We start from the raw sequence: 144,179 nt of genomic DNA, 5'->3' as shown, positions 1-144,179 counted from the left end.
AGTGAGACAAAGGGAGATTATCCTAGGGTGAGATCTCATCTAATGAGCCCTATGAAGATTAAAAAGTAATTGTACCGATGTGGCTAGTCTGCACCTGAGCTAGAGCTGGCAGATCACTGGCACTGAGCTGTGTGGACATAACAGGTCTGATCACCACAATATCAGATATCTTTGTGTCCTAGTCCACTGCCTGGTATATGCATCCCCAGAGAAACAGTCTCAAAATGAGCTCTGAAGTCAGGTGGGACCATTGTAGTAAGACATAGTGAAAAACACTAACTATAGAAATACACTAAATCAACACTCATTTAAATTACATTATTTATTTTAGGTAAGAGAAACAAATGGAAACGTTACTGTTTTCACTTAGAAGTTCTTAGGAAGGGAGCATGATAACAATGCACTGTAAATTTGTTGAACGGTGGAAGACTGCTTTTATAGAACAAAAAGGAAGGAAAAAACCCACACAACTTCTAAATAGTTTAAAGTGATCTGATCTAACTTCAAGTACCAAAATGAAATGCTTCCAGGTGTAATCACCTCAGTTTTCCCCAGTAGTTGGAGGAGAAATACGGAGACTTATCAAGAATGGTTAAGGTACCAGGTGGATGGAAAATATATTTGCTCTGCATTCAGTGTCTGGATTTCATACATCTGCTAACTAAGCTGAAGAGCCTTCTATTAGCAAACTTCTGCTCCTTGTAAGGACATTTAAAGCTGGATTCATCTCAGTTAACTTTAAGTGTTGGCTTAGCCAAAGCTAATTGGCTCAGCTCCCTTTGTAGTCAGTGCAGTCGGAAATAGGCTCCTCCGGAGGGTGATTCATTTCAGCTGTCGTAGAGCCTAGTGAATCACCGCTAGAGACACCTCTATGATAAAGCAAACAGTCTTTGACTTAGATAACTGTTAGAAGTGTAGATCAAAGGTGGATGACTGTCTTAGGCCCAGTCATACCTTTAACCTTTTTCTGTTTACCTAACCAGATGGAGCTCCTTGAGTCTAGCAATAAAAGCAAGCTTTCACTCAATTTTGTGGTTCTTCTCCGCTTTCCTTCCAATTTGCAGATCTCCTTATTGATCTGCAGAGATAAGAAATGAGCACAGTATTCCAATTACTGCTATACCAGTGTTAAATAAAGAAATATTACAATTGGCTTGGTCTAATTCGCCTTCTTTCTATGTTCAGTGTTCATACTAACCCTTTTGACCACTATGATGACGTCCTTCCCAGAATCACCCATCCTCAAAGTTGAGTTACCCTGCTTTCTAATAATAGATAATGTTCCTAAATTCTAAAAGTATAGTTTTATATTTCATAATATATATTTGTGTGTGTGTGCTGTTCACTTGGCCAGTTCCAAAGGCTTTTGCTCTTCGTTTTTTAATGCTCCCCATTAAGAAAACATACCCAGGGATGATCTGCTCAAAAGCACGCCTGCTTTATGGGGACTCCTCAATTTCATTTCAGTTTGAGACCTAGCCTATTTTGAAGATAACATGTTGACTTCGTAGTGCTCTCATTTCTTGACAAAATCATTTCTGATATCAGATTGAATCTTTGGAAGTTTAAACATTAGATAATCAGAATTGGCATCATCACTCTTCACTTGTACTTTACAAAAAGGCATCAAATTACTGTAGGTCTATTTTTATAAACCAAATTTATTTGATAATAGTTATATTGCCTTCCTTTACTTCTATGTTAATTAAATCTCATATTAGCCATTTTATTGTTTGCCTTAGGTTAACTTTAAACTGACAAAAGGACATTTATCAGGGTCATCCCATTTTCCTTTCTAAATGTTTCTGTACCTTGAATTTTTCCAGATCTTTGGGGATTTTTCTGTGCCATAAGAGTCCCTGTTATCCATTACATTCCAGAGGAAACTTCACCCAGCGAGATGGGTGAAGTGAGATGACACTTTCGAATGTCAATACAGGGATTTTGGGGATCTCCTCCTTCACTTTCTCTATAATTACTGTTTGAATACAAAGTATTTCAGTTCCATCACCCAGTGATCTGACAAAAACTTCTATCTTTTTGCCATCTACAGGGCAGAAATACATTGATTCGTAAGTACTAGTCAATTAAATTTTCCTTTTTTTTTTTTTTTTTAAGATAGGTTGCAATTCTCCTTTCTCCCTTGTCCACTGTATCTTTATTTAAAAGGTTATATCCACTTATTTCAAAATTCTAGTCATGCAACTCTTCCCACCAGGTTTCAGTAATACCATCTAGGTCAAATTTATGCTCATAAATGAGCAATTCCAATTCCCTGTGTTTATTATCCAGGCTCCAAGCAGTGGTGTACAGGCAATTAAATAATTTCTTCTCCTCATGTCCTTCAGTGTCTTGATTAATTTGGTTCTCAACATTCTGGTTTTGTTATAAGTGAGTACATGTTTGTTCCTGTTTTTCACCTTCTTTTTTTTTTTTCCCTTGGTTTAACACCTGCCTGACTACAATTATTTAGAATTATTTCTTTGTACTAATTTGGTTTTAATCTGAATAAACTAATTGGCCAAAACTAAAACTTTACACAAGGATATACAGGTTTCAATTAAACTCTCATCTAAAAAGATCTTAATTCCCAGGATAATTTCTAGTCAGAAGCACAAGTCTAGTGTAGCCACTAGCTAGGACATATATTTGGTTTTGAATACAATTTCCCATGAGAGTGTTCTAATCTACAGGATTATTATTTTTTTTTTTTTTTACAGTAATCAACTTTCAGTCTTTCTTATTATGAGTTTTCCAGTGGGCATGTTTGATTGCATATGTGTTCAGCTGTGGATGTACAAATTCAGTAATAATTTAAAGTAGGGTTTGATATGGTATAAGAAATATATTTAAGCCAATACAATTTTGGCATGTCTTTTTGGCACACCTCACTCACGCTCCTACCCTCATTTAAATATGCACCCACACACATACACACAAATAGGAAAATTTCAGCCAAATATGGCATAGGAAAGTGTTTTTAAATGGGTGTTTTGTTGTATGGGGCAAAGATTTTACACTCTGATCTTTTCTAGCCAGCTTGCTGGTCCAGAAGCTTTTTTCTAATTTCTCAAAAAGAAGTCATCAAAAGTTTAAGAGCTCTCATTTAACACAGAACATGCACAAATTTGGTCAACCAAAGTACTGTAAATTTAGGAGGACCATACTTACACTGTTTTTTACTCCCAGAAACTTCTCTTATATGTTTTGCCTTTTGTCCTGGTTTCGGCAGGGATAGAGTTAATTTCCTTCCTAGTAGCTGGTACAGTGCTGTGGTTTGGATTTAGGATGAGAACAATGTTGATAACACACCGATGTTTTAGTTGTTGCTGAGCAGTGCTTACACTAAATCAAGGACTTTTTAGTTTCCCATGCTCTACCGACTGAGAAGGCTGGAGGTGCACAAGAAGCTGGGAGGGGGCACAGCCAGGACAGCTGACCCCAACTGGCCAAAGGGACATTCCATACCATGTGACGTCATGCTCAGTACATAAACTGGGGAAAGCTGGCCGGGGGGGCTGCTGCTCGTGGACTGGCTGGGCATCGGTCAGCGGGTGGTGAGCAATTGCACTGTGCATCACTTGCTTTGTGTAGTATTATTATTATCATATTATTATTATCATCATTTTATTTCAATTATTAAACTGTTTTTATCTCAACCCACGAGTTTTTCTCACTTGTGCTCTTCCAATTCTCTCCCCCATCCCACCGGGTGCGGGGGGAGTGAGCGAGCGGCTGGGTGGTGCTTAGTTGCCGACTGAGGTTAAACCACGACACCTTTACAAGAAATAAAGGATTTTCAAGGAAATTAGATAGGTAGTCTTCTGTTGTAGCTTTCTTTTAAGATCCCTGAAATCTCTTATATACATTGTGTGACGGTCCAGAAGCATTGCCATTAAAGAGAATATACACCATCAGTAACAACTGAAAGACCTTTGCACACTAACTTCAGAATTTTCCACAAGTTTTTATCCATGTCTCTAGTGCTTTGGTCTGGGAAGGCTTCGACCTGTCCTACTCTCTGTGTTTCAGAATATTGTTTCTATTATTATAGAAAATTTAAATAGTACTATATTACTACTGTAATTACTATTACTATTCCCCACAGTGAAAAATATCTCACAAACTTTGGCTGTCTCATTCAGGTGGACACCTCATTTTACTAGGATTTGAGTGGAACCATTATCCACAACTGTACATTATATTTATATATCTTTACATATTTCCAGTTTATTGCTCAACTGTGTCTTTAGACTGTTTTCTTCCTTTTCCATACTGAAGGTCTGTTGAGACCAGAAATGGCCAGGTATGCAGAATCCTTGCTAGTCCTTTTCTTTTGGACAGTATATCTGCTCACCACTCGGTCTCTAGTCATGGGGAATGGTGATTCAATGTGGTGGTGTTGTGGTTTAACCTGGTAGGCAGCTAAAGACCACACAACCATTCGCTCACTTCCCCCCTCCCCCGCCCCCACAGTGGGATGTGGGACAGAATTAAAAAAAAAAAAAAAGTGGGTTGAGATAAAGACAGTTTAATAGGGCAGAAAAGGAAGAGAAAATAGTAGTGATAATAATGATAAAATAATTTACAAAACAAGTGATGTACAATGCATTTGCTCACCACCCGCCGACTGATGCCCAGCCAGTTCCCGAGCAGCGGTCACCGCCCCCCCAGCCAACCTCACCCAGTTTATGTACTGAGCATGACGTCATATGGTATGGAATATCCCTTTGACCAGTTTGGGTCAGCTGTCCTAGCTCTGCCCCCTCCCAGCTTCTCGCTGGCAGGGCATGGGAAGCTGAAAAGTCCTTGATTTAGTGTAAGCACTCCTTAGCAACAACCAAAACATCGGTGTGTTATCAACATTATTCTCATCCTAAATCCAAACCACAGCACTGTACCAGCTACTAGGAAGGAAATTAACTCTATCCCTGCCCAAACCAGGACAATTGTTTATGCTGGCCATTAGATGCCAACCTGTCACTCCAATGCTTCCCTTGCCCTCTGTTTTTTTTAATGGATTTTCCTTCCTAGAGTCAAGGACCATAGTCCTTGTTTGCCCAATAATTTTTACACTCTACAGTTCTTCATAAAATCAAAGAGAGCTGGTGTTTACTCTTCCAGTGTAAAATCTCTTGGTTTTGAATGTAGTTCAAATACAAAAGTTCTTTATGCTTTTGAGAAGAAACGACACACTCAATCCTTAGTTCTACCCTTTTATAAACAGTAGAGAATTAATAATTGATTGATAGCATCAGAAGTTAAATTAGGACCCAGCATTCTGTATAAACACCACCTCCACCCGCCACTCCCCATTTCAAATCATGGCAACACCCCTTAAACAAATCCTGAGCCAGGAGGGAATCAAAACTAATATAGTTTCACTAAAGCAGAATGTCCCTTAAGTTAGTACTGGTTTGTAAATGGCATTTTCTGCAGGAAAAAATTGCAGTTGGAATTAAGCTGGTTAAAGAAATGTACACTACTGCGAAGGAGATGCTGCCACAGTTAAGAACATGCAGCTCTTTGTTGAGGGAGGAGGGAAGAGAAAAGCTGTTTCTCACGTACTGAAAACATTCAAAGCCTTGTGTACGTTTGGTATCATCCAAATGTAATTTGAGAAGATCACTTCTAATCTAGTTTGGGCTCTGATGATAACAGCTTCAATTTATACAATCAGAGCCATTGCTGAGTGACTTTGCCTTCCCCTACATCAAAGGTAATTATTATTTTTATAGTTCAATTAACAAACATTACATTTCTGTTTTCCTTGCAAAGATGGCGCCACCTAATTTAACAATAACATACTTATCCCTGATGCCCTCTCAGGGACATGATGCTATTGTAATAGACTCTTCTGGACCTATTGATTCCTGGGAGCAAGTTTCCTTCCAATTTGCACCTTTCAACCCTTTTCTTTAAACTTACACTAATAGGGCCATTTGCCAGTCGTAGATCAGAGCTTGCATTTTTTAAAAAGAAATCTATACAACATTGTCGTTAAACCACGACAAACATTTTGCACCAGAACAGTGCTTTTAATACCTTTTTATCTTACTGACCAGAAAGAGCAAAGATGTGTCTGTTTCTTTGTATATAGATCCAAGCAAGAGATGGTTTTCCTATACTGTAATAATTATTTTCCTGAGATTTCAAAAAATGTTCATGTCCTGTCCTCCGATGAAACCAATAGTTACCCCCCCAAAAAAAACCCTACTCAAAAGCAGGAAAAGAAGGACTATTGCATTAGGCCAGCTCTAAGGAGATTTATCCAGTGCCTGTAAGACAGAGATCAGAACGTCTGATTTATTTACAGAGGTTTGACATTGGGTCACCCACCTCTCAAGTGAGCTTTCTAATCACTCATGCAGGTGAACGTCTAGCAGTCACTCAGTTTACTATGTGTTGATACAGTTTCGTCAAATGGAATAGTCTAAGTTTATCTCATGTATTCTTAGGCCTTAATACTGGATGCTTAGTTGCTCTGTCATCCCTGGAGAGTTAAATGTAAGAGAGAAGCAATTGCAAAGGTCAGACAAATTTTGGATGGGCTGGAGCTACCTCTGGATAAAAAATACCTCTCTCCTCTGACTGCAGACTAGGCTAACTGGATTAAATCTATGACAATAACCCTTACAGAAAAGAACAAAAGAACTGACATAATTGCCTTAGTTATTAGAATAGTCATGTGGAGCATGAATATTTTTTCTCCTTGATCTGATTTAATCAGGACCAGATTTTTAGCTTGATCTTTCATAACATAATACCCTAACTATTTTATTATGATCACAAAGACTATTCTTTCATATTTTTCCTAACACCAGTTCAGCGAAAGCTTGGCTCACGCTTCCCTTTGTCACGACGTTAGCACAATATCCTGGTGTTATCTGAGAGACCCCCATCACTTTGCTTCTGCCTTAACCTTTAGGCTCTAGTTAAACGTGTTTAAGTAAGTCTTTGTCACGTTCCACTGGAGCATGTTTGCATTGATTATGCACAATTATATCCTTGCATCATGGCTATTCACCTGTGCACACTAGCCCCTACCAGAGTGATTTATTACCATCTAAATTGTTCCTAGCAGAAACCTGTTTATCACTGTCACATGTGCAAGCGGCAGATATGAGTATCTGTATGATCAGCCTGTGTGTGTGTGTGTGTGTGCACGCACGCGCGCGTGTGTGTGCATGTAAAGGCGTGTGACCTGGGGGTAGATGAAGGCACACAGGCTCATGGACATTTTTGATTAACTCTGTCAAGTCCATCCCCAATCCTCTACCACCCAGTTAGTGGTGCTTTCCAGTTTCATGCCATTTCTAGCACAAAAATTGGTGATTACAGAGATCTCTGTTGATCCTGATGTAACGTTATTGATCCCTTTCAACCTCCATCCATACCATGTCATTGAAGAGGTTCTTAAGGAAACAAGACAATTAATCAGAACCCTAGTTAATTAAAGATCCACAATGACACTGGAAACCTTCAGAAATGATGGAAAGACCTTGGAAAATAGGGACATTTTGGCTTTCAGGAAACATGTTTACTCTAGGTTCTTCTAGCACTTCTCTCTTTTAGATTTTAACAGGATTGGACAACTCAGGGGATTGTTTAACTCCCTACAGAAAATGATCCTTTACTGTTATGTGTCTCTTATTGCTCTTTCGTTAGCAAACAAGGGTACAAAATGACATAGCAATGATTTGCTTCATATCAAATTTTAAATAAAGATACATCATAAAGCATTAAAGGAATTGCTGCCTTAACATATTACAAGCCAGATCTTCCACTGAAATATCTTAAAGAAGCCAGCTGAATGACAACATACTAGAGAGGATAGGAGCCTGGATGTGCTGTTCCCTATCTTCATTTTCTTTCGCTTCACAGCACACTACGTCTCCACTCAAAATCTTGTGCTTGGTTGTACCTAGTTGTTTCACTTTCTGATGCGATGGCTGTCAGTGATCCTCCACTGAACTGGTAGTCTCAGACCAGTGAGCACAACATCAAAGTGCACATCACACAGCTGGCACTACCTGGTACCCTGGTTGGCAGTCCCAGCTGAGTGGTGGAGGATCTGCCCTCTTGCTCTGAGAAATGATCCCTGAAGAACAGTTTTGCTACTTGATGATGGAGTTTATATGGGTGTGACGAAGGAAGGCTTCAGGGCAGGGAGTGAAGCTCTTGCTTTGCCCTGTACCTTTTCAGTGGCTAAAACCATACAGACTTGCCTTTGATGAAAAATGCAGACAATGAACAGGGTCTAGATTCAGACTTTCCTGAAGTCTGTGAACAGGCTGGATCTATTTGATCTGGATCTATTTGATAAATGTGTCCCCATAGTACACTTGGCAATGGCTTAAAGTAAATAAACACATTTAATTTACTGATGCATGAAACATATAGGCAGTTCAGCCCAGTGGCCGAGAAGCACTGTCCCCTCTGCAGCAAGAGTGAAATACAGAGGATTACTCATTCCAAATCTGAAATGAATGCATCACATCCCTTTTGTTCCAGAAAGTAATTGACTTTTAACTGGTTTTAATGCACAGATTGCCAAACTATGCTGCCAAATTCTTATAGCTCCAGAGCTGATGAAGTTTTTTTTAAATACTGACACTGAGTTTTATGGGATTTGGCAAAATCATCCACCATCCAAGTGTCAAAACTTCTGAGGAAGGTCTATATTTCATAGCTAGTGTGTTACTATCCCAGATAGTTTTAAAGGCAGCTTATGGTCTTTTTGTTCAAAATGGCTTGTTCAAAGGTCTAGTAATCATCAAATGTTGGGCAATTGAGAATGTTGCTTTTGTTCTGAATGCTCTTTAACTCTTTTGTTTTGTAAGCTGGACTTTTTTTGATGCTCCATAACTGTGTCTTATAGAAACTTTGTTTCTGGAAATCCTTTAAAAAAGAAACTTCTCTGCCCAATGGGCAGAATAAAATTTCCCAAACTTGCTGTCTAGCAGTACAGGAAGAAAGGTATTTGAAAACATTCAAAAGGAGATTCTGCATGGCTACACTTAGAAATCCATGTTGGACAGATAGGATCTTTTCCTGCAGGCCTTCAAAGACACATAGAACACCTGAAAGTTAGGCACAAATTAGATACCTAACTTATGCAGAGCAGGTTCCATTACAGACCATTACAGACTGATAACTTGCTTTTATTTGAGTCTCAGCAAAAGGAATTGTCACAACTTTAATCTTTTTATCTAAATGACTTATTTGGAATTTGCTTTGTTCTTGGCATGAAGGAGCTCAGGCTGGCTGGCCTTTTGGCTGGCTTTGCAATAGCCATGTCTTTACTTAAGAATTAGTATTGACTGGTTAAGGACAGATGATTTATTGTGTAATTCTGTAATAATTTCTTTTTCTGCATTGATTAATTTCTGCGATGGAAGTGGAGAGATGCTGCATTAGCAGCTAATGAGCTTTTTTTTTCTGATATTCAAAAGCACTCAAAGATGGAAACAGGCATCTTCCATGCTGCAAAGAAGGATATATGAAGATAAATAAACCCTAAAAAAATTCCCCTTGAAAATATTAAAAAAAAAAAAAAATCTTTGTCTAACTGAATTAGTCATCCTAATTGAACCATGGTAGAAAAAATATTTCTTGGGTAATATTCCAATCCAGATTCAAAGACTTAAATTTAAGTTTCTGCATTATAAATATCTATACATGTTCTAGTTATCTAGACCCCATTAGAGGCTCTCCCATTGAGTCCAGTCCCGAAGACACAATATAGTCTACACAGCTATGCAGACATCCCACAGAAACTACCTCCAGTGATCTGGCTAGACAGCAAGTTCATTGAGCAATCAGTTAGCTGTGTAAACTATATAGTTCATATACAAGCATCTAGTGTCATAACTCCAGACTACCTGCAACTCAGTTCAGGGTTAGAAGATATAATACAGGGCTTCTTGAAGACCTGTTTTTTCTGAAGTATCCGTAGGACATCTAAAATGTCACTAGTCACTTACAGTAGTTGAACCATACCTTCATGACTAAATGTCCAGTGACAACACTGGGAGCTTGAATACCAGTCTAACATGAGACTCACAGATACTTGAATCTGGTACCAAATCCCACATGGTGACTTACTCAAGTTTTCTCATTATCTTTCAAGCCATGATGTGCTACGCTGAAAACTGCAGTTTTCTCAACCTTATCTTTTAAGAGGCATTGAATTTTTCCAGCCAGGGCTGTAGTCCAAACTGTCGTCTTCATGGAAACTCTTGATATGCAGATAGTAATTCCATGAGAGAATAGACTGTCTTTTCTGGGATTATTTTTACAGTGCATAGCTCCTTTTCTAGTTCTATTGCATTCCCAGGGCATGAGGACCATGTTAGAGGACAAATACTAAATAATAATAATATTACCTTATAACTTGCAATAATTTCCTGGCACAGAAGATATTGAACATATTTACTTAGAAAAAGTAGATGTCTTTTCTGGGAGCGGATGGATGACTTCTTTCTAATTTTTGGTACATTCTTTAATTTTGTCTTTGATTTGTCTTGTAGTAAAGGTATATATGTAAGTTCCCTCATATCAGAGGAATGGCAGGCAGTCAGCTGCATAAAGGTTTCGACAGTTAAATGATTAAATTAAAGTTCTCTAATTTAAAATGTTATTATCTAGACTCAGGACAGAGAGAGAATGGGCTCTGTTGATGCAGTGTGGATGTGGAGTTTTACAGCATCAGCGTATAGAGGGAGTGATATAAGGAGACCATTACTTACTCTGGGAAGGACAATCTTTTGCCAGTAATAGCTGTTACTCAGGAAACAGACACCACCTGCCTTGAATCTATGATAAAAAATTTGTTGGACTCCAGCGCTCAGAGGTAGTGGGCTGTAAAATGTCAGTAAATCAAATTATTAATATTCTATTATTAACTGGGATATTTAGGAATTTGCAGCTGTCTGAAGATGGCAAGGTATCTACAAGATGTAAGGAAGAGTTAAGGACTAAATAATAGAAGATTAACTTAAAATAGAATAAACTCAAGATAACATTTGCCAGCAGGAATTTGGAGTAGAGGGAGAATTCCCTATCTGATTGCCTTATCCACAATTTATCCTACCAAAAACTTGCAAAAAACAATGGGAGAAAAAAAAAAAAAAACCACAAAACTATTAACAGCCAAGGCAAATGTAATTTGGAGATTTTTCTACATTTGTGCAGGGTTGTTCTACTTTTTATTTATCTATAGAGAAACTTTTTCATTATTTGAACAGAGCTGATTATCGACCTGCTCGAAAGTCAATCAAAAGTCAACGGAAAGATAAAGCAACATTTTTCTCTGTCCAGCAAGACTAGAAAAACTTATCTCTTTTCATATGTTGATTATGCTACCTGAGCATTCTTCATGCATTAATTGATTTACCTTGCAAAAAGCTTAGCTCCCTCTGGGGAGAAAGCTAAAAGACACATTAACTTGTCCAAAATATGAAAAAAAAATCTTTCGCAGAGCCAAACCTTGAATCAAGGTATTCAAAATCCTAGTCTTGATGGTTTTTTTCTTTTCTCTAAATATGTTCTGCTATCATCCAACCAAAGTTTAGATTTTAAGTTTGTTTTTTTTTTCCTTTAGGCTAGCTAAAGAAAACATGTTTGTGTTGTAGTTTCAGAGCATATCCAGTCATTCTATCTCAGCTGACAAAGAGTAATTCATTAATCCCTTGAAACCTGATTGTTTATGAGCAATTTATGTACATATTCTGAATCTTAGGTACACACAGGCATAGCTTCACAGTAGGTTTTCAAAGTAATTTACAGTGATTAAAGAATTAATGTTGGCACATAGTTTTTGAGCAGGATAATATCAATATATAGCTGGTGAAAGAGAAGCATGCACAAATGATGTGTCTAATACAATACAGACAATTTTTGAAAAGAAACAAAATATAGGTCTGCCAAGTTTTCTTCTTTATTGTTAAAGTAGAGAGTAGCCATAGTCCAGGGGATTTCCACAGGAGAAGAAACAGAAGGAAAGAAGGCTACTTAATTTGAAAAGAGAGAAGTTATTATGTATTTCATAAAGTAAATAAATGGACAATAGAGATCAAGCTTGCTAAAGAGTGCATAATGCTGATCTCTGCTTCACATTTAGAGAGTGTGGGGGTATAACAGAATTAAAAGGCAAAAGAAAAAAGCTTGTCAGAATAAAAGCACAAACCAAACTCATCCTTGTGTAAATGAATTTGATTTGGAGGGCCAATAGAATTGTCTTCTTTTAAACAAAGCAGCATCTAGTTCTCTATTTGTGCAAAAAATATAGATATTGGTTGCTCCACTTCAGTTCTTTAGCATCTCTAGTTTCAGCTAGAGGTACCCAGTTTGAAAGAAAGCATGCTCAAATATTTCTTCATTTGTAAATAAAAATATCCTAAATGAGAAATAGTGAGACATATTTCCCTGAGAAGTATCACACTAAGGACTGCTGTGACATCCCTGGAGCTGACATGATAATACAAAGGCATGGATCAGAGACCATTAGACTAAATATTTCCTCAGGTGGGTGTTCCAGGCATGACTGGACACTCTTCATGACTATTTGATTGTTTTATGGTTCCTAAAAATAACATTCCAGGGGCAGGTTATGAACCTTCAATTCATTCTAGTTCATCCACAAGTAATCTCTCTCTTTCCCCTTTTCTCTCTTTCCCTCTCTTTTAATCTTTCTGGGAGTTGTCTACTTCCCACACACAAAGTGACTCTGTGTTATCATGTCCACTCTATCTCTCTAAACTGCAATACATTTTTGTTTGACCAAGGCAAGACACTGCCACAGAAAGCCAGTATTCCCAAGCCTGTGAGACTGACTTGTCTTTCTGTTCAGAAGGCTTTATCTCAAGTGCATGGGCTGACAAAAGGTAGGGTACAGTAAAATTCACTAACCTACAAACTGCAGATATGATGGGATAGGTTTTTCATTAGTTCCATGGGGAAAGAGATAGAGGTTTTCCTTTATCCCGCCCCTGCCTTTTTTTTTTTTTTTTCTCTTCAGTTGTAATAAATTGGCTTGTTTACTCTCGTTTGACCTTTGGTTTTGTTCCCTTGACATGTTAGCTACTATCAACTATAAAAAATGTCCTTTCTCTCTCCCCTCCCCCTCTCCTTCTCTCCTTTCCTCCTCTCCTTCTTTCGTTCCTTCTTTCCTTATTTCTTTCTCACTTTCTTTCCTTCTCTCCTTCTCTCCTTCTCTCCTTCGTTCTCTCCTTTGTTCTCTCCTTCGTTCTCTCCTTCCTTCTCTCCTTCCTTCTTTCCTTCCTTCTTTTCTTCCTTCTTCCTTTCTTCCTTTCTTCCTTTTTCTTTCTCTCTTTCTCTCTCTCTCCCTTTCTTTCTTCCTCCCTTCTTTCTTCTCTTACTCCCCAGTCTTCAATGCATTATCTATAAACAAAAACTATTTAATCAACTTTAGAAATTACATTAATTAAAAACGCCTTCTGATTACTTCCTGTAATTCAAGAAGTTGACATTGTATATGCTTTAGTATAGATTGCACAGTCAAATCAGTAGTACAATTCTAAGACTACTTACTAGGAAAACTAAGGAAAGAATACAGAAATTTCACAGAATCATAGAATCATAGAATAGTTTGGGTTGGAAGGGACCTTTAAAGGTCATCTAGTCCAACCCCCCTGCAATAAGCAGGGACATCTTCAACTAGATCAGGTTGCTCAGAGCCCCGTCCAACCTGATCTTCAATGTTTCCAGGGATGGAACCCTGGAAAACCACCAGAGGGTTCTACCACCTCTCTGGGCAACCTGTGCCAGCGCTTCACCATCCTCAGCATAAAAAATGTCTTCCTTATACCTAGGCTAAATCCACCCCCCCTTTAGTTTAAAGCCATTCCCCCTTGTCCTGTCACAACAGGCCCTGCTAAAAAGTTTGCCGCTATCATTTTTAGAAGCCCCCTTTAAGTACTGATAGGCTGCAAGAAGGTCTCCCCAAAGCCTTCTCTTCTCCAGGCTGAACAACCCCAACTCTCTCAGCCTTTATTCAGAGGAGAAGTGTTCCATCCCCTTGATCATTTTCATGGCCCTCTTCTGGACCCATTCCAACAGGTCCGTGCCTTTCCTATGCTGAGGGCTCCAGAGCTGGACGCAGTACTCCAGGTGGGGTCTCAGCAGAGCAGAGTAGAGGGGCAGAATCACCTCCCTCCACCTGCTGGCCACGCTTCTTTGGATGCAGCCCAGGATACGATTGGCCTTCTGAGCTGCGAGCGCACATTGCTGGCTCATGTCCAGCTTCTCATCCACCAGTACCCCCAAGTCCTTTCTCCTCAGGGCTGCTCTCAATCCCTTCATCCCCCAGCCTGGATTGATACCGGGGGTTGCCCCGACCCAGGTGCAGGACCTTGCACTTGGCCTTGTTGAACCTCATGAGGTTCACATGGGCCCACTTCTCCAGCTTGTCCAGGTCCCTCTGGACGGCATCCCGTCCCTCTGGCGTGTCGACCGCACCACTCAGCTTGGTGTCATCTGCAAACTTGCTGAGGGTGCACTCGATCCCACTGTCTATGTCACTGATGAAGATATTAAACAGTACCGGTCCCAATACGGACCCCTGCGGGACGCCACTCGTCACCAATCTCCATCTGGACATTGAGCCATTGACCACTACCCTCTGGATGTGACCACCCAACCAATTCCTCACCCACCAGACAGTCCACCCATCAAATCCATCTCTCTCCAGTTTAGAGAGAAGGATGTTGTGGGGGACCATCTCAAAGGCCTTACAGAGGTCCAGATAGTCGACATCTGTAGCCCTTCCCATGTCCACTGCTGTAGTCACTCCATCATAGAAGGCCACTAGGTTGGTCAGGCAGGACTTGCCCTTGGTGAAGCCATGCTGGCTGTCTCCAATCACCTCCTTGTCCTCTGTGTGCCTTAGCATAGCTTCCAGGAGGATGTGTTCCATGATCTTCCCAGGCACAGAGCTGAGACTGACTGGCCTGTAGTTCCCCAGGTCTTCCTTTTTGCCCTTTTTAAAAATGGCGGTTATGGTTCCCCTTTTCCAGTCAGTGGGAACTTCACCGCACTGACATGGCTTCTCAAATACGATGGATAGTGGCTTAACAACTTCATCTGCCAGTTCCTTCAGGACCCGCGGATGGATCTCATTGGGTCCCATGGACTTGTGCACCTTCAGGTGCCTTAGATGGTCTCAAACCTGATGTCCTCCCACAGTGGGCAGCTCTTCATTCTCCTAGTCCCCGCCTTTGCCTTCTGTGGCTTGGGTGGTGAGGCCTGAGCACTTGCCAGTGAAGACTGAGGCAAAAAAGTCATTGAGTACCTCCGCCTTCTCTGTGTCCCACGTAACCAGGTCTCCCGTTTCCTCCCGAAGGGGGCCCACATTTTCCCTCATCTTCCTTTTATCCCCAACGTACCTATAGAATCTTTTCTTGTTGCCCTTGACGACCCTGGCCAGATTTAATTCTATCAGGGCTTTAGCTTCCCTAACCTGATCCCTGGCTGCTCGGACAATTTCTCTGTATTCCTCCCAGGCTACCTGTCCTTGCTTCCACCCTCTGTAGGCTTCCTTTTTGTGTTTGAGTTTGTCCAGGAGCTCCTTGTTCATCCCTGCAGGCCTCCTGGCATTTTTGCCTGACTTCCTCTTTGTTGGGATGCATCGCTCCTGAGCTTGGAGGAGGTGATCCTTGAATATTACCCAGCTTTCTTGAGCCCCTCTTCCCTCCAGGGCTTTGTCCCATGGCACTCTACCAAGCAGATCCCTGAAGAGGCCAAAGTCTGCTCTCCTGCAGTCCATGGTAGTGAGCTTGCTGTGCGCCCTCCTCGGTGCCCTAAGGATCTTGAACTCCACCATTTTGTGGTCACTGCAGCTCAGGCTGCCCTTGAGCTTCACATTCCCCACCAGCCCCTCCTTGTTGGTGAGAACGAGGTCCAGCATATCACCTCTCCTCGTTGGCTCCTCTATCACTTGGAGAAGGAAGTTATCGAATGCATTGACGTGTTCCAAGAACCTCCTGGATTGCTTATACCGTGCCGTGTTTTCCCTCCAACAGATATTGGGGTGTTTGAAGTCCCCCATGAGGACGAGGGCTTGTGGACATGAAGCTGCTCCCATCTGTCTATAGAGGGCCTCATACACTCTTCCTGGTCGGGTGGCCTGTAGCAGACCCCCACTGTAATGTCACCTGTCCCTGCTCTCCCTTTAATCCTGACCCACAAGCCCTTGGTCAGCTCCTCATCCATCGCCATGCAGAGCTCCAGGCACTCCAGCTGCTCATTGACATAGAGGGTGACACCCCTTCCTCATCTCCCCTGCTTGTCCCTCCTAAAGAGCCTGTATCCCTCCATCCCAACACTCCAATCATAGGAGCCATCCCACCACATCTCCGTGATGCCAATAAGGTCGTAGCCCTGCAGGCGTGCGCATGTCTCTAACTCCTCTTGTTTATTCCCCATGCTATGTGCGTTTGCATAGAGGCATTTAAGTTGGGCCCCCGATGAGGCTGTCTTACTGGCTGGAGTTCCTTTGTGCTGCTCTTCAGGCGCTCTCCTGCTGACCTGTGATCCTTCTCCAGGCTCTGGGCATCTATTGCTGGCCCTGGCATCAAACTGGTAGGAGTGGGATGGATTGAGGTTTCCCTCCCCCAGCAACTTTATTTTAAAACCCTCTTCACCAGCTTGGCAAGCCTTGGCTTCCCGTCCTCTGACAGATGGATGCCGTCAGCCCCCAGTAGACCAGGTTCCTCAAAGAGAGTCCCATGGTCTAAGTAGCTGAACCCCTGGCTGTGGCACCAGTCCCATAACCATTTGTTGATTCTCCAGATTCAACTGACCCTTTCAAACCCCTTCCCTTTGACCGGCAGGACTGATGAAAAAACTACCTGCGCTCCTGGATCCCTTACCGCCGCTCCCAGGGCTCTGTAATCCTTCTTGATAGTCCTCAGACTGCTCCTGGCTGTGTCGTTGGTGCCCACGTGAAACAGCAGCAGCGGATAATAGTCAGTGGACTGTACAAGGCTTGGTAGCCTCTCGGTGACATCCTTGATGCGAGCCCCCGGTAAGCAGCACACATCTCTAGAGAGTGCGTCCGGTCAGCAAATGGGTGCCTCCGTACCGCTCAGAAGGGAGTTGCCTACTACTATCACCTGTCGCCTTTTCTTAGTTGTGCTGGTTGTTATACGGGGGGCAGATCAGGCTGCATTACTCAGCTCCAGTGTCTCTCCTGATGTGATGGGTCTTTCCTCTTCAGCCTGCAGAGCAGTGAAGCGGTTCTACAAGGGCACCTCAGGCTTTGGAGGAAGTCTCTTCCTCCTGCTGGTCCTTGCCTTTGCAACCGCCCATTCTTGTGCATTATTGGTCACCATATTCCCTTCTGTGTGTGCTGGTGGGGGAGTTTTTGGCTGTTTGGCCGTGGGCTGTGGGTCCACTGAAGACTGCACTTGGAACCAGCTATCTAACTCCTCTTCCACCTCCCTGATGTTACGCAGCCTTCTCACTACCTCTTGCACTTCAGCCACCTGCTGCAGGAGGTCCTCCACCCGGGCACATCTTTTGCAAGCAGGTCTGCTGCCTGTCCTTGCCACAGGAGAAAGGTCTAGGCACTTCCTCCAGCCTGAGTTCTGCACTGCAGCCTCTCCCTTCAGCAGCTCCGCCTGGATGGAGGCATCGGCCACCACTGGGGTAGGTGGTGCAGACCCCCCCAGCTGGAGCCGCAGCCTTTGATCTCAGACGAATGCCCACTATTCTGCCTCAAGGGTCAGGTAGGATGAGTGCCCTTGACCTTTGCCAATGGTCACAGAACAGTGCCTGGTTGCTGGGTTATGTGTACTCCAAGTCTCCCACTTGGCCATGGAATGCTCCTCCTTCGAAGAGGTGCCCTCCTGCATGAACTGCTGTGCAAACTGCCAGGCCACGCCCTGCGTGCCCACCCAGGCCGATGGCGCTCCCCAGGGCTGCCTTTTGCAGGAGTTGGGGGTGGCTGCCGTTACTTCTGGCCCCTCCTACACCTCATCAGCCACCCTCGTGAGAGCTGCTGGCTCCTGGCAGGTCCCCGTGCTCCCCAGGGGTTTCCCCAGCTCAGGGAACCGCCCTGTACGCTGCGATCCGCTGCCCTGCTGCGGGACGCGTCTGCACCGGAGCTGATCGCCTGTGCGAGCAACCAGGTTCTCGGCTGCAAAAGCAGACCTCTAGCAAGATGTTTTCCAAACTGTAAGTTTTTAGAGTGTGGGCTGAAAATTTTGCTAAACTGTTTCCTCTTACATATTTATTTGATAAGGGCAGGCAGGAAGTTCACTCTAGTTCAAAAGCCTTATGCCTGTCAAATCAGAAAGAAAAGATTTTTCAGTAGTAACCCCAACTGAGTAACAACTGAGTAGTCTCCAACCGAGGACAGCATACTATTGGGTGATTTTTTTTTTTTTCTTTTTTTTCACTTATGTAGTAGTTATTGAGTTGAAAATGAGAGTAATTTACTGAATCTTACTGAAGATATTGAAGTAGATACTGATTTGGCTTCTCATACTTTAATACATTTTTAATAAATAATTTCAAGGGAAGTTCAAATAGAAAAAGATTAAAAAGAGAATAGCCCTAATAGTGGCAAGAACAAAAACAATTACATAGAGTAAAAAAAGTGGAGTAATGTAGTAACTTGGTAAAATTCTGTTTGATTAAGAACTTGTATATTGAGTGAAAGTATACGTCAATTCTTATCAGCTCTCCTCTTCTCTCTTGCTTAATTTTAATGGGGGCTAACCTGGCAAAGTTTTGACATGGAAAGAAGAGTTCCTGCAGCCTCTGTTTGTCCTTAGAAATGTTTAGCATTGCAAGACCTGTCCTTTCTTCACTTTCCCCTTTGTTTGTTTAAGAGGGTTTCATTGGATTTCTTGCATATCATGTCGCTTGGGTTTACAAAATATTGGCAAAGCTTTATAATAAGTAGAAAATCATTATTACGTGCTTTGGTGTTCATTGTAATACAATTAATCATCATAAATTTGCTTTGGTATATTCAAGTGGATGAAATAGCTAATTTCAAAGACAGCTTAATTCAGAAAACCATCCAATTTATTATTATACTCTCACCTTTAAGGGCACAGAAAATATATTGTGCATGAGCTACATTGAGTAGGCATTATTAGATACATGATGGACAGGATGGAATAACTAACCAGTCTAGCATTCGGTTTCATATTGTTGATAATTTATTTACTGCTAAAGAGTAAGTAATGACACCATTTAAGTTGCTTACACTAGAGCTATACTAACCTTTCTAGAAAAATGGAAGGGGGAGATATGCTTGGCATCCCAATTAGATTTGGTTTAATGGCCTACTACAAGGCCTTACTTACTTGTTTGTTTGTTTGTTTGTTCTTTTTTGCTGAAGGGAAATTTAGTGGGGAATAAAAAGCAAGGTCTCACTGCCAGCTCTGTACCACCTTCAGAGAGGAAAAGTATGGCAGCTATTCCTCTACATGCAAGGAGATTGGTTAGACGTATAAGGTTGTGCGATATATCACATTATGAGATCTGGCAAGATTCAGTCAGGCAGTAACTCTAGATGGGACTCTATGACTTCAGTAATTCTGATATAGTGGTTAGGCTTTTAACCGTGGACTCCAGATGAATCAGCTTAATTTCTCCATCGTCTTATTCAGAAAATAGTGGACAAAAGTATTTTATTTAGCTAAAAATATTTTTTTCCAGAATATCTCATGTTCTTTGCACATCAACAAAGCCCAAGGCAGGATCTGGAAGGAATCCTGGCTGTGTTTCTGGAAGGCTTAACCTAGAGATGGGGACCCCAATTTGCCCCTCTGGTTCCTTTACAAAATTAATATTCATGTCAATCTCACTGTTTCTTAATAATTCTTAATAATTGTAGGGTCTTGGAACTTCTAAGATGTTTCTTTTTTTTTCTTTTTTTCTTTTTTTTTCTTTTTTTATTTTTTTTTTTTTAAAGGGCAGAGAATTATGGTCCAACTCAAATAAAACAAAAAATCCTAGCCAAACCTGAGTCCTAGTTGTTTGGTTTTTTTTTTTTTCCTTTGGTTTGTTTGTTGGTTTGTTGATGAGGGGTTTTTTGAGGGTGTTTATTAATGGACTGGCTTTTGTAATAATTTATTTTTTATTTAGTCTCCACCACTGAGTGGACATTGACAAGGCACTTATATCCTTTCTGTTCCCCACGTGTAGTATAGCATTAGCAACAATTCTCTACTTATACAAGCGCTGTAAGATAAGTACAGATTTTCAGATATGACAAGAACAGTGTAACAATCCTTCATTGTTCACTTGGCTAGTAGGCATGTAGTTAATTGAAACAAAAATAAAAATAAGAACTGAAGAGGTTACTCTCTTCTTCAAATGTTTAAAAACAACCACAAAGTTTGCAGAGAGAGCCCTGAGGCATGGAGGTGGAAAAGGCACCATCAGTAATGACACCTTTCTTAGAAAAACAAAGCAAAACAAAACAACCAAGTAATCAATTATCAGTCAAGATGTGTCTCTGTGGAGAAATGCAAAAATCAGGATTATTCCCCAAGGTTAGTCTCTTTCATGCCAATGATTTATCCCTTTATGTAAAATAGACATGAAGTTGAGTCCTCAACTTTTGTGGATCCATTTGACAGCCAATGAGTTATGTACATTAATCTAAATTTTCATATAAGAACATAGGAATCCTCATAAAGGATCAGGATTTTGGGCACTAGTTGTAACATATGCTTTACAGACCGAGGAGTTATCTGCTTGTATTTAGGCAGATTCTGCAGAGCTAAATGATCCCATTTGAACCAAAGAAAAGCAGAGGAGGACCATAATAATCTAGAAATATTGGAAGGATGGAAAAAAAAATTGGAAAAAAAAAAAATCTTGCCCTTGGACTTTGATTAAATTCAGAGTGATGATGATAGCATTTATGATGGCAACATGTATTACTTTGGCTAGGGACATTTATTATCCCCTCAAATACTACCTAGAGAAGGGTAGGGGTTTTTCAGATTTGGTGTATTTTCATGACAATTTTGCCGTTCAGATTTACAATACTAATAATTAAAAAAAAAAAAAAAAAGAAAAAGCTGGAATGAACTAAATGGGAAACAGGGCTAAATATCAGGATACATATTATGTCTAGAGATGATACTAGTTTGTGAAATCAGAGACATAAGAGAGAAAGTGAAGGTTTCTATATGGAGTGGAAATTTCAATATTTCAATGTCTATTTTAGCCCAAACTGATTGAGTTTTATCTCTATATGTAAACAGATACAGATGAGTCAGAAAGGTAAGCTAACTTGCATTCAAAAATCAATTTTATTTTGATATTTTAGCATTACTGAATTGAAATAGTTTACTTTGGCTTGTCTGTTTTCTGAAATCTAATCCTGATTCTCCATTGCTTTGATATTAACATAGATAGCTTTAAACCCTTGCAGTGTCTCACTGGATATATAAGTTGGGTGTCTTACGAGAGCATGCTTTTTTATCTGAATGCTGTTGAGGCCACAGCATGCACACCATGAACAGGATTAATACTGCATAACTTTCACCATCTAAAAGGTATTGATCATAAACCTGTAATTTGTTACACCTTTCATCAGTAGGACCCTCAAGAAGATTACTCATTACTTCCTAAAATATTTATCCAAGACAGGTGGACAAATGGCTCCTGGAAAGCACCCCCCCCCTCCCTTTTCATTGACTTGAACTGCCCAGTTGTATACAGCTGAAGTTAACTAAAATGTATCTCACCCTGGCCATGCAGCCAAGGAGGAAATCTCAGAGTTAGGAAAAAGTTGAATCCCAAGTCATAACTTACAGCAAAACTAGGAACTAAGGCCAGGTACTACCATACTCACCTTAGGGTCTGAAGATCAGGTAACCTTACATTTTTCTAGATGTGATTGATTTCTGAATCTGTGCCCAGAAGTCCAGGAGACAGTAAGCAAAAACTGCCTAGGTAAACAACAGGCTGACTTCCCAACTTTGAAATTAGAAACTTTCTTTCAGGCTCATCTGCCACTAGCATGAAGCTCTCATTCATGGAAACACGTCCATCTTTCCATGATTAATCTGATAGGCTCAAGTATTCTCACGAACGCACACTAACCATTTCTATTTTTGCAAGAAGGGGGCTACATCTGGGAGATTCGTTAAGATTCAAGCAGCTTCCACCAAGTTATTGATTATCATAAGAAAAGTCATTAGCATTATTGAATCCTCTCTGTTATGACAGTAATCAGCAGCTCCTTCCTGGATTACTGGGAGCATTTTTGAAAGGTTTATGGCTTACTCCTGATGTAGATAAATGTTTTTAGAATCCACGGTTTTGCCTTTCATGAATAAAAAGGTGATTGAACAAAGACTGCATTCATCATTCTGTTTATCGCCCTGAAACAACAAGTGTAATTTATAAACCAATAATACTTTTTTGTAGTGTTATACACATGTTCTAAAAGAATGGATCAAATTAATGCAGGCCCAGAAAACAACACCACCAGACTAATACATCCAAACCCTTAAGGGATTTGAAAGAATCCAACCAGCACGGTGACTTTTTAAGTGCTTTGTTGTTTTTTTCATTTTCTTTTATTTCTTTTTTCCCCCCATATTTTAAAAATAAAATGATGGATGTTTTCTAATATTACAGTTCTCTTAGCATTAACATAGGCAATGAATGCTTATCCCTAACTAATATTTTCAATAGTAACCCTATGGAGTGTATAGATATTAGAGAGTCACTCTAAAGAGGTATACGGTAGTGTAACTTGTCTGGATGTGAAGAAATACCTAGAATCAAACCTAACCCCTTCTCTGCAATCCCCTGAGAGGCATTGCTATGTATATCCCTCTGCTCCAGAAAAGGGGACTGTTTTCCACTTAGCATCCTGAAAAATTCCCAAACCAGAAATGGCACCTGCGTCCTGTATTTTACCAGAAAGGACCATGAGGTCACCAGCTCAAGGTTCTGAGTATATCTCACACCTCTTCCACATAGGACTTCAATCCTCAAGTAACAAACTCTTAACTAATACATAACATTCACTGAGAGCAGTCAAACCTCTGAAGATACGAAAGATGTTGAAACAGGAAGGTCTACCAGAACAGCCCAGGATCACATCTATCCCTTATCCCACAGCATATGGTTCAGGGCATTTCTCCTGGCAAAAAGAATTAAACTGCTTATGTTAGAATTAAATTCCTTGGTTTTTAAAGACTAACCATCCCATTGCGTACAATTCTCTGTTTACTTATTCTCCCTTCTGAGAAATTAGGTTTTCCAGTGCTGAACTTTGTTAATTTCGGTGTCTAGTTGACTTTTGTTATGCTTTGGTTGGTAAGAATGAAAGGCCCCTGACTAACTTACACTTTTCCTTGTGTAAGTGATTTCAGATAGAGGTGAAGTCCCTCTCTTTCTTCCTTTTGGCAAGATGGCTAAACTGATCTGTTTATGCCTCAGTAAAGCTATTTCTCAGCCTTTAGATGCTGCCTCACATCTCCCTTTGTTACAGATGGTAAACTTTTTATTTTATCCACAGTATCATATGGGATGGATACATCCACCTACTTCCTTCCAAATACAGAACAGAAATATATACTGTTTATTTCTGCTTTTTCTAAGTTGCTATTTATATTTTTACCATCTGCACCTAGCAGACGTTCCTTTTTGTTCATATTATATTTTAAAATACTTTCTTCTTTCATAATCTCCATTAATCAACAGGATTTTTTTTTCTTCAAATTCCCTTATCTGATGTCTACATTATTTAACTAACAATCCATATTTTTTACCATATATTTCCCTATTTCCATAATTTTTATATTGAAACTTAAAAAAGAAAAAAAAATCAGACTTTCACATCTTGATTTAAATTGGATGACTTATCATAAATCTCTCTTTTTTCAGTTTCTGTATTTTGGAATCTGACTACTGATGGACAATGTGGAATATGTTTAAATAGTTTCAATGTTTTTATTTCTGTTTCAGATTTGAAAGTTTTGGCAATAATTATTTGAAAAAACATTTATTTTTCTTGATTTCAGGGTAGTTTTAAAGATAACTAGAAAGATATTAAAAAAATGCAATGTAGAAAGATCATGAACGTTCGTACCTAGAAGACTGCTAATGTCCAGGTCAACAAATTATGTTTTATAATCTATTGTCTTAAGATCCTGTGTTAAATTAATGAAACTAAAATATTTTTTTTTCTTCTATTGTAAAATAGCTTTGTCTTGGGTTCTTCATTACACGTTATTTCAGGCATTTAAGCAAGATATCTACAGTAACCATGACTATTTTAAGATTTTTAAAATTTAGGTGCAAATTAAATACCTGAATTAGGTATCCTAAATGGCATCCTCAGATGCTTCCCTTAACGGATGCACAGCTAAAGGATGTGTTCCTTGCTTGACTGTTTGTGAAGGGATTTGTCATAATAAGGAGCCTACAGGCTGGTTTTAATATTTAAGTATGTGCAACTTGATTGTCATAGTATCATTTTCCCTCATTTATGTTGCTTTAAAACCCTCTTGATAATCCTAGAAAATCTATTAATTGCAAATGATATCCTGTATAATGAGATTACCCTAAGAAGTGTTTTGAAAGAATAAGAGGCAGCAAAAAGTTTTTTAAAAATACGTCTCAGAAAGTTGTGCCAAACCTGTGCCAGTAAATTTAAGATTTCCCCAATTCAAGATAATCAAGCCAGTTTCGACTAACATAGGACAATCTTTAATTAAACCAATTTTGCAACATCAGTATCTCACTCTTTTATGATGAATTAAAGATGTAAGATATGCCTATCTACCAAGATTTAAATACAAAGTTTCTCCATTGGCAATAATGGAGTTCCTGTACACTCCTCTGGCAAAAAGGTGTGATGTTTTCCTGTTCCATTCTGAAATACCTGAGAATACAGTCATGCTTTAGATGGTATATATAGACTATGTAGCACAAATAGTAGTTCATTTAATGTTTGGAGTTTCAGATATTTTTGAGGCCAAATGAAGACTCATCCTGTCCAAAGCCATATGGGGAATGATTCACCCCATTTACATTCACCTGGTTAAAATTTCTGGCTTCTCACTGAAATAAGTTGTCCTGGCTCCAGTTTTAGTTAATGGAGAGAAATAGACATACGTACAGGTCATGCATTCAATGGTAAGAGAGAGATGTATGGAAAGAGTTGTCCTGTGCAGTTCCCTCTCTCTCATCATTGTTCATAACCAGAACTTAAACAGCTAGTTTGGACCAGCTCCTTACTTTTGGATGACTAAAACTGGATAAGATCAACCCCATCTCCGATAATTATGACTTTTCTAATAACATATAATGCAATTCCTTTCCTCTGTTGAAGCATATATGCCTAAGAATCTTAAAGTGCACTAAATAATTACATTGTGAAACTCCTTGCTTCAGGACGCAGCGGTTATTGCAGTTTTATATGTATTACAAAAATGATTGGATATGGTCATGGAAGAGAAATTCACTGAAATCTGTTAGATGCAAAGACACAAGCTCTAGGGAAGATTTTTTTTTTTTTTTTTCTGAAAATCATTGCAGTTATAAGAATATTCTGCACAGTATCACAATATATTTATTTTATATTTGGAGTCTTTCCTGGGACTTGACTATTATACATGTGTGAGGTGGGATACTAAGCGAAATGGTTGCTTAGTCTGTTCCAATATAGTTATTTGTATATTCTAAGTTCAGGTAAGGTTAAAGTAGTACTACTAATTTTAAATTGTAATTCATAAGCCAGTGGTTTTTACATAAGTTTGAGAAAATAAAAATGTTTTCTGCACCCTTCATCACTGGGAACCAGGAAGTGAAACTAACCTGTCTACTTTGATCGAATGAGTTAAGTGAGGTGCAAAAAGTACAGTACACAAGATTTTTAAAAAATGTGACAGTCTTTGTTTCAGAAAATAAAAATAAAAATGTAAATATCAGTGAAAGCCTGATTCATAATCTGTTCTGTTTTCTACATGAGAGATTTTAAAGGACATCACAACTTCCTATCCTTTGAGACAGCCCCAGGCAAAATTAGCAGAGATAAAGATTTGCTCAAGTATAGCTCTCAGTCAAATAAGAGAATAATCAGGCCCTGATACAAGTATTTGGAAACAAGAATTCTGTTTAAAAAAAAAAAAAAAGGAAAAAAAAGTTGTGCAATTCGTTTTCACTCCACTGTAGATGTCAAATAAAACTCCTTGATTTGTTACTGAAAAAAAAACCCCAAACCCAACAAACAAACCACCAAAAAGGAATCAAACAAAAATAAAAGAAAAAGTATGTAACCCTGGATTATCCAATAACCTAGGACTAAGGACAGTTACATACATGAGAGACATGGAGCTTTTAGACCATGTTCTCTTGCCATCACTTGTCAGAGAAACTGCTGTCTCTCCTGTTGAAGCTGTTCAATTGCATATAAGTAGTTTAGTCTTTGGCAATGTTGCTATGGTGGCTAGAGTTCTCATCTACCAGGTGAGGGATATGGAGCCATAGCTACTCAAAACCAGGGAAATCAGGGCTTGGGGCTACGATGAAGGCCCTTCCTCTCAAGAAGTTTCTGTAGAGATTATTTCCTGACAAAACCTGGTAAAACTGAGGCACTCTTCAGTCTGCCGAGTGTACTCTGCAAGAACTTTTGGCTGCAGGGAAAAGATGTTTTCTGAGGAAAAGAGCATATTTCACCATTAAAATACCACTGAGAAGCATAGGTTTATTTGTAAATTTGAAATATGTTAAAAATTTAGAAGGACAATCAGTTCACTAAAACTGAAATGTGCAAACTGAAACTGTTAGCCACCTTTACAGCACATATAACTATAGATTACAATTCTCCAAGTATTGTAACAGTAAAAGTCAGTGATGGGTACTCAAAACTTATGCAATGGCATGAATGGACTGAAGTCTGTTTAGTTACTCTGATTCATTCACACCAAATATCTAGATGAGGAACAGGCTGCTGGTTTCTCTGATGTTTCTATTGTAATAACCCATCGCAGAGTGAAACTCTGGTGATATTTGCCTTCCATATCAACTATCCTTCCCTTCTGAATGCCCCAATCAATATTACCTAGCTGAAATTCCAAGTGTCTTGAACAAGACTTCCATTAACTTATTTTTCCTCAGAAAGTCATATTTTGAATGTCTGTGTTTTCTTCTAAACAATGCTCTGGACACTGCTTCATTTGGTCACATAGCATTTTTGTCAGTAGGTGTGCAGTACAAATAATAACTTGTTATTACATGTTGCATATAAATATATACATTTAAAACTGGATAGATATTACCATTGAATCAACCTTTTGTACAACATTTATGAACTCAATACACATTCTTTACAATTTTCCAAGCATATGTTCACGTATCTTTTATTCATTAGTCAAAAATAATATATGTTGTCCTGGTTTCAGCTGGGATAGAGTTAATTTCCTTCCTAGTAGCTGGTACAATGCTGTGGTTTGGATTTAGGATGAGAACAATGTTGGTAACACACCGATGTTTTAGATGTTGCTAGGTAATGCTTACACTAGTCAAGGACTTTCCAGCTTCCCATGCTCTACCGACTGAGAAGGCTGGAGGTGCACTAGAAGCTGGGAGGGGGCACAGCCAGGACAGCTGACCCAAACTGGCCAAAGGGACATTCCATACCATGGGACATCATGCTCAGTATATAAACTGGGGGGAGTTGGCCAGGGGGCAGTGACTGCTGCTCAGGGACAGGCTGCGCATCGGTCAGCAGGTGATGAGCAATTGCATTGTGCATCACTTGTTTTGTATATTCTTTTATCATTATTATTATTATTATTATTATTATTATTATTATTATTATTATTATTATTTCTTTTTTCTCGTCCTTTGCTGTCCTATTAAACTGCCTTTATCTCAACCCATGGGTTTTACTTTTTTTCCCTGATTCTCTCCCTCATCCCACCAGGGGAGGCGGGGGGGGGTGTGTGGAGGGGTGGAGGGTGAGCGAGTGGTACTTAGTTGCCAACTGGGGTTAAACCATGACATATGTCAATAAGGAGATTCACTGTGGACAAAATATGGAGTAATTGGCTTTCTGTTCTTTTGGTAAGTTAGTGAGAACACAGTTTGTTTCATGTTTTTGCTGGGTCTGCATCAGCAAATAAATGATATGTTGACATGATCTGGTTTGTCAGATCAGCAAAGCACTTAAGCATAGATCTTGATGTTAAATCCACTGAAGTACATACCTACTCTAACCACATATTTACAGTCCCTTGACATTCAGGTATTTTAGGCCCACTATGAATTAAAGCATGTACATAAATATATTTAAAAAATTCAAAAAAGAAAGTAAGTTCTGTACTTTTGGCTAGCAGATGAAATGAGAACTCATTTTCAAGGGTTAATCGTTTTGTTTTCTTATAAATGCTATTTGCAGCTTCTACTGTTGTATTTACGATCCTATCTCAGTTGCTCAATAAAGTTTACCGCTTCAATAAGATATTTGTCTTGCTGTACGATTAATAGTTTTGCTAATTTTTAGTTCATTGTGAACCTGGTCCAACAATGTTTAAATCAGCTGGTGCTGGAAAAGTCTTTCCTTGTACAACTGAGAGCAATTCCCCTTGCCTCTAAACATTTGAATTTCAAGTATTGTCAGTGATTGAATTACAGCATCTTATCTCTGTTAACCTAATTTATGAAGAAAGGATATTTCAGCAAATTTAATAAAACCCCAGTCCCTACAACATATGAACACACAAACTGTAAGTTTCTCAGTTCAATCAGATTGAAATTAGAAAAGTGTCTATTCTTTTTAAACTTTATGCAACCATTTCATCTGTTAGGTAAATTACAGCAAATGCAGGAAATTCTCTGAATTCTCATGTGATTAAAACACCCAGCAGAAAGCTTTCACTTGCATAAACTTTATGCTTAGAAATGCATATATATTTTTAAATGAATAAAAGAAAAAAAGAAACAGCTTTTTTCCAATGAGAGATATTAATATTTTATGTCTCACTGAAAAGCTGCTTCCTTTTCTCTTTCTTCTTGACACCAGAGAAGCTATTAGCTCTTTATTTTTATGTCTCCCTTTTTCTCACCCCTACCGTGCCCCACAACCCAAATAATAACAACAACAACTTCAATCTGCCTCTTCCTGGTCGGGACACCGTACTCGCTATCTTTCCACTTTATTAACTTAAGCATTAGCTTTTTGAAGCGAGTAAAATTATAAATGACATGTAATCCTATGCTGGGTAGCAGAGGGCTGCTTTGTGAAGCCATGATTGACTGAGGTGAACAGGGAAAGGGAAAAATTTGTTCTGAGGGTTGCAGAGTGCCAAGTGATATGTCATGGCCTCTGGCAACAAGAGCAGCATTGTATTTATAATCAGTGCAACATGCTGAGAGGGCAAATTAAGCTGCAGGAAGCCCAGCTGTGGCAGTGACATAAGGGGCGATACTTTACTCCATATCCTTTCACAGATGTTAGCTTGTGCTGGAGCCACAGCTCCAGCGACGTATTTTGGGTCTCACAGAAAGCAGGCTCTGCTCACGGATGAGGAATCACCCTTTCTCATCTTGTGTGGCGTGGATCCTTGTATTTTACCAAGCCGTTTAGTTCTATAAATCCCAATGGCTGTCTATGCTTATGAAAACTGTTCCAAAAGAGGTTGACAGACCCCACTGTAAATTAGGCTCTCTGTTAAAGTTGGGCCGGAGTAATAAAACGAAGGCTAGAGCGAGGTCAGACCCAATAAAGCAAATGTCAAAATTATGTCAGCAGGAAAATATGGAACTGATGCATCTTTAGGACTTCAGAGATAAATATCTGCCGGTGATGCACTGCAGGGTCAGTGCCTGGATCACACAGCCTTTGAAAGAAGGAACACAGATTTTCTGCACAAGTCCCGTTTTTGCAGTTGTAATTCGTATTGGAATGAGGCTGAAATTTAGATCCATGGTCAGTCCGCTTGTGATGCTTCTGCTGAGCAATGCAGCATGAATTTTAAACCCTTTGTTGTCAGTTACCTTTTAATCTCCACTTCAAGACCTGAGAGGCAGGGAAGTGTTACTGGTACCCAATGCCATACTAGTACCTGGAGAAAGAGAGGCCAGAACACCAATAAAGCTTAAGGGAACAAAGTGCCGAAAGCCCATGTTTACCCAAACCTAGAAACTTGTATGTCAGCGGTAGCTGCATGTGAAGTGACCTTAAAATTCTTTGAAAATCCTACACCTCAAAGAAACTCTTCAGCTCAACCAAAACACATTCAGGTTGGTTAATTTTACATCAATGAGTAGAGATCAAAGTCCTCTTAGCTGAGATTAGAAATCTTGAAGCTTGGGATATCAGCCCCAAACTGCATCAAATCCTGCCTCTCTGAGGAGCTTTGGAACACTGTTAAAAAGATCAGTGATTTCACCAATTACTTGTAAAAAGAGAAACAAAGAGAGGAGAGGAGGAGCATAGCAAAACCGTATTTGAAAATAGGCAATGGCAAGAAACGCTTTAAATGTTATACAGTTGACCCAAACAATATAAAATGATTTGTTCAAACCAAACCTTTTTCTTAGCTCATGTCCCTTTAAAAGTCTGTTCTTTCTAGTTTATAATCTGGATCTGGCAACTGCTTTTGCTTGTGTAGGGTGCATGAACTTGTCCTGGTTTCGGCAGGGATAGAGTTAATTTTCTTCCTAGTAGCTGGTACGGTGCTGTGGTTTGGATTTAGGATGAGAACAATGTTGATAACACACCGATGTTTTAGTTGTTGCTGAGCAGTGCTTACACTAAATCAAGGACTTTTCAGCTTCCCATGCTCTACCGACTGAGAAGGCTGGAGGTGCACAAGGAGCTGGGAGGGGGCACAGCCAGGACAGCTGACCCAAACTGGCCCAAGGGACATTCCATACCATGTGACGTCATGCTCAGTACATAAACTGGGGAAAGCTGGCTGGGGGGGCTGCTGCTCGGGGACTGGCTGGGCATCGGTCGGCGGGTGGTGAGCAATTGCATTGTGCATCACTTGCTTTGTATATTCTATTATTATTATTATTATTACTACTACTTTATTTTATTTCAATTATTAAACTGTCTTTATCTCAACCCACGAGTTTTCTCACTTTTACTCTTCCGATTCTCTCCCCCATCCCACCGGCGTGGGAGGAGTGAGCGAGCGGCTGTGTGGTGCTCAGTTGCCAGCTGAGGTTAAACCATGACAAACTGCAAATATTAATTCAGCTGTAGTTGAAAGAAATACTTCAACTTGTTCCTGTACCAGAAGTGAGGTGTAGCCTCAAGTTTTAGCTTAGATGTAGTTATAATCCTGTCTGGGAATTTCTTATGCATCTTGAACCAGGCATCATGGTAACTAGCTGAAAATATGTTTTTTCTCTTGATACTAAGGTTCTGCAAAGAGTGATAGTAAATCAGCAGAGAATCCAAGTGTTTTGTTATATTAAGTATTAGCTGTAGTGAAAACATACAAAAATGTATTTTAAAACTTTTCAAATTAATTGACAAATTTAATTCTTTCCAAATCAGGAGTAAACCCCCCCCCCCCCGATTATCAGAATGACAATTTTCAGAGGAAAAAAATATAAAACTATCAACATGTTATGCAAGGAAAAGTTACATTCTGACATTCCTGGTGCAAATACCTGGTTTTATTTCAATCATTTAACTCTGTATAGACTTGAGCCATGGGGATTACTCTTATGATTCTGATGAAAAGCTTGAACAGGAAGATGTTATTCCAAGCTAAGTATTTGTCAGTTTCCTTGGGTTGAATCCAAAATCTTGAAATACTCTTTCCATTATTATGTCCTGGAGCCTTAAAAAGCTTGGATTTTTGGCCTTTCAAATTTCCTTATTTTTATATAAATTCCACTGAATTTGTAGCCATTAACTTGCTGTAAATGAAACATTCGTGTTCCACAGAATATGTAGAGTTTTGAGGCTCCAGAACTTGGTACAATATTTAAATCCCGTCCACACTTCCCTTTTTGTGCTATCATTTGCCTCCCAAGACCTGCCTGGACACATATTTGCATATCTGAAACACTTACGCTAAACTACCTTAAGCATGGCTCATTGTTGAAGCTGTCAGGGAGTATTTTCTTACAACATCCATCACACAACACCTCGGCTATACCAAATTCTAATTGTGCAGATTCTAATCTATCTGCTTCCCGTGCACTGTCCAGGATCAAAACGCACACGGAAGTTTAATCATATCCGAGTTCTCAATAACTTAGGTAAGGCAATGTTGTCTTGCATGTCAAACACTTCAAAGAAAATAAAGATCTTATTTTGTCACAGACATCAATTAACTTATTCAGATGACATTTAGCTATCATCTAAAGTAATTATATGGCTTCCATTAGTGTATCATTTTAGATATTCATCTCCACAACAGTTCCAAAAGGCTCGAAGAAACTGTGGCCTAGATTTATTCTACCTAATTTTATGCATTTAGTTGTGAGACTAAAATAAAAGCCTAGTCACCTTGAGCTCTGTCTTCAGGACAAAACACAGATAGGTGTCTCCAGACAGTTATTTAGCTCAGAGGTAGGGTCAATCACTCTCTGGAAGTGCCTTTTTCTCCATCAGATACTGGGGGGAATTAATTACAATGTGAATTAGGCCCCTCTGCAATAGATTGGATGTTTCTGGATCTAGATGACATGTCTAAGAAATGTGTGGCACAGCTCAGAATGGAAACAACACAGAAAAAAACTCCACACCTTTGTTAACTTCTGTTCTGGTTTCCCCTCCTCACACCGTTCTATTGACTCTGTTTAATTTTTAAGTTACGTTGGATTACTCTGTAGCTGAGACTGAACTGTAAAGCTGTGAAGAGAGTTTTTCCATATGATACTGCCTGCTTTGAGAGACCCCATAGTAGTCCACAACTTCTTCCCATAAATAAGTCAAAACCAAATGAACACCATTCAATACACTGTTATTTCCCTTTTTTAGAATAAATTCAATAAATATACCCATATTAAAAATATAATAAGAAATGGTAGAGAGTGCTGTTGTACAGATACCTACACGAATACATATATCAAAAAAGGGATAATAATCAACATACTAAAAAATTCTGAAGGAAGATGTTTCTTGATGGAAATGTGTTTTGATCAATATTATTTATTTTAAATAATGCCCTAATTTGAAGAACTGAAATAAAACAGTCAACTTACACTGATATTTCTATTTAAAAATGACCTTCAAGAAAAGCCATGTATTTTTTGAACACAATAAAAAAAGTTGTATAAAAGTTGATGTACATTCCTATTGGATTGTTTAATTTTAGTATATTTTTGACAGTTTTACTTTTTCAATTCCATTCTGAATCATTAAATGTTTATTCATTCAGTGATAATATTTAACTTGTGCCATCACTCGGAATGGAGATTCATTTTTTTCAATGTTCGCATTTTTGCATAAAAGAAAAAAAAACAAACTTTTTTTTTTTTTTAAATAGTGTTCAAAGGATAAATGGCTGAAATGGGAGGCTAATTTATGTAAAGCAAACCAGGGTTTCTCTTATGTCCTGACATAAACTACTGAGACTTGAAGTATACTCTACCACAGTAAAGACTGCCTTTGATGTTGACCATGCAGGTCAGTCATCCAAGATGTACGCATTTTTCTCTGTTAATGTATGATGTTAAATGATGATATGTTCAAAACAGTTGTGACCTGTAAATGATATCAATTCTAATATTACTAATGTCAGTAGACATGTTCTCAGGACAGTTTCAGATTTTTATTTTATTTTATTTTATTTTATTTTATTTTATTTTATTTTTTTAAATGTCATAATTGCTAAACAATCAGAGCAGCTCCTGGAGCACTAGGTATCAAGGCAGTTTGTGATTAATTTTGCTAGTGCACATATATAAGGACCTTTATTAATTGTTGGATTATATCAGAGATGGTTGATTCATTTGGAACAATTAATTTAGTGGTTGGCAAACTTCAATATTTTTGAGGGTCCCCACAAGTTACTGATATACCTGTTTTGTTCTGTTGTTGTTGTTGTTGTTGTTGTTTTTCTTTTAAAAATGAACTTTTACTCTTTTAAGTGCACAACTAGACACTTAACTTTCAGTTTATCCAGAAAAAAATTGAGATGATAAGCTGTGGCAAGCTTGACGACACCAAGTTGGGTAGGAGTGTTGATCTGCTCGAGGGTAGGAAGGCTCTGCAGAGGGACCTGGACAGGCTGGATCAATGGGCCCAGGCCAACTGTATGAGGTTCAACAAGACCAAGTGCCGGGTCCTGCACTTCGGCCACAACAACCCCATGCAGCGCTGCAGGTTTGGGGAAGAGTGGTTGGAAAGCTGTCTGTCGGAAAAAGACCTGGGGGTGTTGGTCGACAGACGGCTGAACATGAGCTGGCAGTGTGCCCAGGCGGCCAAGAAGGCCAATGGCATCCTGGCCTGTATCAGAAATAGTGTGGCCAGCAGGAGTAGGGAAGTGATGGTGCCCCTGTACTCGGCACTGGTGAGGCCGCACCTCGAATACTGTGTTCAGTTTTGGGCCCCTCACTACAAGAAGGACATTGAGGTGCTGGAGCGTGTCCAGAGAAGGGCAACGAGGCTGGTGAGGGGTCTGGAGAAGAAGTCTGATGAGGAGCGGCTGAGGGAACTGGGGTTGTTTAGCCTGGAGAAAAGGAGGCTGAGGGGAGACCTCATTGCTCTCTACAACTACCTGAAAGGAGGTTGTAGCGAGGTGGGTGTTGGTCTCTTCTCCCAAGTAACAAGCGCTAGGATGAGAGGAAATGGCCTCAAGTTGCGCCAGGGGAGGTTTAGATTGGACATGAGGAAAAATTTCTTTACTGAAAGAGTGGTGAAACATTGGAAGAGGCTGCCCGGGGAAGTGGTTGAGTCCCCATCCCTGGAGGTATTTAAAAGACGAGTAGATGAGGCACTTAGGGACATGGTTTAGTGGGCATGGTGGTGTTGGGTCGATGGTTGGACTTGATGATCTTAGAGGTCTTTTCCAACCTCAATGATTCTATGATTCTAAGCTTCATATATCTGGCTATGGATAGTACCATGATTTTTTACAAAGCCCACAGTTAAGCTGTGGAATTTAGTGCTGTAGGACGTAGTGCATGTAAAAAGCATGCATAAATTCAAATTGGAAAAGAAGAGATTGAAGGAAGAAAATTCTAGTGAGTCTTGTACAACAAAGAAGCCACTTATGGCTCAGAAAGATCCTGTGCATGTGAACCATTGATGTCTGGGAGAACATATCAGGAAAATGTTTGTCCTAAACTTATTTGCTTCTCCAGGCAGCTGCAATTGGCCAGTGCTGGAAACAGGACACTGGGCTAGAAATACCTTGGTGTGGCCTGCTCTGGCTTATCTTCTGTTCATTCTTCTGCTCACTACTTGAAGGGATCAGAGATCAGACCTTTGCTCATTCACACCTTGGCCTCTCTGCTGTGACAGCCCACAGAGGTCTCAATTAATAGCAATTTCAGTGATAACTTGAGTGATGGACTCCCTGATGGCCAAATTCTCTACTGATCAAAGCCATCATTGCTCCATTAACTACAACACAGCAATGCCAATTTATACCAGGAGTGAGTAAAGCCCCTAGTTATTGAAACAGGTCTGTAATCACTAAATTTATTTTAAATAGGGTAGCAGGAGGCCATTGGGATCAGAGAACAACAGCATTTGTTATCAGTTGTTGTGCAAGAAGAGGTTGAGGGCTGCACCCTTGAGCAGAAATGGCATTCTCTTCAACTTATTTAAATGACACAGAACTATCAGTGGGAGTGAGAAAAGAGTTTCATGAAGAATAGATTTTACAGATTTCTGTAAAAGTTTTTTTTTTAAATAAACAAACAAACTATTCTTAGATGAAAATAACAGCGACTATTTTTTTTAGTATTCCATCATAGCTAAAACTGACCACATTTGGATAAAGGCAAATGGGTAACCAATTAGCTGAAATCCTTTACAGTCAGTTTTTTGCAATATTTCCTGATATGCCTTTCTTAATCCCTTCTTTGAAACATGTTTTCACTTTTCAGTAAGAAATAAATAGCGCAAATAGCAAGTTGTGGGTTTTTTTTTTTCCTTTGCTTGAAAAATAATGCTGAAGGAATTGTTTTGCAGTTGAAAATTAATGTAACCCATTATATCCAGGAAATTTCTTCAATATATTACTTGCCAAGTCTTTGGTCCTCACAAAGAAAATAATTTTAATTTATCTCATTTTTCACAACTGAGCCAATGATTGTTTAACCTAAAGTGCCATTGTGACTAAGTAAAGAAATATCAGGGTTCTTGGTCATTTTATTGGAGCTCAGCTATTAAGTCCACTAGGTTAGCACTGAGAATCACAGAAATTGCCACTTCAGAAGGGAAAAGTCCTAGAGAATGTAACAGAGGATGAAAACATTTCATTTGGCTTTTTTTGCACTGTTTTAGAGCATTAAATAGAAAATTATATCTTCGCTATAAAACTCAGAAAGGTGATAAAACAAACTATAGAAAAGTTATAATTTTTAATTAAATGTTATAAATGTTTGGAGTTAATTTCTTACGTGTTTATGTATTTGTTAGCCCTTGTATAAAACTATTATTATTGCTTTATTGTTATACCCTTGTCATGAAGGTCTTACAACCCCTAAGTGAAAATGTGGTCATGATGTTAACTCTGGAGACTGTAAAGTATTGTTGATTTAATGTACGTGGTTAGTATTTTCAAATTTCTCTTGAGGATTTAGATAAATGCCTTCTACTAAGTTATGTGGCTGAGGTCCTACTGTAGACGCTCATGCTTGTGTTCAACTTTATGCGCTTTTAGCTGTTCCACTCAAATCAATAGCTCAGAGCTATAACTCAAGGCAATTGACAATTCTGACCTGCAATTTTTGTCAATACTCTGAAATTCACCTATGGAAATTTAGCTTTTCTGTGAAGGTAGTTATGAAAAATATTCAACCTTCCATCTGTTGTATTATGATAAAAATTCAAAAGCACACATTATAGGAATAGCACTGTAGATTCCCAAATCAGAGGCAGATTCCCTTTGGAGTTGCCTTTTGCCAAGTTAGCTAAAAGTTACCTCACTTAAAGTAACAGAACTATATTATTTCTTTCAAAAACTTTGGAATTGAAAAAATGTAACATTTTTATGATTTCTAAGTGACAAAAGACACATTTTTCTTGTGGTTCTAGATGCATATTTAAAATTCAAACTGATAAGAACAGGGAAAACCTCAAGGAAAAGGTTGATATAGAAATGAAACATTTCCAAATTATGCAGTTAAATATTTTGATTTATTCTAAAAGTGCTGAATAATCTAGTTTCATGGGTTGCACGTTTTCTTGCAACTCAGCATGGCAAAGATTTGGGAATGGTCGCTCGAAAATATTTGCAAGGTTATTTTTAACCCAACTCTGTCCATTAGGTGTAGAGGGTTTAAGGATGCAACGCTCTTCTGTCTTTGCAATCCACCTGTACAACAGAGAAAGACGTTGCTGGTTAGAGACCCTTCCCAACATGTTGTTCAGCTATCGTGCACAGCATGAGAAAACCTAAAAAGAAGCCTGAGTACCATTGGCACTAGATTTGATTTAACGGATGTCGTAACAATGTTAAACTCAGATACGAGCAGAAAATTATTTCAAGAAAGGGTGAAAAAGTCATCTTCAGATTTGCAAAAGGATTTTGAGTGTCTGGGAGATTTATTAGAGTATGATGCATCCACCCCAGTGTTAGGAACAGAATCCTTTGCTGATTTGCAGGGCAGCACCAGTATGAAGGCGACTATCTAGGCTTGCTCTGGACGCTGTTTTGCCTAAAGGTCTCATATATCCTGTGGAGAAAAGGGAGATGGTATAGGTCACAATCTTTTTATTCCTTTTTGTCATTAGCTGGGATTAACCTTTGTTGTTACTAATCAAAATAAATAAATAAATAATAATATAGAAAATAAATAAAATTTATCAAATTGAAGATATTTAAAAAATAGGGGGAGAGAAAGAGATAAAAAGCACATGCTCATGTTTTCTCCATGCCCTGTTGGAGATAAATAGGCAAATTTTAATGAATATATACATGAAATATGAGCAGGAGAAAGCAAGAAAATCCATGAGAGTGAGAAAGAGAAAGAGAGAGAGAGAGAGAGAGAAAGCAAGTATGCCTAAATATTTGATGCAGACTTTCAAGACCAAAGAGGAATTTAACAGCCTTTCAGAACAGAAACTATAATGAAATTTGATCTTTAACCACACTAAATCTTAGGGGTGACTTTCTACAAGAAGAGCAAGAAAATGCAAATGAATTTAAGTCAGATGAAAATCTTTGATTATACAATGCATTAGTCAGATCTACACTTAGATTGCAGCGATCAGTTCTGGTCATCGCATTACAACATAAAATATTGGAACACTTGACAAGGTAAAGAGACAGGAGATGAGTTTGATCTTAGGCTGTGATTATATTGTATTAATGACTTCCTATCATATTATTGGCTTCTCTATCTTATTAGAGAAACACCACTTCCTAATTGAGTAAGAAGGCAGCCAAAAGAAGCAGAATTTTAGAAATTGTTATTATTATTGCCTTTTACCATTCCTTTTCATAAGCTGTATACGCCATCCTTATTTAAAGAAAAGGACATTAAATTAGGCTGTATATTTCAATTGGGAAAGTGTGATTCACTGATCAATAAACCTAAACAAGAGCAGAGCATTACTTATGCAAGACATACAGTCAAGATATCTCACGCTGCATCCCAGGAAGAAGAAGCCATGCACAAATGAAATAGAAGGCAGCCTTTAAAAATGAAGGCAGTGTGCCAAGAATATAATTTCATTCCCTGATAGAGTTATACTGGGTGACTTGGTTACTGAAGTCTAGGTAAGTCACACTGTGAAATGTATAGTGGCTAAACTGTTCTTATCTGTGATCCTGCCACATTGTCAGTCCTCTGAAATTCACCTATCAAGAGAAAAGAAATGGATCACGGGAACAGCGTAAGGCCTAAGTCAAGGTAGTTGAAAAAATCTTTATTTCCATAAGGAGTTTTTACCGCTGATAGAATCAGTGTTACCCCATAAGAGAACAAGGAGGCAGCATGGGACAACTTTGTGTTAGCAGAGGGAGTTACTCAGCCCACTTTTGAGAACCTGCCCTGCATTAAAGCTCCACGTGCTGTCGTTCTCCAACCATGGAAGCTCTGAGTAAGAAAAATCTCAGGACAAAACCAGAAAGCTAACACTCAGGGCCTTCAGCTCCACTGCCCTTTCTGTGGACAATCTCCTGCTTCTTTTTAGCCTTTAATGTTGCAAGAAGATCCTTGTAACACTAATACTCATATGCTCAGACGCAAATATGCTGGTCAGAGAAATAAATACAAACAAACAGATGAGCTTGCTTATTTATACTCTTCCTGTCATCAGGAAATCAGATTAATATTTTTCTGGGAAGCTAATACTTGAGAAGTTTTAAGAAACTGTGAAATCAAAGCTCTAACTTGGTCAAAGGAGATCTCACCGACATTTCTTTTTTCCAAGAGAAGGGTTAGAAACTGCTATTACAGTTAGAGAAAAATAATCAAGATCTGAAAATTATAGTCCTGCACTGGGCATTTTCATCATGTATTAATCTCTTCTCATGACTATTTTACTTCATTTATTTCCCCTTGTTTGAGGAAAAGCAGTTATTTTCCTTTGACATCAATGGGAAATTAGTCATATCTTTTAAACAGAAACAAAGATTTTCTTCCACAAGAAAACTTTTGCCATTTAACATGCCCCCTCTTCACCTTGAGGTAGTTTATCAAAATAATTTGTAGTACCATTGTTTAAATAATATACAAAGTCTTCATGCTAGGAAACATAAAATACACAAAGGTTAATGTTAGTCTTATGGGCAACTGTCTTTGTTCAACAGGCAACGGAAAAGCCTATTGAAAGAGATTTGGAATGTTGTCTGGGCTCTGAATTGTCCTGTAGAGAGACATATCTCTCACCATCACTGTAGAAGAAGGCTGGGCATTAACCATATTAGTCTATGTGAATGCCCCATGTTGTCCCCAAAATGGGGGAAAAAAAAAAACCAAAAGAAGAAAAAGGACAAGCAGGGGAAAAGAATTATAATAAAAAAGCCCCAACAACAAAAAAAACCCCTACCACTACCGAACACAATCAAATGATAGACTCACCCTTCTTCTTACTCTTTATGTTCAAAGACACTTAGATTGCAAAGTCAAGCACTTAAAGGTTAGGAAATTCCTGACCAGAGATCATCTCTAGCTGATTTAGCTAGCTGAAGCTCAGCTTCTTGTAGCAGTGGGGAGATAGATTTTCTAGGACCACTTGATGAAGTAGAGTACGTACCGGCTAAAGTAAGTTTTTCTCTAGTTCTGAAGACCATTGCTCAGAATGCAGTGACACCACAGACAACGATCAGTGAGATAGTGAACCACAAATGGAAATCAGTCTTACCTACAAGAGTGAGGGATTGATCCCTTATAACCAAAAGATGATCCCAGTCACAGAAATGACAGTGCACAGGCACAGATTTACCAAGGGGTTAAGAGTGCTGTAGCCTTTTACATGGGAACCCTCCATTTCAAGTGATGTGAAAAAACTCATCTGTCTTGCAGCTCTGTCAAACCTTAGTCCACTCAGCGTCAATGAAGTCCCTTCATTAGGCCCTTTGCTTATTCTAGCTAAACTTAGTAGATTCTGTTATATTCCTTATTTTATTTTTATTTTTGTACATTATAGTCCTGGCTGTTGTCATTGTTCATTTGTTTGGGGTCTTTTTCTCCTTCACTCGCTGAACCACAGTGGAGTTTTGCAATAACAGCTGAAAAAGATTCTGTTTTGGAAATGTCATATTTCATATATTATTTCCGAGGGTGTTACATTTTGAGATTTCTTTTCTGGGGAAAATCATAATTCTTTGTCTTACCAGGGAAAAAGGAAAAAAAATCCCACAAAGGTAAAGAAACAACAGGCAACAAGCAGTATGGTGGATGTCCAAAATCCTTTTCAAGTGTAATAATTCTTTCAGGTTTAATTTATAGGCACCTCTGTGTTTTAAATTATATAGTACTAGGCTGCAACAGCCATATTTAAATTCACAGGAAAATGTGTTTAGGGGGAAGAAGGAGTAAACCCTCCCCCTTGTCCTACTTAGTGTTGCTGCACTTGCATATGGGATTTCAGCAGCTACTCACCCAATATTACACCCAGTGAGAAGCCGTCTTGGCTCCAGTCTTAACTTATTCATCACCCAGAGAAGCTGCCCAAGCACAAAGCAGTAACTAAGCTCTATGAGGTAACTCTTTGCCTCAGAGTGGTAGGCAGTAGGAAATGATCATGCCCATCCAGCCTTCAATGATTTCTGTAGTCTGTTCCTAGGTAGTGTGGTGGCATGCTGCCCCTCAGAGTAGGCAGTTACAGGTCCCTAAAGTTTTGAGCCAGCCCGTAGCACATATGTTCTGTGTCTGTGAGCTGTCTCCTGTTGCTTTCTTTCTGCCAGGAGTCCCACTGCAGGCTTTTGACTCGTGTATAGATGCTGCAAGGCACAACTGAATAGAATACAATCCAATAAAACAACAAAATAAACCAAAGAATACAACTGTGGGAGAATAAATATTCCATGGAACTTATGCCAAGGTTACATGTTTAACAGTTTTCCACTTTATTGTCAATCATTTGAATCTCTTAGAGTGAGGGCAGACATTTTTATAGCACTTTCTGTTTAGCATTGGACATTTGAAGTGGCACAGAAGAAAGGAAGGCGAGTTTTTAGCTATAAATTGTGTTTTGCAATGTGAAAGCTGCATAATAATGAATGATATAAGTTTTTTTCCATTTCCATTTTTCTTCTTTACCCAAGAAATGACCAAATCATTCTGAAAACACATTAGAAGTCAATGACAAAGTAATAGAAAATGCTGACATTTGGAAATATCTTTCTGAGAAAGTTCTCTAAGTGTTAGTTTTCAGAATCTATTCCACCCATGTAGATGAACCTGGAGGCAAGGAGCACAGGTGATATTCTTCATACTGATTGAAAAATCGAATCTCATTAATATGAAAAGAGCAGTGGTTAAATATTTTTTTCATCACCAGAATACTTGTATTTTTAGATTGTTATTTAGTATTATTATTATTGATAATAACTATCAGTGATACCTTCACGTTTATACAGTGCCTTTTCTCTCAGAAGGTCCCACTGCCTGGGCACCAAAATCACTTCCCTAATCATGGGGATGCAGCCTTGATTTTTATCTGTGACCTGTGATGCTGCACAGCAAACAAGGAGACAAATCCCATGAATACTAAAGCATTTTGTGCAATTCAATTTGCTGTTGTGAGCAAAATCTTCAGTTTCAAGATTTGGTACAAAGAAGTGGAATAGCACAGTCTAACTTGGACTACTTCAGAAACTTCATGATAGCAACGGTGTATCCTCCCTGTTAAAAAGTTGAGCTTGTACTTAAATATACATTTACCTGACTTAAGCTTTGCTATCAAGAAATGAGCCGTCTAGTCGAGTCATTCATCTGTGTCCTCTCCACATCTTGGAATGAGGGAAGACTCTCCAGGACATCCATAGGCTCAGCCTGAGGTCAATACCTAAGAGACCTGGCATGAAGACCCCTCTACAGTCATTCTCCACTGAATGTACAGGAAGCCAAGCCAAATAAATTATTCAAACACCCAACTTTTAGAGGTGTAAAATTAGTTGAACTGGGTTTTACCTTAGTCAACAATATAATGTTTAGAATCCCTGTTTATTGACTGCAGATCATATATAGGATACTTTATATGGACACACACACACGTGTGTTTATTTATGCAGAAATTTATTGTGATTATAAATGTATGTGCCTAAAGTATTTAGGAAAGTACTTAAGAAGAGCGCCTCACCACGGCAGGGGGGTTGGACTAGATGACCTTTAAGGGTCCCTTCCAACCCAAACTATTCTATGATTCTATGACTAAATTTGGGAAACCTGAAATGTGTCTCAAGTTTCCTATCGGGTGAAAAAATATATGCAAATTAATGACTAATGGGGGAAAAAAAAAGAGAAAAAACCCCAAGAAAACAAACAAACCAAAATCTCCTTAAAACTATAATGTGACAAGAAAAATATATATTTGTAATTCTAGATATCCATTTGGTAGCTAGATATAATTGGCTGAAGTATTAAACATAAACAACTGAAGTGACTGTGTAACCTTTTCAGAACTTATATTTTATAATGAAGGCTTTTGCAGAGAGTATTGTCTTCATCAGAGCTGTTGCTATTGCTCAAGGAAAAATATGTGTTTTATGAAAGAAAAAATTCAAACACTATAAGGACCTTGAAGCTGAGCGTCGTTTCCATTGAACTGTGAACTTGAGGTTGAATGTAAGTTTTACGCTGACTTGACTGTAGTTTTCACATGAACTTCCCATTTTACAGAAATATTAGAACATGGGGAAAGACACTGAGAACACCTCTGTGCCTGAAGGAAGGGGGCGGGCTGCATATAGTAAGTTTGCTCTCTTTGGAGGGGGCGGGGGGGAAGCATAAGCAGAGGTAAAAGCACTTATTTTGTTAAAATAATATGCAACTTGAATACAATTTATTTCAAACACAGAAAGCCGAATCTTCTGGATTTTTTTATTACAGAAAACACTTCCAATGGAAATTTCCATTTTCCAGATTTATTTTATGTATATAGATACAGATAGACATACAAACACACATCTTTAACAGTCAGGCAGCAAAAAAAGAAGTAACCAACTCAGCTAATAATCATCACAATGTTTTCTAAACACTGTATAGTTATTACAAGGGGCCAGTGGAAAATTCCTATGCAAGCAGTTCTTTAGTGGTTAAGAAAGCCTTTATTTTTTTAAAAAAAACCTTCACCCACAGCAGGATGGTAATTATAGGTATATTTATATTATAAACTGGCACAGCACCCTCAGACAGCCTTTTTGAGGCTACCATGGATGGGATGCCTGAATCTCTGCTGTGAGCTCCCAGTAATCCCAGAACACTAACAGTTCAAAATATTTTTATAGTACACCTGCACTACTAATATAAGCATATCCAGGATTGCTCTTTGGCACTGATATGAACAGGAATGGAGCAATCGTCATGTGAAAGGCTCCGTAATGCTTCAGAGCAGGGTGTCATGCTGAGATTGCTTACTGAGAGGGAATTCTTTGGAGGAAACCATCCCATGAACATTAATCAAGTTCAAATGCTTGTGCATCTGTCACTGTTTAATTTACTATAGTAGACTTAGACTTTAGGAGTGTTCTACTAATGCTGCAGAAATGGGAATCATTAGAGCTCATGGTTAAATCATGACCTGGACAAAACCACTCAGGAAAAATTCTTGATGTTAGATGTTGGTACAAGAAATAGTGATGGGACCTGTTCAGATTACAGGGGAGGTGATGGAGAGGGAACCACATGTTCCAGACATTCATTCCATTTTGAGCAGACTTCTCGACAGTAAGTTCAGATAAGTGTGATGAGGGTTATGTAGAGGAAGAAGAAAGCCTTGGGGCCTTGGGGCTTTTTTGGTGTCCAAAGAAAGCTGAGAGAAAGAAAGGCAAAGTGAGCAGGAAATTCAGAAATTACAGAGGGCAGGAAACCAATTTGAGGAAGCTGGCTTTTGCCAGAATGGGACATTTCCTGATCAGCTTCATGTCATGATTTGAGGGGTAGAAAGAGCCCCAAACTCACATTGCAAACTTTTTGAAATGTACTTGCTCTAATCAGAACCACATTTTATGGCTTGTTGATGGACAACTTACCAGCAGCTGCTTTCCAACCCAACTCAGAGAAATGAATTGCAACAAACTAGGAGGGGTAAGAAATAGGAAGAAGAAAATGCAGAGGAAGAATAAAGTGCAGTTCACAGGCAGCACTGAGAACAGGACATATTGTTCTGCTGATTGTTCCTTTAAGCATGGATGTACATCAGGTATATCATCTACATCATGTACAATGATGTATTCACTTTAAGAGGATTCTCCATGTGGAAAATGTTCTTGAAAGGTTTAAACACCGTGAATGATCCAAAACTCATCATAGTGTCATGGGAACAGGCACAACTTAGAAAGCAGCTATAAAAAAAGGGAAAGTAAGAGGGAGATAGTAAAGGAGAAGAGAGCTTTGCAATTTGATGCAGACACGATTAAGGATATTCTGAGTAGGGCCAAACAGCCTTGACTGATACAGTGAAGGTTAAGCCGTCTTTCGGACAGAGGAAAGCATCTTTCAGGATGTTCTCTTTGAGTGATTAAAAGCCTGGCTAAGCTGGGGTGGCTGCAAATATGAGAAGTGAAAAATCCCAGGAGGAAAACTAACAACATAATTTGTGCTATTTAGGAGAGGTCCTGAGGAGATGCAAATGATTTCCAATGTGTATAGATCATAAAGCTCCCTGAAAGTGACAAGTACAGTTCAATTAAATACTTTCTCTGTCCCTTTCTCCAACACTCTTTTCCCCCCTCTTTTTTTAATCCCTTCTTTTTTCCTTCCTTTTTTTCCTTTTTCTTTTCTTTTCTTTTCTTTTTTCTTTTCTTTTCTTTTCTTTTCTTTTCTTTTCTTTTCTTTTCTTTTCTTTTCTTTTCTTTTCTTTTCTTTTCTTTTCTTTTCTTTTCTTTTCTTTTCTTTTTTTTCTTTTCTTTTCTTTTCCTTTCTTTGTCTGAAATCAGGCTGGGCAGAATCAGGCATGACAGCAGCAGTCCTACGCAGAAGCCAGAGACAGTGAGGAAAGGAGCACTATAAAGTGAGTACAGGAACTGCCTAAGCCAGGGATGCTCAACTGGCACTCAGAAGACAGTGCTTTTCATGACCACCTATGCTTGAGGAGGTCATTACTTGTCTCAGGAAGATACATCTCATATTCTTTGCACAGATTTTTTCTCCTCAGCTGGGCTGGGTTGGAAAGAATTTCTTGCATCCTTTCTGAAAGCAAAAATCATCCTGTTATTTTTAAATCAGATCCCTGGCCTAGGAAACTATAAACCAATTGGTCTAGACTCAATAGTAAGTAAGGTTTTAGAATATACTATGAAAGAAAAAAATATTAAAGGTAGAAAGATAAGAAAGATAAAATAGATGGGTTTACCAAAGATAGACTACCAAACTGAACTGATACCATTCCATGATAAGATAACTGATTTTCTAGACAAGTGAAATTTAATAGATCTAATCTGCCCGGAGTTCAAGAAAACATTTAATATGGTCCATGCTAGAAATTATTATTGAAGCTAGAGGGTATAAGGATTAGTTGAGGAGTTAGCTGAGGAGCAATAAATGTGTAAGGAGCTGGCTGGTGAATTATTAGAGAAGGGGAACAGTATTCTTGATCAGATAGGCTAGAACCACTGCTCCCTTTTCATTACTTGGAAACGTGAGTACGTTATTTCAGACTGCTGGTGATGCAAAGCCAGACACTTTGTCAACACAGAGGGGAATCAGGGTATAGAATCATACAATAGTTTGGGTTGGAAGGGACCTCTAAAAGTCATCTAGTCCAACCCCCCTGCAATAAGCAGGGATATCTTCAACTAGATCAGGTTGCTCAGAGCCCCGTCCAACCTGACCTGGAATGTTTCCAGGGATGGGGCATCCACCACCTCTCTGGGCAACCTGGACCAGTGCTTCACCATCCTCAGCGTAAAAAATGTCTTCCTTATACCTAGGCTAAATCTACCGCCCCTTTAGGTTAAAGCCATTCCCCCTTGTCCTGTCACAAAACTGCTAAAAAGTCTGCCACCATCTTTTTTCCTAAGCCCCCTTGAAGTACTGATAGGCTGCAATAAGGTCTCCCCAAAGCCTTCTCTTCTCTAGGCTGAATAACCCCAACTCTCTCAGCCTTTCCTCATAGGACAGGTGTTGCATCCCCCTGATCATTTTCGTGGCCCTCTTCTGGACCTGCTCCAACAGGTCCATTTCTTTCTTATGCTGAGGGCTCCAGAGCTGGACACAGTACTCCAGGTGGGGTCTCACCAGAGCAGAGTAGAGGGGCAGAATCACCTCCCTCGACCTGCTGGCCACGCTGCTTTGGATGCAGCCCAGGATACGACTGGCCTTCTGGGCTGCGAGCGCACATTGCTGGCTCATGTCCAGCTTTTCATCCACCAGTACCCCCAAGTCCTTCTCGGCAGGGCTGCTCTCAATCCCTTCATCCCCCAGCCTGGGTTGATACTGGGGGTTGCCCCAACCCAGGTGCAGGACCTTGCACTTGGCCTTGTTAAACCTCATGAGGTTCACATGGGCGCACTTCTCCAGCTTGTCCAGGTCCCTCTGGATGGCATCCCGTCCCTCTGGCGTGTTGACCGCACCACTCAGCTTGGTGTCATCTGCAAACTTGCTGAGGGTGCACTCGATCCCACTGTCTATGTCACTGATGAAGATATTAAACAGTACCGGTCCCAATACGGACCCCTGCGGGATGCCACTCGTCACCAATCTCCATCTGGACATTGAGCCATTGACCACTACCCTCTGGATGTGACCACCCAACCAATTCCTCACCCACCGGACAGTCCACCCATCAAATCCATCTCTCTCCAGTTTAGAGAGAAGGATGTTGTGGGGGACCATGTCAAAGGCCTTACAGAGGTCCAGATAGACAACATCTGTAGCCCTTCCTGTGTCCACTGCTGTAGTCACTCCATCATAGAAGGCCACTAGGTTACTCAGGCAGGACTTGCCCTTGGTGAAGCCATGCTGGCTGTCTCCCTGTCCTCCATGTGCCTTAGCATAGCTTCCAGAGGATCTGTTCCATGATCTTCCCAGGCACAGACGTGAGACTGACTGGCCTGTAGTTCCCCGGGTCTTCCTTTTTGCCCTTCTTAAACATGGGGGTTATGGTTCCCCTTTTCCAGTCAGTGGGAACTTCACCGCACTGACATGGCTTCTCAAATACGATGGATAGTGGCTTAACAACTTCATCTGCCAGTTCCTTCAGGACCTGCGGATGGATCTCATCGGGTCCCATGGACTTGTACACCTTCAGGTGCCTTAGATGGTCTCAAACCTGATGTTCTCCCACAGTGGGTGGCTCCTCATTCTCCCAGTTCCTGCCTTTGCCTTCTGTGGCTTGGGCGGTGAGGCTTGAGCACTTGGTGGTGAAGACCGAGGCAAAAAAGCCATTGAGTACCTCCGCCTTCTCCGTGTCCCACGTAACCAGGTCTCCCATTTCGTTCCAGAGGGGGCCCACATTTTCCCTCATCTTCCTTTTATCCCCAACGTACCTATAGAATCTTTTCTTGTTGCCCTTGACATCCCTGGCCAGATTTAATTCTCTCAGGGCTTTAGCTTCCCTAACCTGATCCCTGGCTGCTCGGACAATTTCTCTGTATTCCTCCCAGGCTACCTGTCCTTGCTTCCACCCTCTGTAGGCTTCCTTTTTGTGTTTGAGTTTGTCCAGGAGCTCCTTGTTCATCCCTGCAGGCCTCCTGGCATTTTTGCCTGACTTCCTCTTTGTTGGGATGCCTCGCTCCTGAGCTTGGAGGTGGTGATCCTTGAATATTACCCAGCTTTCTTGGGCCCCTCTTCCCTCCAGGGCTTTGTCCCATGGCACTCTACCAAGCAGATCCCTGAAGAGGCCAAAGTCTGCTCTCCTGCAGTCCAGGGTAGTGAGCTTGCTGTGCGCCCTCCTCGGTGCCCTAAGGATCTTGAACTCCACCATTTCATGGTCACTGCAGCCCAGGCTGCCCTTGAGCTTCACATTCCCCACCAGCCCCTCCTTGTTGGTGAGAACGAGGTCCAGCATATCACCTCTCCTCGTTGGCTCCTCTATCACTTGGAGAAGGAAGTTATCATTGATGCATTCCAAGAACCTCCTGGATTGCTTATGTCCTGCTGTGTTGTCCCTCCAAGAGATATTGGGGTGTTTGAAGTCCCCCATGAGGACGAGGGCTTGTGAGCGTGAGGCTGTTCCTTTCTGTCTATAGAGGGCCTCATCCACTTGGTCTTCCTGGTCGGGTGGCCTGTAGCAGACCCCCACCATAATGTCACCTGTCCCTGCCTTCCCTTTAATTCTGACCTCTCTTTTCTGTAGGGTACTGCAGAAAACTGTAATTTTACAAGTCAATCGGTGACTTCAAGCAGTGTCCCCAATTCTGGTTTGAAAAAGGTGTTAAGAAAAATCAGTTTAGGTTGGATTAGAACAATGACTGGGGAGTGAAAAATCCATTCTTTGAGAGAGGAGTAAGACAGCTCATCTGGTTTAACCTGGGAAAATAAGGGCTGAATAAAGGTATAATTTTTCTCTATAAATACATTGAGGTGAGAATATTGGGGTTGTTAAGGAGATGTTACGGAAGCTAGAGTAAATGTTGCTGCAAGAAAATGGTCATATTAATTTATTCATAAACAGTAAGGATGAAGATTAGCTTTCCAGAAGGAGAAACAAGATTCCTCAGCATGAATGGCTGCAGAGAGTTGGGATTATGAAACTGAAGTTTCGTACCTCAAACATAGGAATAGCCCTGAAAACTTGTGGTGATAAATGATCTGTCCCTTACCTGTAGCTTACTTTGCTCGTACATTACACCTTCAATGTTTTGTAGCTAGTAGACCCTCACAGGAAAGAAGCTGGACAGTAGCACGTTACCATGTTAGTATACGGTCAGTGTTTCTTCTGGAAGCTGTGTATATGGGCTTACAGATGAAAATTCATACCTAGACGACTCATTGTAACCACCTGTCTTCACTCTCCTGGCACTGTTACCACACCTGCAGACAGGTTCTGGAAATTAAATTTGTAATTGTTACATACTGCATATAAACAGCTGGAGACCTTTCCTCTGCTGTACTCCGAAGCAATGAAATCACAAGCAAATTACATTGGGTTTGAATCATTGTCACCAAAAGAAAAACATAAAATGGAGAAGCTGAGACACGAAACTGAGAAACACTCAGATGCTGTAGAAATTGTAGGGGAAGGGAAAAAAAAAAAGAAATAAAAATATTTCCCATCAAACTGAGGAAAAACAAAAAGAGAAATGAATGTTTCCTTAATCTTTACCTTAGGGAATAACCTTAATTTCAGACTATAAACTTTTTGGGGATAAGAAACTAGTCAAACACACAGGTTCAAGTCTCTGTTTCTTTTCAGCCTTCCTGTGTGACTCCAGGCAAGTTGCTGAAGTTAAGTACAAAGTGAACCCATTGGACCCTCCAGCTTCAGCACTGGACTATCTTTGATAAATCTCATGCCTCCTTCCATCAAAATGATTCGTAAAGTGTCAGGTCTGCAGACTACCAGCGCAGGGACTTTACACATAGTGACTTACAAAGCCCATGTGTTGAGCAGGCAGCAGAGCAGAGCTAGTTAACAGGCAAAACTAACTCCAGAAATGTATCTCAACTCTCTTTCATCTCTAAGGTGAAAAATGTCTGAATTAATGCTTCACACCAGCAATCTGTCCAAGATTGGAAGACTGGGATATCTCCTGATAGAAGATGGCTGATGGAGAACTTGGTGCATTGATACAGTCTGTCTCCTACCACAAGATAAAAGTCCACAGCTAGTCAACACAAAGCACCATGCAGACCAATAAAGACTTCTGCTAAATCCTGCTCAAAGGGTGTTTGCACTCTTAGGCCTTATGCTGGATGAACTGTTGACTACAATTCTAACTTCAGGCCAGATCTGTGATCTTCTACAGGTGGGATAGAACCAGCCTCAAAATATAAATCTGTCACTTGTCTACTCCAAGTTGAAACAAATGGGTTATGTGCCCTCACCTGATCTACATCGAACTTGTACTGCTGCATAAAGAAGGAGGTACAGGCGTTAAAGACAGTGGAACTACTAGCCTGAAAACAGATAAATTTTTGAGGTGGCAATGACACAACTTTTGCATGCTCACCTTTTGGCTAATGAACACACACAAAGTGTGGGATCCTTAGCCTAAAGGAAGGCAAATGTACATCATCCACTCTGTGGAGAATTCCTTAAACACCACATGTCATAGTCAAGTCAGTTATGGGGTAGAGGTGGTCCATTCTCACTGCATGGAGGCAGCAAAAAGACAATCCAGTGAGCTTAACTCTATTTTATGCTACAGTGTTTATAAAACCCCCAAATTATAACCCCCCAGATTCTAGAAATAAGCCAATGCTGGAGAATTCTGAATTCCTTTCTTTATCTTGGGGACATAAATCCTTTTCTGATAATCAAAAACATTTCAACCCTAGTCTCCTTGCACTTCAGCCCCTTACTCAGAAGTATAGAAGAAGAAAAAACACCCTACTTCATAAAGATGTTGTGTAGAGAAGTATATAAATTATTGAGATCTGTTCTGATACAGAGAGGTCATATATGTGTGTGTGTCTGCATCAGAGGTAGCTAGCTAGAATTGATTGCTACATGAATAAACATTTACAGCTTCAGGCCCTGCAACAGTAATGTCCCCTCTCTCATCTCGTCTCTGAGTTTCTAAACGGTCATGTCCTGCACGACTCTTTGCAGACTGTATATTGGAAAGGGCAAACTCTTGCTATTCTTCTGTGCTCTACACTAAGCCCTTTCTGCCCCCATTACTGTTTGATCTTTTACAAGGTTATCCTGCTATGAATTATAGGATGTAATTAAGGAAGATGGTTTTAATCCTTCTCTTTGTAAATGTACAATCTATTTATACAAGAACCAGCTACATGATATTGTGAATTTTGTACAGTCTATAGCTGAGGGTGACGAAACCAATTTCTCTGGATAGAATAAATCCTCCTTACCCTCACCCTTCAAACTTCAAACTGAACTTGATCCAAACATCCTTTTCTCCAATTTAGAAAAAGCTTCATTCATTTTGAAGTTTCATTTTCATGTGAAAACACTGTGAAATAAATTGTTCTCATGATATTTTCAACTATGACCTAAAGTAGAAAGTATCAGAAATGCCATGAGAAAGCTCACTCCTGGACTGATCTCCAGGCAAGCTTGCCTGGAGAAATTAATGAATGAAATTCAGATGAGATTTCTGGGAGAGCCCACAAAAGCAAGGGTTCCCTTTAAGGGGTAACTACAAAGGTCTGGGCAAGACATAACAATAAGAGGTTACACCAGAAAACATAAATCATTGGCCTTTTAAGCAAAATATGACTGAGCTAATCTGATTTGAAAGACTTCAGATAGTGGCACTAGTTATGCCTAGATGACCGAGCAAGGGCATTCTGCTGTGCTCCACAGCATTCTGTCCCTGAGTGTCCACACTGAGGGACATATTGCAGAGTTTGTATAGTCAATCATCTGTTTTCTCTATTTGCACCTATTGTCTATGTTATTCTTTGCTACCTGCACTACTGTGTAATGATGAGGGCTGGGAGTGCCCAGGCCTTCAGCAGCGTGGCTCTTCAGCCAGGGCTGCAGTGATCCCATCTCTGATATAGACTGGAATGCAGAGTGATTTGTAAAACACACACACATTACTATGCTACACGTTCCCTCAGATCAAAGAAAATTTGTCCAGGGTCTCCAGAACCTTCTGACACCACTGGATGACAGACTGAATCTGAAAGTTTGTGCAGCTATAAACTGTTGTGCTTCTGCTTAAGCCATGACGGGGAACATCTATGGGCAGGGACGGGTTGGCTAGGGACTGATATGCTACTGGTGAATGCTGAACAACTGCTGGAGCAAGGAAGGGTGATGTAGTGACCTCTACGTACCTAAATCTTATAGAAATTAATTCTGGGATAAGTCCAGGGAGACGCTATTGATTCTGACAGAATTATTCTGGATGCATAGCCATGTAACTGAAAGCACAAATTGGCCCGACGTAATCTGCTTTAGGATGAAAGGCACTATTTAAATGGAAGATGTTATTATTATTATTATTTCCCTTCTAGGGCTAGTGAAGCCCATAGCTTTCATCTTCAAGCAGAAGGGGAGGGTGAAAAGAGATCTTTTTTTTCTTTAATGATAGGAAAAAAAAAAAAATTAAACAAGATGTAAAGATGCCATTCAAAATAAATGTCAGTAGGAAAGTAAAACAAAAACAAAAACAACAAAAAAAACCAAAGAAAAACGAAAGGGAAAAAAAAGGAAACAAGAAACCCAGCAAAATTGGAGTAGATTTGACCTCAGAGGAGCTGAAATTGAGTTAAAGTTTACTACTGAAGTCAGGTTCCCCTTGGGGGGTAGGCTGCCATTTAAGCTATTTCTTCTCTTTTTACTTGTACAGTATAATTCCCCTAATACAGTGCTATAGGTCAAAAAAGAGCTCTACTACAGCCGGGCTCCAATTTCCATTTACTAGCAAGAAAAACCTCCCCTTGTATAAAACAGCTTAGTATTATTTTGTGGAAGAATTGGCTCCTAAATACTACCTTACAGAAGAAAAAGGTAACCTGCATGCTGGTAGTCGGAAGCAAAAGCTACTTCTTCAGTGCACTAGCTCTTGACAGATTATTCTCCTGAGTCTGCTACTGACTCACTGTGTGCCTTTTCGTCTGCATTTTGTGCTTAAAAAAGGTGCTCTCGGTGTATCCAGTTAATTTTTAGAAGATGACTGTTATTTTTACTTTCTCTTCACTTTTTCTTGAATTACGTTCTCTCTCTCCTTCTCACCCCTCCCTTCACCCACAGTCATACACAAAAACATCTCTTCCATTGAGATGAAAACCCACACAGACTGACGACTGATTGGACTGTGCCAGAGGCATAATTAAGCAGCTTATAGACCTGACACTGATAATGAAAGAAAGGAGCAAACTGACACTAATCAAACAAACAAATAAACAAAAATACACCAGAAAACTCCACATATATGCTCTCTTTCAGCTACGGTACTTGACAGTGCTACTTGCAACAGCAGGTGTGATAAGGAAACTTCAGACAGAAGAGTGATTTTTAAGTTGATGGTGCCTCTTTAAAGACACACAGGGACACTATATACCCCACTGTGCTGGCATCAAGCTTCATTTTTCCTCGCCTTCCCTGCTCTGAAAACCAGCTTGCTGCTGCCACAGCATAACCCCTGGCAGAGCCTCTGTTAGTGAGGGGAACTAACTTCAGACTCTGATGTTGCTTGTCGAGGCTGAGAGGGTGTGATCTGTCAGGAGGGAGACGAGAGGGCTGAGCCAGAGATAGGTTTTGTGCTTTCTGGGCGTTCTGGAGGGTTTTTGATATGGAAGCAACAACCCTGAATCCCTTGCATCCCAGAAGGAGCTTGAGACCAAATTTAAAAGGTGTGTTTATGATTACCCTTTGCTGTGTTTCAATACTTGTTGGAAAACAAATGTTTCTGAAATGTCCATACTCTACGCATGAAACTATTCTGGCCTGTATCTATCTACCTAAAAAGTTGAAGTGCATCTCATTTGTCTTCTTTTGGGTTGACCCTTTTCTTCTTTTGCTAGGTTTTCCTTAAAAGGTTGACATGGGCATGTTAAAACCAAAGGAGTCTATTTTTTATTTATTTAACAGCTAAAGAGCCAGGGTTTCTGTTTCTCAGATTCAGGTTCTTCATTGCAGCATTTTTTAGTGCTGTTATTCCTACTATCTATTGTTTTTTTCAGGTTAGGCCAACATATTATTCCAACCAGAGGATCAGAAAACCTGCAGTTTTGAACAGAGGACTACGAAATCACAAAGTCTTGTGCTAAGGAGACAAGATGGTGAGAGGAGGACAAAAATAGTATTGCCTACCTTTCTTTCTGCCTCTTTTTGTAAAAATCACATGTTCTCACAGCATTTCAATATAGGCCCTGGGAAATCAGCAGAAATGAACCACTCTCGAGATCCTGTTTACCTGGAAACCAGCCAGATTTCTAAATCCTGACTGTTCTTGCTATCAGCTTGTCTGTCTGTGTAATGGGGCCGATATTATCAATGATCATCCCCCGCAGTCAGGAGGTGATGGGTCCACTAGCTGCCCAGAGCTGGTGGTGCAATAAGCATTCCCCTCCTTCAGCGTAAGATAGGTGGGTCTGACTGCAGCTGGAGTGCTCTGATAGCTGCCAGCTAATGACAGTCCTCCTTGTGTACATTACCTCCTTCCTTGCAAGTTTTCTATTTACCTTGGGAAAAAGGGAGAGCAGGAAGAAAGTTTAATTTGATGTTCTGTTTACAATTTACAAAGACATCACAGTAGTACCGATGCAACAAGTATGAGTTTACATGTCACTGGGGATCAGATTTACGACTACCAAAGCCACTAGTACTGAGAGGTAAAGCACACACTAAACACTGGGTTAAGTCACCTTCCTGAGACAGAAAACATTTCTCGTCCATCTGAGGTTTACACTAATTGAAATCACAAATACAATTCTCCTTTTGTTATGCTATCTTGATTATCAGTGAGGACTTGAAACAAGCAAATAGAAAATTCAAGCCTCTCTGTCCTGTACTAAAAGACTGGAATAAATATCTTCAAGGTGTACTGCCATTAGAAACTTCAAAGTAAAATAAAAGTTAAAAGGCTGCCAATGGTGAGATGATTCATCAGGATAGCATGTGCATGAGGGTACCATAAGGCATCTGGGTAGAATTCAAGCCTGTGGCCAAGGTTCAGCGCTTAGGTTTGTTCCATATCTGATCTTACATCTGAAGTGCAGGTAAAAATCCAGCCCAAATAGCTGGTGATTCGATATATGCTTGATTTAGGCAGAATCTGAGAACCTTTAAAAGTAACTTTGCTGAGGTGATCACTGAACAATCTACAAATTTTTGCAAGGAATCTTAAAATAAGGCCAGCATGCCTTCTGAAATTTCCGATATTCCATTTTCTGATACTGGTTGTTTTTTTTTAAATATTTTTATGTTTTTCAGTATTTGCTGTTTTGATCCAAGCTGGTAGTTAGCAGTCAAAATCTGCAAACAGTCATGACATTTTCTGTGAACCTCATCAAATTTCTCATTTTGAGACTTAGGGCAAAAGTGCTTTTTGCTTCTTGGTTCTTCTCAAAGCTGACACCAATTGAGAATCATAGCTGGAGCACAGGGATTCAAAACATAGACAAGAGACTGGTTCCTCCTACAGTGCAGAGTTATACTCTGGGACTTAATACCACAAAATATTGTGGACATTGAAAGTTTTCATGACTTCAGAAGACAACAGGGAAAAATACTGGAAGAAAAATCTACTGAAGACTATGAAATATGGAGATTCCATATTTGACTGTGCAACTTATTAAGGTCTAGAGAGTATGTGGAAGAAGTATCAGTCACTACCTGACTTGTTATACTCTTTCTTAGGTATCCTTTATTGTTTTCTGTCACGGACAGAACTTCAATCTGACCCAGTAAGCCAGTTCAACTGCACTTGTATCACCAAGTGGGGGGGGGGGGGGGGGAAGACAAAAATTACTCCAGTTGTGCTTCAGCCTGGGATAGAAAATTAACCTTGATTTTTTGAGCTGCAATGATGTTCCAAAGCCAAGGACCACCCCTCATTGCTCATGACTCATGCTAACAGACTGATGGAGTCAATACAGCTGCACTGTTGACCAATTTGTCTTTGTCACACAAGAAAGGACAACAAGATCAGGACCTTCAATGTTTACTAAGGTTCCCAAGCCTTTCAGGTGACCTACTTCCATGTGGTGATTTATGGTTTCCCAATGTAACCAAGTGGAATTTTAGGGTTTTGATTAATTTTCCTTTTAGATTTTTGCCTTTCTTTACTCATGAAACTCAGAATAAAACCTGTGAGCAGTAAGAGGGAGAGGGTGAGGGAGAAAGGAAGGGAGGAGCCCCAGGCAGCACCAAAAAGACTCAGTCTCATTCCTTTGGTTCCTCTGACCCCAATCCACCCACCCTCCACAACTGTGTACAGTTGTGTTTGAAAGGAAAGCAGTAAACAGCTCCTGTTTGCATGAGCACAAAATATTCTATGTTGCTCTTTTAAGAGGACCTTGTTTTACACAGGATTTTAATACAAGCGTCCAACAAGGTCAAAAATAGTGACCCTTTGAAACGAAAAGATTAACATTTTTATAGATAGGAGAGGAAAATAGGAAACTTGCAGTGGAGCATGAGAATTCTATCTTGTTTTTTCTTTCTTTCTTTTTTTTTTTTTTCTTTTTGCAACAAATAAGGTTTATGGATTGCAAAGAGGAGACTGCCCCATTAAAAAAATAAGTCTTTTACAGCATTTTCCAATTTAAAGCTGCATGCAAGTAGCACTCAGGATCATCTAAGAAAAGTCTGACTCACTAGTTTTTCAATTTAGTTTGTTAATAGCCTGCCTTTCATAAAAGCATCAAGCACAATAACAAAAATACCTAAATCAATAAGATGATGCAGCAATGCCTCACAGAGATGATATTTTTGAAATAAATATATACCATTCAGCCTGGCCTGCTTGACATCAAATTTATATACTCAATAAGAAAGCATAATTAATGGTCCCAAACTGTATTTTCTTTCACCTATTTCACATCTCAAGAAGCTGAGGGTTTTGTCAAAAAGAGGGAGGGAGGAAGAATGGTGAAAGCGTTCCATTCATAAATGAAATGAACCCATTAAAAATTACTCTCTTCCCAGCTCCCTACCAATGTCTCCTGGGGACTGGTGTGTATTTTATTAAGAAACAGAAGTGTGGAACGTGCTTGCATTTCACAAGGTCTGTAGCCAGGGGATTTATTTTCTCTCTTTTCCCCTGCCGACTATTCACTAATTCTTGGCATTCACTAATTTTGAAGGAACAAAGGAGACAAACTAGGAGCCCTGATTTCCTATTGATGTCAACACATCTGTACTAGGGTCCACCCTATCTATCTACCCCTCTGTCCACCATGTGGACCTATAATCAAATTTAATTAGCTACTTTGATTTTCAATGTTATCTAAAGACTTCTAAAAAATTAAGCAGGGTGTCCTGTGTGACTTGGAGAAGAAGGAAAAAGTGTTGGGTATGGGACTGCTTTTTAAATCAAAAGCAGTTTGGCGCTTAATTGACTTGCAGGGTTTTGCAAGTCTCCCTGTCCAGCGGGAAGGAAACTGAAGGGGGAAAGTATATTGACATTGTGTGTCTTCAGGCAGCTCAACTAAGAGCCTCAGTCAGTGTCTTCCTTTTTAAACAAAGAGATCAGAGTTAAAGTCATGGACTGAATAGCAGAAGGGGTTAAAGTATTACTCCCCTCCAGCTCTTTACTACCTTTCCACCAGATGATTGTCCCTCCTGGAGTGAAGTCAGACAATATGGTCACTCTTGGCTGTACCAAGAGCCACTGTGGGTTTCACAGGAGTTGCCACAGTGAACTGTGAATGCCTGGAGTGTTTCTTTAAGCCAAGCATGGAACTGTGAGTTGGAGGGCAGAGCAGCAGGCTCATCCTCCCTTCTCCCTACTCTACTATGGTGGCAGAAGAGTAGGGTTGATAGAGATGGAGGGACAATGATGAGATTCATAAATCACCCCAGTGAGGTTTTCCCTTGCTGTCTGTGACTATTTTTTTTGCTTGTGCCTAGCACTATTTCTAATATTTATTTTAATTCTTTTTTTTTTTTTCTATTTGCTATACCTGCTTATTAATTCCTACTTTAAATTCATATAAAGCTCTTTAAGGCCATGGGTTGACTCATACCCTGTCCAGGTACAGACAAACTTTGTAGTGGAAACTTACCCCTGGGTTAGGAACTGCATAACTAGTGTTCCCAAACAGGTGAAGCAATAGAGGTCTGTTACAGGAATAGTTAGGTTGTTGTGAGGCTATGAAGGATAATTCCACCAGCACCCTTTAAAAATTGCTCCTGGAAGGATCAGAGAAAATGACCGTGGCATGTTAAAATACTGACCTAGAACTACCCAAACTCTTTTTTGACCAGAGCACCAAAAACTTCAGTTCTGAGGCCAGTACTAGGAAATAGTATTCCCGATAGGAAGATAGTAATTTATTGTATTATTTTGCCCTTCCAGTCACAATTCTAATTCCTACTTCACTTTTCACTGGAAGCATTTCTGGGAAGTGGACTTGATGAGTTGATCCTCCTATGTTTAAGACAGGAGCCTAAGATTTTAATGCATATGTTATATACTGTTTTGTGTCCCATATGCTCAGATTTTTGCTGTGTGCTGTCATTCTATGCCACACATTTGTGACAGGCGGAAATCCAAGACACCCTAAAGGGTACTACGCTCATGAAGCATCCAAGATGTGGAGCAGATAGCAATAGAAAGCAGGAAATAAGAGGGACCTGAAGAAGTTAATTGGAAATGTAGCCACTTTTTGAGTAATGCAAAGTAACAGTTTGACAGCTAGAAGCTACCTAGCAGTTGATAATCATATTTTAATCTAAGTTGCTTATTGCTATTTTCAAATTCCAACTAATCAAGCACAATAAATAGTCTTATGTTGCACATACAGTAAGAATCCACTTTAGTCAAGGAAAACTGAGGCTCTGAAACATTCACCAATCATTTGTGGAGAAAAAGATAAAATCTAAGAGGCTTAACTCCTAGTCCTTTCCAGGAAGCATAGCACTGGTCTGTATCTTATGGTCAGAAATCATAGCATAATAAGATAAATCTGAGCTCTGATTCACTTTTCATTCATCCTGAAAAACAAACAAGCAAGCAGAAAAGCCCAGTATTCCCGAAGGCTTGTGTCTGAGGAAAAATGAAACAATCGGAAAAAGAAAAGAAAGAAGGTCTTCAGGATTTAGTCCTATGTTTGATCACTGAGCAGGTGTTGATTTTTTTTTTTTTTCTTCTTTTTCTTCTTCCTTTTCTGCAACATTGTCCCAATATCCGGCTGATGCCAAACGTAGCAACTCATTCATTATCCTGAATATCTCCTGAGCCAAACTCCACCCATAAATAGGGCTGTACTGACTCATAAATCTCTGTGGCTGGATGCCTGAAAATGCATGTAGAATGCACCACTGTGTTTGGACATAATAAATAATGAAAAATGAGGCTTGGTAGTTGCCATATTTTGTAATTAATTGTAGCTAGGGAAAAGAGACAATGGAAACTGTCCTGAAGCTTGCGAGATTAGATAGACCTATTTACAAAAGGGCTTATATATGGTGAAGTGAAATAGTCTTTACAGAATTTACCTTGTCACATAATGACTTAAAAACAAACATAGGAACTACCATTAAAAAAAAAAAAAAAAAAAAAAAAAAAAAAAAAAAAAAAAAGGTGATACACCTCTCTGCCTCCTACAGAGGGTATAATTAAATTAGAGTTTTCAGAATAAGTTAAATATTTTCCTTTATCAGGCATAAAAATTTCCCATGGAACAATATCAGGTCTGATGAAATTTTGGCTTTGTAGGGGAAATATTTTTATCTCCATATAAACTAGTTTCAGTCCCAGAACGGGAAGTTTAGGTTATGTATTTTCTTCAGATTTTATTTCTCTTACAGCACATATTAAAAATACATTATAGACATAACATCACAAGCAAAATGAAACATCTTGATATCTCAACATAAAGAGTTCAGTTTAACTCTTTTTTTAATTGTTTTTGTCCCAAAAGTCATCATCCTGCAGGCCATTTTGAAATCTTATGGGTTGACTTCAGATCCAACACTGAACAATAATTATACAGCTAAATGAATAAGTCAGAAAAACATAATATCTGTGGAACTGTGACTGCTAGTTTCATATCATCATAGAATCATAGAATGGTTTGGGTTGGAAGGGACCTTAATGATCATCTAGTTCCAACCGCCCTGCCATGGGCAGGGACACCTTCCACTAGACCAGGTTGCTCAAAGCCCCATCCCACCTGGCCTTGTTTCAGCTAGCTCTACTAAATATTTCCAGTGAAGGTTTAAAAACACAATGTAAAAGTCATTAAAATGCTATCAGTTACAGTCACTAAACCATCATATCTGATGTACTGCTTTATTTTTCTATGCCATATCTTTCATATTGTGTTGTGGCAAGTGTTGACTTTTTAATTGCAGTTGCAGCATGTCATCTAATTGAGCAATATTGCAGTAAGGAAAATGCTCTCCCTGAATCCAGCTGGCAGTTAATTTACACCCAACACAAAAACAGCTGAAGTCCACGTTCTTTAAAACATAGAAGGGATGGCAGAAATAGCCTCTTACTACAGGAAATCTTGGATTTTCTATGCTTTTATTTGAAAATTAAGACTCAAACTCCTTTATTTTTAAATAAAAGTTTGTGAGTTTGTTCCTACCTTTAAGGAGAAAGAAGGTGTTATGTTTCAGAAGTTAGTGTTTGTGTCAAAATATGGAGCTGTACTTATCATCTTTTATTGTAGATTAGCTATGCTACCTAAAAGAGAAGGTGTTCCAAAAGTCAGTTTAGGTGCTGAAATCTGAGAAGGCAGTACAGGGTACTTAATTTCAAGTCTACAGAATACTTAATTTCTAGTCACTTAATTCAGAAGACAGATGAATTAAATCCATCTGAATTTTGAAATGCAAAGTTACAATGGTACCTGACAGATGCCTAAAGACTTGTGAAAAATCTCCATCCTGCAAAAGATGAAGTTCTGAAATCCCAGAAAGGCTGAGTCTGTGTGTTCTACATCTGTGTGGTTTTAACTTTGGGCATAACAGCCAGAATCATTCACATTCTGGGCCTTGAGCAGCAGAGGAGGTCAATAATTATAGCACTCTCTCAAGAAGTAAAAGTGCAGGGTTCAAGTGTGCATCTTACCTGTCCCACGAGAGGTCTTTAGTTAATCAGGGAAAGTTTGAGAGTGTTAATCAGAATTAACTGAAACATGAACTTGAAGGGAATGGTTTAAATACCTTTGTGAATGTCCTGGCTTATAACTTAGGTTATCTTCAATCAGTTGTGCTTGCAAAAGAAACCAGGTTAAGTCACTTGAGGCCACTTAGAGAGATTTTCACCCAGACAGCAGTTCGTGATGTTCATACATGTCCTTCTCTAGACAAACCTAACTGTGATTTCATTGGTCACCACAAAATTCTGAGCAAGTGATCTTGATAAGTATGTAATCTTAGCTGGCCATGAAGTTCTCTTCTTTGAGAATGATAGACTAGTTTGGAGGGAACCTCCAATAGTCATCTAGTCCAACCTCCTGTTCAAAGCAGGTCAACTGGATCAGGTTGCTCAAGGTATATATAGGTAAGTACTGAATATCTCAAAGGACTGATATTCCACAGCCACCCTGATTCAGTGTTTGACCGCTTTCATAGTAACATTTTCCTTCCTTATATCCAATTAGAGTTTCCTATGTTACAACTTGTGCTTGTTGCCTTTTGTTTTGTACCTCCAAGGACAACCCTAAGATCTCCCTGAGCCTTCTTTTCTACAGGTTGACCAGACGCATGTCATACATGGTATGCTGCAGTTGCCTAACCATCCTGGAGCTGCTCTGCTGGACTCACTCCACTATGTCAGTGTCTTTCTTGTATGGGGGAGCAGTACTCCAAGAGAGGTCTCTCATGTGCCAAATGGAGGGAAATGATCACCTCCTCAGGACTGCAAGCTGCACTCTTGCTAATGAAACCCAGTATGCAGTCAGTTTCATCTGCGCAATGGCACACTACCAGCTTGTGTTCAACTTTTTACCCACCAAGAACCCTCAGATTCTGCAAAGCTTTTTATCTAGTCAGCACCTAACCTGTACTGTTGCGTGGGGTTATTTAATCTCAGATATGATGGCAAGTCAGACAGGGCACTGGCATCACCGACAAAGGGCACAGTCCCACAGTACCCAGTCAGGGAGAGCAGAGAGGGTCCATGGAGGGTAACCAGGCTGAGGTGACCATCCAGTGGTCACCAAACAGGTTCCTAGTGGTGACACAAATCCAAGGGGAATAAGCAATCCAGGGCCAGGATCAGATCTGGAGACAGTGACCTGGGTCAAAACGGTGTCCCATGATTGCCATGAAAGTACAGCACAATGAGTTATGTCTGCCATCAATCTGTGAAGTCAAGTTTCTAGGTCAGCATCCAGGCAAGGGCCTGTATTAATGGGGTACACAACCGGGCAAGGGCATGGCTGCAACAGTGCACCATAGCTCAGACAGCTCAGACCAAGGTCGAGAGCCTTAGATTAAAAGCAGCTCCCAAGAGCAGGGCGTCTCCGCTGATGCTTCACCCAACTCTTTTTTCACAACAGTCTGAACTGACATTAGGCACCTGAGCCATATCAGAGACCTGGCCTTAAGCATAGGCAGCCAAACTAAAAGGAGAGGGGAGTGCACTCAGGGCACTGAGACTGGTGAGCATAATGATCTGTGAGGCAGCATATTTGGTGTAAGTGCAAATAATTGCCCAGACACCTCCTTGAAACTCCCGAGTTTGTGTCTGATGTCTGACTTCCAGAAAACAATTTTGAAACTTCAGAGTTCTTTGGGGGAGTTTATCTGAGAAATACATCTTTTGCAATTTCTTTAATGTTTGTTAAATATCTTACCTACTGGCTATGCTTCAGGGGTGTTTTAATTGGCAAGACAGATTTTTGCTGTGGTTTTCTTTTTGCCTGTGTCTACAGGCATTTTAGCACTAACAAATTACAAGGGAATATCCTGAATTTAGATAAAACCCCCAAAATCCATAGACTTCTCTTTCTCCACTTTACCCTTTAATTCCAAAGTACAGTTTGGGAAGTTGAGTTAAAGTTTTTCATTATTTAATTGTCTGTCTGTCTAGTATGTCATGGTGACAAATGCAGAATATCCTGGGAGCCAAGCAATTTGCATGATGCAGTGGGATATGAATGATGAAGAACTGTCTGCAGTAGTGTTCAGTGCAGATGAAAGTCCAAACATTAGTGCCTAAACAAAATATATAGTCTCAAAGAAGAATTTGTAACACTGACAATGAGAATACAGGGTTACAGAATAAACCCAAATTTGAACTAGTTGAGAGGTTCTATTGTTCCTGTGTGATACAGAATCCTTTCTAAGCTGAAGTTATTTTAATGTGAATCCTTAAGCCCCGCTATAATCACATAACAAGACTAATTCAAAATAACAATCAACCTAATCTGGTGTTTAGTACAATCAACTTAGAGATTAAGGGTCCAATTTATAAATCACTTGCATATACCACCTACTTCCAGAATCCTTGAAAATTACATGCATGCTGTTGCCAATTCACAAAGAAGCTCTTTAAATCCATGGGTCTCCAAATCAATGTCTTCCTGTACTATGGGGAACATTCAGCTCAGTGCCTCTACTTATCGAGACAGTTGAGACAGTACACAGAAATATCAGAAGCAGAGAGGATGAGGAGAGGAAAATATGTGGAAAGTAAGGGAAGCATTTCACTATCATTAGAGAAGCTATACAAATTGATTTTTTTTTTTTTTTTCCCCCCATTGACAGGACCCCAGAACTGATTGGTGCAATTCCCAGAAGGGAGAAAAATAGGACAATAATATCAATAAATGACTCCCAGTTCCCATGACATCACAAAAGTCTTGAGAATTGCTGGAAATCTTTTGTGTAGTGCAATTGTGAAACTCACCCCCAAAAAATTCAATAGAAGATACCACAGTTCTGAGCTCTTCCAAGAATTCTAAAACTCTTCCCCGCAGCTTTCATAAAACCAGTAGAGATGAGTCACATAAAGTGATCTTAGCAATGTAAAAGTTAGTATAGTAAGTATACCATATCAATGATAGGGAGAACAAAGTTGATTTTGGACATGTGTATTTTTTCTTCACTCATAGTTCTTGTAGTTGGTGCAACGGGCACCAGAAAGAAAGTATCAAGAAAGAATAATGGGAAAAAAAAAAAAAAAAAATTTGTTAATGTCAAAGATTCTTATCCTAGATTCTGTTTTTTCCTCTATTTTTCTTTTTTCTTTTTTTTTTTTATTTTTAAGTCAAATTCAAACTCAAATTCTGTTCTCAAAAATTCTAGTGAAAAGCTGACTCATAACATGAACTTTGAAGCCATGCCTAATGACCAATAGCTTCATATATTTAGGTCCAGGCTTAATCTAAAGCCTCTCATTACCAGCTCCCATTTCTCAGTTCCTGCATTATGTCTAAAAATCTACATTGCCTGGAACTGGGGGCAGCAGGAGAGAAGCAGCTGGGAGCTTTGTTTTTGCGTTTTGTGTGTGGGGGGAGTTGAGACCTACTTGAGCTCTTTAGCAGAGCTGAAAGGGCCAGCAGTCTCTAAGGAACCCTGATGTATTAAAAATATTTCAAAAAGAATACCATTCTAATACAATCTTAGTACCCAATCTGAATGAAGATACAGGACTTTATTGAACCATAGAATCATAGAATACCAGGTTGGAAGGGACCTCAAGGATCATCCTGTCCAACCTTTCTTGGCAAAAGCACTGTCTAGACAAGACGTCGCAGCACCCTGTCCAGCTGAATCTTAAAAGTGCCCAATGTTGGAGAATCCACCACTTCCTGGGGAGCTAATTCCAATGTCTGATTGTTCTCATTGTGAAAAAAATTATTGTTTTAGTCCCGCTCTACTGCACCCCAAAATGCATTAACTATCATAAAACATCACAACAAAAGAAAGGAAATGTGAAATGCCTTTCATCAGTGGTCAGCTCTCTCTTTTTTTTCCCCCCTCCCAAGACCTTCAGCAGATGCCCTCCTGCAAGCTGGGCATTTCCAACCACAATCCAACCCTTATTATTCTCAGTGAGATGTGGGGTTAATTACAAGATTGATATGTTGTGGTTTTATTGTTCACTGTTTCCTGAACATCTGAACCTTTTCAGGCTCTCCTCTATTCTGCAGACATACACTTGAGTGCTTTCCACAAGTAAATATTGGTTTAGCCCTAAAACAAAATGTCGTATCTATATACATTTTGCATAAATGTATGTTGATAAATAAGCTAGCAAATGTATGCATTACACATAAGGTATTTTTTAAAGAGGATCTGGATTTTATAGACTGTAAAATATGGATATTGCTCTATTTATCTTACTGTAGCTTCGTGGAAAGGTGACAGTGGGGATTAGAATGCTATGCTTCATATACATGCTGAAGCACACTTTTATCTTCCTTCACAGAAAGCAACCCAATAACCCACCTAAAAGAGGAGTAAGAAGGAGGAAAAAGTAAATGTAAAAAATAAGTAAATCATATAGAACAGTGTAAAACAGCTGCCTGACTAGTAACTTTAAATTCAACTGAGTTCAACAGCTGTTTCCTCCATCCTGATTAGGCGTCATATGAAACGTAAAGTCATACAAGACCTGCCATTTAGTGTGTGTTTCTAGTCTAGTCATACAGATTTCATGTCTAAAGCTTGCAGGAAACTCAAGGTCTTGAATGTATTTCTCTTCACAATATTGCTGTGAAGAAGCACTGACAGCCTAGCTCATAGATGGAGCTGCTAGGGTATGCAGATATGAAGTGGTTTGTCAATATCCCACAAGAAATCCAAAGCAGGGGAAGGAGTAGGAGCACTTTCTACAGGGCAGGACAGAGGAAGACTTGTAGTATTTTTTTTTTTTTTTAAGATGTAAGTTTTTTATCTGTCCTTTTTAAAAATTGAAGTTTTTAACATAATCTAGTTATGTTAGCTCAGTGTTGTGCTTGAGTTAGGAAATGCAAATCCTCATCATGGCTGAGCACTCGCTGAGATGAAGTCTGGCCGACTTGAAGAGCCAGCAGAGCAAACTGAGTCTGTCTGTCTGTTGACCTCTAAAGCCTGAAGCCATATCTAATGCAGTAACCCCTGTATCATCATCCCTTTCTGGTTTTAAACCATCCACCACTAGCCTGATGTAAATCTCTGAAATTGCCATAATTATCAATGATGATTATAACACAAATGGAGAGAGATACCTTTTGGTTTTATCATCTGACAACAGTACAATATTTTGGGTGGCTCTCATCTCATCTAGCTTCAGTTATCTTCAGTATGGACCTAGTTGATCCCAGAGATAAGAGATCTTTTTCAGGAATAATTTATTTGACCCATTTTACAGATCTATTCTGAGATAAATGAACTGCACCCTAGCACTAATTCTTCTAGTGACAATCAGTGAAGATAGAGTTTTAATAGGAACTTCTGCAATGTCCACATTTAGTGAGCTGAATCCCATCCACTGAAACAAGGCAGGTAGCCAATTTCATCTTCCACAACTACACACTCTCTCGGTATAAGCACCTGATCACGTTACTAATTCAGCTGTGAGATTTTTCTCTAATTAACAGGCCTCATTCTATCTTGGTGAAAGGGGAATGTGATATTCTCTAGTGGGATCTGTGCTGCTGCACCTCCAAGTGCCAGGCAGATCTCATGCAAGCACATAAGCACATCAGCTGTTTTCTTAGTTGCTAGTGAGTGGCATGGGTTTTGTGGACAGAAGAGAACCCCATACAGTTGAATTACAGAAAGTATGATAGACGTCTTATAAGGCAGGACACTAAAAAATTCCTCCTATATGAAGCCAGTCTCTGCTAGAACATTTTTTTTTTTTTTTCTTTTCCTCCCCCAGTGTCTTCTGAATCACTTTTATGTTCTCTTTTGCTTAAAATGTGTGGCAGATAGGAAACCTGGGTGATGGCAGCTTTTGCTGCTGCTCAGAACCACTGCTTGATTTTGAAGGATACTCATCAAAGCAGTTAGAAATCAGCCCATCCCAGATTTGACCAGACCATGCCTTTATTATTTAAATAAAGTAATTATGATCAATAGCCATGGGCAAGATTCCTATCACCCTGAGGACTGTATATTCACAAAAAAAGAAATATGTCTTCTTGTCTCAAAGAGTTTGTGAGATATTACAGACAGCAGACAGACAAGCAAAGTGTAAGAAAATGATGAGAGAATAGCAATTTCCATAATGGGCAATATACTTGCAGCCCTTGGGCAGTGTGACTATTGTCATGCTTATTTATTTATTTATTGGCCTTGAAGCCAAGGAAGAAGAATAAAGGAGGATTCGAAAGAGGACAAGGAGACAGACTTGTTTAAAAGAAGTCCCCAACAACAGTGAACACTGTTTGAGGAGGTTGTAATATCTGAGATGGTGAAAGCTTGCTGAGCCAGTGGGCCCAACTACTACCTAAATTTGGCAACCTGTTTTTTGATGTAGATACTTAGCCAGTACAATCGCCCCAGAACTAAGAGAACTCTGGCCATAGTCCTTCTCTGAAGTATCGGGAGTGGATGCAATGTATCAGTGAAGTGAAAGCATGTATGGATGAATCAAAACAATGTATTGGTGAAGTGATACATGTACTGGTGAAGTTAAACATGGTCCAGTTTTCCCATAAACCCAGCCAGACACGGTTGTAGAGATGTATGTATTTTCCATTTGTCAAAGGACCATCCATATATTCCAGTGGGCTTGCCCATGTTCCATATGTTTTCTCCTCATCCTAACTCAGCGTCGTATCTGATTCAGTCACTTGGCCTTAATGGCAGGCAGCAATTTCCCTACCTTTCCTGCCCTAACCCTTTCTTAGAAAGTAACACTTTTTCATTTCCTTCCCAAAACTCATCATGCATTTCCTTGAATTGCCAGACTTCATGAAGTTTCACAAACAGATAAGCCATAGACAGACAAGGACTAGAGGTAGGCAGTACATGGCAAAAATATGTAATGAAAAAGTAATGGAGAAGAGTGGAATGAGAAACAGGTAGCAGGTATGTGAAGGAGTTGGTCCTTAAAGGTGCAAAGCACTACACTCCAGCACCACACTGACAGGGAACCCTGGCCTGTAAGGATCCAGTCATGCCATTTTCCACTCCGATTATATATATTATATATTAGAACTGTAACCCAAGAGATCTGTTTCTGATATATTCTTTGTCTCCAGTGCTTTAATATAGGTTCATATTTTGGCCCCATTTCATGTTAGGCATTCATCAAGTCCAGCTGAAGTTAGGATTGCATTACCTAACTTTAGTCACCCACATGTGGGGCACGTTCTCTAAACCAGTAATTTAGTCATCTTCTATAGACATGAGATAAAATGCTTGTCTATGGCAGATTAACCATGATTTATACCGATGTCTAAAATAGATGGGAACAGCTCTCTGCAGGTGCCATGTGTTTCCAGTGACTAGCAGAAGCCCGCACAAAGAGTTTAGATTAGATTCCTAACTTTAAACATCATAAATCTCTTAGCAAGCACCTATAGGTCATTCTTGTACTCTATATGCAATGCAGAGACTGGCTGTGATTAAGAAACAACAATTGCCCAAAACAGTGTAATAGGCAAATCTTTTCCCTCTCCGTTGCATTCCTTTCTGAGTACCAATCATCCAACCAACCTTGACTCATACAGGTACTGGTTTTCTGCATCCCCGTGCCTCTCACAACTGCAGTCTTAACAGCAGCAGATCTCTGAGTGTTGCTTCTGTCTCCTGACGCTTCTGCCTTGTTGTGCAAAGTTGCAAAGGTTTAGCTACCCCTAAGCACAAGAAATGAAAATGCAATTGTGTTTGTGTATGTGTGTGCATTACTATTCCTCCAAGGATTGCAATGCTTTAATATTTTTGGATTAACTCATGATCAAACATTGATGAATCATGGTATTTTACTGAAAAGCGCAATCCTTAAGTCAACCACCTAATCTAAGAGAAGAAATTAAACTCTAAACCAACATAAACACATTACAAGTCATTAGTGTAATTAAAAAGGAATGTATAATTAAAACATTTGTGTATTTTAGCTCAAATTCATCTGCGGTCGGAAATTTTAATGAACTGTTCATCAAAGAAATCTCTGGAGTCTGAGGATAAGTTTAGCATAACAAGAAATTGAATGTTTTCTTCTCTTCGGCATAGGAAGCTCTGTTCCCACTGGCTTCGAAAACCAAGCTGTCATTGGCTCAAGCAAACTAATAATGATTCTAAATGGTTATGATCGCTTCAATGTTTTAAACTGATGTTATCTTTTTTATCCCCTAAGAATCATGTTTTTCATAATTACTTCTCTTTTGTCCTTTCCTTAAGACAAATGATTTTGTAATTAGTGATGAAGGAACCAGTGATCACTCCAAGACATCTGTCAAGTTGTCATGAAGTATCTGTCCCTGTAGCTATATTTAAACTTTCTGTTTAATAGCCTCTTGCTTTATTTCACCATTACATCTCTGCGGTACCATAAGCAGGATACCCTAATGATCAAGTTCTATAAAACACAGAGCAATTAGATTGTAAGACATATTGCTCCCATGAAAGTCCTTCCTTCTCATAACGTAGCTCCCTCTCTTCCCTTTCCTTTACCATCCCCCAGCCCCACACACTCTCAGCATTCATTAGCTGTTATTAGACAAGACAACTGTGTCAACAGCTAGCCTGATGTTTGGCCATATTTCTGTCTTTGAAAACTTCTTTCATGCATCTTTTGCACATGCTTGATGGTCTGAAGAACAGCCTCATGAGTAAAATATCATAACTAATCTAATCAATGCGATTGGAGTTTAGAAGATCTACACTACCCTCCTAGGTCTACTTTTTTTTTTTTTTTTTTTTTTTCCCAGAGTGACCTTAAACTGCTACTGATACTCTATTTCCTTTCCCACCCATTCCCAGGGCAGAGATTGTCCCATTTTGAGGGTTTCAAGGCCTATGGGAACCCATCTGTTGCAGGATTCTGCAAGGACTACAGAACTATACAGAGAGATTCATAATATTACTGTAATGCACATCAAGGCAAAGCAAGGATATTATTGTGTATTGTAATATTTATTTCACCCTGGGGTATATTTTCAAGTACTGTATCCCTTACCATAAGTCAGCTTGTTTTCCTCTTCCCCATTTTTAGACTCCAGAGTATTACTCTTTGTCTTAAGAATGGTACCTTTCCAGAAATTATTCTCTAATGAGGCAGGAGAAAAATGCCTTTGAATATACCCAAATAGAACAGAGAGATTCTGGAAAACAGAAATATATTTTAAAATGAAAAAAATAAACAGTAGTGTGTATACATAGTGACACCAATCAGTGTCATAGTAGATAGATAGGTGGATACATAAATCAATTGATCATGCAGAAAAGAAAACATTCTAAGTATATAGGCACTTCTATGTCATGATGATAACAGAGGTATGAAATTGTAGACAGAGAGTTATTTTGCATACTGTTCATACAAAATGAACTGAACTTTTCCAAGCACATCTTTTATCCTCTCTGTTGCTCTCTGGACCTCTGAATACCAAGCTAGAAAACATATTATTTTACAGTTCTTTGTTGTATACATTCAGAGTTATGTTTTTTAGTGCCTCTTGGTACTTCATCCATTCAGAATGTGATATTAATGGAAGTAAGGAAAAAGAAAGCCTGAACGATTCAACCAACTGATAATACTGTAGTCTTATCTGATCTATGTATAGATCCTTTTACACCTAAATAGCTGATTTAGTGAGGTGAGATGAACAGGTATCAAGATATTTTGCTATCGGATATTGTGACCTGGTCAATGAAGGGGAGTGGACCTATTAGTGCAAAGACTATTTGGGCCAGGGGGTGGGATGGGAAAGGAAGATACATTTACTGTGCTTGTTTACTAATTAACAAGATTGTGTATGAAACATGAGCAGCACTCTAGGGTGTCTTGTTCCACCACAATTTGTCTCCTCTAGGCAGGCATTATTAGGTGAAATCCTCTGGCCTGTTTCATGCAGCAGATCAAGCAAGTTGAATGTAATGGTTCCTTCAGGCCTTAAATCTACAGAATGAGTTTCAAAATCACAAATGGAAATAAGGCACTCAACCCCCATTGACAGTCAAGGAGAACAGGGCACCTCTCTCCCCTTTGTGTCTTTGAAAATCTCCTGCTATAATCTATGAAGTTTTGTCTATCACCAGCTACATTTCCATAACCTTCAGCAACAAAATGCACAGACCCTCTAGGTGAATGAACTGTGTAAACAATTTTTTCAACTTTATTTTCAAGCTCCCATGATGGATCCATTAGTTACTTCCTGATGCTTGGTTTATTTACACAGAGATCAAACACAGGCTTTATTGTAAAAAGAGAAAGGGGATGGGAGGAGGGAGGGATTGAATCCAGAAATAATCGAGACAAAAGCATCATGATGAAAAAGCCAAGCCTTTTGGAAACATGAGCTCTAATTTAGCCTCAGCAAATCCTTTTGTCTTACCTGGGAAGGCATACATACATGCATACACACACACACGCACACTTAGACACATATACAAAATGATACTTATTAAAGTGTTTTATACTACTGATGCAACCAGTCACACAGCAAAAACTGTCAAAGTCAATATTTTCAAGATTTCTCCAGGGAATTCAGGCTGTGCGAGAGATGTATGTTTTTCATTAGGGTTTACACCAGCATTTGGTGTAATTAATCCTAATGTTTCAATCTTCACATAATAGGCTTATTCAAAAGAATAAAGTATTGCAGAGTAATCGAAAGAAAATCCCCAGTAGAAGCCAGTGTCCATTATACGTGAAGGAAGGATATATGATTTTTTTTAAGGTCATAGGTTTTACTTTCTTTTTCATAGTTTTATTCTCACAATTTTAATATCTAAGAAAGATCCAAAGGAGACAAAGGCCTAGCTGTGCTAGGGTCTGTACAGAAACAAAGTCTGAGACAATCCCCATCCAAGGAAACTGCAGTATACATAGACAAATGGTGCAGTAAACAACAGAGGTGGTTGGGTTACTAACACTAAGCCACCATGGAGGTCCCAGAAAGAGTTAAAAATGGAAACTGGGACATACTCTGTCTTTCAGAAGATGTCTGCACTTTAGTCTCCACAGCCAGTATAGGCATGACAGCTTTAAGCATATTTGCTGAGGTGACGTAGTTTTGCAGCTGAGACAGTGAGGAGACCAGTGTGAATCACAAAACCCATCTGGGCTGGAGGGCATATTCTTGAGAGACTAATGTGAGCTGTAGGCTGCTGTGCCTGTGCTACTATCCATACCTGAGCTAGCTGGATTGAAGATATACCTTTTTAGAAATAACTTATCTTCAGACTGAAGGGTTCTTTTAGTCTATCAGCCTTACAGGGCATTTTCTCTCCAGCAGCACAATCCTGCTGAAAAGCTAAACTATGCAAAATCCTGAAAGTTTAGAATCTAGCATCAAGTCTGTAACTGCTGATATCTCCAAACATTCATAGTGATAGAAAGAAAAAATCACTCACCTGATTAAAATACTGTTATCTGTAAGTTAATTAAGGTATGACTTCAAGGACAGTCACAAAACCTTTCACTTAATTTCTGCAAACATTCCCACTGACTAGAGGCCTCTGTTGTATTTTCTTCAGTTTTTCATTCAAAGGAAGAACAGAAAGGTTTCCTGGTTGTCTACATGCTCATTCTAATCTGTATAAGGAAGTGTGTGTTTGCTGCTCCTTACAGGGGGCAGGGTGTATTTCTAAGTACAGATGTGGAAAGGGAAAACGAAATATAGATAAGAAAAAAATAAAAAGACAACATTTAACCTTTTTTCAATCCTCACTGTCAACAGCAGGATTTACAGAGTTTAATTCAGCATGGAATTGAGCATAGAAAAGCTGAAAGCCTGTACCAGAGACTTATTTATTTGTTTGAATAATCAACTTCAGCAAGATCCAAAGACATATTTTTTCAGAAACTCAACATTTTTAGTGAAAAAAAAAATAGAGGAATAGAAAGATAACTAACTTTTTATCTGTTGATGTCTCTTAAGCTAAGAAATGTTTTCTCTATTGAACATATCTTTGTTAACTAACAACAAAAAGTAAAACGTAAGAATATTTTGTTGTTGTTGTTGTTGGAATTGTGGATCATCTTGTTGGATCAAAACCTTTCCTTCCAGCTTAAAGAAAAAAAGAGAAAAGAGAAGGAAAAAAAAAAAAAAAAGAAGAAGAAAGAAACAGAACCTTGTTGGTTTCTTGGCTTTTGTGTTAATTAGGGTCACTTTCATCATCTTTACAAGCAGAGTTTTCTTGGTTTGGGTTTTTATTTTTTTGTTTGTTTGTTTTTTTCTTTTCTTGTCTTCCTATTCTCTGATATGAAAGAGACTATAGTAATGCTTCAACCAATCCCCAAAGGTCTTTACAGATAATTTCCAGTTGCATTACTGATTTATTTTTGCCTTGACCAGATGGCTCCAAGTTCATGTGACTGTAAGGGAGTGCTTTTGATTACCCTATTTATCTCTCCCAGTGCTCAATTTAAGGGTCAAACCTTGTGTAACACATTTGCCAGATAAACTATTCAGTGCTTCTGCCTTTTGGACACCATACTTCTGACATATGCTCTGTGCCTCATTAAACACAAAAGTTATTAGATTTAATAAATGTTTTTACAAACTCTGTTTGTAACAAAAGATCTAAGTTTCAAATTTATTTATTTTATTCACATGTGGTTAGTGGATTACTTTGACTTTATCACCTGGAAAAATGGGTGAAATTGAAAGGGAACATCCTGAATATGACAGAGGAGGGGAAAGCAGAGAGGCAGAAGCTGGGATGGTTTTTTGTTCTTCTTTTTTTTCCCTTGATATAGGTTATAAATGAAAAGATGAGCAGAATGTTTTTAATGAAACCAATAAAAATGCAAAGGAAGATTTAATGTTTAAAGTAACGATAAATCAAAAGTGACAACTGAAATGCAATATTGCACCATGAGATTGAGGAAATAAATTCATCCATAGGGCAGATGTGCCTGCTGTAAAAAAAAAAAAAAAAAAAAAAAAAAAAAAAAGAAAGCGATGGGAAGAAAAAGACAAAAAGAAAAAAAAAAGTTTCCACCATTACGGAAACAAAGTAAGTCTTATAAAATCAAAATAAACTATAAATGCAGTACTGCAAGTTGAATAGAAATGGTTCAGGCACACCCATGTGGAAAAACACACAGATGTATATTCACGTATAAGTGTACATGCACATGTATATAGGAATAAAATATCTAAAGGAGCTTAAGTTCAAACAATTTAAGAATAAAAAGGCTCATAAATATAGTCATAACTTATTTCTAGTATTTTTATGGACAGTAGTATGAATAATTACACAAGACAAATAGTGGCTGTGTCCCACTACTTCAGCTGAAACCTTCAAAATGAGAATTAATTGCTTGGAGGAAGGACTGTCTTGTAATAGCATTTCCCTGGAACTAGGACCCCTGTGATCCGAATCCCAGCTCTGTCATAAACATGCTGTGTGACCTTGCAGGATCTGCTCTGGCCTAGATTTTTTCCTAGCTAAATTTAGGCAATTAACTGAGGTGCCTAAGTTGGGAGCCAGGCAGGGCTCACTCCCTTCCCAGTCAATGGATGGAAAGAGGTACCTTCCATAATGAATTCAGATTTTGTATGGACTAAGTTACTCTTCAGAGCTGCCTCTATTGTCTAATGACTAGGGAGGAATTCTAGAGCCGACACATGCTGAAGTTGGTAAGAATTAATTCTGATCTTTGGGTGCAATCCTGACACAATTATTCAGGCTGAATTGGACTTTGTTCAGTAAACCAAGATAATTTTGGGGGGTTGGAAAGGAGTCTGATGCTTTTCAGTGTGAGTTTCCTCTTACCTAACTTCTTTAACTTAAGTGGGAATACTGATGCTGTAATTGAAGTGACTGGCATTCAGGGTTAACAAACCGGTTTTCCTAAATATCCAGTACAAGCCTTTGCAAACACTGCATGTCATGGTGCACCTTTTAAAACTATATTTCACCACTATTAAACTCCCATATATAGTTCTAGTCCTTTCCAAAAATGGATTGTGAGGTGTGTTGTTTCCCTCTGAGCACATAAAAGAAATTGAGAGAAGCTCAGACTTAAATGGTTTTGCTTTCACCGTCCATGAAGAATTTTGAGTGCTGACAAAAAAAAACCCTCACCTGGACTTCGTCCCTCAGCTTGGGAAGATCAAGCCTCCTAGACATCAAAAATTTCTGCTCGTGGACCTCTCTGATGTGCAGAAAGAGGTGGGAAAGAGATCTGGAGAAAATCATGAGGTATGCTGAAATTAGGATTGTGCGTCTGTGTTTGCATATGCGTGTGTATGTGTGTGTGTGAAGTTTCTACAAGGGCGAAAGTGTGCAAAGGAATTAGATCATGAGGGAAGGAAGGACAGATAAAGGGGGGGGGGAGAAAGAAAAGAAGGAAGGAAGGAAGGAAGGAAGGAAGGAAGGAAGGAAGGAAGGAAGGAAGGAAGGAAGGAAGGAAGGAAGGAAGGAAGGAAGGAAGGAGGGAGGGAGGGAGGGAGGGAAGGAAGGAAGGAAGGAGGGAAGGAGGGAAGGAAGGAAGGAAGGAAGGAAGGAAGGAAGGAAGGAGGGAAGGAGGGAAGGAGGGAAGGAAGGAAGGAAGGAAGGAAGGAAGGAAGGAAGGAAGGAAGGAAGGAAGGAAGGAAGGAAGGAAGGAAGGAAGGAAGGAAGGAAGGAAGGAAGAAAGAAAGAGGTGGGGGAGAGAGAGAGAGAAAGAAACAAGAAAAAAATTGGGTTATACCTGGCCTTTTATTTTATTAAATAACCTTGTCCTCCTTTTCAATTTTCACTTCAGAACTGCTCCCCCCCTCCCCCCCCCCCCCTTCATTATTTTAATGGCTACATCGTAGCTCTGATGTGTCAATGGTTGTGGAAAATCCTGTGAAGCAAGGGTTTAATGAAATGGCAGCTGGAACAGAGGGATAAAGTTCCTTTGGAGCAGCTTCAAAGGGGAGAGAGGGAGCAGCGTTAGCGATCAGAACAATGATGCAGGGATGCTCTTACACAGGCCAGGCACATCCAGCTGGCTGTTTAGACTTGGCACCCTAATGAGGCATGAAGCGAAATGGGTAAGTACACAGTAGGGGAGAGGAATCGAAAGGAAGACACAAAAAAAAAAAAAGAAGAGAGCATTCTTATATTTCACAACAAATGATTTAGATATTAAACAAGGTGCCAAAAGAAAAAAAAAACTAGTCTTTTATAAAGCACATGTGCTAATTTTTTGGTCAAACCCTCATGAATTCTAAATTTAGTCTTCCTTTCCTTTCCTTTCCTTTCCTTTCCTTTCCTTTCCTTTCCTTTCCTTTCCTTTCCTTTCCTTTCCTTTCCTTTCCTTTCCTTTCCTTTCCTTTCCTTTCCTTTCCTTTCCTTTCCTTTCCTTTCCTTTCCTTTCCTTTCCTTTCCTTTCCTTTCCTTTCCTTTCCTTTCCTTTCCTTTCCTTTCCTTTCCTTTCCTTTCCTTTCCTTTCCTTTCCTTTCCTTTCCTTTCCTTTCCTTTCCTTCCCTTCCCTTCCCTTCCCTTCCCTTCCCTTCCCTTTCCTTTCCTTTCCTTCCCTTCCCTTCCCTTCCCTTCCCTTCCCTTCCCTTCCCTTCCCTTCCCTTCCCTTCCCTTCCCTTCCCTTCCCTTCCCTTCCCTTCCCTTCCCTTCCCTTCCCTTCCCTTCCCTTCCCTGTTTCAGCTTTTATAGTATTTTGCCCAATTAATTTTCATACATCTTTGTTGTTTTTTTCCTTGTTATGTAATTATTATTATAATTGCTATTAATATTGGGTTTATTATTTAAATGGAAATTGTGGAAATATTACTGAATGAAGACAACCTCAAAACTGTACAAATTACATTAAGAGATATTAATAGTCTGAGCTATATTAGGAAACAAAGAACAAAAAAACCCAAAGCACTTATGTCAGTCCAGCTGTGAAGATGTCATTAAAAAAAGACAGAAACAGGGTTACTGTTATGCAACTAGACAGAAACCTCATCCTTCTACAATGCTGTAGGCAATATTTCCAATCGCAGGGCATCAGCCTGTGCTGAATCTCATACCTACAACACCAAGGCTTTGATCCCCACCACTTTAGTTAACTCTGATAATAGGAAACAATAATAGACCATAGTCTTCAAAGTTGAGTAGTCACAGTCATTAAAATGTGGTCCTAACATGCACCTCACAGAGCCACTCACTGTGCAGAAATATTTGTAAGATATTTCTGAAACCCCATAAAATATTTATATTTCAAGGTTTATTAACAATGTGTCCAGAAATCTCCAAGGTTTCAGCTACGTTACATCTATAAATGAATCTGGGGAGCCAATTAAATGTGGTTATCCTAACAAAACTGCAATATTGTAAAAAGCTGCAGTCCTTCTGACATATTACTCTTACCAGTCTAAAACCTGGAATGACACAGTTAAGATCCAAACAGAGGACAGATATTATCTGTGTTGTCAAAAGAACTGTGTTGCAGAAAAATTAACTGATTTCATGAATACTTGGCAATACAATTAAAGGGATATGGGCAGGGAACCTTTATAGCAGACTTGTTTTAGACGGCAAGGGCTGGACTTTATTTCATCACCACATCTAACAACAGACTTGAGTCATCAAGATTAATCTCTCATTTCAAGTTCAGTTAAGAACAGGCATAAGCTTGTCTTCAAACTTATTTATTCCTAATATTATCATTGCCTGGACATGTGCCTAGGCACAGACCAGATGTGAGCTACCACCCCTATGGCGGTGGGGCACGGACTTGCTTGGTGCTCTGTCCGGCGTTCAACTGCCCCATCCTTCTGCTCAGCATGGATTAAGCCAAGTCCCAGCTGACTTGCAGATATGTCCAGGTTTGTTCTTCCTGTGTACGGCAAAAACATTTTACGCTGGAGTTACTCACCTATCTTTTTATATCTACAAAGTACATGCATAATGTAAGCTAGTTGAGTAAGCTCCATGGTTAGCAGAGAGAGGAAACTGACCCTTCTAGTTTACTGTACATCTGATTTATTGAACCATCTTCTTAAGGATGGGTGTGGTATATTAATGCTTATTTCCCTTCATTGCCTTTAATGGGAACAAAGGGTAACTAACTCAAATGTCAATGTCTATGCTGTGTTTACATTTAATTTGAAGAATCCTGACTCTTATGCCACTTATGATAGGGTTTGTCTTCCCCTTTCTGTGTGCTCAAAAGCTTAGCCCTAGCCCTAACAAGAAGTTCATTTACATCCATTTCTTTCGGGGGCCAAAAAGTTTAGCTGCTCACTGTTACTGTCTGTGTCTTGCTGGGAGGTGACATTTCTTTTATGGATCTGCGTAATGTCTGGAATTGAAATTTATGAGAAGGCTTCTTTTATTTGGTTCTTTCCCCCCCTCCCTCCCAATCTTACTTTCCTTGCCTTCCTTTCATGGACAAAGGTAAATGTGAATCTATCCTTGTCATGCGTGGCAAGATTTCATTTTTTACTCTGCGGGCAGTAAGGGTGGAGGTTGAACTGATGATGCAGCTCCTCTTCACCTCAGTCAGGAACAGGCTGTCTGCAATCCACACATTCAACATTTCTTTCTTCATACTTATTTTGTGAGCAAGTGCTGTATTAGCAGAAAGAATCAGAGGGACAAAAAAAAGTACAGATTATTTCTCTTGCAGTGACTCCAAACAGTCTTCATGAAGATCTTTTTGTGATGGACTATTCACACACAGTTAAAGTAAATATAGATATCAGTTACAGCAGTTAACAGAATTTATTTACATACAGAGTGTATATAAAAAGGAGTTTATGAAAGGGGTAAGGATTGTTAAATTATATAAAGCAGAGAGACTGTATTTAAGAAACCGCAGCAAACTTTGTTTTAGAAGGCTTTCATCAATTTCATAAACTGAAAGATAAAGTTATGATCAGGATGCTGGTGATTTAGATACTTTTAGTCTTTGACATGTAGCAATTCGCTGGAAGCTTTTCTTTATGTACATACACAACAGGAATGCTAATCTAAATGGACTGGAAACTAGTTGTAGGACCAAAATATCTGTTCTATGTTTTATAGACTCTACCCTGTTTGTGCAAATGCCAATAAAAAGGAAAGTGGAATTCCACAATTTTCCAGACAGGAAACAGGTACTGGTGAACTTTAGGCCTGGATTCATGGTAGCTGCTTTTTTGGAAGCCTGTGGTCTAAACTGTCCCCTGGAAATACTTGTCTCTTGCTACTGACCATAGCAGGAGCCTAAGGCAACTGTGATCCTTATTTCAGCATTTTAGGTTAGTATTTGAAAACTGAGAAAAATAAACTAGTTTGCACTGAGATCTATGTGGAGTTTGAGTTAGAAACAGGAGTTTAATTGTGATTTGGGCCACAAGGCCAAGCTCCCTTCTCGTTTCCATGATAAAAAAAAAAAAAGAAACCCAACCCAAAAAACATGCCTATAGGAGATGAAAACAAGTTAGTAACTCATTGTCTTGGTCTTCCAATTTAACAGCCAGACTGGATAAAAAGAGTTGGTTGCTTATAACTCTAGTCTTTATGCACACTAAGAAATTAAATAGTAGGGACACTGGCTGTTTGTTCTGGTTGACTTCAGTGCTAGAAAAAGGATTTTTGGCACATTCATCTGCTAGCATAAACATAGTGTCAGTCGATCGTTTAGAGCTCTCCTATGCCTTGAGTGAAAAGTTAGTATATCTTTCCACCTGTTCCACTGCAAAGCAAAGACACACCATAACTAAAAAGCACACAGCTCTTCTCCTTCTCCTATTTTTTCAAAGGAAAAAAAAACCCAAACAAACCTGCTCCTGAGAACATGCAGGCTACTTACTTTTCCTCATTGGCTTGCAGACCTTTTAAGGGGCAAATGTAAATTCAAGATCCTACTCGATGTCCAGCCCCTTGGTTATGAACAAGAGCAGCAGTGCTTAAAATCCTGACTTTAACAATCTTAGAAGGTCTTACAAACCCCTGTAGACCTGTTATCTTCAAGACTGTACGTGTCTGGGTTAACCTTGGTCTGTAAATTAAGGATAATTACATCCTGCTATTCAGACCTCTCATGTCTGCAGATACCTGGAACCCGAGACTGACACATACAAGAGTTCGCAAGGCCAAATTAAGAGACACAGCACATGGCAAACAGCATGAGGAGGGAGGAGGCAGAGCAATGGAAGTAAAAATCATAAAATACATCATATCATGAATGATGGAGCAAGTCTGTCATTATTACTTTAGAAGTACAGGATTTGAAGGCACATTGTCATTAAAGCTTTCTGTAGTCATTAATAAACGTGGTGCAGTTCATCTGAGTTTTTCTCCACCAAACTAAATCCACTAGTTCAGTGTTCCCCATCTACCATGAGGGAGACTGGAGAGACTGGATTTGTGAAATGAGTTTGGAAGGATAAAGTAATATATTTAAAAGGCTGTGGAACAGTTTATATACAGAAAAATGATAAGGGAGTCAAATTCTCTGCAGCACATCACTCTTGCATTGATCCACCCTATCCTCTTCTTTGCCTCTCAAGTTTGTAAAAAGTAAAATTCATTCTCCAGCTGAAAGGCAACCACTAACTCCCTATAGCAGAACAGAGGGAGAAAGTGGAGTCGCAAAAAGGGCTAAAGGCTGAGCGTTACCAGACATTGCTTCCTTACTTTTGCTGCCCCCTTCCATCCATGGCATGCAAAAGCTGAGCTGAATATATGAAAATAAAGGCGTGGGATTCAGTGTGATGTTTGGTACCAGCTCCTGAACCCTGGGAATGGGCAGAGGCAGATTTTATTTCTCTTACCCCCATTTCCTCTCAGCTTCATAAAACTTAGATAGCTATTCTGTGTCTGTGAGGGATTTCACTGGCAGCACATAAGACATTTGCTGTACACTTAGCTGTGCACTTCTCAGACTGCCACTAATATTTAATTTATGCCTTCAAAACACTGATGACATTGTGAAACTAACAATAGATCTCTCATGTGGAGAAATTGTATGTCACATGTTAAATGAAAATATTGTCTGAAGAAACTTAAAGTGTATAAGAAACTATCCTGTCTAATAAAATCTTAGATCACTTTAAAAATAATATTTACCCCCCCCCCCCCAACTAAACAAACAAAACACACACACCACCTAAACCTACTCCAAAATCTCAAAGGAGTGGAGTATATTTCTGATAAATTTCTGTTTTTCAGTAGAAATTCCATATTTCATTTCAATCAAAACTTACAGGTCTTGCCCTATTCAACTGTATAACTCTCAAAGTGGTTCTTTTCATAGAATCATAGAATCATAGAACAGTTTGCATTGGAAGGGACCTTAAAGATCATGTATTCCAACCCCCTTGCAATGGGCAGAGACACCTTTTACTAGATCAGTTTCCTCAAAGCCCCATCCAACCTGATCTTGAACACTTCCAATGGTGGGGCATCCACAACTTCTCTGGGCAACCTGTTCCCGTCTCTCATCACCCTCGTCATAAAAAAAGTCTTCCTTATGTCTAATCTAAATCTACCCCCTTTCAGTTTAAAACTGTTGCCCCTTGTCCTGTCACTACAGGCCTTGGTAAAAAGTCTTTCTCTGTCTTTCTTATAAACCCCCTTTATATACTGAAAGGCTGCGATAAGATCTCCTCGGAGACTTCTCTTCTCCAGATTGACAAAAACCCAACTCTTTCAGCCTTTCTTTACAGGAGAGGTGTTCTAGCCCTCTGGTCATTTTCATGACTCTTCTCTGGACCTACTCTAACAAGTCCATGTCTTTCTTTTACGGAGGACCCCTGAATTGGACCCACTACGCCAGGTGGGGTCTCATAAGAACAGAGTATAGGGGGAGAATCACCTCCCTTGATCTGTTGGCCATGCTTCTTTTTATGCAGTCTAAGATATGAGTGTCTTTCTGGGCTGCAAGGGCACATTTCTGGCTCACATCTAATTTTTCTTCCACCATTATCCCCAAGTCCTTCTCCACAAGACTGCTCTCAATCAGTTCATACCCCAGTCTGTATTATACTGGGGATTTCCCCAACCCAGGTGCAGGATCTTGTGTTTGGCCTTGTTAAACCTCATGAGGTTCACATGGGCCCACCATTAAGCCTGTGAAGGTCCCTCTGGATGGTATCCCTCCACTCAAGTGAAAAAACTGCAGCCATCAGCTTGGTCTCATCTGCAAACTTGCTGAGGGTGCACTAAATCCCACTGTGTATGTCATTGATGAAGATATTAAATAGTATTGGTCCCAGTACAGACCTTTTTGTTTTGTTTGAACAGTGTCTGCATATATGTATGTGTTCATGTGTGCCCATGTGTATTTGTGTGTATCCTACTACTTCATTTCTGTGAAAAGACTGAAGAAAACAATGGAGTTCTGGGAAGAAGGTTTGCTAGAAATAAGAAATAAATAAATTCTGATGTCTTAATACTTTCAGAGAACCAGCTCATGCATGGAGGAGAAAAGCATCAAGACCTTGCAATTGTTCCTGTTTATCCAAACTTGTTTGCCAACTTTTGTCTCTGTTGTTTGCAATTCTCCAAACTATACCATATAACTTAATCAGGGAAGAGGTAAGGTAGATCAGGGAGAACGGTATGTGAGTATTAGGCTGAGGAGGAATGAAGGAAAGGGGAGGAAAGAAGGAAAGAAAGTGAGAGTGATTGCTGGCTCTGTATACCATCTCAACAGATGTAACATGCTAGCAGTGACTGCATATTTGCACTTGTTCAAGGCATTAGAGTTTTAGAAAGGCAAAATTAACAGATAGGAGAAAAGATTTGTCTTAGGTGTGAGCTGCAGAGTTTGACAAGTCAGACAATTATGAGTTTGGCTTACAGCATAAGCCTGATGTTTCTCCCAAGAGCAAAAGAAAAGGAAAAAAAGAACCAAACCCACAAAAAAAACCCTCCTTTAAAAAGGACCAGATTTAGCTATCTCTTTTCCCTAAATAGATTATTAAATCAAACATTTTAACCCTATCAGGCTTCACTTAAATACTGATTTTTTTTTGGGGAAAAAAAAAAAAATTCTAAGGCAGGTACAATAGTCAGATTATTTTTAAAAATTAATTGCTATTATTATTATTAGCACAACCAAGAATTAGGTTACAATTACTCTTGATGTCATAAACTGCCATGAGGAAAACAGATTACCTCAGTCTTAAATTCACAGAGAGAAGTAATCTGAAAACATGTACTTTAGATACTATTCTGTCGATCTCACTAAGAACTTGGATAGGCGGTGCTCTCAAGGGGTTTGAGATCTGACTCTGCATCCTTGGACACATACGACTCAAAGTCAACAGCAAACACATATGTGGAACAGATTTCCAAAAATACACAGTACTGGCATATATATAATGCACATGATGTTTTTGAAATTAGAACTGTAGGCAGGTTGATGGTAGGATGCTTTATTTGTTTGTTTTACATAAATATTTTAATGTTTTATTCTTTAAATATCAAGGGCAAGAAAAATCCCTGAAAAAAACAAGCTGCAAGTCAAGCAGGTATAAGTAAAAAAAATCCAGAATTTAGGATACCATAATTAAAGGATTAATTAATACAAATGGTTCTGCTTACATGGTCAAGTGCTATTTTTTACACACAATTTTTTCTTGTTCAGTTGTCATTATTTTCTACTTTAGCAACATGGGAACACAGACCAGAAGCAATCTCCTGAGTAAAGCAAGCCAGTCTTCTGCCCCTATAGACACTATACAGTATAATTATATGCATAAATTTACTAATTTCATCACTGAAAAGGACTGTTTTCCCCCACCACCCTCACTAGAAGACTTTTCTGAAACCTCACTGCTCTAACAATTTGTAATCTTCATTTTCTTTTCAGTTTAAGTTTGTTCATGGCCAACCTACCCTATCTATTCTTATGCCAACGCTGGTGTTAGCTTAAATAGCTCGTGTCTCTCCTTGGTGAATTCTCCCTTCATTTATTTATAGACAACCATCATATCCTTCTAAGTCTTCATTTTTCTTGGGTAAACAAACCTTGTTTTCTCATGTCCTCTCCTATGACAGGCTTTCTGTCGTTTTGATCACTATAATAGACCTGCTCCACACGTGGGCCAACTTCAATTCATTTTCCTTTACAAGTCCTGTCTTTTACATTCTCTAATTAATCTTAGAGACCTTAAGATGGTTATTCACATCCTTATTTTTTCAACCCATCTCTACCTATTCTCATTATTCCTCTCACAGTTTCTGGCCCACAGTTATTTGCATGTGATGAACCCAATCACCATTGCCAGTTTTTTCCAAGATGTTGGTAAATTATTTTTATAAGTTCAAAGATGTTCCAAATCCCAAACAGTGGTCAAAAAATAACTAGAAATTAATTTACTGCATTGCAGATATGTTGGTTGGCATAAAACTAAAAGATGTGATTTTGATCCCTGGGCTTTGAAGTGCCAAGGGTCTCCTACAAAATGGTGTGCTGCAGAATCAACCTGGCTGGCAACAGAAGGAGGTCAGCACTTGCTAGAGGTGGTTGGTACCTTCCCAAATGAAATCTTTCATGTCTAATACAAAAATGGAATTATCCCATTCCCTGTTTTAATTTGTTCCCCACTGCCATATTCCAAGGTGTAAATGTAAAATGATTCCAGAAAATGATTATATCTATGCTTCCAGATTCCATACAATGCTTAACTACTCAGGTGCAACATGCACAGACATAAGTAACTAAAATAGAAAGAAGCACATTGTTTAAATATTTATGGGCTTGAGTTTGAAAAATGAAACATCTGGGATTTTTTTTTTTTTCTCTTTGACACTACTTTTCCAAAAGAAAAAGAACACAAAACAAGAAGAAAAAGCCCAGATACTCTTCTGTTTAAATATAAATGTTCACTTTCCAAAGAATGAGAAAAAACAAGAAAGAGAAGGAGTGAGGGGCATTGACACCCTCAGGGAAAATTTCATCTCAAGAGAACTGACCTTTCAGAGAAAGCAAATTAAATTATCTTTCTCATCTTTTACTAGTGCTGTGACATCATTAAAATTCACATTACATACCAGCATGCTTTGTTTTGTATTCATAACCTTAAACCAAAATTAATCAGTTGTCACATAGAGTTAACATATTTGTTAATGGTGCCCAAGCCAAAATATGCATTGTCTCAAGAAGACTAGCTTTTCTGTGAAATAACACAAATGTTGTAGGGCAAAGTCTTCCTCACCTTGTATCAATCTTTGTAAAATTGGTCCAGAACACTTTGGGTTGGGGATGAAAGGGTTCCTGGATGAAGAAAAACAGTAAGTGTCTTACAAACTGTTTAAGAAATAGTGTCCTCTGAAGTAGTGAGACACTACCACTGTGTAACACTTGGAGGAAAGAAAGGGTGAGAACAGTAAACTCTGAAAGACCTGCTGCTGACTTTACCAGGGGTCCATTCTATCTCCCTGCTTGGCTTACCGAATGCCCCGTTCTCCTATAGCCAGCTGTTACCGTGATATTTGCTATGGAAAATCTCAGAAAAGATCACTTAGTATGTAACCCCTTTATTTGGGAGCTCAGTTTAGACCTTGGATTTCCAAAAGAGTTGGGGACTGATATCAGTGAAACAATCCTAGTACCTCAAGTGTTCATGTAGTCAATGGAGAGAACTGAACACTATGAAGATAAGTGGGAAAGTTTACGTATAAGTTCAGGGGGAAAAAAAAAGACAAAAGGGAAAAGAACAATAAAATAAAAATCAGTCTCTTTTCAATAAAAACCACTATATCTAAGAATTTCAGTTGTTCTCTTTTCAGTTCCAGTCTGTTTAAAAAAAAAAAGAAAAAAAGGATTGGCTTTTTGGTTTTGGATGTGTATGTATATGTGAGAGAAAGATAAAGGCAGACAGACAGGCAGACAGAGAGAACATACTATGTGTTTCAGGGAACACTGCTACTGTGTGTGAGCCTTTCAGTCTGTAAGTTTTGTGAAAATTATTTTATATGTCCAGATAGCACCTTAGTAAAAATATAACAACACCATAGAGACAAAATATATCACCATGGAGAAATAAAGGAAAGGAGATCTTAAGAGATTTCCCCAGAGTAATAAAACATGTCAATGAAGAGCTCAGAACTAGGTTAATGCACCTACATCTCCAAATGCCTTTCTTTATAATGTTACATACGAGAAAGTAATCCTCACAATATAGACATGACTTCTCCCTGAACAAGATATTTATTTGTTTTTGTAGAACAGTCTGTGCCCATCCACATTAGAAAAAATCTCTTTTTTTTTAATATGAAGTAAGAAATAATATGTAAAGTATGTCCCATTGATTTTAAATCCTTTTTTTCCCCCCACAAAAATTTAATCTGAGACATTAAATTCTTCAATTTATACTGTTTGGGCTGTCTTAAGGCCAGGCTTTTTGCCTTCATATATTTGCACATGTCCTTCAATTTCAATGGGCACAAAGATGTTACTGTGGGAATAATAATAATAATAATAATTTCAAATCCCTGTACAACATGAGAAGACATTCAAAACCAGGCAGTTTCTGAAGGTGTTTCACTTGACATAGAGAACCTGGTTTTTGGTATGTTCTGAACATCCTTTGAAAATCAAAGTATTTGAAAGTGTCACAAAAAGATCCACTTCCCCAAATCACATCTCTTTTAATAATAATTGCTAGTGATTTGAAATAACGTCTAAAAACTGGGGTACAGGAACAAAGCCGAGGAAGAAGGGTAAGACTGATAAGCCAGTCAGGCTATATTCAGTTCCAAGAAAAAAAGAAATCATACAATATTTAACAATTTGTAAATGCCGGGCAGACATGGAAGAGTTACACAACAACTAGAGCGGCTTTGTCAAGAGCAGTTCATTTGCTTTCCTTCTGTACTAGTGTAAAGAGTTTTGTGAAAAGAGGAGTACTAGGAAAGAATGAATAGTTGACGAGCAGTACAGTTCAGATATTGCTACTCTTGTTCATCGTATGCTGCCTCTTGTCCTGTCCCTGGATACTGCTGAGAAGAGTCTGGCTTCTTTACTCCCTTCTATCAGATATTTATACATGCAGGTAAGATCCCCCATGAGACTTCTCCAAGCTGAACAGTCCCAGCTCTGTCAGCCTCTCCTGGTATGACAGATACTGCAGTCCCTTAATTATCTCTGTGGTCCTTCACTGGACACCCTCTGTTATGCCCATGTCCCTCTCGTACTGGGGAGCCCAGCACTCAGCACAGAAATCCAGATGTGTCACACCAATGCTGAGCAGAAAGGAAGGATCATTTCCCTTGACCTGCTGGCAATGCTCTGCCTAATGCAGCCCAGGAGGTTGTTGGCCTTTGCTGCAAGGGCACGTTGCTGGCTTATGGTCAACTTGGTGCCACCAGGACCACCAGGGTTTTCTTTGCAGAGCTGCTTCTCAGCTGGTTTTTCCCCAGCCTGTCCTGGTACATGGGGTTATTCCTTCCCAGGTGCAGGACCTGTCACTTCCCTTTTTTGAAATTCATGAGATTCCTGTGTGCCCACTTCTCCAGCCTGTTGAGATCCCTCTGAATGGCAGCACAACCACCAGCACCATGTCATTAACATGTCCCTACCAGTATGGGAGCTGGTATTGACCCCTGGGGTACACCACTAGTGACTGGCTTCCAGATGGACTTCATGATGATGATCACAACCCTTTGATCCCAACAGATCAGCCCATTTCCAAGTCACTTCCGTGTCCACGTACTGACTCTGTATTTCATTTGTTTGTCTAAGGCTATGTTAAGGGAAACAGTGTTAAACACATTTCTAAAGTCAAATAACATCTGGTCTCCTTCCACCCACCATCTCATCAAAGAAGACCAGCAGGTTCGTCAGGCTTGATTTCCCTCTTGTAAATGCATCTGACTACTCCTGATCACTTTCTCATCATTCATTTTTTTGGAAGTGGTTTCCAGGATTAGTTGTTCCACCACCTTCCCAGAGACCAAGGTTAGGCTGACCAGCCTGTCATTCCCTGGATCCTCCTCCTTGCCCTTTTTGAAGATAGAAATCAAATTTTCTTTTTTCCCATCATCAGGTACCTCTCCCAGTCTCCATGACCTTTCAAAGACTATCAAGAGTGGCCTTGCAATGGTATCTGCCAGCTCCTTCAGCCCTTGTGGGTGCATCCCATAGGGTCCCATGGACTTGTGTATGTCCAATCTATTAAAATGTTCCAAAATCTAATCCTCCTCTACCAAGGGTAAATCTTCCCTGCTCCAGATTTTCCTTCTGATGACAGGGATCTGGGATTCCTGAAGGCTGGTCTTGCCAGTAAAGACCGAAGCAAAGAAAGCACTGAACATCTCTGCCTTTACCATGTTCTTTGTCACTAGGTCCCCATGCCAATTCGGCAGTGGGCCCACATTTTTCCTACCCTTCCTTTTGCTGCTGAAATACTTGTAGAAGACTTTCTTGTTGCCTTTCACATCCCTTACCATATGCCAAAAGGAATTGCAAATTTATTGGAGGGCATAACTCAAACTTAGAATAGCTCTGACAAACTAGAGAATTTATTTAAATTCTTAAACTTTTAAACTCTTTTTTTTTTTTTTTTTTAACTTAAAAAAGCCATTTCATTTAGATTCAGCTGGGAAATGCACAGGCAAAAGGGACCAGTGCATTGAAGTGCTACATAAATATAGCATGAGGAACAATGGAATATGTGATTTTCTGGTTCTTAAGAAAAGGATATGGCTTTATAGTCAGTTGAGTTGCAAAAAAAAAAAAAAAAAAAAAAGGCAAACTTCATATTATGATATGGGCATTACATATGGAAAGGAGTATTGCAAACAAGACATATGAACTCATCCTTCAACTCCTTCAGCTTAGTGTTACGTAGTTATGACATCTGTTGTTTCCAATTTTTGGCTTTTTTAAAATGAATGAGTTGAAATAAATGGTTGTTTTCTGTACAGAAGATAGAGAGGCACAGTGGAAATGGCCTCAATATAAAAATGAAAAAAGGAAGAGGATAATTTGTTCACTGTGTAAGATAAGGATTGGGCTTAAAAGCTCAGCAAGAAGGTTCACTGTAGACATCAGAAAAACCTTTCCAGTGAAAAGGAGAGTGAAGCACTGAAATCAGCTGCTGGGAAGGCTGTGGAGACTCCACCACTGAATTCTCTCAGAATTATTTGAACAGTCTTCTGTTAAAATGATGAAGGCAGATCTGATCCTGCCATAGGACAGACAGATGAGTTAGATGGTATCTTCTGATCCTGTAAAGCCACATTTTGATCTGATTCTAAGATTATATTACATGTGAAAACACATGGGCATAAAGATAAGCATACGTATAAAGATTTGCAGGATCAAGATTTGTAATATCAAAAGAAATCAGGAATATTGGGGGAGAAATAGTCTGAAATCTTAGATGGATAGCCTTTCACATCTACAATCCTGTAAGCATTTGCTTATTTGAATCAATCCCACATCACTGAAATCAAATTATGTAAATTATTCAGGATCTAAATGTGCTAAACTCCATGCAGGTCCTGTTTGCAGTTAGTTTATGCCTATTAGGCGCTCCAGCCAGCAATAAAGAAGAAAGCATCTGGGTACTTGCCAGCTAGAGAATGTCATTGTGTTCACACATCAAAAGCAATAGAAAGAAGGCGTTCATGTTTATGGGCTTACGTTTGCATGACAACACTTTTTCCCCCTTTTATTTAGAGCTGAAGCTTTAAAGATTCCTTTGAAGAGAAAGGATTCTGAAGATAGAAATATCGATGATTAATTTAACCCCTTACTCCACTAAGCAAAGAGTAATCATGTCCAGATCGAGCTCTACTGAATTTTAGGTTACATTTACCTTAACAGAACCTACGAAGAAAAGGGGCACAAACCCCAGCTATTCAGCAAGACCTTTGTTCTTATTTATGATGTACTAGTGAAATCCAGGCTTCCACTGCAAAAGGCTTTGAATAATAATAATGAACATATTTTTCCTTTATGCTTTTTTACTCAGTAAATTCATATTCTAGGATAACTGGAAAGTGAATTTGCTATTGATTTATTTATTGTCCTTGCTCTCTCTCTCTCTGTGTTACACAAACGTGCACAATATACAGATGCCTACCACTCAAGTTACCTCTTGTAACTCAAAAAAAGATACTATTTATGCTCAGGGAAGATACTCTGGTTCAGTGTAAACTGGCTCAACATGGCATGTGTGTAATTTTAAGCATATGAATAGTTATAATACAGTCATCAGTACTATTCAAACACCTCTGAATTAAATTGATTTTTCTGATGAGTGTGGTCAGGACCCTTGTTTCTGGGCCGTTATGAAAAGTTGTTAATATTTCAGGGGAAAAAAAAAAAAGAAAAAAAAAAACAACAACAAACCCCATAGCCTGTCCTTCCTCTGGAGAATCCTCTTTAGTACATATACATATGATGATACACATACATTACATTGTATTGTTTCTGTAACTTGCTTTGCATTCAAGGCAAATAGGTTCAAGGGACCCGGCTAGCTGCTGACTTATGATGGAGACCCGCATGTCACAGAAATCTTAGCTGGGTCTGAGAGCTGACAGCTGTGGTGGTCTGAGCAGATCACCATTGCACCAATGAAGGTTTCCTGCTGCCAGCGTTGAGCTGGCACATGGACTCCCAAAAAGAGGCAGCACCACGTCATGCTATTGCCCAGAACACACAGGCAGATTGTCCCAGTGCAGCAAATGCTGTTTGTTGTGATTCCCAGTGGGGAAATGTTACTGCCCTGTGCTTTTAAGTGATCTACCATAAAGAGAGCTCTCATCTTGACAAAGTTTCTAGTTTTGACATTGATAAGAAAAATTATAATCATAATAATTGCAAAATTACAGTAACGATAACAATAACAGCAATAAGAACAGCAGTGGTGATTTAGTGTGGTGATTTATCACTGATGATGAGGGTAATAATAATAACAGCCAGTTCTCTGTGAAAAATTCTATGTAAAATACATGCTTCACAATTGTACCCTTTGTTAGGCTTGAAAATCTATTGGCAGTGCCCCACCCAAATATAGTTTTAAGGTATGCATTGAGAGCACTGAATAAAAGTAAAAAAATAAATAAAAGAACCTGTTTGAACTCAAGCTTATCTGAAACTTAACTGGCCTTCTTGGCCCATGTTCTTGATACGCATGCAGAAACCGTGGCAGTGTTAATGGAATGTTAATATATTCTTAAAAGGCTGAGAGAGTTGACTTTAAAATTATTTGAAATGAAACAAAACAAAAAGATAAAAAGGAAAAAAGGAGAAAAGAGAAAGCAGAGGGGGGGAAAGAAAGAGAGAGAAAAATAAATATATATGGAGAGAAGCAGTCTGATTGTGGGGCTGCAGCTATTCCCTAAGGGGAAGGACAGAAGGACTACGAAACAGCTCTTTCCCTTTATCATGCAAGCAATTACTGGCAATTTGTTCTGGCCAGTAAAACTTCTGATATTATCATGGTTGCTGAGTAATTTATCATCAAAGTTTAATGTGAAAACAGGTGACTGTGTAATCACCAATCTAGGAACAGAAATAGAATCGTTATTATTTCTGCCTGAAGAGAGGTGGGGGGGGGGTGTTCAGGTTTTTTTTTTTTTCCCCCCCTTTCTGTCAATTGACTTAACGGCCAAAAGGCTGTTCATCACATCACCATGAATTATAAAACCTCTATTAAATATTCATAAAAGTTTTGAAATGAATGTGTGATAGAGATGAAAGCCAGGCTAATTTAAATACCTACCAGACCTGTCTTAATTACAGAGGTAAAATGAGATATAAAAATTATAGCAGCAAGGAAAGGAAAAAAAAAAAGTTGAAACAGTTCATTCCATACATTATGTGCATCTTCTTTTTAACCAGTGACATGTAAATTTGTACACAAGCTGAAGCGTACAGGTCTATTGAAATAAATCAGTTTTTGAGTTCCATGTTGTTTACACTAATGGGACATTTTTGGCTCTGTGGGAAGAGACACTAAAGAGAACTTGTTTCTTGATATACGCCTTTGTGAGTATGTGTGGGCATGTGTAAGGAAATTGTTTAATTAACTCTAAAATGATAAAAACAAAACAGTCACAAGTGTCTGCAGGTGTGAGGCTGAAACACAGTACGTAGGGAATAGTAGAAATGCTTAAATTCTCCCTCTGATAAATAACTATGTACTTGCTCAGCCTCCTGTCCCTTGCTGGACAGTATATGGGATCTTTTAAGAATGGAGGTTATGGAATTGTCCATGAATAGAGGAGCCCCAGGCTTAATCATATTTAGCATCCTTTGGTAGAGCATGAAACAGATGATCATATAAATATGCACAGTGAGTTGCAGAATGAGGTCTTTGCTTCACGTGAACACAGCTTGTCAGCTGCACATAGCTAGAAAAAAACCACCCAAACCAAACAAACCAACCCAAAAATATTTTGGGTCAGGACTCACAGGGGAATATGCACTGCAGAACTCTTCAGCCAGACTAGGATATCTAAGTTGTGACTCCTTTCACTTGGATTTAGACTATCATCAAATTGATGATAGCTCTTAAGTTGGGCATCCAAATATTTTCTGCTGATTGTTTAGAGACACTAGTGACTAATCTCATCCTATCTCAAATAATTGCTAACTAGGTGCATGAGATTTTTTTATAGAAGACTGGCCTGCATCACAGGGTCAGTATAGCAGATATGTGAAGTTAGAGTCCAAATCCTTGTCATAGCTACAGTGCAGTACAATGTGTCTTTGACAGTTATAGTCTGGTAACATAAGGAAAGTACAAAGGCCAAGCATGTAAAAACTACCTGACTAATCATTATTTGTATTAATATTCAAATTTGAGATATTTTGATGAGAGAGCAAATTGATAAGCCATTGTGGCATTTATAGTTCATTAAAAAAAAATCCCAAAACTTCACATATATGATAGCATATAGTTAAGACCACTCTTGGGCAGGTAGCTAAACCTCTCAAGTCTATTCCAATCCTTTTCCTGTGTTGCTAGTCTTATAAGTAGTACTATTGATACCATCACTCCACTACTGCCCATTCTATTGCTACTACTACTATTAAACAATAGTTACTCCTTTTTCATCAGAGTATGAATCAATTTTCCTAGTACCAAGAAATTGTCATGTTCTTTAAATTAAGCATACACTTAAGAACTGTTCTGGCAAGGGATTGACTCAGCTATTCACGTAGCATTTTCCCAAGCCACAACTCATGATGGAGGAATTCAGCAGAATGTAAAAAGAAGGGAAAACCTCAAATCCTGAGAAGCTCGATTCAACAGAAAAAGACGGCTGAAAGTTTGTGTTCATAGTTATCTTATCTGGGACATGCAATCTATTTAGATAGAATTGACATATTTTACTTTGTTTTTCCCCATGTCTCTGTGATCAACAGATTAAATTTCTAATAGCAGGACTTGAGTTGATTTCATAATTAGCATAGTTCTATGTCTCTAAAAATTCTTTATTAGAAAGGGTTGATATGAAAGAAGCAAGGATTGTAAAGAAAAGGGGAGGGGTTCTTTGCTGACAGCCTAATAACTACAAATTTGGACTTCCACCAAACTAAATAAAAAGTCGAGTCTGCTTTGATTCCAGGGAATATTAAATGGACAACTTTAATGAATTGCGGTCTTTGTTTTTGTACATCTCTCTGTCTTGTTTCCTTCTATGAAGAGTTTCAAAATAGGCTTATAAGATCATGGAGCAGGTAGAGCAGTTCAGATTAAAAAAAGAAAAAAAAAAAGAAATGTTTACAGATTTCAGTCTATTCAAACTAATTTTGAGCTAGTCTCAAATGCAAAGCAAAGCTGGCTTACCTGTTTGTTAGAATTTGTTTTGGTTTACTTCCTTGCTTTGTTCTGACTGGTCCCATGAGATTTTCAGTCTTATTCCTAGTATACAGACAGGTCAGGTAAGAAACTGAATAAATCAGCTGAAAATAACTGCTGCACCAATTCTCTGGACGTAACTGAAAAAATGTCCCTGGACAAGATTTTAGAGTATTTGGGTTCTGTTTCTGATTCTCAGAAAATTTGGGCTAAGGGCTACTGACTGACTAAATTGCACTTCAGTCCCAATTTAGCAGACATTAGACAAGAACCTTAAATATACAACTCAGTTAAGACGGTTTTCATGCAAACATGTTCTGACTGACGTTCACTATGTACAGCATCTTTCTAATGCACTTCCAACTTGAAGAGCTATGGGTTTTGACCAAGTACCATGACTGTTCTGACATACAGACACTTAAGTCTCGGGATCCAATCTGCCACATGTGGTCTGCCTTGTCTTGTTCAGTCAACAATAAATATTGTGCACAGGTCACCAGAAATTACCAGGAGGCTGAGGAGGTGACTTCACACACAGTTGACAAGTGGTTACAGTTTTAAAAATCTTGAGCTGGAGACATGGGTCCTACAGCCTTTTGGAATGGGATTGAGGGAGAGAGGCAATGAAATACCTTTAAAATGAGTTGCCTGCAGCCTTTTCTTTTTTCCCTCTAGCCAGATGTAGTTAGCTGAAGTCTAACAAAGGTTGCTGTAGCAGGTATTTCATCTGTCATATCAAAACATTTTCAATACCCACTACCAATACGACACTAAATTTTGGTCTCCCATTAATGTCAGCCCATTTATAATTTTGGGTTGCAGCACTACAAAAGGGAGATGACAAGCTACTATTTCACACTTGCTATTGAAACGAATAAAAATGACTAGGTCCTTAAAAGAAAGGGTATGAGGGGGAGTTTATGTGGGGTTGTGTGTGAAAATGTGTGTGCACAGGCTCGCTTGTGTTTTTCAGAAAAAAGACTCTGGCAAGCGTGTGGTGATTTTCAAATCTGTTCCCATAGAAATTTCACCCAGGGTGTTTGAAAGACTAAGGCTGGGCTGTCTTGCTAATATCGCCAATTAAGGTGTGATATTAGCAGCCATGCATACTTTGGTTAGAGGTATTGGTTTGAATAAGAAGGACCTAAAATGGATGAGGGAACCTGAATGCTGTGGCAAGGATAACATCAGGGATAAAAATTAATAGGAGATGGAACTCTTTCTTCAACTGACACAAATGCATACTGCTGGAAAAAATAGCAGGCACTCATTCATAATGATCGCTGCCTAATTGGAATCATTCTTTTGGATACATATCTTTAACAAAATGGTATGTTTAATAGAGATGATAATGCAGTGCAGGACGTGAGACCCACTAGACTGACTGAGCATCTTATTGAGCTGCACAGAATGTGATGAACACTTATTTGGATTCCGCTTACAGGTAGACCCAAAATGAAATCTCAGAAGGCAATATTTTATCACCATCCCCTGCCTCCAAAAAAAATTGAATAAGTGAAGAGAAATTGATAGGAAATGTGTATGTGGTATGTGTTGGGGTCACTTTTCTGATGTGTTTCGTTTCTCCTCTTAATGCAAAAAAAGAAATACACAGTTATATTTTTCAGCATTTCCCATTCAAAATATTGACTTTAAAATAAGAAAAAAAAGAAAAGCAAATAAAACGTCTGTTTAAAAGAGAAAAAATATAAATGGATTTGAATTTTTGAGGAGTACATTCCTCGCAGGAGCTGGACTATGGAAAATTTTGTGACTTCAGGCTGGTATACTGGCAAAGTTTTTTGGTTGAAGTGTAATGTCCACAAGCAACTATTGTTTCCCCTGGTATATAAGATACAAAGTATATATGACAAGCTGGTCTGAATATCACGTCCATCACATACCAACAAAGAGGTAGTGAAGCACTCATTTAAGTGAAGTACTGCAGTTTGCATTTCCAAATCCAATCTATTTTACACTGAAAAAGGTTACATTTTTGAATACTTAAAGAAATAAGATATTTTGGATATTCAGTTTGTTGTTGTTTTAGAGTTTAAAAGTCCACATTTTCATGTATTTATTTTTGACAAGGCCTATCTTTGGGAAAGCTGAAAAAAAATATTTTTGACTGCATGATACATTTGATCTGATGACTGTTTCTATAAAACACAAAAACAAGCTGGGGAACAGGGATTAGAACCGACACACTGACATACCCAATACTGCCCAATAAACTATGTTACAGAGACATTCTCTTTCTCTCGTCCCTTATTTTTTTCAAAGGTACCCAGGTTCAGTAAAAACATTGAAAAACACTCTCCACAAGACAAAATCTCAGGAGAAAATTGAAACCAGATCTCTTACTCTTGTATTAATACCATAATCACTTAGTGTAGAATAGATACATCTTACTTAATGTAAATTTCTAAAACTAATATATAAATTGAGATGCAGCTAAACAGAGGTGAATTTGCTACATACCTTCACGAAAGAAGTGTTTGTTTCTTTCCAGTGATCATTAAGAATGGCTCGTTATGTGTAGTGGGTCTACACTGTAGATGTCTGAGGCTAGGTCAGATGATCTCTGAGCTTCTATGTAAAGGGAAAAAGGGATTTAATGACTAACATCACTTCTGTCCTAAAAAGTGATCTTTATTTCTATTATTAAACAATAATTTAAGCACTTTACTTCAGAAAACAGTTCTGATTAAGGAACTGTTTTCCTTACTAGGAAAGTTTTACTTACTAGGAAAGAGTTGTGTCCCAGAGTTGCTTAAACATTTAAAGCTGTTACTTTGCATTACAGATTTGATCTTAAATTTGCAGATCCAAGTAGCCAAAGACCTACACAAATTCTGTCTCTAGCTATACCAGGAAGATGCATAAGTCTTTCAACTCTGAGGTAGGCCAAAATCTTCTTTCCTAAATAAAGAAATTTTTTTTTTTGAAGAATTATTGTGATTATTGTAAGGATAATGTGAATATTTTGATGAACAAAGTTGTTAATAGTCCAAAAATATATATATATATTTGCTTATATAGATGTGTTTATATCTATCCATCTATATATACATATATATATGAACAAGATAAGGTCATACTTGTGAAGAAAGCAGCTCTTTTTTATCTGTTAAGTTATGTAGGTAGATGACCGGTCCGTGGCATGAGGTTTATCTATCTGAAGAGAACATGAGAAACTACTGGACATGACATTAGTAATCGCTTGATGTAACAACAACAACAACAAAAAAAAAGAGTGCAAAGCTGACAAAAGTTACAGATGGTGCTAAGAGGGATGGCTCGATTTCACAGGTTGTCAAGGGGGGTTATGGAGAAATGGCCATCCCCCACAGAAAATTGCCGGGGAGTTCTGAGGACCTTTTTGGGAGTAGTCTTGCAAGGCTAGCATTACCTAAGTGATAGCATTACCTATCAGTACTACCATATTAGGCCAAGATTACATTAGTAACAGTATCAGAAATACCAAATTTAGGTATGAATGTAGCAAACCTAGGACCAGTGGGGAAAAAGTAATTCAAACTAAGTTGTTCATTTAGGAGGGGACTGGAACAGAAAAATGAAGGGGTCAAGATAGATGTGGGAAGAAAACTCATGGGGAAATGGAGAAAAAGGGCAAATAAAAGGGGCTGATTACATGTAAGCAAGTATCTGGTCAGTGCTTATCTGGCAGAGTCCTGCACCTGATCACTGCTCATGAAGTTCAGGCTGGAGTAACCAGTGAGTAGGAGGACATCAGCCTCCAGACCCAAGGTCTGAGCTGGTGACCAGGTAAGGGACCTAGGGTCTGGGCATGCACAGTAAGTGGACTGAAACCCTGTGTTAATATTCAAAAGATCTGTCAATACAGGTGTGTTTGGAGATCAAGAGTGAGGGAGTGTGAATGTCATACTGGTCCTGGTCAGGCAGGGAGGAACTGGTTCAAGCCATCCATGGCATGCACATTTAGGTGAGTGTTGCTGGTGTTTACGTAGGTAAAGGCACTGCTCCCTGTCTTTTCTGATCTGTGTGCAGCACACGTGCATGTGTGTGCATGTGTTTATTTGGACCACATGCGCACCTCTGTTACCAGCCAGGCCTGCAGACAGGCAGCTGCAGCCTGGCTTCTAGTAGGAGAGGAGAAATTCCGTGGTCTTAAAGTCCACAAGATCCTCCTTGCCTTAAATCTACTGTGATTTTTGGTGGATAAGTACCTGCTAATTATAAGAGGAATTAAGGGAAGGGGAAAGAGTGAATTACCACACAATTTACTTTTTCTGCACTCTTTCTTCACAGTCCCTTCTTTTGTCAGCTGCTTCTTGGTGACCTCTTGGTCTAGCTACACTGTCACATCAAAGCGTTATTTTGTGCTGCTTCGGACAAAGATGAGCTGTCTTGTTTCCAAGCACACATTGCCTTGGACTTTGTTCTGACACTGGTGCCAGTAGCTTTAATCCTTTTGTTCCTTTAATCTCTGAAGCTAGTCCCTCTTTCTCCCCCTTTGCTTGCGTTAAAGTAAATTTGCAGTAGATGCTTATTCCTCCGACTCCCTACGATATGTATTTGGAGGCCTCCAGGGCTCTTAGGAGGACTGGACGTAGAATTGAAAAGAATTTGCTATGCTCAGTATTCAGCTCCTGGGAGCACCAGTGGACAACACTGCTCATATACTCTTCTGAGCAAAGCAGGTTCCTGAGCAAAAACAGTTCCTCTGCTTTCCTCTCCTCAAGCAGACCACGTTTTAGTAACTGATCTTACCCCTCAGACAGGCAAGTGCAATACAAAATGTTAAGCATGTTTTTATGTAGCTTTTTCACATCTGGCTTGCATGGAAAAGCAACCCTACAGCTACTGCCTGTGTGTTGTTTACAGGGAGGATATTCATCACCTTTCATTAATGGGGCAGGTGGCAGGGCAAGGCTCAGCAGCCACTCCGTTTGCAAAGCAGCTTGCCAGAGATACAAACAACGCAGGTGCTTGCTGCCTCTTCTGGATCTTCCCAAATGTGGATGTCTTATCACAGAAAAGGCACTTGTGACATGCCCAGGAGAGGCTCTCTTAAAGTTCAGATGGTGATGTGTGGCTTGTGGCCTGGAGTATTCGCTCCACCTCACAGCCCTGTGTGCCTTGAAGATTTTCCTGCCAGCCCTGATGGCACTGTATTTACATTACTAGTCCTAATTAACATAGGTGAAAATGAAAAAGGTTTTGCTTTACTAAGCAGGAGAGAACAAAGATTGAGCCTGACTTGTGAATACATCTTCTCTTTCAAGAGTAAAACATAGAACTGTTCAGTACATCAGATGAAATTATCAGCCATCTGTGAACTGAGCATCAAAGACACAATTAAAATACCAACATGAATTCTCTTCAAATAATTTATAACAATGCTTTGTGCACACATCTCTGTTCTTCCCTGAGCTCCAGACCTCTGTAGTGATATTTTAATTTGCATCCAGAATATTGAAAAAACCCCAATAATAATAGGAAGAAGGCGAAAAAGAAGAAGGAAGACAAAGGTTTATGACAGGATACAGGGATATTGGTTTTCATTTCAGCATATTAGAGGGTTGAAAGCTCAGCTGCAAGGTTACAGAACTGTGCCTGTCATCAAAAATAGCGGTGAGAGCAACAAGGACAAGGGCATAGATGGGTGTCCCAGAATTTTTCTATTACCAAGAGATATTGGCAATGATGTTGACTCAAAGTAAAAACTTTCTTCCTCTCTTTCTCTCTCTCTTTATCTTGCTCCACAAGAAGTGAGAACATAAGAAAATGATTTCAGAAAAAAAGAAAAAAGAAAAGATGAAGAAGAAGGAGTTGCTGGCACAACTTGCTGGTCACACTGAGACTGAAATCAGAAGCAGGAAAGAGAGGAAACAAGCAAATGCATAAAGATGCTGCTTTCAGCCATGTTTTTGGGTAACCGTGGGTTTATCAAATATTGACAAACATGAAATGATTGTAATCAGTCACTGTCAGAAGGGAACAGGTACCCTCCTCTCTTTTACAAATGATCCAATTAAAGGAAACATGTTGGCTATAAAAGTCAAAATCAACAATGCACTGTACGCTGACAGCCCATCCAACATATAAAATCAATAGTGCATTCTTCTTCTAGCCAGCACAAAGCAACAGTAGCAACTTTCCCACCTCTTTAGTCAAATATGACACCGCATCAATCGATCAAAACTTAGTATTTATTGAACACCGGCTTCTGAAGAATGCAAAATGTATTGTTCTTTCCTTATTTTATTTCAATAAAGTTTAACTTAAAGGCATAACACTTGAGAGAGCTCAACTGTTTTATTGTAGTTAGATATAGCTATAGCTAGCAGGATAGATAGATCTAAATGTATATTAATACATGCTTCTCGGGAAACAGATTGCATATACATTCTTTGTCTGAATACTCAGAATAATACTGTTCACTGTCATAGAAATGCAGACTGGAGGTGGGAAAAACTCAGTTCATGGGACTAAAACTCTTTCTGATGCAGGATTGCAAGACCTTTTTTTTTTTCCTCTCCTTTGTCTTTTGTTTGCATTAAAATTTAGCTGTCTTTTGCAGTGATGTTTGTGTAGAAGAAAACTTTCTTATCCCACATAGATTTCATCAATACAGGAAGACACGATTATTCTGCTGAAATTGAATCTGTGTTTGTCATTCTCCACTGTCCTTGATTCAGGGGAAGAGTATTAAACATGACTGTATGTCAGCACATGGTCAAAACTAAGCCTATGTTTAAGTATGGTCCTGATAAGAAAGACCTTAAGTATGTGTTAATTGCTTTCGATGACCCTGGGTAATTAGCCTTAGTTATAGATCAACTAATGTTACCTAAACAATTTCTCTGCCTCCTCACTGTTTACACTCACTGGTGGCTGTGATGGCTCTATGTATTTTTGTAGCTGTTTTTCCCTTGGTTTTCACTGGAGATTAGGAATTCCCAAAGACACGATTCAGTTAAAATGTTTGACCAATTAAATGAACAAACAAACAAACAAAAAAAAATTCTCCAAAGCTTTGTTTATGTAGATGTAGTTGTAATTACTTATTTGAACAAAAAGCGTCTGATCTGCAAGCTACCAATATCACTGGAAAAACACTTCAGCTAGGTTCAATCAGACCCTAAGACAACAATCAGACTTTTTATTTTCATTGCTGAAATTCAGAGTTCATAAATTATGCACATCTCTGATATAATGGGCATTGCCTAATTTCTCACATTGGCTGCTTGATTGTCATTTTACTTTTAAATCACTAGCTTTCCCAATTACAAGGCAAACCAGTTCATAAAATATTGACGTCTCAAAGAGACCTGCTTGTACCAGTTGAAGAAATGTGTGTCTAATTTTAATATGCCACTTTCCCCTTTCCTAAGAGCATGGACAGTACCAACAAAGGCAAGTGAATGACTTTTTCATCCTTTGTTCTCATAAAAGGAAATATGAAGTTGTATCTGTGTCTTTATTAATTTTATATCTTATAAATAAACATTACAGTTTTACTGGGCACCATTAAAGACAATGTTTTTATAAATCAAAATTAGCCTGTAGATCTTGAGTAAGATCCAGGTTTCACACTGGTAGTTGCTTCATTTGTTAGATTTAAAAGGGAAATAGTTCATAATCTAAACACTCTTAAAAAAAAATAGGAATCAGGCTCAAAACATAAACAGACCTGGTTCTTCATAGGACATGAAATTTAACAATGGATTTCTTTGGCATAAAATCCCTAAGTTTCCACTGATTCAAGGGAAAACTGGGCAAGTTTCCGGCAGATAAATCTGTTACAGGTTAAAAATACCTAGAAACTATCTGTGGGTCGGGAAGTCCCCATGCCACAAGTTCTTCATTGCGGTGAGAATTTTCAGCAGTAGTATCATGTCTGCTTGCTTCATTTTTATATCCTACCCTTAGGTACAGTAACCGACATGTTTCCATAGCAGAGGGAAACAAGTGTTAAGTTCAGGAAAATAAGTATTGCTACTCTCAATTTGTTAAAACTGTGCCCAAGAATAAAGAAGGTAAATACTGAAGGTTAGTTAGTAGCTGTTAAAGTTTTTCAGCAGTTTTTGTCTCGCAGATAAAGGCAACAGAAAATTTATATTATATATATAATATGCAATATATAATAAATATAATTATTTATCTAAAGTTTGCAATACATGATATTTCCAGGGAGTATATAGGATAGACCAAAACCTGTTTTGCATCTTAAGAGAGATCTTTTAAAGGGGAGAACTCAATGAGTACCGTTGTTTGCAATATGCTCCTACAGGGTTTGATTCTTCATCCTGTGACTTTTGGGTTTGTTTCATTGTTTATTTTTAATATCATTCTAAACAGTGATTACAAATCTTCACTCATAAAATTTATAAATGAAATGAAATCATGAAACAAGCTGTGTTTGAAGTGAGAATTTTAAAACTTTAATATGAACACTTAAAAAATGCAGCATCAAAATTGTTTATTTTCAAGTTTCACTTTTGTGGAAAGTGCATCCATACCTCCTGAAGTAATGTACCATATATTGGCATTTAATGGCATGTTTTAACTGCTGCTAGCAAATTAGTATGGGACAGGCTACTCTTCAGAAATGATCATTTTAAATGATCACAATGCAATTTATGTGATTTAATTTCATAACTTCAATGAAAAATGCTATGTTAGGAAATCAGGGAAGTAGACCATACCTCTGAGAAGCAAAGACTTATTCTATAAAACAGGGAACCCAGAAGAAAGTTTTAGGGTCCTGGGAGATAATCACTTCAATAAAAGGTCTCTTTGTGATACAGTCAGATGAATCCGACAGTAAATAAGCTGTTAGATGTGAATTCTTTCTTTCCATGTGAATGGGGGAAAAAAAAAATCTATGAAGTACAGGCAAGACAGTGGCCTGTCTTTTCTGTATAGGATTTTTTAATGGTTGACATTAGAATATGATGTCTACTTTTAGTGTTCATGGTTCAGGGATGCTGAAGTATCAAAAATAGTTCAGAAGTGCATATACATGCACAAAATAAAAACAGCCAACAGACTGGAAAATGAAATCTATAGTATGACCAACAAGGACTCAACTTATTCAATGGGCTGAAAGAAGAGCAAGGAGGTGACTTACAATAACTTCACACAGGTACTTAAAACTGGAAAATATCTGTGATTTAGTCAAGGGTAAGAGCAGCAAGCAGAGTCTGCTTATTTCTGATATGGATAATATTGTCTTCAGGTCTAAAAAGACCCAGAGGAGGGTATTAATGCTTGTCCTGGGGTTCTCATATCATTGTAGAGATCAGAAAACTGCTGGACTATGCTAGAACTTTCATCTGACCTTTTTTTGGAAACCACAGGGTGTGAAGGAGCTACTGTACTCCTGAGTATCTCTCTGGGATGGAATGAGGATGCAGACAGGACGTGCACCTGGATGCAGGGACTCAGAAATGTAAAGTCAGTCCAGCAAGTAAATGCGTGAAACCTTAAAACAATGTCCCATTGAAAATAGTTGATTCATAATCAATTAAAGGACTAATGGTGATATCACGTTATTCTTTTATTTTTTTCAGAAATAAATGCCTTCATCTCAGTTTTAAGATAAATTCATTATTTGTGGAGATGAGTGGGAGTCTCCTGTTCATCCACTGTTTCCATAAGTACTTGGGAGGACAAAAAAAAAGTTTACATTGTCTTTAGTAGGCTTTTAATACTCAGATTTCTGCAAAAAAACACCGTTTATAAGTAAATACCACACTATAGACAAGTGCTTGGCAGCGTCAGAAGGATTTTTTCCTCCAGTGTATCATATAATTTAAAAGCATGTATTTCACAAAAAAATAAAAAAAAGAAAAAAAGGCAAAAAGCCCTCAGTCTGAGGTTGGCCATGGCTGAAAGTGTAATATTAAGCAGTACGCAGTGACAGAGAATCTTTTTAGGCACTTGTCTAGCTTGTTGTGCTCAGGCTGAAACAAGGATCAGAGTCCTCATGTTGCAGGGACTCATATACCAATGGTGCTTTAGTCTCTCCTGCCTTTTACCTGTGATGTAGGTTTCCTTAAGGCTGACATGTTCAGCCTCATTATCATTGGGTTTTATAAAGGTTTTTTTTGGGGGGAACTAAAATCTGAAGCAAACATGCAAAGAAACTCTGTGAGCTTGGATATACAAAAAATGAGACTGAGAGTCCTGATTTTTTGTGACTTGTAGTTGTGTGAGAGAGAAATTCTCTTTAATATATTGTCTAAAGCGGACAGATTCCAGCAGACATCATATATCCATGTCCTATAGTATGTGCGGGGAAGGGAAGGGAAGGGAAGGGAAGGGAAGGGAAGGGAAGGGAAGGGAAGGGAAGGGAAGGGAAGGGAAGGGAAGGGAAGGGAAGGGAAGGGAAGGGAAGGGAAGGGAAGGGAAGGGAAGGGAAGGGAAGGGAAGGGAAGGGAAGGGAAGGGAAGGGAAGGGAAGGGAAGGGAAGATCTGGTTTTCTTCCAACCAGTGAATGTATAAGCACATAGAAGAATCCTATCATGCCCCATAGTGGTAGAAAAATATCGTGATTTGGCTTTGTCTGTTTCTGCATTGGGTAATTAAGCGTGGCTAGCACCAGAATAATGATGCTTTTAATGTCAGATTTCTCTTTAATAATGACAGCTCTCAAGCTGCACAGAGAGGCTGTGAAGTCTCCGTCCCTGGAGATTTTCACGATCCAATTTTATGTAAGCCCTGAGCAGCCTGTTCCGTCCCCAGAGCTGACCCTGCTTTGGGCAAGAGGTTGGTGTACAGACTTCCTAAGATTACTTCCAACCTCATGGACCTGTGAATCTGGGATCATATGAAAGCACAAAAACATGCCTAAGTTAATGAAAGATTGCCATTTGGAGGCCTTCTAACGTGCCTACCTGTCTCCATTGATTCATTAGGGAGGTAAGTACTTTGGGCAAACATCTCCATGAAGGACAAAGAGTTTAAATTTTAATTCAGAATACAGAGCCTAAAATGTGTAAGCTAGACCCCAGCTGACCTTAACAAAAAAAAAAAAAAAAAACAAACAACATTCATTGTTCTTTCTTTGTGTATGGAAAATTGCTATCTGTTTTCTCCAGAAAAGTTTCATCAAACTCAGTGAAAATTCTGATACTGGTACGTGGACTCCAGGTCTCCTGACTTCAGCAGCAGCAACATTAAAATAAATTTGATTGCCCATATTAGCAATTTAGCATTACTTTGACCTCACCTGTCAGGCAGCAGCATTAGCTTCAATATTGGCTTTAATGCTCTTCTGTGTCATTCCTGTTTTCTAGGGTCTCATCTATATGTACCTAGATAACCTCTTGATATGATCTCTTCTAGCCTTTACGTACAGAAATTTTAGGTATAGCTTAATTGTTGTTTGGCTTGTTTTGCAAACTCTGCCAAATCATACTTCCACATCTGGAAATGCAATAAATGCATGATTAAAGTCTCATCCTAGAATTTAGATGAAAACCAAAGATAGAATTCAGACTCCATATATTACAGAATTTCAGCCCATTACTCTGTGATGAAGGATGTGACACATTTTTAAGGTTCATTTATTTCTTTATGTACTGTTATGTTCAATTTCTGCATCAGTCTGAATAATTCTTTACCTTTGGTGTTCCTACTTCCAGTTTGTTTATAAACAGCTGTTCGATGTTCTGTTTTTTCTTTTATCTCACCTAAGATTACATATACAAAAAAAGTTTTCTCACCAATAAGAAAAGTTAAACTCTGAAACAGATTGTCAGATGACATTGTGAGGTCTCTACCAGATTTTTAAAGAAGTTAAATAAGCACCTGTTTAGATCAGTGGCAAGTTAATTGTTATTTTAGGATAGAGGGATAAACCTTATGTTCCCTGAAATTGTTTAGCTGTTTTTTTCTCCAACAGCACAGGCCCCACATAGTGACTGGTGTACTAATAAAATACGAACTAAAGGCCAGAGGAAAACTCTGTTCAATTCTTTTCCTTTTGCATCACTCTCTATTTCATCCTGATGCTTCTTTTCTCTTCACACTTCTTTTCTTCTGCTGATTGAATGTTATCTTCTCTGGGATTAATAAAGATACACTCCAAAGCTTATCTTTAATAGAAATCATATTTATAAAAATAATTTAAAAGTTTTCTTCTGGGAAGAGAAAAGAATTAAAAAACAGAGAAAGAAGGAGTTTTAAATAATAAATAGGAGAGTGGGAAAGTGCTGATATTTCACTTTAACCTCTAACCTGGAAGCACAAATTCAATGAACTGTTTAATTAGTTATTATTTGTACAATGTTCTGTAATCGGAGAAGTAATATAATTGTAAGGACAAAAAGTAAGATGATCAGGAGTAGCAGAAACCATTTTTACTGCTCTAGCTCCAGGGCCCATTTGGTCTCCAGGCCAAGACTACCAAGAGGAGTGACAATTAATGGTAATTGTTATTCTGGATTTGGAGATGTTAGTGTTTGTCCATTAAGGCCTATAACTGGGAAGAAATTCTTTCTGATAAAGCTTTTGGTTTCTCTGGAGTTAACCTAGTGCTAATAAAGATGACAGAGATGCAGGTTTTAAATTTCAAACACAACAATTGATGTGTGAATGCCTGAACACAAGGGTTAATTCTAGAAACACTCTTATGAGGAAGGTGATTGCCAGGCTTTTTAAATATATTTCAAAATTAAAGCACTTCATTTCACCATTTCCCCTTTGAAAAGGTAGGTTTCAGTGTTGGTAAAATAAAGCATCATTTCAAAAATTTTCTGATTATATTCATGTTAACTCCAGACAGCTATTCAGTTGCCTGCTACCGTAGCAAACCAAGCCTTTTTCTCCTTGTTATCACCATTAGTTCTATTAACAATTACTGATTTTAGTGCGAACTCTTGGTGTGTTGTATCTAAAGAGGTGAACGATCTGCTTTGAATAAGCAAGTGTTTCATGCACATTGAGTTTGAGCTTGACATTAAATTTGAGCTGAGATAGAGCAAAGGTTAAGGATTGTGAGTAGCCAGGAAAGGAGTTGAAGAATCAAATTAGGAAAAAAACCAACACAATAGAAAAGCTAAGAAAAAGCATGGGTAGATTTAGGACCTAACTGCTTATTTAAGCCATTGCTGCTCAACATTTGACCAGATATAGCTCTCAATTGGTTGTTTGCTCATAGGTCATTGGAACTCTGAGATGAACTTTAGTAGCTTAAAACTCTTTTACTTAAACTAACTTGCAGTTCTTGACTGTGGGGGTGGGCTGAGAAAGTAAGCACTGACCACTGTGGTGGCTCAGCTGGCATATAGTATCTCATTGCACCTGGATGAGGTGTTTGACATGATTAGGGAAGGAAGGTGTGTGTATGTGTGTGTGTGCTTGTGCGTGTGCGCACGCACACCTAGCAATAAGCCCACAGATGAACTCTGACCAGTAAACATGAGCAGCTGGATGGCTTTAAGTATATGATTCTAATCTGCAAATCAAGGGAGTATTTGTTCGGTTGCATACATACATTTGCAGTTAACTGCAGGTAATAAAGAAGTGGGCTTGCTTTTTTGGGGGGACAAATTTTACCCGAAGCATGTGGCTGGGGCTGCTTTAGTTTGGTTAAGAGATCTTTGCACACATTTTGCATGGTTTAGACTACAGACAAATGTACATGGATCTCAGCGGCCTGGAGAGACAGAAAAAGTTTTTTTCTAACCTACTCTTGGACATACTTGCAGGAGCAGCTGCTGTAGTTGCCTTTGTTTATTCTGTCTCCACATTAATTATCTTACACAGAGAGAAAAGTTTCTTCACCTCTTAGTCTCTGGTTATTTAGTTGGTTAAATCAATGTTCTTCTCTTTGATGCCTGTTCCTCTAGAGAGCAGCTTTTTTATTGTACTTACCATTACTGTCAGGGTTGGGCTCACACCAGAGTTGCATTGTTGAGGGAAGATACATACATACGTATATAGAAATGTAAGGTTTTTTTCTCCTTTCTTTCATTCTTTGTAATAGAACCATAGAATCGTAGAATGGCTTGGGTTGGAAGGGGCCTTTAAAGATCATCTAGTTCCAACCCTCCTGCCATTGGCAGGGACATCTTCCACTAGATCAGGTTGCTCAAAGCCCCATCCAACCCTTCTTAAATGAGTTGTTTAAGAATTCATTTCCTACCTGACTGATCTGCTGGCCTTCTACAATGGAGTGACTGCATTGGCGGAAGGGTTTGGTCTGTGGCTATAAAATTTAGCGCTCTTTTCATACTAAGGTTGGAGGCACTCTGCAATGCTCAAGCCTCTAGAAGTTGTGAATCTTGGGATGACATTGTGGTGATATCTTTTGTTGTGGGCTCTCTACTTGAGAAATACTGAGTATATCTGGGTAAGCACTCAGTCTGTAGAAAATACATTCTTTTCAGTGTTTATGTGTGTGAAAGGTGATAAGGTAGATAGCCAAACCTGGTTTTAAGATTACCAAATTCATTATTAGATCTTTTCTTTGCCTTTGAGTCACCTACAGTTCTACAGACATGGTTAGTATTAATGAAATGTGAAACATACATGTTGTTCTTTCATTTTTTTTGTATATCTAAAGTGATGAATATAAGCTCGGCCTCAGAATCTGTTATTCTAGAACTGAATAAAATTAATACATAAGAACAACCATACTGGCTAAAAACAAAAGACCAGAAAAGCCAGTATCTTCTCCATGAGAATGACTGGTCAGGGATGCATGGGAAAGAATATAACAAAACATATACAAGCACACACCTTCATTTAATCTCTAAATCAGCAGTTTATGAGCTGCCTGTTATCAAGTTTGCTTTTCAACCATCATAATTAATTTGTGCTGATGGAATTCTGTTTTCAGGAGTTTATGTAGTCTGGTTTATGTTGGTGGGGGAAGGGGGGATGATGGCATTTATTTATTATGATTTCTACAACAACAGTTGAGTGTCGGTGAGTCTTATAACTTATTTTTTCCATTGATAGGAAACATGTGTTTGGTTTGGTTTCAGACAGATGGCTTGACGATTCTTTGAGTTTTCCTCTTGCTGTTTGGCCAACCCTTCACTTATTGGAGTCAGTGAAAGGATATTATAGATGTCTAATTTAGGCATTATGGTTGCTGCTTTACACTGACCATAAAGAAGCCCAAAGCCCCGCTAACCTTAACAGTAGGCAGAGTCACTTAGTACTCTTATGACTGTTCCTGCTTGAAGATGCCATTACAGCCATTTCTGAGTCAGTGGTTAAACCTAGATTCCCTCTTAATCAGGCTTAATTTGAGCACAGGAATAATCTCACTGCAAGTAATGAACATGCCTCAATACCTGCTGGAAGCCAGGATAGAGTTGTAGTAGGCAATATTTTAGGGGGAAAAAAAAAATCTTACAGCTTTATTTTCTTACTCACTGCTTGCTGGATACAAGTCCATTTAACAGCTATGGCCTAAACCCTAAACTGTTGTCAGTCCATCAGTCTAGCGTGCATGTGTCCAGGCCTGCCCCATGCAGAGCCCCCTGTCTTTGGAGCTCTGCAAGTTTGCAAGAACCCATCTGTAGCAATCAGGTTTCACACAGTTAGGCTGTGAGCTTGGCTTGTTCGCTTTCCTGCTCGAGTGCATTTCTCTCTCCATGCCACAGGGAAAGGAAATGCGTTTTTCATAAATGGGCAAATATGTTAGCAAAACGACAAGGGTTTTGGGGAAGGAATACAGAGGAACATCTGAGCCTAATGTCATTTTAAAAAGGCTTTGAAATCAACACAGCAGCTTCTTATAAGAAAGAAAAATGCTGAACTGTTATGGGGATCTCAGAAATCCAACAGATACAGCATGGGATGTGCTGCAGCATTGAATCTTAAACTAATTATCACAGGTCCTAAGACCTCATGGCTGTGGGTTGGAAAAGTGAAGCGGACAGGTATACTGGATAACAAGGGCTTTTATATACCACCGTAACAGTGCAATCTCATTGACAAGATACATGAGAAAATATCAAATACATATTTATCCATCCTTTGTATGGGCAAATAATTAGATTGGATAGATTGGATAGATTGGATAGATTGTTAATTGCAGTGCAATAATATTTTCTGCAAGGAATGATAGAAAGGAGGGAGAAAACAAGAAAAAGCTAACTCCTAAAAGATGAACCCAGGGGACAGACTGAGATTATTTTGTTAAGTGCTATGCTGAACACATTACTGTAGTCTTCTTGTAGCAAACAAACAAGTAAAATGCGGGCAGGCATTGCTTTTAACAACCCCAATAAACCCTCACACACCTTGAACATGCTTAGTTTATTTCATACCAGTCCTTAAATTTGCTATACAGGTTTTAAAACATATTTTTTTTTGTTTTTAAATGCAGTTATTAAAAATAGATCTGTGGTAATCTGCTCAGATTTCTTTTCTGTACATACCATTTTCTGAGGAAAGGGGGGAGGCAGTACGTAGTGTCCTGAAGTAATCCTGGAATGAATAAAATGTTTTGAGTGCACAGCCACTGCTTTGGCTAAGTAGAAATGCTTTCTAATGCTGGGTGAGGCATGTTGTCTAGTGGTTTATGTAGTATTTTAATGTATTTACATATTTACTGATGAGGGAATAGTTGAAGGCATAGATGCAAATATATTCACACACACAAACCAATATGGATAAAAAAGACAAAAAATCAAAAAAAAGCTTAAGTATACGACACGAACACACCATGTACACTGTATGGCACACCAGTAAAATATATTCCACAGTAGGCAAACTGGACCAATGCAGGCCATTTATTTTTCATTTTCCCATTAATTTTAATTATGGAATTCAAATGTATTATACTTGCTTTAAAATTTTATGTCATGAATGCATGCCGAGAGCTTTGCAAAAGCACATTTCAAACAATTCAATTTCCAAGATCTGTGCCTAATGAGCTACAGAGGAACTGGGACCATATCCTACACAGGTTTAAATTATTAATATATTTTTCATAATTCTCCATTATCCTTCTTGGAAAACAGCACGTTTCAAGTATTCTCAAGTGATGAGGGTTTTTTTTTTCCTTCCAGATTCTGTTTTTACTTCCAAGTCTTACTTTTTCCCTGTTTCAGAATTCTCTTTTTGCTGCTGACATTGACTGAGGACATTATTCACATATTTGTATATTGAAAGTGGAATATCTCTCTGAAGCCGAGAACAATCTTGTTTTTCCTTTTCTCACATCTACACATACATGCAAACAGGAGTGGGCAAAAATCAGAAATGTGCATTTACCTTACCCACGCATGAATACCCTAAGGGTGAGCCAACATATGCAACCCACACCTGGGGATGCACCTACACGCTAATTCACACAACTTGCACAAACATGCTGGAAAGCTTCAACCCCTGCAAAGGCATGCCTGCATGTTCCTGAGCACCCAGCTCTGTTACATTGGCTTTAATAGTATAAACAGAAAATGCAAATTCATACATACCCTTAATCACACAGACGAAGGGCCTCATTTGCATACCCTTCATAATTCAATTTAATTTTTTTTTGTCAAGAGTTGTGAATGCTTCATGTTTGCTTTAATCAGAATGTTGACATTTACACTGAAGCCAATTTCTCTTTTTCTATTCCATGTTTTGTTTAACTGCGACAAGTGACAGCAAACTGGAGGGAACAGACTTTTTAAATTGGCTCTTTGCCCGGAATGCATCATTTCTCTTGTAGTTGTTTCCCCACCACCCACCCCCTCCCTGCTAGGCATTGCAAAAAGAAATGTGAAAACATACTCTGCGAACACAGGAGTGAGGTGTTAGTGCTTTTAGATAAAGATTTGTGTTGTATTTTAAAACTAGATTGCTGTACAGTTTCAAGCTATTAGCAGGAACCTATTACACCATTGCTTTGGGTCCTTGGAGAGATGTGCTTAGTGTATTTCAGTAATTCAAGGCAAATAGAAAACCTACATGTGAAAATATTTAATGGCAAAAGCACCAACTGCTCAAGGCTGCTGGAGGAAGGAGGCATGCTTTCTGTTAACTCTTTCCTTGGGTTTTTCAATGCAACAACTTCTGTTACTCTCCCAAAAATTCTTAATAGGGCTCCAGTCCTTTGTGGATTTAGGAGACTGCTGACGCTGAGCAAATTTTCTCTGACTTCTGCGGTGGCCTGTGTGCACGTGGTTATCTGCTCACCTACCCATACCACTTCGGTCTGCTGTTAATTCAGACATTTCAAGGCTCATCCTGAAGGGAAGAAAACAAAATTTGTCTTCATTAGAAAAATGAAAGACAAAGAAATAAGATAACTTTAACGCCCCTCATGCTCCCCTGCCCCAATCCAATGGTAAATTCAAGCCTGGAAGCCAAGTTTTCTGGTTCTAGCTGCTATGGGTTTACCCATCACCCAAACCTTTAAGTTGTCTATGGCATTGGGATAACATTCAAAACATACCCAGGGCAACTCAAAGGCTGTAATACCAGGTCCTTTTCACCACTTGACAACAGTCTTGATATTAGTGAGAGAATTTCTGGAAGATAAACAGAATTTATCACAAATACTTCCCCCCCCCCCGAATGAAAATGGATCAACTAGCCAGCTCCATGTAAGAAGTCCTTCCCAAACTAGAATTTGTGTCAGAGGCCTTGCATAGACTTTGAGAGAGCTTGCACTGGACTGACTTGCACAAGCCGCTAAGTATGGAGGATTCCACATGACTGCTATAGCAGTGGTAAAAAGAACAGACTTTTTTGAAGACACAGAATCCAAATCAGTAAAATCCCTATTTCAAGGTGAGATCAGATCCTGCCATGAACCATATGAAAACCCTCAGTCCTGAGGCACTGTTTCTGCCCACCGCCTATTGTAATGGGATCCCAATATACCAGGCACAAAAGAGGAATACAGCACAGAGGGGACATTTGGGATGGTAGAGAGAAGGGGTAAGGTATAAGGTATTGAGCATACATAGCCCTCTGTATCACCATTGTCTGAGTGTCAGATGTATCTATTTTCCCTTGCTAAAACATATATATGTATTTAGATTAAAAATATACATATGATTTTTTAAAAATCTGCTTATTGAATTTTTCTGTAACAACAGATATGCATATAAAAAGATAATGTACCTGACAGATTATGACAGAGCTGGTAGAAAAAAACAGACTAGGGGAAAACATGCTGTGTGTTAATCAAAGGAAACACCTGAAACTGACAAAATAATAAGAGCTAAAGCAACAAAATAAATATGAACCAAAACTAACAACAGCCAGGAAACAAGGGACCAAAGTGATCTTGCTTACATTAGGTGTGAGTCGGGAGAACACACGGCAATTATTCAATATCTATCCATTATATTTGTTTGCATTTGTAATATATCCATCTGTGAGCTATGTACAATAAACTCAACATTCGCTTCTGAGCCAGGATTTTGCATGTGCTTAAGCAGAGCTGTGAGAGTTTAGATAGCTCAGAAGTTGAACCAGAGAGAATTAAATACCTGATCTCTCAGTCTGTCTGTCTACCTGTCTGCCTATCTGTCAGCCTAACTGTTGGGCTCGTATGCTGAGTAACATTCTGCTCTAAAAAAGACTAGTGTTTGATCTTGAAAGGGAACCTAAATTCAGGATAGGGACTAGAGCTCCAGAATTATCATCTGGGGGCAAATATGGCCTAAAAAGATGTGGGTGCATACATTTACGTACTTAACTCTCTATTCCCTGGACCTGGTGCACAGGGTCAAACTGTGAGTGAGGAGGAATTATACTGTATGACCAATGTAATTAACCAGCATCAAGCACTGATAATGAATCATTCATAAGGTCTTTCAGACTAATAACTTGAATGTTTTGGGTTGTTTTTTTTTTTTTCAGTAAAAAAATAAATTAAAACATTTATATTCTGATCACACGTTTTTCACAAAGGTGAAGAAAACCTACAATTAAAAGAAGTGTTTCCAGATAAACAGAATCACAGAATTACGGACTGATTGAGGTTGGAAGGGACCTCTGGAGGTCACCTAGTCCAATTCCCCTGCTCAAGCAGGGCCACCTACAGCAGGCTGCCCAGGACCATGCCTAGATGGCTTTTGAATATCTCCAAGGATGGAGTCTCCACCACCTCCCTGGGCTACCTGTGCCTGTGCTCAGTCACCCTCACAGTAAAGAAGTGTTTCCTGATGTTCAGAGGGAACCTCCTGTATTTCAGTTTGTGCCCATTGCCTCTGGTCCTGTCACTGGACACCACTGGCTCTGTCCTCTTTACACTTTCTCTTCGGTTATTTATATACATTAATAAAATCCCCCCTGAGCCTTCTCTTCTCTAGGCTAAACAATCCCAGCTCTCTCAGCCTTTCCTCATATGAGAGATGCTCCAGTCCCTTGATCATCCTTGTGGTCCTTTGCTGGACTCTCTCCAGTATGTCCATGTCTCTCTTGTACTGGGGAGCCCAGAAGTGGACACAGTATTCCAGGTGTGACCTCACCAGTGCTGAGCAGAGGGGAAGGAATTCTTCCCTCAACCTGCTGGAAATAAATACTTTGTCTAATGCAGCCCAGGATACCATTAGCCTTCTTAGCAGCAAGGGCACATTGCTCGCTTATGTTCAACTTGGTGTCCACCAGGACCCCTGTGTCCTTTTCTTCCAAGCTGCTTTCCAGCAAGGTTGCTGCCAGCATATATTAGTGCATGGGGTTGTTCCTCCCCAGATGCAGGACTTTGCACTCTCCTTGTTGAACTTCATAAGGTTCCCGTCAGCCCATTTCTTCAGCCTGTTGCATTCCCTCTGGACGGCAGCACAACCCTCTGGTGTATCAGCCACTCCTCCCAGTTTTGTGTCATCAGCAAACTTGCTGGGGGTACACTCTGCACCATCATCCGGACAACTGGATGATCACACGGCTTCGAACTGTTCTATGACAAGAGGGGAAGAAACCTGTACACTGGTTCTTGTGGCTGAATGCTCACTGTGAAACCCAATGAACATAGTCAAGATCTTTCTTTTTCTCTCCATGTGAATGCCATAAATATTAGGCTGCAGATCATGTCCATGAGCTCCCTGGCCCAGTGGATAATTTTATATGTAATGCAAAATTGAACAGATTGAACAGGAAGGATGGATCCAGGGTTAGAATATTTGTAGGTTTATAATGATAAATCAAAAAAGGTGTAAATGTTATTTTATTTGGTAAACAGAGATGCAGGCACACACAATTGTTTGCCATTCTGGGAAGCAGATAAACTGTTCCTCCCGGATTAGAAATAGGTGCATGCCATTCATTTATCAGGATTTATTTACAAGCATATAGCTGTTCATATGCCAGGAAAGAGAAGTTTAAGTCCATTAAGGCAAAAGGGAAGCTGAATATTTCTGCACTTCAGGTAAGACCTGGAGCTGCCAGGCTGTTACAGTGGGAGGGATCTCTTTTCTGAAACAAAGTAATCTTTGATTTTTAAAGAACAGCCTAAATTCAGGAAAGGGATTAAGGCTCTTGGAAGCCCAGATTAATGTCCAGTATGTCTCAGGGTGATATGGGACTCATCCTCTCTTCTTAGCATCACCTATGTGATGCAGGGTCCTACCAGTCAGCAGTGAATGCACTGAATTTCCTAGCTGACCCATTGAGTATAGGCAGCACTTAAGTCTTGTCAGCCACACAAGTGAGGCCAGACATCTGACTCCCCTGTGGACTTGGTTTGAAATAAATAATTTTCCATTCAGGAACTCTTTTCAGAAGGGCAACGGCTCCTTCCACATGAAAAATTATAAATCTCATCAAGAGAGTTGTATAACAAGCTAAAAAATGCTCAGGCCCTCAAAGGACTCACACTTTTGTCCCTCCAAACAAAAACCCTTTCAAGGGTTTGGCTTATTTCATGTAATTAATTGCTGGAAAGTTGCCCATTAAATAACTCAATAAATAAATATTGGGAAATATCTCTTTCCCCTTAGATATTTAGTGTTGCAGTTCTCATGAACAACAATACTGTTTATGAGAAAATTGAGAATATATGAAATATGTATTTTTCTCATTTGTTATCATTAATTCAGTATGGGTTTTCATGAGAGGCACTAGAAGTTTACCCCAATTCCTTGTGCAAGCATGTGCTGACATGCCCATGGGATACAGCACGTACTCACTCACAGACAGGCAAACACACATCTAGTTTATTAAATGCCCAAATTTCCAGATGGGAAAATATTTTTCCTGGAAACTTGAGTCGCTTGCAGATACGAAAGTTTTGCAAACCAAAAAATGCTTCTGTTGTCAATTTTTTCCCCCTGTATATATTTAAGGAGGATGGTCAGAAAATAATAATGGTAAAGGAGATGTGACTCTTGAATGTCTCACTTGGTGCATTGACATCTTATGCTGATAGAAGCTTTCCAAAAGGAGTGCAGCAGCAGTTTTCAGTAAATGAGAAAGCTTCGGTTTCATAGGCACACACAAGTAATTGCACAGAACGGGCAATTTAGTAACATCCCATCCCATTAAATGAGCTTCTGTAACTGACCACATATGTATTTTGGCCTGTCTTGACTATGCTATGAAACATATGAGCTTAATCCTATTTCACTGAAATTTTGGCTAAAATATTGTACCTAGAAATTGGAGTATACTGAGAACATGCACAATATGTTATAGCAGCTCAGCTAATGGAGATAATTTGTGAAGTTGTCATACTTTAACATGTTTGATTGGTGCTCATCTTCAGAGATGAGAAATTGTCTTAATCCGTGAGTTTTGCAAAGCGTGTGGGGCTGCAGTTGCTTATTCCAATGTAAAAGAGCAATGAGTTTCACACACAGGAAACTGCGTGAAATACCAAGTTTTGGTGACATTATTTTCTAGCCTTTCAGAATCTGCCCAGCCCTTCACATTTACTTGTGACCTAAAAATTAGCACAAATGGTGTCATTTTTCAACCTGTTCCCACCATTGCCTGGGGTTATCTCTATAATGTCAAGGCCTTATTCCCCTTGGCCCTGCAATTTGTGTCATCAATGACATCCATGAAAAGGGAAATCCATCAATCTCTTAGTGAACAACTCAGTACAGTCACCAAGATATTTCAACTTAATTCTTTGATATCATTTTCTTGCTGGCATCATAGGAAAAGGTAAGTGGGGAGATGTAGCCAAAGCCATAGAGAGATTGGTACACACTTGCTCTGTATAGGGTGCAGGCTGTCTTCTTTCAGGATTTCTCAAACTTCTCCTTCTTCTAGAACTTGCCAGCCTTAAATAGCAAAAGCAATAGCTAAAGAGATTCAGGTCTATTTGCTCTCATTTTGCATGCCTCTTGATCCACCCATGTTAGGCCTCAGTAATGCTTTCTAGCTAGAAATGTAAGTTGGAGAGTAAGAAAAGCCTGTCCATGGAAACCAAGAGAAAAAGTTACAAATAACTTTTTATTATCTTAAGTTCTGTGTGTGGGCGTGATTCTTCAACCTTGACCTTGGTTTAAATAAAAATAAAATTAAAAAGAATCAGCTCTTTCTTTACAGCAGAGACTTATTATGTACCATCTATAATGCTTCTACAGTGCATGAAAGTAAATTTGAAAGGGAGTGAAGGAGACTTTAACAATGCAGAGCAGCTGAACAAATATATAACAATTCCTTGAATGAATGATTGGATGATACCTAATAACAGGGAGTTTGCAATAGTACAAGATTATCCTCTGATAATTCTTCAGTTCTGACTGTGGCTGCCTGATAATCCCCGAAGCTTCTAATCTGCAGGATCTGAATCCATAAAGAATGACAAAAAAAACTTTACAATCAATTATAGTTACTGCCAGAGAGCCATTAGTGAGCAGGTGAAACAAGTATGACCTTTTTAACTTCAAAGTTATGTCAGAAGGAAAAAAAATATATAGTCCAACCCTCAATCCTCTTGGAATCTAAAATAAAATTGTGGCAGTTTTTAACCTAAAGTTTATTGCTTTTCAAATTCAGAAGATAGTTTTCTTTTTTTTCCTGGGATTTAATTTGTTTCTTTTTGTCAGACAATCGTATTAACTGCAAACCTGCAACCAGAACGTGTTCATTTAACTGAAGGATGGATGAATGAATTCTAGCAAGATGGTGGGCAGCAGGGGGAGAGTGGGGTTTTGCCCCATGTTTTCAAACCCTATCTGAAGTCATTTGCCTCAGTCACTTTTCCCAAAATCAGATTTAATCTTGCAAATCTTTCCTTGAGCTAATTGTTTTTCAGAATATTCCTTCATTTATCTGACTTGCTTTCTTCCCATGAAATAAATGGCTTTTGTTTTCTTGTTTTTACTTTCATGAGCTACGTTTGACCACATCAAGGTAGCATGCTGCTCATGAGGCTCTGACACTGCAGGCTATGCATGAATAAAAATAATTGCTATGTGCAAGGAAAGTTCACTAAGTTTCACAAGTGACCAGGAAAGCCACTGTGAACGACGAAATTATGTTAAATAATGATATTAAAGGCACTGGGGACTGTACTGTGGGAAACAGCTGTGAAAAAAAGGTCAGGTGAAAATATCCATTCAGATTGGATCACATCAAGTAGCTTCTGATATAAACATAAGGACAAGAGTGAGAGATGCAGACTCAGCTAAAAATGTGATGAACAGACTGGTCACAAATCCTTTATAGATTTCATGGATTCTGGCTTTTGGTGACTTACAAGCAAGTGGATGTGGTCTCAGGTTATAAACCTGGGTTACCAAGTTGGGGGGAATTAGCTTGTATTTTACAGCAGGAAGCATTTTCCATTTTGGTTCTGTAACAGTGCAAATGGTGGAAAGGACCTCCCCTGTAGCAGGCATCAGAAAACAAATCTAGAGTTAGTAGACTACAATTACTCCCGCAGTTACTGCTCTCTGACTCACTTTTCCACTTATATAGGGCAAAGTCTCATAAAGCATTGGAGGTGCCAGCAAGGTATTAAGGATTTTTAGTTTGGGACTTGACGGTGGGAACTGAAGCTTCAGGATTTAAGAATTTACGTAGAAGCATAATCTGTGCCTGCCTCAAAATGAAAGCTACACAACTGTATCGTAAATTTAGCTTAGTTGGTTAGTGTTTTGTCTTGTTATCTACCTTTGTTACGTATTTATCAACAAAAGTCTGAATATCAGTTTAAATAACATATAGTTGAATAGAAATACCAGTTGCACATGCAGAACTGGTTCATAACAAAGGCCAGACCTCAGATACTAAAATCACTGGGAGATAGGCCTTTACATAATGACAGTAACTGGACCTGGATGACTTGCTCAAAGTCAAACAACAGACCTATAGTGAGCAAAGGAAAATCCTAATTTTTGAGGTTTTAGATGAACATCCCAATAACCTTGACTCTACAGTGTGCAACTATATTTAAACACAGCAGCACAGTATCTGGATTAGAAACCCTTAACTGTGGGACACTTCATTTTAGCTGTTACCTATCAAAGTGGAAAGGTTCCATTTTTTTCTCACCCTTATTGTGGGAACTGAGAGTCTCGTAAACTAACATTATTCACTACCATGGTTTGATTGTACCAATACTGCATTCACTTCACTGTTACAAAGGACTATGGTTTACTGTGGCTTGATAGAGATGCACACCAGAAAGATGATGGACATTTTGTCCAACACACATCATTGCCTTGATTTGTATTCTGGCAGAAAATGAACAAGAAACTGGAGCTGGAGGAAAAAGGACAAAGATAGAACAAAAGCTAACCCCTGGCCACCTCCCTGGCAAGATGAGATAATCATGCTGTCCACAAGAAAAGCCCTTCAAATGAACAATAAGTTAAGTGCATTTCCTCCTTGAAGTCACCTTGGCAAACTGAAATACTTAACTTTAGGAAGAACAAGGCATCAAAGGACGCTCATTAGATAATGTGACTCTTGATGGATAATTTAAGTGACAAAGTAAAGTCAAGCATTTAAAGCAGAAAGGTCTTGTCAACATGTTTTTCACAGCTGCAATAAAGCTGGAGACTATATTTTCTGGTAGCTGCAGAGACTTGTGTGCAAAGAGTTGCAAATTCAGTTAACCAAATTCATTGTGGAATTGCTGTTTTTTAGGAAAATATCCTGTCCTTCAGTCTGACAGAATCAGCACCCATTTGCAGGTTTATCGTACAGAGGGATATGCACTAGGAAAAGGATAAAAAGCTGTCAGTGAGTCAGAGCTGTATTTTCATGATGGGATGCTCCATGGGATGTGGACTGGGTCAAACAGGGAAGAGTTCTTTCCAGCTTGCCGGTGCTCATAACACTTGATCATCTGTTTAGTTTGATAGGGATAAAAGGGTTCCTTCTTTCAATTAAAAAAAATAATAAAAAAAGTTTATGGGAGATAACATGTTTTTGTATAACAACTTTGTCTGGCACCTCTTTTAGGGTAATCATTTTGCTTCCATCTGTAGATCTTGAAAAGGAAATCAGTTTTATATGAGATTTTCCCATGTACTTGCCATGCCACTTTGAGAATGGATGTGTGACCTTACAAAAATGCTTCTTTCTCACTGGTGGTGCTAGGGGAATTCTAGACTATTATCTAGAAAGGTAATACAGAGGGACAAAGCTTCAGTGAGTAAATGAATTTCATGTACCTACATTGAAAAATTTTTCCTTTTATGTTCTGTTTAATTTCATTGAACATACTTTGGTTTAAGTCATTGATGCCTCGCAATACTGTGAATTTATCAACATTGGTATGTAAGAAGTAGAAAACAAAGTGACCTACTGACAGCAACTGAAATTCACACAGCACTTTTTGTCTGTTTGCACTTAAGAAACATGCTGGTAGCACACCCCAGAAGTAAGTGATGCTCCCACCCACTGCTGTTTGTAGAGGATCCCGTCCTTGATTTCACTGAGTCAAATCATAATCCACTGACTTTGGAACTGAGCTGTCCACTGATGGCAAAAGGCCCTAGACCAGACTTCAGAGTCAGCATAACCTTTCAGCCGGAGGACTGCTCAGACTCTTCTTTTCTGCTCCACCAGTTTTACCTGGCTCTTCCCATTTAGAGAACTCTCAGGTAGCAAATGTCCTATGCTGAGCTCTGCACTCAAGAAACTAACACAGAAATTTGAATAAAACAAGCACAAGAAATTAAACTGACCTTTCCACTTTTACTATGTGTAAGTGAAAAAAAAACATTCACAGTGAAGTTCATAGCTGATGTTCATATTAATAAGTAAGTGAAAAAAATGGATTTTTTTAAAAAGTATTCAGTGACTCTTTAAATTGTGACAATAACATCATGAAATCAGTTTGCATTGCAGATTAATTGAGCTCAGAAAATTACCATCCATCATTCTGAGAATACTTTAATATGTTGAACTCCAAAGCTTAAAGTTGCTTTTAAAAATAACGTACAAGTTTGGAAAACCTAAAGAAGCTGACTAAATATAGGAGAGAACTGAACAAAAAAAAAAAAAAAAAGAATAAGAAATGAGGGAGGAAATTTAAAAAATGCCTGCAGCTAAATTAATTTCATAAACCTAAATCAAAGAAAGATACAGAGATACTTGGGGGGGGGGGGGGGGGGGGCAACAAAAAAAAACAACCTACCAAAACCCCCCAAAACAAACAAACAAAACCCCCTCCTAAATGATGAAGTTTAAAATCCTGTGTTTAAATGACTGCTAGCACAGATACATAAGGAGCTAGGTTCAACATGTCAGCTAAACTGAAGAAGAGGAAAGCCAAAAAAAGCTCTTCTACACCTGAGCAGAGAAATCTGAAACACTCTGCTGAGAATTTTATCTTGAGTTCTTATTGCTTTGAAATAAAAAGCAATAAATCCTAGGATTAAAAAAGAAGATGAGAACACTAGTGCCAATAAAATCTACAAACTCAAATAAAGGATTTCTCCATCCCTCTAAATATCCTACAATAAACTCATAAAAACCTAGTTTCTTAAACAAGAGGAAAGTGCTTTCATTTATCATACTCACTATGTAAAAGTCATTGTTTCAGAAGCTACACTCTTTGCTTCTGATAAGGTTATACTATTACTTTCCAGCTCAAGTCTTACCTGAGGCCCACAGTAATGCTTATTACATATACAATAGAGCCAAGGAATGAGCGAATTGGCTCAGTGAATGCCTGAATGAACTAGCTTAAGCCTTTAGACAAACTTTTAGATACGTCAGGATTCACTGCTCTTTCTCCTTACTGAAACTTTTACACTTCCAAGTTCTAGAAAGCAGAAAATATTTAAAGATGTTCTTCCAACTTGAAAACTTGATCATCCATATTTACTGCACTATCATGATTTTTCTATATAAGCACCTTTGTAAAAAAAAATGCCAGAGGGCTCTTTAACCTAGCAGAAAAGACTAGAAGATTAACCAAATTTGAAAGGTAAAGCCAGGTGAATTCAAATTAAAAATAAGCATACATTTTTAATGAATAAAGAAAACTATCTACAAAAGTGGTTTATTCACCACTTTTTGGGCCTCAGATCAATACTGAATGCCTTTCTGATAAAGATGCTTTAATCAAAGACAAGTTATCAGGCTCAACGCTGGAGTCAAGGTTGAAATTCTCTGGTTGGTGCTAGGTTAAGCTAGACTGCTGTATTTATTTTTTTGTTGCAGATGCTGAATGGACCAACTAAGAGAGATGTTATGCTGGATACACTATTCAGATAAAGCAGAACTGGTCAGGAACATGAGAGTTGCAGCCTTGGCTGCGGTGACCATGAGGTAGAATCGAGGGAAGCAAGGAAGGTAACAGCAATGTAAAGATCCTGTGTTTCAGGAGAGTAGGTTTTGGCTTGTTTGGGGAATTGGCACATGCAAACACTAGGATGCTGCCCTGAAAGACAAAATCTTCAAGGGCAGCCTCCTCAAAGCACTGGAATGATCCATCTTGATCTACACAAAACAGGCAGGCATGGCTGGAGGCCAGCTTGGCTCAATGTGGAACTATGAGTAATAATACAGAAACATTGTCCAGGCATCCAAGGATTGAATTAAGAAGGCCATAGCCCAGCTAGAGTTAAAACTGGTGAGGGATGACAAGGCCAACACTGTCAGCAAGAGAAAGGAATACTGTCAGCAAGAGGAAGACCAAGGAAAACATGGGCCTGCTGCTGAACAGGACAGGAGTCCTTCCTGAAGACTACAGGAAAAGCTTAGGTACTCAGTGTTTACCTCAGTTGTTATTGCCAAAGACTACTCCCAGGTTTCAGTGCCTATTAGTAAAGGTTAGGAGAGAGAAGTACTACCCATAGTAAAGTAGAACTGAGATAGAAGCAAATTAAATAAATGGGCTACATAAAAGTCCATGAATTGTGACTGGACACATTCAAAGGGGCTGAGGGGACCTGGATGATACCATTGTAAAGCTGCTCTCTAACATCTTTGCAAGATTATGGCTATGACTGGAAAAAGGCAAATGTCATGTATTTAAAAAGGGTAAGAAAGAGGATTCAGGGAACTGCAGCTTCACCGCCACCTCAGGGAAAATTATGGAGCAAAACCCTCACAGAAGCTACTGCCAGTCATTTGAAGGACAAGGAGGTGATTGGGAACAGCTAGCACATATCTACAATGGGCAAATCATGCTTGACCAACGTGATTGCTTTTTATGATGAAATGACTGGCTCCCTGGTCAAGAGGAGAGCAGTGAATGCTATTTACCTTATAGCAAGGCTTTTGAAATAGTTTCCCAAAGTTTCCCTTTGAAATAGTTTCCTTCTAGCCAAATTACAGAACTATGGGCTGGATGGCTTGATTACAAAGTGGGTGAAAAACTGGCAGAACTATGGGCGTCAAAGACTGGTAATCAGTAGTCTGAATTCCGACAGGCAGATGGTTAGCGATGAACTTCCTCAGGGATCGGTACTGGCAGTTTAACACCTTTGTCAGCAGTCTGAACTATAGGATAAACTGTGCCCTCATCAAAGTATGTACAACTGCATGTACCAGTACAGGCTGGGGAATGGCTAGCTAGGTAGCAGCTCTGCAGAAAAGGACTGGGACTCTAGCTAGTGCAAGTTAGCAGTGTGTCCTCTTGACAACCCAGGCTAACCACACAATGAGCTGCATTAACAAAAGCATAACCAGCAAGTTTTAGGAAGTGACTATTACCCTCTACCTGGCACTCACTGTGTGCCATCTAGAGTCTTGTGTCCAATTTTGGCCTTCCAGTACAAAAAAAGAGTGAGTTCAGATGAGGATGACCAAAACAGTTAGAAGGCTGGAGTATATTACATGTATGTCAGTCTGAAAAAGAGGAGGCTAAGGGGGAGTATTATTCCAGTCTTCAGCTACAGCCATGATAGAGATGATAGAACCAGACCCCTCTCAGAGATACACAGAGAAAGGACAAGAGGCAATGGTCCCAAATTGCAGCAAGGGAATTTTTCATTGGATATAAGGAAAAAAAAAAATCATCACAGTAAAAGTTGTTAAGCACTGGAACAGGTTGCTAAGAGAGGTGAGAAAGGTCTTCATTCTTGGACATCTTCAAAACTTGTCTGAAAGAGAGGCTGAGCAATTTGATCTAGCTTTGCAGCTCTCTCTGTGTTCAGCAGATGGTTGGATGATCTTCAAAGGTTACTTCAACCCTAATTTTTTGTATGATTCTGTAAGTTCTTTTGACCTTAAAATCCATGAATCTACATATCTTTCTGATGAAATAGTGAAGAGTTTAGAGCATGTTGGACTGCTTTTATGGGGAAGGAGTTTGCATGTAAATGTCAATATTTTCTGTTCTCACTGTTAATGGACAAAACAGATATACATATTCACCGCACTTTATGAAAATCAGTCTTTAGGAGTGCCTGTATCCGTGATCTATTTAGGATAGGTAAGACTACTTTTTTCCCACTGTAAAGAATCTCAGTTAAGTGGGAATCTCAGTTACGAACTTAAGGTTAGTTGGGATAAATCAGAATGAGACTGAAAGGCAGATTAAATTAAAGGGGAGAAATTAGGTTCAGAATAAACATTTGAGCACATGTGTTTGATTAAAAGAATGGAGCTAATACAATAAGAATAAAATTAAATAAAATAAATGGACTGTCATTAATAATAGCTAATTTTTCTATGGCATCTTTCATTCATATATTTCTAAGCTGAGATCCAAAAGGCACTTAGTAATCTCTGTGCTCTGAGTAACTGTACTGAACTTTTGTTTAAATAACTTCTGAAATGGAATTCATAATCCTAAATCAGGTGTTTATGCTCCTAAGAAATGCCTTGAGAGAGGTGTATCTCAGCATGACATTCACAAAAAGACACCTGCTAAGTGACTTCCTTGAATCCTATTTCTTCCTGTGATTTGTGAACCCTACTCATTACATTTAGAGGATATCTTCCTTAATGCAAGACTGTATCTTAGAAGTCTCTATAGAAGTTGAAGAGGGGTCACTCGAAGCTGGTTTTTATGTAGCAGCTCAAATATTTGAGCATTTGTGATGAATAAAGCACAGACAGGTTATTCTAGAAAAGGTGCAAACCTATAGCTTTCCTGTCTCCAGACAGTATCCAACTTTTAAGTTATATATAACTATGATACACTTCCTTCCACTTCTTCCTATTTCACCTGTATCAATATAATTCATAATTAATTATGATTATGCCTATACATTTATATTATACAATTAATTACAATCTGAGCAACCCAATCTAGTTGAAGATGTCCCTGCCCACGGCAGGGGGGTTGGACTAGATGACCTTTAAAGGTCCTTTCCAACCCAAACTATTCTATGATTCTATGATTCTAATTAGGTCATGTGATAGCAGAAATTTAAAAATGTTAAGTATATATGTATATATAAAGCATGAGTCTCTAGTCTGGATGCCACAGAGGTCTGCGCTCCTCAAGGATTCCTTCCTACCTGGGAGCGATAACGTAAAACATATTTTTTAGTGTTGTGGCTGAAAAACTTTTGAAAAAGAAACTTCCTTCTAGTAATAAAGCTAGAGTGATCCTTACTCTTCTTTGTCTTTGTTCTCATGCTCATCCTTTAGTTAATCTTGAATTCTTTCATAAAAGAGAAAATACCAAAAAGGTGAGAGTACATGACTCTCCTTGTGTGTTTTGGTTTTTTTGGTTTGTTTTTTTTCTCAGAAATACTGACTACGTCTCAGAGGAGAGAAGCAAAGGGATCCCTCCACCAAAGCTCCATATTGTTGTCCCAAGAAAATTCAGTAAATATAAATGACATGCTGCATCTTGTTGACCCTATTGACTTTTTGGGTTTGAGTGATCCCCCTACAGTTTGTAGAGATCTAGTCACTAGAGTCAGAGAAGTCTGGAAAGCTACTCAACAAACTGATTGTAAATTTCTGCTTTTCCAGAGTCATTTGATGCCACTTTGTATAGGCAAAATTCTTCATTCAACTGCCTACACTGAATGAAGGTCATTTGACATTTAACCTCATACTTGTCCAGAGGGGAACAAGTCCTCTGTGAAAATTTCTCAGAAATCTAAAATATCTTTAAATGGCTAGATATGTACCTTCAGGCAGCTGCATCAAACCTTCAGTCTGCAAGCTGGACCTCTGCTTAGAATACAGTGGTCATTTAGTTGTTTAATTTTCCAACATACCATAATAATAATGGTAAATATGGATCACATGTTGCCATTACTATTTGAGCAGAACAGCCCCGTGCAATCAGGTTGTAGTAGAAGTATTCAACCATTGTTTAGGCAGTGACACTCTTTATATGTAAATGACAGAACACTGGAATGGAAATTAGGAGATCTGGATTATATCTATGGCTCTGCTATAACCTGTTATATGACCCTTAGTAAATCACAGCACCTTTTGTTATTCTATTTCCTTATCCATATTTATCTGCCTACTTCATTCAGAAAACAAGCATCTTATGCAGGGAATCTTCCTTGTTAATATTCTTCAATGCATATTTAGATATCTTATTAATTACTTTATTTTAATCATGGTAATTTAAGAAATAATACCTGTGAACAGAGTGGCTTTACACTATGCATAGCCTATATAAATCTGGGACAGAGGTAGGGCTATTCTTTTAGTTAGGAGCTATAGGAATACAGAGAAAATTGAGAATAAAAGGGAATATTGTACCTTCAGCTAAAACCAACCACACAGACTCAGGAATCACTAATAAATCCATTAATATTAGAAAATGCTACAGTGACTGTGGTGAGACGATAGCTTAATAGTCAGGTCAGGAAAAAGGAGATAATTTCACTTTGAATACAGTTTACCGAAGGAGCCACAGTCACTTAGGGGATTTTAGCCGTATCTGAATTTCAAATGTCTCTAAATTTCAGGTCTGATTCTATACAGCTTAAGCTTCAGCATGACCCCACCCTTAGTTTTACTGTATCAGGCATTCTTTTGATCCGATGCTTCATCCCCATTTTGTTACGGGTGTTTATGTAAGAAGCAAGTATACAGTGAATGAAAATCATGACCTAAGCATAAATAGCATATTTTGTGTCTGAAACCACATTTATTTTGCTTTGGGGCAAATGGCAGCCCAAGATATAAAGAAAAGGAAAAGCATGAATATGGGACTAGACCTAAAAGAGACAATGAAGTAAGTAAAAGCAAGGCTCATTTAAAAAATATTAAAAGTTTACCTAATTTCATCAACCCAAATTTCAGTTCAATTCTAGGTAGCATATTAGGTTTTCACTTCCGGAGATTCAAGATCTGTTCCACATTAGGTAGATCACACATTAAATATATTTCATGAATCTTTCATCCTTCTTATTCTGTTCATCATAAAACCAGCAGTACCTAGTCCAGTCTCTAAATGAAAACTATAATTCAAAAATAGCAGTGAGTAGAAGGGTTGCAGATCGGGATTGATTTAAATGGATTGATGTAAATGGACCTTCATCAGGTCCTGATTCAGCAAAGCACTCGAACATATGCATAGCATTTAGTACTTGATCAGTCCCATTGCTTTCCTGAAGTAGAGCTTTAGATGCATTATAGCTGGTTCAGACCAGTTATGTTGGTCTCTTACTAGCAGGGAAAGAACCATTCATAAACATTAGCTGAGGTTTGCTCTTGTGCAGAAATTGGACAGCAACTTTTGAAGTGTAAAGCCAGACTGTAGCCTATAAATATATGACGGCTGATGTTGAGAGGCTGTGGATAGGCTGTTTTGTAAAAGGGGGAAAATTGCAACATGTCAGACAGTGCACTCTGCTAATCTGTCTGGCACTAGAAGTTTTCAAAAAATGACTCTACAAATAAGAAATTCTTATAATACAAGTGGAAGGAAAGAAAAAAACAACTCAGGAGATTAGAATGAAATTCAATCAGAACAATGTTTGTTTAGGGGTTTGTTTTTTTGGGTTTTTTTAGTTGGTTGGTTTTCCTCCAGCAACTAATTAAGTTATTTTTTCATCATGTTCCAAGTTTCTCATAAACCTAGTGCCTGGTGCTACCAGATCAAGACTTTCAAAAGTTCTTGAACCAATGGTGGAGTGATAAAAGGTATAATCAGTTTAAATTTGGGATCAACATAGTATTCAGGTGTACCTGAAGTTATGATGATCTATATATATTTATGCAAGAAAAAAAAATTAAGATGCTATTTTTGATACTGAACCAACGTTTTCCATTGTGCCACAGACTCCTGCATGACATTGTTAGGATTAATAAATTGGGTAAAACTAGATTAGCAAAAAGTAGTTCAGAATTGCTGTTTCTAAGTGGTGACCATATAGAAATTGATGACCTGGAGTTAGGCAGCTTTGATTCCTACATAGTACAGCTAGTGAGTGACCTACAAGCTACAAAGACTTTTCTTAAATTTCTTCTTCCAAAGTTGTTCCATTCTCTATAAAATGTTAAAACATTTACTACTTTTATTCTTAAGCTTCTGAGAATGATTCCACAGAGTTCGTCTACAGCGGTAATTTTTTTGATGTCCAGATCCTTTGTCTGCTTTGCTATAGATATCTTACGTCCCTGTTGCCCTCTAGTTCCAGGGAATGGTAATTATTAAAAAACAAACAAACAAACAAACAATGATTTTGTCTCTGTTTTACTCTTAATGGAAAGCAGCCAGTGAATCTGGGCTTCCTATGTTCTAAATGAGTGTTGCAAGCACTGGATTACAAAGGCAAAACCGTTCACAGCTACCAATGTGCCTACATTGCAGGGAGAGCGAGCTCAGCAGTATGCTCAGAGATCCTGGTCCCCTGATCATCCAGGTTGAGGGATCAGAGGGATATCATCTCCCATCTCTTTCTGTGCACCAAAGTGACCAGAATGCACAATCTTCCACAGGCTGGGATGGGCATCTGAGACGCCTGGCTATGGGGTGCATCACAAGTACATCTTTTCTGTAATGAAGACACAGCTTGCCTCCTTCTCCTGCCACCCCCAAACGTATGCACACAGCGTAGCGTTGTGCTGAACCCAGCCTGGAAGCAGGTTCTGAGAATTACAGCAGGCAAAGGCTCTGCAGGTAACATAAGCAATGAAACTCTTAGGCTCTGAATACTAATGGACCATAAGTACTGACATATGTTGGACAGTTGTACAACAAACCTCAGCAGTGAAAGTTGGGATGTCTAAACACACTGGCTTATCTGGAGCTAACTCTGGTGCATCTGATCAGTGCCGCACTAGATGATGAACCTGTAACTAAACAACATGGACATCTTGTAGGATTTGGTAGCCACAGGAGTAATTTTAGTGCATCTAGGATCACCCATTTGATCTGAAGCTGAGTGGCATGGAATGAGCTTTCTTTGTACTACTAAACAATCTTAACTTTAAAAAGAGAAAGGACATATCCAGACTACCTACTGGAATCTGTTTCTTGCCTGTGGTCTTCTCGTTGTCTGGGAGAATGCTAATTGAGATACAACAAATCCATGCCAGGGAGCACACTAACAATTTAACAGTACAGAAAATTGAACTTTTGTGCCTGGGAACATCCCCTGGCACTGTTTAGTTTGCTAGTGTAGATGTAATTAAAGTAGGTGTATATAGAAGCCTTGAAGTTTGGATTGCTAAAATTTCAACACAGTGCTTCAGTTCTGTTGTCACTTCAGTCCTCCATCTCCGTACATGGATCACACTGAAGTCCAAACCTGTCTCATGTTGACCCATACTTTTTATAAAAAATGAGGTGTGACCTTCAGGAGAAGAAAACTTGTCCTGTACTACCTTTATTGTCAACTCAAATGCATATTCATCATCAATGTGGACAAGGTGAACACATAGGTTGGGAGCTTTTCCTCACTTGACTTTATCTGGCTAAAGGTAGGTATCTGAAATAAGTTAGAGGAATTATGTGCTAAAATTGCCTACCACTCACCACTGCTTCTAGTGAGGGTTTAAGATGGTGAGTTTGTACGTCTACACTATCTTAAGATAGGTGAAGGGAATTCAATCTGCTGTGCTTAATTGGTATTTCTTTTGCTCTCCTCTACTGTTTCGGCAGTGTCTCATGACCAGGGAAATTCTCTAAAGTGGTCCCCAGCATTGCTTGCTGCCAAGTGGGATTTGTAAAAGTAGAGCTCCAGGATCTGAATGACAGATGCCCTACAGGCAGGAACAGGCTTATGTACTGGGTCTGGCTGGGATGAATTTTCTTCACAGCCACTTGTATGGTGCTGCTTTAGGTTTGTGACCAAAACAATGCTGATAACATACTAATGTTTTAGCTATTGCTGAACAGTACTTGCACAATGTCAAGGTCTTCTCTGTTTCTCACTCTGGCCCCCCCAATTAAATAGATTGGGGGTACACAGGAGGCTGGGGGACACAACCAGGCAGATGACCTGAACTAACCAGAGAGGTATTCCATGCTGAATAATGTCATGCTCAGCAATAAAATAGAGGGATGGGAGGTTCGAGGAGTCCATCTTTTGCTTGGGAACTGGCTGGCTTTGGTCTACACACAGGAGATAGTGAGGATTGTCTTTGCATCACTTGTTTTGTTTTGTTTTCTTTCTTTCTTCCACTTCTCCACTTACTAAACTATTTTTATCACGAACCATGAGTTTTCTTGCTTTTACTCTTCTGTTCCTTTTCCTCTGTCCCACTGGGGCTGGGAGGGAGAAATAAGGGAGTGGCTGTGGGGTGCTTGGCTGTCTACTAGTGTTAACCCACAAGAGCCTGGAAGATCTGCTGCAGTAAACATCCTGGGCAGTTTGGACATTCCCTCTTAGCAGCCACACCCTGCCTTGCACAACAATGCCTTCTCCGTAACTTAATGACATACTCTGCATTTACAGGCTTAAGATTCTCCCACAGCATTTGGTTATGGTGCAACTAGTGCTTATGAAAGGCATTCCTGTATTTAACCTTTTCTCCTAAATGATGATATAATCAAAATCACTATTCATCCACAGTTTTTTGCCCAAATGAAGATATTCTTCTCCAATAAAGTACCATAATTAAAATATATATCCTACATCAGAAATAAGAACACCATAATTTCCTATTCTGTTATTGCAAACTATAATGCAAGGATCCATGTTACTTTACATAAGCATTTCTGTAATAACTAACAAGAAATGGAAGAAAAAGTTATATTAATTTATTTGCACTCTAATGAACATACCAGATCATTATGCTCTCTTTTCTCCTGCCTTCCTTTCTTTCTCTTTCTTTTCAGAATTTTTCTCCCAATTTTCTCTCTTTATTTTTCTTTCCTTTTTTTTTTTTTTGTTTCTTCCTAAAGGGACGCTTGAATAGAACTATCTGGTTTAGAAGACGAGGCTGACTGATTACTGTAATTCATAGGGCCTTAATTAGCTGCACAAACCATTAGCTACAATTAGACTATTATAAAACACTTGATGCGCTGTGTCAACCATGGGGGCTCATTTATTCTTGTGGCAGGGAAGGGAGGGGGGAAGGGGAAAAGAGAGCACTGTACAGCCGAGCATGCTAATAAAGAATGATTTTTGATTTAAGATGTTGCCGATAGTGCCTCAAAATTAATCTCAATAGCTGTCTAATTTGTGTCGGTGGATGGTATATTTATTGTAAAATGACACCAAAGCTAAATGAGTTACCTGAAGCAGGACTGCTAATGTCAGCGCCTGGAGACGCAACTCCATATGCCGTAATACAGCAAGGCACTGGGGCTGAATACTCCCAGCGGAGCACTTTGCTTCATCTGTCTCTGAAAATGCAGCAACCTGACTTCCACTTTATGATCCTTAAATAATAATAATAAAAAAAAATATAGATATGAGAAACAAATTCCAGAACAGCTTTCAAAGGTTAGGGGGCTTACAAGGGCATGGTACAGCTGAAAACCTTATTGAAATTGGGCTGGGTGTTAGCATATGTAAAAGTGGAAATTACAAGATTTGTCTTAAAAGTGAAAAGAGAGAGGAAATAATACAGATAAGGAGGATTCTTCTAATGGGCTTAACGCAGTGAAAATGCAAGAATGACATTCTTTAACTTAGAGATGTCTTTTTTGTTTGTTTTCCTATTGAATTTTCTAATTCATATTGTATTGATCCAACTTTCTAGTTGCAAATTGCTGGAAATACATTTATAGATTCTTTTAATTTTTTTTTTTACCCTTGATTAATTTCCTGCTTAGCCCCTTTGCAATAGAAAGTCAGGAACTTAAAAAAGGAGAGATTGGTTCAATAATACATGGCACTTGGTCTTTTCTGTAGCGTGTATGAAAGTATAAAAGCACAGAGGGTAAGAAAGCAGAATCTGTAGTTAATATGTTAGCTTGGGACTCAGAGACATGAATTCTGTTCCTGTTGTGCCCTACATGACCTTGGGCAAATCCATTTCTCTGTGCTTTTGTGCAACACGGGGACAGTCATACTTTCTCTCCTATTATGCTTTGTTTCTTTCAACTCTGGGGCCTAGATTCACGAAGGTAAATCAAGGTAATTTATCTTGATGGACTAGAAAGTAAGAGCTGAGTTACCTCTGTGGATCAGGGTCTGAGTTGTTTGGGGCAAGGATTGCCTATTGGTTTGGGAAAATACAGCACTTAACATCTGGGACCAAATGTCATCTAGAAACTCTAAATCTTCTTGGAAAAAAAAAAAAAATGCTGCTAATAGGATGGAGTTGTTACACTGCATACACTGTGATTAACTAACTGATGATCTTCATTGATGCTGCAGCTGCCAGTACACTTTGTACTATCCTCAGCCATTAATATCCTAGCAGAAACAGAGCTCGGATTGTCCAGCTCCAAAATTACAAGCCTGTGTCACTGGAGCCAAAGGAAGGTGAGTCACTGATAATTGCGGTTGAGTGTCCTGTCTCACTTAGGGTGCTAAACACTATTTCTCCTCTAGGAATCAGAGACAAAGGTTTGGGGCATGGCCCTGATCTCTCTATGTACGCAGTGAAATGCCAATGTCAGGTGACAGATAAGCCTTACTTGCCTCTGATATAGAGGTGGCAGCCACCATTTGCCACATGTGGAAGTCCCCTAGAGCAGTTTGGCATCCTGTTGTCTCTTTCTGTGTCTGGCCTGACTGTTCAAGAGCTGAGCAGGTATCACTCTGTGTGCATCTGGAAAGTGGCAGCCCTAACCTCTCTCCCTTTATTGCAGTCATGAAAACCAATTTTTCTTCTTCGCATATCTAAGTGCCAAAGAACAATATTGACATAACTTTAACATTATAGATTAAATGAATGTATATGTTGTATACAGTCATCAACATGGCAATTTTTCATTAAAGCCTCATGTGGAAAATTTTGTCTCCTTTGAGAGGAAAAACAAGCAAACAAACAAACAACACCAGCCCCACTGCCCCCCCCCCCCCCCCCCCCGATATTATGGAAGGGAAAAGGCTGCAGAAACAAAGAAAATGTTAAAAACAAACAAAAACAAAAAAAGCATTTTGTCCTACATGCATATGTGAGTGCATGTACACAGGCATGCATGCATATAATAGATATATACATATACATGGATGTAGGCATTTATAAAGAAAGTTTTCATATAATTAATAAATTATATTTCATCCAAAAATCTAAAGAGAATCCTGTTGCAGTTTTCAGTCAGTCTGTTCAAAATGCAATAATTTATATATGGACATGGAGCTCTGGTAAAGTTTGGTGTCAGAGAGAATTCAGTAATTAGTAGTTAATTGTAAAAAGGAACTTATTTAGATAGGGTTGCCATATTATAATTATGGTGGAAGATGAAAAAGGATTTTCTGGATGATGAAGGAAGGATCAGTCAAGGATGACCAAGAGCTCAGTTCAATCTAGTAGCATGATTGCAATTAACAATCACACTCATAAATAGTACTCCATTGGGATTTGAGGAAATACCCTGGCCTTATAGAAAAAAAAGGTTAAGTCTTGCTATAGATTGATGAGGAGGGACAGCTGGTATTTGCAAAAGGAAGAAATTAAGTCTTTTGCTTTAGGACTAATTATCAACATCTCTTCAAAAGAATCCATGGTCTGCACAAATGACTGCAGGGATATTCTAAATAAATTGACTTCGTGTTCTTTATTAGACAACATCAGGAGAAACAGCCTGGAGGAAATAGGTGTGGTGGGTGGCTTCTCTGACAGAAAAATAACTCTCATTAGATGGAAAAGTATATTCAAAGTCTGTGGGCTTATGAAATTTATTAAACATCCATTCAGTGATTATCGAACAATCACTATTTAAGCAGCAGTTTGTTCAGTTTCCTTGCAGTCACCTTCCAATAATGGTGAGAGAAGATGTGGCTGCCTCAGGAGATGTCCCTTGGGGAGCTTTTCTCAAGCCCCCTAAAACAGGATGCTTAGGCAACAAGATTGCCAGCTCAGGGGGGTGGCTTTCTGCTCTTAACAGTAACAGAGCAGTAAGAGAAGCCAGAAACAATCCTAACCTACTCTTTTTCAGCCCCACATGAAATGACTTAATAGCTTCTCTGAGTATTTAGACTCCTCTCCACGATTCCTCAGGTTTGGATTTCTGTTTCTGAAGCAGTGCTTGTTTGGCTTGAATAACCCTTTCAACACAGTCATTTACATTTTCCCTCCCTCCTTCCTTTCACGTCAAAGTGTATGCAGGCCTTCTATGACTTTGTTATGGCTATGGTACATTTACATGAAAAGGAGATGAAGGATTTCAGGAGGATGTTTTCAAAGGCTCAAATGGCAGGCAGGCGTGAGATTCCTATGAAGGATCTACGTGTGCTGAGGACCTTCAAAAATCTTGCCTTTAATTTCCTGGCTTCTGGAGTTAGCATCACCCTGCTTTCCGTTTTCTTTCCTTTTTCTCCTAACTTTCCATTCAATAGTTTAAACTTACAATTTTATTTTTAGTAGGGTTTTGTTGGGTTTCTTGTGGTGGTTTTTCCCCACCCCCCAACCCCTGGGATGTCAAACTTATATAGTAGACAGTATTACTTAGTGATTCATCTATAGTTCCTTCTTGAACCAATTTTTGCTTGTTGCTTAGGACTTACAGATGTTTTGCACAGATACTGTAAAAAGCAAAGAGTTCTCAGCCTCCAACAGTACAGATTTTAAAGTTGTAAACCCTCCAGCTTCTGAGCAAAGAATGAAGCACTCGCCCAAAGAGAGCAGGTGGGAGGGGGAAGGATTAAGAAGAGGCAGAAAAATACCACCTTTTTTATTTACTAGGTTTGGCTTAGAACTCATAAGTTTCCTTTAATGTAATGTTATAATTTTTTCTTCCAAAGGAAAAAAAAGGTCTCTCAGATCAAAGTTTATCACAGTCAAAATAAAAAATGTAACAGACCAGCATAAAACATTTAACAGCAACAGTTAATAATGTATACAATAAAATATTGCACTAATATATTGACAAATACAGCAATAAAGTATTAATGTGATTATGCTTCATCAGTGCAACAGCCATTCCTTCTTGCCTTTCAAACAGTTTCAATAAAGCCTCTCCCCCCCAATCAACAGTCACCATAATCCTTTAAAAACAAACAAATAAAATGGAATTTAAAATAAGGATCCCCAAACTGATTTTCCTATGACATCTTATACATATACAAATGAAGGTAACAATAATTTATTCTTGGTTTACACCAGGGTAAGTGAAATGAGAACTTACTCCATAACAGCTTAATTAAGAAGACACTGTAATTGTAGTTCTTTCATATTTATTTTCACCACTCCTGGGAAAAAGGCAAGTGCTACTGTCACCATTTTTCAGATGCTGACTGAAGCATGGGGAGCGGAAGGGTCCAATCTATAAATGAAACCCACTGTCAATGTGGCAATGCGCAGCTCTTTGCTGCAATGTCTGAAGGCAGCCAGACACCTGAGATGGTCATAGGCTCCTGAGGACACATATGGGTAAGAGTGAGGCACCTAAAACTGCAATTCATAACAGACAGTATTTAGAAATCTCTTCAAAGTCATCTCAGAGACAGAACCTGACTCTGGGCTGCTGGAGGCCCCTCTCAGCTACAAATTCCCTCCCATAATTAAACAAGCCAGGTCAGTTCTTTCTCATATCAACAAGAAAAGGTTCATAAGGTTAAAGCACTCTCATAGTCTGTGTCTGCTCATGATTCAAGCCTTCCTTTTCTCTGAACATCTAAGAAACCATGCATATAAGAGATTCTGTTTAATGGATGGAACATAAAAGGTAAAGCAGATAACTAAGAGAGAACCCCTTCTTTCAAGCATTTTAATTATTATTTTCATATGATCTCTATATTACCAGATCTTATCAGCAACTACTTCATATGTCCTAGCTGTCTTATGGAATTGAAATGTTCAGGGAGGATAAGCCCCCTTAAAAGTACTGTTTCTTCAGTCATATTTCCTGCTTAGGACTGAGAAGGTCCTGGCATGTTGTTTCAGGTGGATGTACCAAATGGAATCTGGTGCCACAATTGCAGGTATACGTGTATTCTGGTGTGCATAGCATGCTCACACTCATGTAATTGCTAAAGCTAGATTTGGCTTTCCAAAACAGAAGGCCAGTTTTCAATCTATATTTAATTCATATGTAGAAAAAGATTACATCACCCCATGCTTTGTGAAAAGGACACTTCAGACATCTCTCCTGAAAAGATATGTAAGTATTTAGATTTGTGTTTCTAAAACATCAATGGCTGCTCAAGCAATAAAAAAGTTGCATGTAGCCAAAATAATAGTCTTCTCTTTAGGTTTGTGAGAGGCGCTCAGGTAACATTGTTAATGGCTTTCAGATGTGTTTGGAATTAATCTCTTGCATCTGTCATCTTCTTCAGATTTAATGACTTGATGTTTTTCTGGGTAAACAAAGAAGCTTTCTTACTCATACATGCTACTTGGAGCAGTGTGCATACATGTAAAATGAAAAGGTGGCTAGACTGAAAACTGTGTTTGCTATGACTTTGTTGTGACTTTTTTCAGGCCAAATTCCAGTTCAACATGAGTCATAGCAGTCTGACGTGCAGAGTTGCAGCTCCTGCATAGCCCAGGAAAGAAACAGGAATTCTTGTAGCTAAATGTAGACATCAACAGTATAGAAACCTATATCCTAGCTACTCACTTGTCTTCCTTTATACTCAGTGAAGGCCGATAGACCCTCCCAGGTCACAATTCATGTGATCTCATTTAGATGGCTACTTTGCTATAAGATGAATTGCGTCCTAGAAATGCCCACTGACTATGAAGAGACCCTACGGTGATATCTACATTGTAGACATCTACAATTAATCATGTGAATTCCTCTATAGGTTTAAAGATGGTGGAAAGCAAAAGTTAATATTGGAAGTCCTTCTCCATTCCTTATGTTAAAGTCACTATAGCCCTGCTGCTCCGTAAGGAAGAAAACTTTCCCTGATAATTACAGCAGAGAACTCCTTTCATATGTAGAGAGGACCATTTTTATGGAAAAAAAAAATATATTGTGAGAGTGAAACAAATGCAAGAAACAAAACAGACTAAACTGATATTGATTCTATTCTTCTGTTCTTCTTCTTCTACTTGATACTGTCTGCTGGTAAATTAGGTGTGATACCCGACCTTTGGCCAAAATAACCAGAAATGGAAATGTCTCAAACGCCTTCTATATTGCTTGCTTGCATAACACTGGAGATTTGTTCTGCTTCTGTCTTTCACTGGAATCATCAGAGTGAGGGAGGCAGGTTCATAAAACATGACATTTTCTAGCTCTGCCTCCTACAGAAACCAGCTGTCGATGAATACCAGCAGCCATCAAGCTGAATGTCTTTAGCGGCTCCTGCTGTTGAGTGGGCAGCTCTCATGCATGCCATATATATAGATGTATTTGTATGTTGTTGCCTTTGCAGGTTTGGCATGAAGCTCTGGGTCAGTCCCTCTGTGATACTGTGGCCGTGAGTCTGGAATTCTGCTATTCATTTCCAAACTAACCAGAAACCTCACAGGCTATTCAAAGACCTGCCATCTTATTTTTCCAGCCTATGTTGCCACCCTCCTCTGGGACTGAAAAACAACTAGCATACAAAATCAAACTGAGAGAATATCTATACGTAACAGAAAATGCATGTCAGTGAAGAAAATGAGAGTATTCATTTGAGAGTGTAAAACCAGAAGGCTTTGACAATTCTGAATTTCCCATCCCTAGTCCCAAAAATCAAAATGTCAAAATCGCCATAAAAAATAATCCTGTCTTCAGAATGCTTTTGGTTTTAATGAATCAACACTTTAACTGTCTGGCTTTTGCTGTTGTTTTTTTGTTTTGTTTTGTTTCGCCAAAACATCTCTACCTCAGATTTAAAGGCTGTCCCTCAGGACGAGTTTACAAAATTATGAGGAACATATTTGCTAATGTCCTTGCAGAAATAATTTTTATGTATTCCAAGCATGATAAAAAATATTGGCTATATTTGTTCCATTCTATCAGGTAAATAGGTATATGTGCAGTTTCTTTAAAACATTTAATTATTTACTCAGGAGACCAGAACAGCTGTTCTGCCAGGTAAATACATTTTGAGGCAGCATTTTAAAATGTGTATTATGTTAGATCTATTTCCACTTAAATGTACTTTTTTATAATGCAAATTCTTTTAAAAGGCAAAATCTATTGCCTTCAGAGCCATTCTCTTCTATCATGTAAACATAAATTTGGGGGTCATGCTTTGCATAATAAAATTGCGCCAGCAAGATTCTTTGAAAAGTCATTCTTGCTTGATCTTGTGGGCCAGATTCTGATGCATTCATTTGTAAGAGGAACAACAGCCTTAACTGATTTTAGTTTTACATACTTACATAGCAAAGCAGTTTCCTGCATAGTAGTGTAACATACATGAGTGTGTCAGCATAAGTAACATGAGTAGACGCACAGGACTTGCACCCTTACTCCAGAAAAAGATTGTGTGTGCTGAAACACTGGACTGTGTCTCAGCATTCAGTCTGCCTTCCAACTAGAAAACTCAGAAAGTGATTCCTTGATCAGAGTGAACCTTTAGCACCTGTTCTAGAGCTGGGAATGCCTTTGGATCTAAACTTGTTCAGTTTTATGTTCAAGACTTTCTAGGAAGAATTTGACCCCTTTCCAGATGAGTTAGGTTATCAAACAGGATAGTATGTTTGGCTTTTGAAGGTGATTTTTCTCTTAATCACTTTGTGAAAAGCCATTTCTAAAATTTAGCTTTCCTAAGTCATTTTCCTGCTCATTTTCTTTAAAAATAACAGGGGACTATCACCGTGGCTATTAGTATTAAATGTATTACAACATGTTTAGGAGTAATGGTATGCTTGTGCTTGTGGTAGTCAAAGGTAAAGATTTGTAGCAAAAAAAATCAACTTTATTAGACCAACCAATATCCTTCTTCTCCAGATCTCATGTGCCCAAAAGCTTGTTTTGTGTTTTTTTTTTCTCAGTTTTTCAAATAAAAATATTTGTTCGGTTTTCTTTTCCTACAGATCTCACCCTTCTAGTACCAGTAACTTTGACCTTGTACCTTACATTATTAGATGTTGCACAAAGGGATTCCAAAAACAGGAGCCAAAGAGAGATTCACCTTGGAAACACTGGTTACCTGATGCTGATTTTATACATTCATTAGCAGATTAATTTGACGTATTACAAGCTCTTTGAGTTATTAACCATTTTACACTAATCTACATTTTGTAAGAAAATGGTGTCTGGTTTAAGGATGGGGATACTTATTTAGGTGAGTTGCAAGTGATTGCTGAACGAAGGACTTTGATAATTAACATGGGAATAAACCCTGAAAGTTTTTAATTTCAAAACTATGTGGAAAGAGTCTCAGAAAAATTGATTCCAAGGGTTCTTGTTTTGACTAAATTAGAAGTACTTTATAGATAGCTGATAAAGATGGTATAACTCCAGTGATGTTAGTGATGGTATCCAATATTTATGTTTTGGTTGATGTAAGCATGTGTTTGTGAGCAATTAGGTGGATATCAACAGATAAACAAATTAAAATTGTTGAACTCTATAGATAACAAGGCATTAAAAAAAAAAAAAAAATCCCCCAAATGCTGTTCCATATTTTCTAATCTCACCCAGAAGGTTCTAACTGAAAGCTGAACAATGAGACATTCCTCCTTCCATTTGAAGTACCTTCCTCATCTATCTGAACAACTTTAATAATAACTCAGCATCATGCCTTTTACCATTCTCACTCCACTTTTTCTTTTTTTTCTCTTGGGCTACTATGAGAAGTTAAATGATCCAACAACTTTGTCTTTTGTCATCTGGGAGTACTGCAAATTTTATTTGGTGGAATCAAGGCATTGGAAAGATACTATAAGTGAAACACCAGGATAAATTGGTACTCCCCAAATATGTTATGTTCAAGTTGGTTTTCCCAAACTATCAGTCTTTTCTCAAATAACAGGTATCTGATCAACAAATCATTGCTCATCTACAGTGGGTGCAGTTTAAAACTTTCTATCATTTCACCAATGTTCTCCTAAACTGTTTAATGTAAGACTTGTTTCTGCAGTTAGTAGAGCATTTCAAACTGAAAGGAATTCATCTGGTTTTATATATAAGTGGAATGACATCTCTGTCACTTGCCTGAAGACAAACATTCATTTGCTGATTTTCATGGTTTAAGAATATTTTAATAGTTTGATCATGTGCTGTGGTTCAACATGGTTTACAGTTATGTAAACTTTCCCATTATTCTAGATCACAAAATTGGTCTTTATTACCCAGGCTCCCATCTTTGACATTAGCCAGTATCTGATGCTTCAGTAGAAAAGGTAAGAAATCAGTAACTGTTTAATTATATAACTGTGTGCTTCTAAACTGTATTTCTTCTTAATCCCATCAGATAGGGATACCTTATGCATTGAAGCATCTTAGTCTATGTGTCAGATTTGCAAATACATTTAGCTGCCTAAGCTTCCATTAATTTCAATGGAAGATTTAGTATCAAAATAAAGGTTATGTGTGTAAAATCTGTTGAGGAATCTCTATTCCCACCACCTTCCTGCTCCATTTAATTTAAGTTTGCATAGTCCCTTTGTATGTACAATATCTAAAGACGAGATCTGCAAAACCTTGCTTCAGTGGTTTAAGATACTACCGTCTCTAGCTCTCTTCCCCTCTAGCTGTCTTCCCCCCTCCTAACGTATAGCAAAGCTGGCAAAAGGCTAATATGATTAGACTTCAGCTGCACCATCAGGAAGACTAGCATCTTCATTTAAATTAGAAGTAAAACTTCCAATCTGGAACACCTCAGGGAAGAGTGTATTTCTCTTTTACTGACTGCTTTGGGGTGCTGTGACTTGCAGAGTAGGGGCAAGGTGAACTTCCAAGTAGGGCAGAGCCATAAACACTGAGAGATTTGCCAGAGATCATTTGTCAGCATCCTAAACCTTTCCTGAAGTTTTGCTTCCCAAGTTATTTTGAGGCAATGAGCTCCCCAGAAGACTTAGTGTTAGTTTTGAAATATACATATAATAGAAGTATGTATATAGAGAGATATTTTCTTCAATATTATTTCCTGGGTAGATATAGAAATCATAACAATACACCTGAAGTATTAATTTTATGTCTACAGAGTTAAGTGTAAAGTACATTGTTTACCTTGTAAGAAAAAGAACAGGAATTTATAGATCTGAATGAATAAAAGGAATTTAAAAATAAGAGTAGAATGTTGTTGGTGTTTTTTTGTTTGGTTTTTTTTCTTGTTTGTTGTTTATTTTTTTTAAAGGAATGAGTATAGTTCTGTTCAATATTCATTTTAAATATTCATGTTGCATTGTTCCTTATTTCTAGTGTTTAAAAAATGACTGTCATAAATTCTTACACTCCTGTCCTTTAAAATGTTTATGATATAAAAATAAGTCAGTCAGGAGTTGTTGTGGTTTAACCCCAGCCAGCAATTAAGCACCACACAGCTGCTCGCTCACTCCCCCCCGGTGGGTGGAGATGGGGGAGAGAATCAGAAGAGTAAAAGTGAGAAAACTCATGGATTGAGATAAAGACAGTTTAATAAGTAAAGCAAAAGCCACGCAAGCAAAGCAAAACAAGGAATTCATTCACTGCTTCCCATCAACAGGCAGGTGTTCAGCCATCTCCAGGAAAGCAGGGCTCCATCATGTGTAACGGTACTTGGGAAGACAAATGCCATAACTCTGAATGTGCCCTGCTTCCTTCTTCCTCCATGATGTCATATGGTGTGGGATATCCCTTTGGTCAGCTGGGGTCAGCTGTCCCGGCTGTGTCCCCTCCCAACTGCTTGTGCAGCCCCAGCCTGCTCGCTGGTGGGGTGGGGTGAGGAGCAGAAAAGGCCTTGACTCTGTGTCAGCACTGCTCAGCAATAACGAAAACATCCTTGTGTTATCAACACTGTTTCCAGCACAAATCCAAAACAGAGCCTCATACCAGCTACTGTGAAGAAAATTAACTCTATCCCAGCCAAAACCAGCACATTCTCCACCCCTTATTCCATACCATTTACATCATGCTCAGGTCCCACACTATCCAATACATCCTCATTAAGCACCAATCCCCTTCCCATCCTTTGATAAAATACACAGATATCATTCCCTTAGTCTATGGACCACCCCTGTAAAATGTCTGTAAAATGTCCACAAATGTCCACAAAGTGCCCATTGAGTTCATTTAGTCCATGACTTTGGTCTCCATCTGTTATGGTTGTCACTCAGGACAGGAGAGGTGTTGTGTTGCGTGGAGTTACTGGGCACCAAAGCCAGGTCAGTTCGGGTCGCTGCTGCACTTGCACTGCTTCTTGTAAGGCTTGTCCTCCACTGGTTCAGGTGGTTCCTACTATTGTAATTCCTATAACACGCGACTCAAATCTTGGTTAACAACAATTAAAAGGTATATCCATTACGATCTCCATCCCTGGCCGCTTTGGACCAGACCATAGGGTTTAACATTGCAATGAACTCCTCCCCTTGCCCCTGTTCCAGCTTGGACTTATCCACAGTCTGCAGTCCCTTAGGGTCCCTTAGGGGTGTACCTGCTCCAAGTGGAGCCTTATCTATGAGCCACAGTCCTTTCAGGGGTGTACCTGCTATGGCATAGACTTACCCACAGCCACAGTCACTTTGAGGTTCACCTGTTCCAGGGTGGCCTTCTCCATGGGCCACAATGCCTTCAGAGATATACCTTCTCCAGCATGGCCTTACCCACAGCCACAGTCCCTTCAGAAGTAAACCTGCTCCAACACGGCCTTACCCATGGCTGCAGTCCCTCCAGGGGGATACCTGCTCTGTCGTGGGCTTATCCATGGCCACATGCTTTGAGGTGATCCAGCATGATCTCATGCACAGCCACTGATGCTTCAAGGTGTACCTACTGCAGTATGGACTTATCCACAGCCACAGATGCTTCGAGGTGTACCTTCTCCTGTGTGGACTTACCCTTGGGCCACAATCCCTTCAGAGGTATACCTGCTGTGGCACAGACATAACCACAGCCACAGACGCTTCGAGATGTACCTGCTCTGGTGTGGGCTTATTCATGGCCACAGATGTTTCGGGGTGTCCAGCTCCCATATGGACTCATCCATAGTCACAGTCCCTTCAACTCGAGTTCACACTGGAGTTCCAACCTG

Source organism: Aptenodytes patagonicus, chromosome W (assembly GCF_965638725.1).
Source record: "Aptenodytes patagonicus chromosome W, bAptPat1.pri.cur, whole genome shotgun sequence".
NCBI classification, from domain to species: Eukaryota; Metazoa; Chordata; class Aves; order Sphenisciformes; family Spheniscidae; genus Aptenodytes; species Aptenodytes patagonicus.
Note: the sequence above shows the minus strand (reverse complement) of the source record.